The sequence below is a fragment of the Pungitius pungitius genome, chromosome 15, assembly GCF_949316345.1.
Source record: "Pungitius pungitius chromosome 15, fPunPun2.1, whole genome shotgun sequence".
NCBI lineage: Eukaryota > Metazoa > Chordata > Actinopteri > Perciformes > Gasterosteidae > Pungitius > Pungitius pungitius.
Genome location: NC_084914.1, coordinates 7,365,465 through 7,504,661, shown reverse-complemented (window position 1 = coordinate 7,504,661; position 139,197 = coordinate 7,365,465). Strand labels below are relative to the sequence as shown.

The following is a 139,197-nucleotide window of genomic DNA, read 5'->3' as shown; positions in this document are numbered from 1 at the left end:
AAACATGGGGGGATTCCTGCCCCGCTATTTATTGTTCAGGTCAAGTTATTTTGATATAAACGTCCACAAATAACTGTTAACTTGCCAATCTAGCAAATATCATCAACCCTGAAGTGAAAAACTGTGAGTCTAATACCAATGTCCATGTTATAATAAATAAGATACAGATAGGTATTGTGAGCCGATCGGGCAGACTGAGGCATCCGACATGCTGACTCTTGAGAGCCGTTTTTCTGTGGGCTCCTCTGCTGGCAAAGGTCTCAGCTGATGTACTTCAGCGCTCTATTTCATCCACTTTACAAGGAGGGGGGGATTAATAACCTTGACATGACAAAGTGAAAACAGCCCTCTAATGGGATTTCGCCTGTAATAGTTCCCTGCAGCAGTTTCTACCACCTTCCTTGGGTAGAGGCGAGCCTTCCCCCGTGTTTCTCCAACCGTTTGTGTGTCCGTCCTCCTCAAACCCTTCCAGTTTCGCTATGCCAAACTGGACCAGCCATCCCAGTTCGGAGGGCAGCCGTGCAACTTCCACGGCAAGGAGGAGGAGGCCTGTGTTGTTCCAGCACGCTACACCTGTGACAGTGTTCCTGTGTGCGAGGGATTCCTCTGCAGCCAAACAGGTATCTCCCACATCCGGCCCCAAATATGGGTTTTACGATGTTTTCGGGAAAAACATTCCTCCTCCTCCTCGCTCTCCGTCAGGCCGCTGCATCCCCAGAACTCTGCAGTGTAGCGGGGAGGACGACTGTGGGGACATGTCGGATGAGGCCGGCTGTAAGAACGTCCCGAAGCCCTGTAGGTCGGAGGCTGAGGAGTATTGGGGAATCGAAAACCTTGCCAAAGGGTGAGTCCCCTTTTTCAATTAGCCCCGCCATGTGAGTCCCGGTTGTGCTTCGGGGAGGTAGATGCACCAAAAGGGTTGCTCTCCTCGTATCAATCTGCCCGCTGTTAACGCCGCGGCTGCTACTTATCTTTCAGAATCAACATCTTGAACAGTAAGCTGGAGGGAGTGGTGCTGGATAACAGATACTACGCCGGCAGCTGCTTGCCGCACTACATCGAGGATGTCAGATTCAGGAAGCCTTACAACTTGCTACATTACACGTTGCAGGTGCGTTATGAGCTTTCCATGACAGTTTATAAGAGGGTTACTGAGTAGCTATGCAGTAATATCTTTAGTAATAGATCAGAAAACATGTGAAAAGACAGCCAGGGAATTTCAAACAGACTCCAGAGAGGAAATAATTTGCATGTGAGTCCTGTAATGGATTACCAACATGTGCATCTGCATTAATTGAAATGCAGCCAACCTGCAAAATTACAATTTGTTCTTATTAAGTGTTTAGAACTATTTTAAAAAACATAATAAATGTGTTGTTAATATTACTCCTAATTGGAACCTACACGCTCTTCATGAAGGGTACTTCATTAGAAAGTGTGGGTGTATTTTCTTTGCGTTGGCTGCATCTTTCATCTCATTCCTCAATTTGCTATGATATGATGACTGTATGTTAATTGCTCATCAATATGGTTCTGCTAATTACATACTAAAAAGGAAATAAATGACAGCTCCCATGTGTTTACAGACAAAAGGCTCGTATGATTTCACAATGCAGTCTTTTGAATCATACAAAGACTACAAGGACCACACCCTGAAAGAGCGCCACACCCAAACCTCTTTTTCCTTTGGCATTGCCGTTCCAGGCGTATTTGAATTTGGCTTTAACTTCAGTGACGACAAATATTCAAAAGCCGAAAGGAAGATTCGCCGTGCTTCTAGCAAGGTGAGATGTCTTTTCTCCACCCCTCTTTACAACCTATTGATATCTTTAAAAACAAATATATTCAAATATCTGCAATTTTAACCTGAAAACGATGAGGTACTCATCACCTGACTTGCACCGATTCGTCTCCCAGACCAACAGCTTTGTGAGGGCCAAAGCAGAACTGGAATTGGCCCAGTACATGTTGAAGTCCAACGACTTGATTCTTCACCCTGAGTTCCTGCAGCGTCTGCGCTCCCTGCCACAGACTTACGTCTATGGGGAATACAGACAGATCTACATGGACTACGGTACCCACTACATCACAGAGGCAGCCCTCGGAGGAGACTATGAATACACCGTCATCCTGAACAAGGAGAAGCTCGAGAAGACAGGTAATGCTAGCGGGCGTTAAAACTGAAAAAAGGGGGAAGAGGGGGGGGGAGGCTGTGTTCAGTTCCTTCAATTTCCTGCACGTTGCAAGAATGCATAAAGCTAATTACTAGGGTCAGATACTTGGGTACGGCAGTGACATCATCTACATTCTGTCTTCTCGTTTCTCTGACACAGACACCCAGTAATAATTAGCCGTCAAGACAAATTTCCCTGTGTGTAATTTAAGTGTCAATCAATGGCTTCTTATTCAGATTCTGAGAAAGAGGTGATAATTAACAACGCAGTGAAATGTCTACCTTCATGGATTAGTATATACTGATGATGACGTTGAACGGCTGTAACCGCTCCCTGGCTTCCTTTTTTTTCTAGATTATTCTTTGGACGACTATAAGCGCTGTACTCAGGCGGGCCTCAAGGTCGGGGCCAACATAAAAGGTGTTTACGTGTCGGCGGGGTTTCACGGTGGATCCTGTAATGGCCTGCTGAATGAGTTGGGAGGTGAGGTGACAGATGTCCTGCTAAATATGTTCTGTTTGGCACCGATGCGAAAACTCATGAGGTCATTGGGTCTCTCCCCAGAGGACACGGCGCACGGCAGCATGGTGGAGGACTTTGTGTCCGTTGTCAGGGGCGGGAGTAGTGAGTCCATCACTGCGTTGGTGTCTAAAAAGCTTCCCACCCCGGAGCTGATGGGGCTCTGGGGCGAGGGCGTACGTTTTAACCCTGACTTCATACGAAAAACAGTGAGTTTCTCCGTCTTGAGCTTAATCCTGTGATTTGCGTCTTGCTCCCACATAATTCTCTTTAATCTACACTCACCGGCCACTTTATTAGGTACCCCATGCTAGTAACGGGTTGGACCCCCTTTTGCCTTCAGAACTGCCTCAATTCTTCGTGGCATAGATTCAACAAGGTGCTGGAAGCATTCCTCAGGGAGTTTGGTCCATATTGACATGATGGCATCACACAGTTGCCGCAGATTTGTCGGCTGCACATCCATGATGCGAATCTCCCGTTCCACCACATCCCAAAGATGCTCTATTGGATTGAGATCTGGTGATTGTGGAGGCCATTTGAGTACAGCGAACTCATTGTCATGTTCAAGAAACCAGTCTGAGATGATTCCAGCTTTATGACATGGCGCATTATCCTGCTGAAAGTAGCCATCAGAAGTTGGGTACATTGTGGTCATAAAGGGATGGACATGGTCAGCAACAATACTCAGGTAGGCTGTGGCGTTGCAACGATGCTCAATTGGTACCAAGGGGCCCAAAGAGTGCCAAGAAAATATTCCCCACACCATGACACCACCACCAGCCTGAACCGTTGATACAAGGCAGGATGGATCCATGCTTTCATGTTGTAGACGCCAAATTCTGACCCTACCATCCGAATGTCGCAGCAGAAATCGAGACTCATCAGACCAGGCAACGTTTTTCCAATCTTCTATTGTCCAATTTCGATGAGCTTGTGCAAATTGTAGCCTCAGTTTCCTGTTCTTAGCTGAAAGGAGTGGCACCCGGTGTGGTCTTCTGCTGCTGTAGCCCATCTGCCTCAAAGTTGGACGTACTGTGCGTTCAGAGATGCTCTTATGCCCACCTTGGTTGTAACGGGTGGTTATTTGAGTCACTGTTGCCCTTCTATCAGCTCGAACCAGTCTGGCCATTCTCCTCTGACCTCTGGCATCAACAAGGCATTTCCGCCCACAGAACTGCCGCTCACTGGATGTTTTTTCTTTTTCGGACCATTCTCTGTAAACCCTAGAGATGGTTGTGCGTGAAAATCCCAGTAGATTAGCAGTTTCTGAAATACTCAGACCAGCCCTTCTGGCACCAACAATCATGCCATGTTCAAAGTCACTCAAATCACCTTTCTTCCCCATACTGATGCTCGGTTTGAACTGCAGGAGATTGTCTTGACAATGTCTACATGCCTAAATGCACTGAGTTGCCGCCATGTGATGGGCTGCTTAGAAATTAAGTGTTAAAGAGCAGTTGGACAGGTGTACCTAATAAAGTGGCCGGTGAGTGTATGTCTTAGTTTCCTGTCTCCCACAATCTCTTATGACATCATCATAATTAACACAACATCTAAAGCAATGATGTTGCTCGTTGTTGGCACCAGGGTGGGTACAGTTTCAAACACGACCTATGCGAATAGGCTCAAGGTTCAGCCCTTGTGTTGCTCGGCCCCATCGAAGGAGAATCACTTTTGACGCTACAAAAAAAACTGGTCTAGCGGTGACGTCAGTTTCTCATTAGACGCGGCCGCTGTTTGAGCTGGTGATCTCCAGAGACTTCACCCATCACGCCACCCTGAAGATGAACCTGAAGAGAGCGCTGTCAGAGTACCTGGCCGAGGCCAGTCCGTGTCGATGTGCTCCGTGCCACAACAACGGAGTGGCCGTTTTGAGAGGTGCGATGACACGTTTTTGTCTCTTTCTTTTCTTTGACTTGTTCAACAGGCCACGACGTGACTTTGATACCGGTAGAGGCAATGATCATCTCCATCTCCCTCAACAGGCACCAGGTGTAACTGCGTGTGTCCCGTCGGCTACTCTGGACGAGGCTGTGAGATCACTAGCAGGCGAAAAGGCAAGATCTAAAGATCCCAAATACGAAACTGTGCATTCAACTTAACGCAGTTCATTTCTTTCGTCGCACATAACACATGCAGAGATAGTGCCGCATCAACACGGGAACTGACGTGGCTACTTTTAACAGAAATAGCCATTGAAGGCAGCTGGAGCTGCTGGGGTGCATGGTCATCCTGCAGTGGGGGAACAATGGCGAGGAGTCGACAGTGTAACAACCCGGCGCCCAGCGAAGCAGACCTGGCATGCAGAGGACTGACGCATGAGACAACTGAATGCTTTTAGTATCTGAATGATGATTAAAAACCCCTTGTTGAAAATAGAAGTTTGAGGTGGGGTGACTTTGTTTTTTTTCTGTCTTTAGATTAATAGTTTGACTTAAACCAACTAACACTCCTAACTATAGAGCTGCCTCAAGCACTGACCTGGATTCAGCCTGTTACTCAAATTTTAAATTCACATAAATGATCTTCAGTTTTACTCCTCAGACAGATAAACAAACAAAACAAGCACAGGATAGTGGAGCATTTTTATTCATTAGAAAACAACTGTTTTATGTCCACTTAGCCCTCAACAGCTTCACATTGAAACCAGCGTGACTTTAACAGCGTTGAGTCTGAGAGGAGGAGCCGACGCAGGTCGTTCCACCACCATCAGGAGCAGGGTTAGCACAGGTTCTTGTCCGAGTCTTCCTCCTTGATGAGCAGGAGGACCAGGCCCCCCAGCATGACCACGACCCATCTGTCTGCGTGTCTGTTCAGCAAAAATCAAGGGGCTTTTCGGTATAACAAACATATGAAATAAATGTTTATATTTGCATTAAATCACATCCTTTTTAAGGTTTTTATAGCTAACAAAGGTACAGTATGATACATTTAGTTATTTATGAATTATAAAAGCCCAAATTGTTTGTTGAACAGACCTTTTTGTTGAGCTCATTTTACTTTTTACGCCCCTGTATGTACTTCACAAAACAAGACTTGGAAGTATGACACCACCTGGATGCAACATTGTGAATTACTAAAAAGAAACAAATGACCTCAGGCTTAGGACGGAGGATGGTTGGCTTAGCTCAGCTCAGCTTAAAGCCATGAAGCAGGAAGAAGGAGCTTGATTTCAGTTTAATTTCTTGTGTTCACCTCCGCTACCTTTACTCACCTCTCCTGAGAGTCTCTTCACAGGCCTCTCCCTGGTAGCCTGGCTTACAGATGCATTGGCAGGACGTCCCGGTGAGGACAGGGATGCCGTTGTGCCTGCAGGGGGCGCAGCGACAGGCGTCAAACTGCCACTGATACTCATCCCAGGCCCTCTCCATGTTGGCCAGTCTCGCACCTACATGGCCAGCGGCTGTGCTGAGGCGCACGAGCTCATAAATTGGCATGGTCTTCGTCGCGAGGGATGTAGGACAGAGACAGGAAGGGATAAAAAGTTAATACACCAGCGCAAGCTCAACAGCAGTGCGAGGTCAAGAATCCAGGAGTGAACCATCGACATTTTGTTTTTTATTCTGTTTTAGAGGATGTCGTGTCAAACTCTTTCCAAAGTCACCTCATATTCGATGAGTGTTGGGTTGTATTTGAGGGACGCCCCCCAGTTCCTGTAGGTGTCGGGGTTCCTGATAGCCAACAGGCCAGCGCTGCTGTGTGTGACTCCCCCTTTCACTAGATGGACAATGTCCACAACCTCGGCTGAATCAGAGTCAGCGGCTGGAAAAGAAAGGACAAGTTCTGACAAGGCGTTTCTGCAACAATCATTCATATCACTTTTCCGTTCAATTGAAATTAGTTACCAAGAAAGCAAAAGAAACTCTCACCTTTTTGAAAACTTCCTGTCTTTAAGCAATGTTCCCCACTCAATTTGAGTCCTGCTGTTACATCGCTGGAAAGGGGAGGGCTCAAACCAATAGAGGCACCGATGCAACCACCAGCTTGTTTAGCATCAATATCTGTATGAGATGAAAGAGAAGTGAATAAAGGTCACTTGGCATTACAGTTCCAATCAAATGACTTTGATCAATTAACTTGAAAGCCCACTTGATTTTGCCATTTCCGTTTTGTTGAGAACCACGACATATTCAAGAGTTCCTCCCATTGTTCCGTCTGTGACGTAGTGGGTGCCAAATGTGTTGAAGAAGTGGGAGTACGTCCCAAAATCATACTGCTCAGGCAGCTCCATTAGTGAAACGTAGAAATCTTCATGAAGCATCAACTCATTACTTCTCATTTTGAAGTGGGCTGTTTGCACTTTGGACCAAAGCCTAATAAACCCTAGATCCTGAAGACAAAAAGGCAAGTGTGTTCTTCTCAGAAATAGAAAAAATAATAATGAAAACAGTAACCTCAAACAATGTCTTCTCCACAGACACCCCAACATAAACACTGTTTAAAGGAGGTCAAAATCATGTTTGATACTCACAATTCCTAACCCTCATATTACTGTTAAATATTAAGCTAAGTTGAGAGACTGATAGATTAGCATAAGTAATGAAACCGGGGAAACCATAAAGGCATAATTCCTCAAATGCCAATTTAAATTTATCCGGCTCCTGGCTCTTGCGAAGGAAAAAACCCAACAGATTTTAAGATAACATAGTAAAATATATCTGGTCTAGTCTGTACAAAACAGATGCTGGAAGGCAGATTTAGTTTTTTTTTGACAGAGCCTGGCTTGGATTTTCCCTCTGTTTAGTATTCATAGTAAGCCAAGTTTCCATCTTATTTTCTAACTCCAAGGCGAGAAGCATATTTTATTTCCAAAATGCCAAAATATTTCTTTAAAGAACAACAAACAACTCTGACATAAAATAATCCATCAATAAAGCAATACCTGGCTTTGATATTGCGTTACGTTGTTGAGGAACTCCGATTCACTACTTCCACTCAGTCCCACTTCCACATAAGCGATCCCTAAAGTGACGCCGCCGTTGGAAGAATGCATGTCTTTCCTGGCTTTCAGCAGGCTCACAGCATCTTCAAAGTATTCATGCGAGCCCTCAGACGTAGCTTGAGCCTGTAAAGGGTGAAATCAGGTCACATTCTTTTTTAAATAAATGTTAAAAAAAAATCAAATAATAATAGTTAGCGCATTGAACATACCACAAACTGGTAGGTATGGTAGTTGTGAGGTTTCCTGTAGTTCTTTTCATCTTCATTGTAGTGCAGGTTCTCACAGAAAGCGTCATAAATGAATTTCCTCCATTCACCATTATAGACATATTCACACTTTCCTCCAAAGTAATTTGGGTCAAGCACTCGATCCACAAAGTCTCCAGTCAAGACGTTGTAGCTAGGCAAAAAAAATAAAAAATTCAAACTAAGCTATGAATAATTAACTTAGACATGTTTATATTCTTAAAGTTTGAAAGCAATCTGTTGATCAAAGAACACTGACGTGTATGCTGATTGAAACGATTTTGCACCACTGTCATGGCGTCTCAATGCCCCCGAAAGCTGTATTTACCCCTGAGTGCCGCGCTCAGCACCGGGGATCGGCAGTAAGGTCGAACACTTGTCGTCCCTCTGGTTGACGTCTTCACAGACCTCTTCGTCAGAAGCATCCTCGCAGTCTGATTCTCCATTACAGCGAAGGGACTGGCTGATGCAGCGCCCTAGACAGACAGAGAGAGGCGGTTTTACGCCTATGATGGAGGTGCGCAGGGAAAACACCGTCAGCTTTTAAGGGAATGTGCCGTTTGGTGGGACTTGCCTGTTCCTTGGCAGGTAAATCCCTCTCCACAGTAGTCTGTCACCACACACTGCGTTGTTACTGACGGACATGCCAGCTTTTCCCACAGTGACGCAACGCACTGTGTGCCACCAAACTGGGAGGGCTTCTCTATGCGCCGGAAACGGCCCTGAGACAGTTAAGTAAATCACGAGGGAGCTCTTAATATCCACCGATAAGTGTATTCCCTTATACCATTTTTGAGATTAGGACAGGACGACGTATAGGCCACACGCTATAATGTTCATAGTGATTCATATTGATTCAACAAATTGTATTTTCCATTTAAGTAGCTGTGCTACTTTTTATATTTACAGTCTACAATATATCCAAAGACAACCAAGAACTGCATTTTATTGGAGCAGAAGAGGAGAGTTTTGCTAATCCTTGTTCCCTTCAAATCTATTGATTATCTCCTTAATGTTTCGGTCTGACCTTTCAGACCAAAAACTGTCTGAACGCTTCATGTTTTGGAGAGGGTTAAAGTTTAAATTCCACATCTTTAAATGTGTGCAATTTCTTTAAAAAAAAAAGCATTACCTTTTGGTCTGTGCAGGAGTTACAGGATGTCCAAGATGACCAGGTCTCCAGTTGACAGTTGATGGGTGTCGGCCTGTTTACAGCTCTGGCCCTCCTTAACCCAGCCATACTGGGAACCAGAAGGGTACATTACAATCTATCTATTCTTTTTATACCTAACGTGCATAGGCAGAAACATTATCAAGTGTATTTAAGAGATGTTGAACCGAGGAATACTTCACCTGTAATCAGAAGGTTTCCACGGGCTCCTGTATGTATTCACAACAGGGATAAAGTTTGCAGACAGAAGCAGTGTGCATAGAGACAGAAGTAAATTAATAAATGTCTCCATTCTGTAAAAATAAGTTGCTAGTCCTAAGGATCAAAACACTCGTGTCGAGATTTCTACCACTGCAGTTTTGAGCAACGACTGTGAATGATTGATCAAAAGTAAACACATGCTCTTACAACAGTTCGGAAGGTTTTTTTTTTTAACGATCTATAACCCCCATTTCTCATCTTTCCTCTGCATTAACTCAAATACAGCCAGAAAATGTTCCTCTATAGGTTTAATGTAACATTGACCTTATAAAAAGTACAACACCTCAAAATGTACTAATCCATTGAATATTATTATTATTTTCCCTATTACCATTACTAGTCATATTATTATTATTTTAGCACTTTATACATATCCACTTACAAAGGTGCTCCTTCTGCTTCTGATTTGACAATTACGCCTCATGAACGCGCACGTCATGAGGTCACGCGCAGCACGCAGGTGGGAATCGCTTTCAAATAGTTTGATTCAGCGTCTACGGTGTGTGGTTATTCATCACGCACAAAGTTATCCACGCAGCCGACAGCCTCCGCACAGTTTAGACCGCGTCCCAAATGTACAAAGCTGAACAGTGATGAACGAAACGAGCCGCAATGGAAGAGGTAACTTTCAAAGACATCATTAACGTTAATTGAGTGAGCTGACGTTATACCTTGCTAGCCTCCGCTAGCCCCCGCTAGCCGTTAGCTACACCGTGTGAAATATACTAACGTGACCTCGTACAAACGGCAAAATAAGTTTGTCGTTGACTTCTTATGCTGGTTATGCACATAGTTCAGATAACTGAGGAACAGAATAAAATAAAATGCACATCGTTAACAAATTAGGTAGTGTTAAAAAATACTTGCTGTAGAAAAAATAGTTTTTAGTCCTACGTTCGCATAATTCATTTTTTTCTTGTTTAAGTTGATTTGATTTGATTTTTAGACATTTTCCTACTCTAAATCAGTGTAAACTCATTAAACAGAACATTTATTGAATACTACTTGAAAGCAGGAGACAGAATTGACACACCTACGAGTCATGTGCCAAGGCTACTCAAAGGTTTTCTTCTTCGGTGCTGATATATATAAAAGCGGGTTAAGTTTATGTAATCTACGTGCATGTAATCAACCTCGGATGTAGACGATCATCTTTGGCACCGCAAGATTATAAACATCGACGCACAAACATCCTGATTATCAGATGACCCAGAACACAATGGGCCTCTGTGTGAGAGAGAGCATAGACTTTCTGTCGTCTGAGGTGGAACATTTATTTATTTTTACCCGTCATGATTCCCAAAATCCTAAGATGTATGAAAAGTTCAAACTCCAAACATATGACTTTACAGTGAACCAGAAAATCAACTGGAACACCACGATTTTCTTTGATGGAAAAAAACGAGGCTCAAGTGGATCATCTTTGTATTGCTGTGATGTCAGAATTATTAAGATACATACAAAACGTCCACCAAAACAATCCGCGTAACCAATGAGATAAGGCTTACTGCAATTTTGGTAAACCAAAAACCTATGAGGTCATTATTGTCAGCTTTGGGTGTTCTCTCCTTAAATCCACCATCAATTAAACTGTCTGTGAAATCTCTCTTAATCCAACGATTCCTGAATTTTACTTTTTCATTTTTCTTTCAATGGAGGGACTGAGCAACGTCAAAGCTCTGAGGGCCAAGTTTCAGGAAGAGGCCCTCCTCGCTCGATCCAAAGCCAGTCGGCCAGCTGTTGCAGAGAAACCCAAACGCTTTTCTCCTCCTGGAGGTCACTGCTGCTCAGTGGTCGGCGGTATTAATGCCGCTGTAGAAAACCACCTGCCGGTGGTTCCCCGGGTCATCTTCAGAGATGATCTGCGGGTGTCTGGAGGCAGGCGACCAATTTCCTTTCCCCCGCGACCTCAGCAGACCTCCCCCCCGTCTCGGCCGGCCAATGGAGACGGCACAACGCGGCAGTCCCTCAGAGACCGACACATGCCTCTAGTTCTCCCTGTACGGCCTGTAAAAGAGCTGCCAGCCCAAAAGGAGCACAAACTGCAACCGGAGCCCTGGCGAGAAGTCCTGCCGCAAACAAAAATCAAGAAGAAAGCTCTGCTGCTTCCTTTCAAGTCACCCAAAGTGTCAAAGGTCAGTGCACAGAATGGAGAGGGACCTACGTATGCTGATTTAACCAACAGGCCTTGCAGTGCACCCGGTGAGCTGCCCTCGGTAGTAAAACCAACCGCTGAAGGCGGCGTTTCGCTCGGCAGGGACCAATCTGCCGAGTTCCCCCTCTCCGTCGCCGACATCCCGAACACCCCTCCTCCCGCAGAGGCCGGCGTCGATTCCAACAACAAATTCATAAGCACCCTGGAGAGAGCCAAGAAGAAGTTTTCCAGCAGGCAGATGTCCATCTCCGCCAAACCCAAGAACTGGCGTTGTCCCGACTACGCCCCGAGAGACGAGGGCTTTCATTTGCTGCCGAGTGCCGTCGGGGAACCCGAGCCTCCCGTACCCTCACCGCTCCACTGTCTGTCGGCCCGGCCTTTCTTCAAAGTAAACCCCTCTGCACCCAGTAAGTCATGCTCAGTGACAACTGACCGTCTTCTTCCAATGCAGATTCCTTTAAAAAAAATTATACAGTTGCTATAATGACTTTTCCAATGGCTAGGGTCTGCGTGGGATAAGCAGTTTGCCAGGGATAAATCTCATCCCTCTGTCAGGGCCGGGGCACCTCATTCACCCTCGGCTCCTCGAGAGAGGCCTCTACCGGACTGGAGGTCACTGGGGCCGCAGCCACCTAAGCCCCCCAGGCCTCCATCTGTAGATGTCACCCGTTACTTCCGACGCACACTTCACGGTATGTTAACTTATTTACTACTGCTTTTCTTTTGCTCCTCACCCCTGATCTGCCAATTTTGTGGCTACAGACTACAAAATATAAACACCTGCTGCTGTTTTTTGTGGTTAGGTTGAACATCTGCTCAAGCACTAATTTTTTCTTTTTATAGTGTCACCAGGTCTTCCAGCACCAAACAAAGAGCCAGAGGGTGAGCCCCCATCTGTCTCCCATGTCCTACAGGCTCCAGAGTTTCCAGACTTTGAGAATTTAGAGATGGAAACTACACACAGCGAGGCTTTTGACATTGCTTCACTCGAACTGGAGGCCTTTGACTTACTCAGCACTGACCTTCCTGCACCAGAAGACTGCAGGCTCATCGGTTTCAAGGAACCTGACTCACCGGTGTGTGATCCTCCGCAGCCCCATTTCACCACCGGCATCCAAGACCTGAACCTTGGCAGTCAAAGCATACTACCCCTCGATCCAGCCAGCTTCCCTGAACCAATAAACTTCTCAGCTTTCCCACAGCTTGCTGTATCAGAGCGATGGGCTCAAAGGGAGGCGATCGTAGATCCTCTTTCTAGCACTCAAGCTGATGAGTCTGATCCGGGAGATGCTGAGTCTCGCTCTGCTACACAGGAAACAGACAGTGGGAGCCACACAGGGTTGACTGAAGCAATTCAATCGCATGCAAGGTGGAGTGCAAACATATTTTAGTTTTGCATGGTTCCGTGTGTTGACCTGTGTTGACACAATTTGGTTGTCTGCTCCCCTCTAGTGTATCTCGACAGGACAGTTACAACGAAGCGTGGAATAATGTGTATGAGGATGTCGACAATTTCAACAAAGTGTTCTCGGGCCAGAACTCGCGTAAGCTAAAGGACAGTCTGAAGAGTAAGAATGTTAAAGCATAATTGGTTTCTCCTTGATAATGAGCTCTAGCAGAGTTTTTGTTTTCCTTGTCTAACTTCCTTGTCCATTTTTTACAGATCCGTATGCATACAACCAACCTATGGTAAATATATATTTTTTAAGTACACAATAAGAACAGTTTGGTTTATGGCCCGAGGTGTGCAATGAACGGGTTCTGTGTTCTGTGATCAATTATATATCATTTGGTTATTTGAAGAAGGACGAGGCGTGTCTTCACATATGGCCGCGGAATCCGTGGTATGTACTTTTATTAAAAAATGAAATGTACACAAGTCGTACGTTTTAATCAAAGACTTGTAGAAGGCGGCCAATGATGTTTTCTTTTACTGTGGTAATCAAACTGCAGGGGCACTGTGTCCGGAGAACACGCTCAACTGGTCCATAACCATGTCCACAGGTATGTTGGTCACAGCCGTCAATACGCTTGTTTTGTTTGCACGTTGGAAATAGATTTTGTTCTGTTATTCAGTTACTTATCAATTTAAATGTAACTGATTTGTTTTCAGTCAAGGCCGCCAAAGCCCTAACAATGCTGACCTTAAAGAACAGAGGAAGAGGGAGAAGCAGCGACTGGAGAAGGACAAAAAAATCCAAAAAGAAAGGGAGAAGAAGGAAAATGAAATGAGAAAGAAGTTCAAAGTAAGTTAGGCCGCCTGCTTCTGAAAGATCTGTCTTCTCGCATCATCAATGATTGACTTGTTGGAAAATGCACTGCCCTCTGAGATCGATCCCACTCTCACTAGCGAAATGTGACTCTCTAGGTGACCGGCGAAGAGGACGCCATGTACCACGCCAAGGTGATCGCGGCGAGCAAAGTCCGCAAGCACGACCTGCCGGTGAAGAGCGGGGACACCGTCAGCATCATTCGCACCACCAACTGCCCCAAAGGCAGATGGCTGGCCCGGGACGCCAACCACAAGTGTGAGTCCTGACGTGTGACGCCTGAGTGCGAGTTGAGAATTGTTAACGGGGGGGGCTGTGGGGATCTATTTTCCCCAATCCTCCCCACACGTCAGTAACCGCTCCGTCCCGGCTGTTGCAGATGGTTATATCTCTGTGATGAACGTAGAGCTAAACATCAAAGAGATGCTTGAGCTCGGCAAGAAGGCCCAAGCAGCCGGCCGAGGGGGCAACCCGGAGGGAGACACCATGAGCATTGGGAGCAGGTACTGCCAACGATGCTTTTGGTCTTCTCGACCCCCGCCCGTCGGTATGCGCACGTCTCACTCATTGCGCTTTTTCTTTGATTTTTGCAGATCCTCGGCCCAGCCGGTGCTAACGAGCAGCTGTAAGTGCCAGTGGTCTCACCTTTAAAGTACATGGATCTCAGTGGTTAACTTGCTAATGCCAGACTGGTTGTACCGCCACCCCCGCCCCCCCTCCCCCCATGCTGCCTGATGGGCAACTGTCTGGCGTAGCGTGTGACTCGCAGAGAACCGTTGAACACAAGCCCAAATAACTTGGGCAGCTGCAGATTCCACCATCAGCAGGCACGTGGTGCTTAATCCAACGTGTGTGTTTCCCCACAGTCACAGATGACAGTGAAGAGTGGGCCTGTGAAGATGAGACCATCTCCCCCTCCAGTGAAAGCCAGTCAGTACCCTCCTCTTACGGTGGCCTAAACGTTGCTTGAGACTCGGTTATTTCCTGGTGGAATGGTAGACACTGTTGACCACATAAAAGTGCAAATTAGTCTTTTTTTGAAAATGAGATTGAAATGTCTGTGGCACACCGTGTGAAGTATATAATTGCTTCTTTCTCTTCCCTCTGTGTAGTAGCTATCCCCATCAGACGGCCTCACTGCCCGAGATGTGTGAGTATGTCTTGCATCCGGTCCTCCTTTGAAGTGAAAACATGAGAACAGTCCCCCCCCTCCCCTCTCAGCCGTCTGGCTTAACGGGAAATGCCAGCTTAGCCTGTGGTTGTTTCATGTTATGTTTTGACATATGGCGGACTGTAAAACGCCTTTTCATGTGCACTTCTACCAATGCCGCCTCCTGACTGCCTCCCTCTTCTGTCGTATCCACCCACCTCTGCCCCTCATGCTTCTCGTTTTAACAGCATGTGGCCATGTCAGCGCCCTGCAAACTCTGAGCGATGCCAACCTGGAAGACCTACACACACAGTGAGTTTCAAAGTGGAGACGCTGTGGCTCGTTTCTCTTGTTTACCCATAAGTCTTTTCACTTCTACCTCCTTAAGACATGTGATGTGTGTGTGTGTGTGCATACCTAGCTATTTCTTTGAGTAACTGAATACAAAACCTTTTGAAAGAAACCACATGAGGTGCAGAGCTACAGACCTCTGAATCATTGGTTCTGGTTCTCTCCTTTTATGAGACCAAAAACAACCAATTGTGCCTGCAAGAAACAGCTTGTTTACAGATTTCAAAGATTATTTCTCAATGATTCTTTAATAAAATGCTAAAAATGGAGAAACACCTTTTTTGAATTACCCAGAAATGAAGTCGAGGTATTGAATTTGCATGTTGTGTTGCAGGCTGAATCTACTTCAGCACATTTGAGACCAACCTTTATGCTTTTAAAATATATTTTTGACCTTAAATTGAAAAAGTGCATCTTCAGTCTATCTTGGACCAAATTCGCCAAAGTTTTTTTAATTTTTTTATGTTACTGAAAGGATCGTAATATATTGTATAGGTACCCCTCACTCCCTGTATGCCACTGGTTAGTATAAAAATAGTTTGTTTTAAAATAAGTCCTAACTGTATCTTCCATATTTAGGACCAGACACGAGGCCCTGCAAAAACTCGCCATCTTCTTTCAACACGGTAGAGAGGAGTTTGATGACCTCCCCAATGGCAACGGAGTGACCCCTGCAAAGTATAATTTTTTCCATGACCTCAGCCATTACTTTTTTTGTCATGTTCAAAATGTGTAATTAGCAACTATTTTAATTCTTTTCTTCTTTCCTATGCAAAGTGCCAAGAAATCAGGTGAGTTTAGAGTTGTGTTTTTCTTTTGACTTCACTGTTGTCACTACTTGTGTCACTCTCACTGATAATGGGGAAGCTAATAGTAGGACACTCGCAATCTCTTTCAGGGCTCGATAGTCAGGTTGGCGTCAGGTCGGTGTTAGGAAGTGACTTGTTTGTCTCACTGGTGTAACCTAGGGGGCGCGGCACTGATCGCAGGGACTGTTTCAATTCCTTCATCGGTTAATGTGACATCTGTGTCTGCTCGTCTCTATCCAGACTTGTTGTGCGCCGTTGAAGAGCCTCCCTTGCCGTGAGTACAGACGGAACTCCTTGTAACCAGCAAGCGGGAGCTCGCCTCAGTTTTGATCTTACATTGATTTTATTACATGTAGATTGAACATGCAGTTGTTTGGCATCCTCCTCCTGAACTGTGATGCTATGCTTTGTGACAGTGAACAGAAGGTTGACTTCCCAGAGGTGGGACTCCTTCCTCCCCCGCCGCTATACGCAGACACCTTCTGATCGACACGCCACGTCGCCCTGAAGAACATCTGCCGCCGAGGCCAGTGTGCCATGTCGCTGGAAACGTCCTTGATCCTGCACAATGGAAACCATTGTGAATGAAGCAGCTGATGTGACCCCTGTAATTGTTATTTCAGTTTCTGTTTGTTTTTGTTTGTCCATATTTCACATTATATTCTACACGGTTGCTGTTAAAGGAGCACAAGTTAAAACATTGCACTTAAGTCAAAGAGCTATGTCATAAAGTAGCCCCTAGTCACTTGTGAATCTTACGATTAAGGATTTGTTTGATAATTTGTTCTTGGGATTTGGGATTTTTCTTTTGTTAATGTGTCCCATTTAATAAATATCAGTTTTGATTGTTTTGTTTTGGGGTGATATTGTTTGTCCCTGATTGGAAAGGCCCACTCGCAGAATCACTTCTAAAGAGTAATTCTTCCACCACAGCAACTTGCTCCTGAGCTTCTCTTTTATCTTATCAGCACTTCACTCACCTGATACTTTGTCGACAATTTTTTAGTGTTCTCCTTTTTCGTGATGCATAGATTGCTACACTTAAGATTATTTTACCGATGTGAAAAAAACTTCTAAATAAAAAAAAATAGTAAATAAAGGGGTCGTGTATGTACCGTGTGTGTGTGTGAGAGAGAGAGAGGGGGGGGAGGTTGGCACATGGCATTAATTGAAAGGGGAGGAACAGGGGGAGGGGTCTTTTTGGACGACTCCTCACGGGATTCACCACCTCCTAAATAGACGGGTTGAGGATGGTGAGCAGTCAGAAGAGAAGCGAGGCCGTGATTGTTAGGAGACGAACCAGCGACCGCTTGTCTTTCTTATTTTTTTCTTCCCCTTTTCTGGAAAGCAGACGCGTCGGTTCAGACTCGAATGACGGCGACTCCTCGGGATTCAAGTAGAATCGACAGCCGCTTCGTAGCCGGTGAAGAAAGTAAACTCACCGCGTAGCTCGCGACGAGAATAACGTAACGTTACGTATTCATTTTTATTTTCGTTTTGAACCACGTCACTTTTTTTGTTAAATGCAACGCTGTCTGATAAATGAGAAAACTATGGCAGCGGAGACCAGGAACGGCGGGAGTTCAGTGAACAATAAAGACCACAGCAGGAGAAAGTTACTGGTCGGAGTGGACCTCTTCTGCTTGTTTTTAGGTAAGAGACACACTGCATGCTAATGACCGTCATCTAATTAGCACACGTGTGATGCTAAGTGTGTGTTTTGGCCTTCTTTTTGTCTCCGTATTGGCTCATTCTATATCATTTCAAGTCGAGAGTTACAGGACTCAAAGTGGGCTCAAGATACTGATGTAGACTTTTTTTTTGTTTGTCTCTTAATTTAACATCAGAGGCAACTCCATTACGTTTCAACCATGACTATCCGTATAGGTTAAGATATATTATTTTAAAATGTATTACATTCACGTTTGAAAGCCCATGTTGTATCACGTCTATGAGCCAAAATGTTTCAGTTCGCAACATCAGCTTGTCCAGATGTGTTACCTAAGCAACAAGTGATGCCCCCTTCGTAACTGTAGCCCAGGCCTTTAGCTCCAACCGCTGGTTAAGTTGCATGTTTTCCAAAAAAAAACACAAGCTGGTCAAAGTATTCAGCCTCAGCCGCTCAAAAAAAATATTGTCTGAAGAGGGGCAACTGAAAAATTGCTCCTAAAGGGATTTATTTCTTTGGTCTCCTCAACCACACCTGAACTGCACCACAGCTTGGACTCATATTTTTTTCCAGAATAGCTGACATTCCACGCCAGCAGGAATTTCCTTGATCTCAACATCTGGCATAATATATATATATATATTTATAGACCTGTATGGGTGTAGTAATTAAGGGAAGTGGTGAAAAGGTCACACCTTTGTGTGTGTGTGTGTGTGTCTGTGTATGTTAATCAGCACAGGTCCTGTAATGTTTAACAGCTGCATACACTGTGTTCAGGTTTCCAATTATCATTTTTTTACACTTAAGTTAAACACCAAAAGTCCTTCAGAATTTATGCTGGTCCTTCAGAAAGTAAAGCTTAAAACTTTTGACCATTCACTATTTTCACATGTTTTTTCCCCACCTTTTATGTAACCATGGCTTTCCAATTTTTAAGGAACAACATTGCAAACAGCAAAGCAGTGTTCATAATGTATAACTGGAATTGTTGCAACTGCACGGGGAAAGCATTAGACCAGCTATTGAAACCGGCCCATGCAATATCTTCTGCATACCTAGCTTTTTCCTTGTAACTATACTTGGTTTGAGTTCTAGTTTTGTCTCCATGGAGGGTAAATCCTCATGGTTTGCCCTGGGTGAATATGTGGTTTGAAGAGACTACCACAAGGAGGAAATGGTGGGCCAGTAGTGGTAATCTCCACTCCTCCATGCTCACACGCTGATTGCAGTTTAGTGTAACTCCATCCAGGGAAACACCGCCTCTGCTCTCTATCTTCAGCCACTGGATACCACTAGATCCAGTTCACAGCACACTGGACTACGGGAGAAATCACCTCCATTCAGTGGTGATTAGGACTAAATCCTGTCACATATTGCTGTGGAAAGTAGAATGCTGCTATTTAGTATTCTGCATTAATCCTGGTGAGGTGATCGGGTTCCCTTTACACTAAGCCGTAGCAGGTGGCTTTCGTGTTTTCCGGTTAATCGTCTTGCAGTATGTTCTCAGTGTGTTTGCCCTGATTCAGCACTGGGTGGAAGGTGGGTAATCAGTGGCAATTGTTTTTCAGTTTCAGTCTAGTAAGTACAAAGTGAGGTTGAAGTAGGATATCAGTTCAAGGGAAAGTTCTCTCTAGTGTTGAAGATTTCAGTGGAAGTTTTAGCACTGAAAGGAGTTCAAGTGGTAAGTTCAGGGCCAATATGGGCCGTAGTTATTTTCAGAAACCCAAATGAAGAAGTTGGATCACGGACAGTTAAAAAGTGTACTGTGACAACAGTCCGTTTTAAGGAACACTCAAATATAGCAGTAAACATGTTAAAGGCAGAGGGACCAATGAGATCTGCTGTTGAAAATGCACACGTTTATTCAAGGGAACAGATGTATGCTTGTTCATTAAACGTCACATTGCTGTGTGAGCGTCATTTATGTTTGCAGGTTCATCTAATGTGTGATCCAATGTATCGTCAGGATTATATTTTTCATGTTTTTCTGTGTTTGCTTTGGGGGGGGGAATAAAGCAGGAGCGGATCAGTAAGCTGCTGTGTGGGTAACACCTTCTCTGAATAATACATTCAGCAAATAAGAAGAAAGCCGCTGTTACGGACACCAGCAATTCAATGCTAATGTGTGATTTACAGACGTCTGCAATTCAATGCAAATTTGTATTTTATTTAGCCAGAGCAGACAGACAGACAGAGGGCAGTTTGTGTGGGGGCTGCTGCAAGTAAAAACATCATCTGTGTATACGCCACAACTACCTCAGACATGTATGAATTTCTTCGCCAGACGGTGAGGGATCCTCACAAGTGGAAAATGTGCGTCTGTTTATTTTAATAAGTCACACTTGGTGTTTTTGGTGAATGCCTCCAAAATATGGTGGGAGACTTAATTTACCGTGAGACATGCATTAATTCTAGTTTCCACGAACTGCAGCTACATGACTCTGCCAGAGCTGGAATGACGGGGGGGGGGGGGGGGGGGAAGCAAGTTGGCGAGCATTAAATTCTGACAAGTGTGTCATAATGATATGTTTTCTCCCATATTTTGAAATGAGACAGCGCTTGGTTATGTGCTGGAAAGAAGTTCTCTTATTTTCATGGAGAATCCCTCCTGTTTTATCAAGGCCAAAACTGAATGGAAAAGCATTTTGACAGTGGCACACCTCCCACTAGTTTCTTATCTGTTGTTTCTGGACTGACGCTGCCTGCTGACTGGTGTTGTTGTTGGCGGGGCTAGGACACGCTCCCCCTGCTTCTCGCCCCCCTAGCGGGAAAAGAGGAAGGGGTTAGGAGGGGAAAATCCTGACATGCTGCACTCCATGCTGATGCTGCACTGTTTAGACGGATGGAAGGGGCCGGAGGACTCGGCGGAGGAGAAATCCCCTCCTGAGTGTATGGAAAACGGGACCTGTTGTCTTTGTCTTCCTCTATTTAACCAGCTGTTTGAAGCACTCTTCCTTCCCTCCCGCCTCCTTAAAAGCTTTGGCCACTTTATCTCATCAGTCCTCCGCTGTCCTCTTTATATCAATCGCTGCTCTCCACCCCTGGCCTTGTGGTTGGTATCAGGTTGATGTGTATTGATGCATTTGCATGCGGTCGGGACCCATTAATGTGTTTCACATCCACCACAGTCTGCAGTGTTTTTTTTTCTTTTATTTTTAAGATGTTCCGGGCGTTCTGTTCATAGCCAGGTTAAGCAAACTGGAGGGATTCATGGTGCTGTATATTATTATAGTTTCACACCGCCCTGCTCCTTCTTTTGCTGGTTGTAGCTCCGCTCCAGGTGTTTGTTTGAAGAGGGACTGCAAACTCCAAAGTTAATAATGTGAATCCTGCTGAATGTGGAGGGAAGGCCGGCCTTCTGGAGTTCCCATCAGAGAGCAGGACTCCGTCTGTAACCTGAGCTCCACCCAGCTGCACCTTCAAAGGCCAAAGTCAGCTGCGTGTGTGTGGATGTAAAGGTTTGAGGGGCTCAACAAGTGAAGCGTGTGTTTTGACATTTGACTTGAGAAATAAAGCCCATGAACCCCCCCCCCCCCCCCCCCCCCACCACAACCATCGCGCCGTCAGCAGCTTGCAGAACTGACCTCTGCACCCGGGTGCTTTTTGCCTCTTGAGACTGTTTTTCCTTTTGTAGATTCAGCAGATTGCAAAATTATTCAAAGAGCAACTTGAAAGCTCCTCCATCAGTTAAATGCCGCTTTTGAAGTGGGTTTTTTTAAGCGTTTCCCAAATTCAGATTTGAGGAATCTCTGGGGAACCACGTCCACCCTCAAATCCCTTCATCTTTCGTTAAATGGGAAAAATAAGCAATCCTTTTGGCTTGCATCTCTGTAACGCCCACTCTTTGTTTGTTGTCAAGAGATAAGTAAGACCTTTTTTTTGGGCCACTTTACGTGGCAAAAGACACTAAATTGATCGGACGCAGACACCCCCCACGGCATCTTTGAAGTGGGCCTTTTTTTAAGAGCACTTGAAAGCCTGCAGGAAATGAAGGATGGCTCTGATGGCTTTTTTTTTTCTTCTTGTCAGTTAGCAGCAACAGCCTCTTTCTTAAGAACATGACACATCCAATCCTTTTAGCGCTAGCTCTGCCTGTTCAGTATCATTTGATGCTATTCTTGACATAAAAGGTTTGCTTAAGTCTAAAACAATGATGTAGCTTTGATTTCCGCGGTGTCAGTTTTGAAAAATGAATAATGTACATAATGTCAATTGGGAGTTTCTTTTGTTCCAAATGTCTAGTTTGAATTTGAGTTTTCCTGACTTTATTTCTTTTTAACCTTTTTATGTTCCTTCCTGTTGATGGAATCTATTGGTTTTGCTGTCTACTGTTTTGGTTTAAATAGCTGTCTGACCTTTTTTTTTGTTGTTTTTTTTCTTTTGTTGGTTGTGTCCAACCATGCAGTGTTGCTTGTTGCCGTGTTTATGCACAAATTTCCCTTCCGGCCTTACCAGAGAGGATTCTTCTGCAATGACAACAGCATCGGGCTGACCTATAAGCGCAGCACGGTTTCCACCACCATGCTCACAGCCGTGGGCGCCACTGTGCCCGTGGTCTCAGTAAGTCCTGCTGAGGTACTGCAAGACAACGAGAGAACATCTGTTGGGAGACACTCTGTTCATCCGACGGTTTGCTCAAAACACACGATTGGTTTGACTCTCACTCAGTGGGGGTTTCGTGTTGTACCCATTTATTAGCTGCAAATCATGCAGACTGCATCACTGCCAACCATTTTCCACAGCTACTGCGTAAAAATAAATATAACATGTTATGTAATATCATAAGCTTTCAGAGGGGTTTCCAGCTGCTGCTTTGCATTTATTTACTGTCAATGTAATTTAATGGGCAACAATTTCAAAGAGTTGCTAAGTTTTAGTAAAGATGGATTGGCATTCTGTAGTCAAATGAATTGAGACCAATCACAGCAATAAGCCAGTCTAAAATTGTTAGTTGTGCTTGGAAAGTAGCAGTGAAAAAACACGGGTCTGCTCAAAATTTCCATCGAATTATAATATTGAACAAAGCTGGAGTCATTATCTATTAATTAGTCACATATAATAGCCACAGAATGGATTGAGCCTGTCCCAGATGTTCCCTTGTTGCAGCTTGCTTGTACCTGCGACCTCTGTTATTTACAAATCATTAACCCAGCACCCCCATCTCTCTCTCCCCCCCCCCACCCCCACCCTCCCTCCCTCCCTCGTTCTCCCTGTCCCGCTCACTGCTTCTTCACACTAGCCGGCCTGCCTTTCTTGGTCATTGAGACCAGCGCTGTTCAGCCTTACCGTAGAGGGTTTTACTGCGATGATGAGTCCATCATGTATCCGGCCAAACATGGAGACACCATTAGCGATGGTGTGCTTAGCGCTGCTGGCATTCTAATCACCATCCTCTCTGTAAGTCACCTCACTCTGATCACTAATGTCATCATCACTCTGTGTTTCAGCACCACTCACTGACACCTTTTTATACCAAATGTCGTCCACAGCATTTTCTCATCCTCCATGCATTGGAATATTATGTCAACAAAACCCAGGCGGGGTTCTCATTTGTTTATAATCACTTTTTCAGCTATATATTGCAATATGGAAAGGACAAGTTCACGCTTTGCTGCAACCAATCGACGCCCATTTCCACTGTCCTCATGTTCACAGAAATCCCCTTGTTGCTAACTTCCTTTTTCTGACTGTTGACTCGTTGTGGGTTTAGACTGAGATTATCCTCCATGATTACAACGCCTCCCCCTGCCTCTTCTATCTGTCCCTCTTTTAGGCTTCAGCCCATTCCAGATAAAAGCAACATTTGTTTAAGGCTTTTCTCCTCAGGGGCTTGATATGTCTCTGTTGATTAAGGCACTTTAGCAAGTGAAGTGTTCTGTAGTTCGTCATAATCTCTGTAGAGAAAACATATCAGATCTGCACACTAACCAACCATCCACACCATCCTAGTATTCATTTCATTTTTTTTACCAAAGTTTTAGACATCAGACACACCGTGTAAACAAAAATCTTGGGTTCTTTTAGCCAACAGTTTTGTTTGTGTTTTGGCCCCCTTGGTTGCGTTTTTTCCCTCCTGCGGGCATGACGTGCTGCACTCTGTCTTAAAGCTTTCCGTGTCGAGCAGTGCTTCGCAAAGCGTCTGTCCACGCGGCTTCACAGTGGCTAACATTTCAGTCAGACTTTACATAAATAACTGCATCCTGTGTTTCCCCCACTAGTTCAACAAAAATGAAATGATTGTGTAGCTGCGGCTGAAAAATAAATCCAGTATTCATACTGACACGCGTCTTCTTTTGTGCCCCCTGTGGCCGATGTAATGGCGGCAGCCTTTTCTAGAAGTCCACTCTGCATTTCAGCTAAAATGAGTGACACAAATCGCAGCGCAACATCCATCCACACGTAACGACCAAAAAGGAGTAAAACACACTGCCGCAGCGCTCTTGAATGTAAATTAAAAGTTATTCCCGTTCACTCCGTTCCCACCCGTCTTGATTTAATCCAATTTGTAAATCGAATCGCTCATTGGACGCCGTGAACACACCGGACAGAGGTGCCCTACTCCTGGAGAGCAGACTACTACGCGGGCCCGGGGCCACAGGGGTTTTCATGGCGAGGAGGCGTTCTGGCCCCGTGTAATTATGGTTGGCGCAACGGTTGTTCGCTAGCTACTGTAATTGGCGGGGTGGAATTGCGGCGAAGGCTAGAAAACGAGAGACTTTGCCAGTTACATCAACTTTTCTCCTCGCGAAACGTGACCTAACAATTTATCTCCATGTTGGAGCGTTTCCGCACCGCGTTCGTATTTCCTGAACCAGAAAACAACCAACCCCTCAAAGAGCTTAAAAGAGGCCACATGCTTGATCAATTATGCACGGCCAGTTTTAGAAGAAAGAAAAACACCAACGTGTGTGTGTGGTTGGGGAATTAAGAGATGTTTGACGTGCTCCTCAAATCATCTATGCAGCCATGATTACCTCCTGGGGTCTGAGTGTAACGGCCTCACGTCCCTACGAGGCCAATGCATCTATTAATGCTTTCACACAAGGGGAACCAGATGTGTTTTTCCTCCCCATTCCTTCGTTCCCATGAAAAGCAGCTGGGCTTTATCGAGCCGGCCCTCAAGGCCTGCATGGTGGAAACCAACGCTCCGTATCAGCCAGTCAAATCTCTCTCTGCGTGGAGGCTTTCCCGGAACCGGACTTATTTCTGCGCCCCGCTGAAGAATGTCCGATGGAACCGCGACACTAACACGAAAACAGCCGGAAACCCCGTGTGAAATCGGAGCCGTTTTTTTTTTTCAGCGAGGCAGCCGGAGCGGTGAAAAACAAACGCGCGCCCCCCCCCCCCCCCCCCCCCCCCCCGACGTGCCTGGTGCCGTCTGGCCACCAGTCCGGCCCCGCTCAGCGTTTCTGTTGATTAGAACCAGCGGCGCCTCCCCCGCTCCTTCCTGCTCCACTCCTTCATTCCTCCACCTCTTTCTGTTTCTTCTCCCTCTCCTCACTGCTCTTCTGGCTTTCCATCCTCCCCTCCTGTTTCTCCCCTCCACTCTGTCTCGTTCCAACTCCTCGTCTCTCTGCGAGGACAACGGGGGGAGGGGATTGGGAAGGACTCGCTGAACTAGGACAGCTGCAGTGAGTTACGTGCCCCCCCCCCCCTTCCCCCCAAGTGCACCGTACACGTCAATCGTCTGTTTTAGATGGTTGTTTATTTACACTCTTCCAAGACTATACGTGGCGGGCCATTTGAGTGACCTCCCACGACGCCTCAGGGTTTCCTCTCCGAAGTCGAAGGGCTCAGGTAAACACGTTGGACTTTAAAGTAGCCCTTTGCAAACCACTTCAGATGTCATCGCTGCAGTCTGCTTTTAGATGCCGTAATAACGGCGTGGTCCTGGAAAAATAAAAGGTTGTACAAATTCGCCACAATGACCATTGGAGTTCTCCGTGTTCACCCTCACTGAATAGCACACCCTGATGTGTGTTACCACCTGCAAGGCCTGTCACAGCAGACGTCTCAAAGCATGAACAGCTCACAACAACCACTAGTTTTTTTTATTTTATTTTTTATTAGCTCCCAAAATTGAGCATCCGACGATAATCTGAACACGATAACACAGCCGGCCCGACACCTCCCACTGTCCGAGTAATGCTTTTTCAAAGTGCTGTCCCCGTTTCCCATCAAACACTTTGGCTCTTCTCACTCTTTTCACGGCGCCCTAGCAGCATGTGGATTAGGTGTTTTTAGGAATTAGGCTATGCACTGGCACGGTGTTCTCTTCCCCATGATCACCATGGCTCCCATCCCTTCAGATTGTCATCGGGGAGAGCTACAGGATCTACTTTCTGAACGAGGGATCCAAGTCCTTCGTAGGGAACCCCTACGTGTCCGCGCTCTACAAGCAAGTGGGCGTGTTCATCTTCGGCTGCGCGGTCAGCCAGTCCTTCACCGACATCGCCAAGGTGTCGGTGGGCCGCATGCGCCCCCACTTCCTCGACGTGTGCAAGCCGGACTTCTCCACCATCAACTGCTCCATGGGCTACATCACCGACTACCAGTGCCAGGGCCCTGATAGCAAAGTTCAGGAGGCCAGGTAACGTGACAAACTGAGAGAATCCGCTTTTAAAAAATGTTTTGTGCATGCTGTGAACTCTGGTGCAATGCTGACCCGTCTGTTCTCCTCAGGAAGTCTTTCTTCTCCGGACATGCGTCCTTCTCCATGTACACCATGCTTTACCTGGTGGTGAGTGACTGAATTGTTTTTTTAATTAAATGATTTTGCGTCCATGTAGAAATGTGTAATCAAGAGGATGTTTCCCTCCATTTGTGTCTCTTGTACAGTTTTACCTGCAGTCTCGTTTCACGTGGCATGGAGCTCGCCTGCTGCGCCCTCTGACCCAGTTCACCCTGGTCATGATGTCCTTCTACACGGGCCTGTCCCGCGTCTCCGATCACAAGCACCACCCCACGGATGTCCTGGCGGGTTTTGTGCAGGGAGCCCTGGTGGCCTACTGCATAGTGAGTAGTTCTGTCATGATGCAATATGGCTACTTTTATACTTCACGTTATGATATCTAATAGTTTATTAGATCAGAAATCATCAAGAACTGGAGTGTCCTGAACTCTGAATTTATTTTACTAGCTCTTCAATTGAATACACGTGCATCATGTGTGAGGGACTGAAGGTTTGAAAGAAACTGGCCAAACAATTTCTGCTTCGTTACAGTTCTCTTGTAACGGCTTTTGAACGTTCCACTTTGCAGTACTTGCCATGTTTAAATTGTTATTTTCTTTTTACCCTGCAGGTATTCTTCGTGTCTGATTTGTTCAAGAACAAAGGCCGACGTTCTGCCCTTTTGCCGACCCCAGTGAAGAAAGATCTTGTTCCTCCGGCAGACATCAGAGAGCGGAGCAACCATCTCATCATGGCATAGAGAAGGCTGCAAACTGTCATAATCCTGAGCCATTTAAATCACTGCTACAGCCGCTGGTCAATACTGGATTGAATAAACTTCTGACAATCCGGATCAGGCAGACACAATATGGAATCTTGAACATGTCCGTGCATGAGAGGAGGCCACCGAAAACCGCCAGTCAACATAGTTTTTCTTTCGCAATGGAGATTTTAGATCTTTTCCCTCAGTCCTACCATTACATTTTATTGTGGAAAAGAGAGGAACAAGTGTGTTTGTGGCTCTTCTTTTATGAAGATCATCGGAGACTCTCCTCCTTTGAGGCCTCTCCATGGACAATCGCCGGAAATGAATCAAAGCTGAGAAATGGCAGCTGTCTCCTGTGCCTTCTCCCATCGCCTGCATCCAGCAGGGTAGCGACACTTGTATTCCTGCCACTCACTCACTGAGTGACTCCTATAAACAAAAACAAATTCCTTGATTTAATCAAGGATGTATTTTCTTTTCTTGTTTTTTTTTCTCCCTCAAACATAAGCCTTGTACGTGTGATTTTTGGCACCGTTTTAGCTAAACCCAGTACTGTTTGTCACCACTTGAATGACCTGAAGTGAAGCTTTTGGAAAGCTTTGTAAGATTTTGTAAACTTTTATTGTCTGAAATGTAGTTCTTTTTTTAGAAAGTGCACATAGGTTACAGTAGGTGTGAAGTACAGTGAGCACGTGTTGCATGTGGGCGTCTTTCTGCTGGCTAGGACGAGCCCCCACTGAGCCATTTAATGAAATGACTGTCTGTTATATGTACCAGACCTGTGTGTGTGGGTGTGTGTGTGTGTGTGTGTGGGTGGGTGCTTGAGGTCCTCCTTTTGAGCCTGCCAGTGTGTTTTGATCTCATGTCAATATGATTTAGTGTTTTATAGCCTACAAATGTGCCTCTTTTGAGTCAGAACTGGCACCTGCTCACACAGAAACGTGTAACTCTAAGACGGAAACACTGTGGGGGAAAAAGCATCCCGTGTGGTATGTGTAACTTTACTGTTATTAATCATGGTGATGACTCACATCATAGAGGAATCTTTGAGTATGCTGTGTGCCACACAGTACAGACGTATAGTAAAATAAGGACTTCCTCAAGCAGTATGAAAGCACATTTTAGCAAAACGGTAATATTGAAATATTTTTTTTAGACTTAACTAGGACAGAAGTGCTGGCAATGAGGATCTGCATTAAAATAGACGAAAATTATTACATTGAATTTTTTTTAGTAATAATGGGTATAATAGCATGACATTAATGTAATTAACTTTGTTTGCAAAAAAAGAAAAAATCCTTTTAAAACCACTGACTGAAAGCTTCCTCTGGACTCAGTTTTGAGTAACTGACTCAAGCTTTGATGTGACTCCTGTAGGGAAACTATTTAGTACAGCATCAGACGATCCTGTGCTACCATACTTTGTACAAAACTGTATTCTGTGTATACATCCAATATATCCTAACTCCCACTATGACTTGTGTGTTGAGACCTGTGTAAAAGGTAGAACGTGCTGCTTTAAAGAGGCAAAAGCTTGGCAGATGCCATCCAGTGAGGGTGACAACTTGTGATCATTACGTTTTATGAACTACAAAGCTCTCAAGGCAGACTGCTTCAGTACATTATTAAAAATGGCCTTTTAATATTTTTGTAATGTCATGTGAAATTTTGTACAGCTCTGTAAGACGTATCAAAGATAAAATGTCTTTTAATAAAACGTAAAAGCTTATTAAAAAAAAACACCTACTGTGATGTTTTCTTTTCAGTCTTTGTGTCTTTGCCTTTTTGAGACTGACTTAGTGCTCTTTATTCAGAAGGCGGCTGGCTGTGCGTGTGATGGAATGATCTGGGCGTTGGGCGATGGTAGACTTCCATGCTCTGCTTCCTGTGGGGAAATAGTGTACATTCCAGGCTTTAACGCCGCTCCCCGATGGCCCTCCGGAGTGATGTGGACTCCACACACAAAGTGTGCCAGAGTGGCAAAGTGCATTCACATATGAGAATGCTTAGACGCAATGTAAATTCACTTCAGTGTCTTTATATTATGCAAATAGACCACTTTGCCTTCGCATAAAGCCTGCATAAACCATAGTGTGTGTGTGTGTGTGTGTGTGTGTGTGTGTGTGTGTGTGTTGGTCACATGGTATCTTAAGCCTATTGATTTCACCGCTCAGAAAGAGATTGGACTTCATTAGTTCAATAAGCTGCTAAATGTGTTTAGTGGTTATGACCATGCGATGCCATCGTGGAGCAGCTGTCTTGTCTTATGAATACTGTAATTCGGCTTAATTGTGTGCGCTTTGTGGTCCAACTAAATTTTTCAACACTTTGGTCCAAACTAAAACGTCTGAACAACGTGGACTGCCAGAGGAGAGAGGATAACCGAGACTTTGGGGATCTCCTGGCTTTTTTTCTTTACAAAATAAGGTGTATCTCTTCAGTTTTCAGGGATTTTCTTTTTAATGGATTGCATGGAATGTGGCCCAGGTATACACCTGCATGGTCCCAAGTGAATGAAACATATAATGGCTTTGGTGATTCTCTGAATTTTGTCCTTTAATGCCGGCAGAAGGCCGAAGCCCTTCAGCATCTACAGCTGTTGATGATCTGCCAAGCTATTCCAGCATTTTATAGCTTCGTAGTTCATATTAAAAGTCTCTGCAACTGTCTGGTGTCCACCTGAAGATTGAAAAAATGCGATTCCATGATCAGCGCAAACATGTTAAACATTAACCTGTTAGCGGTGTAATTGTGACCATTTTAGCATGCAAATGTTGGCATTTAGCTCACAGCAATTAAAGCTGCTAACTTGTCTTGTTTTAACCATTTCAGGAGCAACAGAGTCGTGTAGCCGTTTCCTTTTGTTATGGCTATTTCTTACAGGGCTACGCCCCACAGGGTGTGTGCCTGTGTGTTTGTTCTTCTGGTAGATATTGGGTTTTGTATTGCTATGCTAACTTGTTCTCATCCCCTGAGTCCATAGTTTCCATCTCTCTCTCTCTCTCTCTCTCTCTCTGCCTCAACCAAACGTATTTGCGTATTTGATTTAAGTGGTGGAACAAAGGTGTGAGAGACGTCTTCGCCACTAAGTCCATGCGTGTTGCTATCTCTCTTCAACCAATATCAACAACCGGAGCCAAAGGCCTGACATAACGTTTATCTCCGCTCCATTAAACCATCTGGGGTGCAAGATTTGCTCCGAGATATCTTTAGTTGTAATTGAAAGCGATAGAAGCAGAGTATATTTTTAGTAATCACCAGACCAACAAATGGCACAGCATTGGGGTTTTTTTTTTGCCGGCGCCATTTTTTTGTTGTTGTTCTTTTGAAATTCAAAGAGGCTTTTTTTGATCAGCAGCTCTTAATATGACGGAATCCTTTTCATGTGGTCCGGGGAGAATGTGTTGTTGTGTTTTTCCATCGCAGTTTAACCCCTATTACTGACGTGATTACCCTGTGCGATTAACGAATTCTTCTCATGAACTCTGTTGCACTGTTGTGGTTGCTCAGATGTGATGACTTTTTTTCCTTTTTATCCCCTACACACACACACACACACACACACACACACACACACACACACACAGTTAAACCACCATCCTCTTTTCCAATGAGATTATTGCAACTGTTTTCACTTTAACGACTAAACTGATGCATTTCCATTAGGCTGCCTACACACTCTTCAGATGCCTCTATGAGTTTTTTTACAACGCTGTTTTTCGGCTTTCCGTCACATGGTTTGGTCTGGCTTTAATCAATTTGTAGTTTTTCTAAAAAAAAAAAATAAAAAAAAGTAGTTCATTCTTCTCGGAAGGGTGTGTTTCTGGGAGTTGGGCCCTTCTGCTCCTTCGGTCCACTTGAGGCCTGTCACAGAGTCTGACAGCACACAACATTATCGGCGGCACTCGCTGAGGTCATTTGTCCTCTCACTGACAGATGGAGGGACGCTGGGAGGAAGCGAGGCGCACCCTCCGAATGCCCTGGCTGATAAGTGACCTCATTACAGCTCCGCTGGGCATGTTTTTCTTACTCACAGAACACCGTCCTGATGGCTCGCTCTGCGGGGGACCTCGGCTTTTGGGCTGTGCCAAGCTTTTTTGGAGTTTTTCCTTTTCTTGGCTCGTGGCGCCACAATCAGTATACGAGCACGGGCACCAGCAGCATGAAACATTTACACGTAGATGGGATTTCCCCAAATCTTTAATCCATCTATGCACGAGTGTTTTACAAGCACATTCATCACTTGTTCTGTAAGAGTCAACGGGGGACAAAAGCAAGCGAAGACAGCAGGGGTGGACTTGTGCATCGACCTCTAAGCACGAGCACGCGGCCCTCGTAGAAACTACTCTGAATCCTAATGTTCGCAATAACATGTTGTGTCCGTGCCCAGAAGCCCTCAGACTTTGAGCTGCAGTGCTGCAGCTTTAAGTGATTCTCTCTATGTTTTTCTCTTCCATTCTTTCTCTCCTCATCCTCCCCTGAGTCTGGATAGTGTCAACATCCAGAGGGAGGTCGAAATCTCTGCCATCACAACCTTTACAGCCGATCTGGAGACGGGGGCTCCAGTGGCCGCGAGTCTGAGCCTGAAACACTGTAATATACACACAGGGTTAAGTGTGATTAGTGTTTGGCTTGCAATGTTGCAAGATTTTGTTGACAGTTTAACCCTATCCTGGAGCTTTTCCAGCTCAACATCAACATTCCCGTTGCAAAGCATCTTTTTTTTTGTAGAGACATAATGTGGTCTGACACGATCAGCTCCCTCATCATTCTCTTCAAACTTCACTGTTTAACATTTAGTTATGTGTGTGACAAGATTTTCAGAAATATAATGGCTATATTTTCAAAATCTGGTTAATCCGGTTAAAACGAATGTTTAACCTCAATGCTTTAGCTCCCGTAAGGCACTTAGGAAAGCAAGAGGGTTGGTTCATACAATCATTGTGGGGGACTGTTGGACCTTGACAGCTCTAATGGAGAGGTTTCACTCTTCATTGTTTTCTGTTTGGACGTCACAATCATGCAGGAACTTCCAGTGAAAGCTCTAAACGCAGACTGGGACTCTCTTAAAAGCCATTTTCCTCACAGAAACCTTGGTACCCTAAAAATCCCAAGGCCCCGCCTCCTCTTATTTCTTTCTCTGCTGAAGAATCTGAACAAATTACCTCCATGTGTGTCTGAAGGAGCCCCAGGGGGACGGAGCCAATAAGGATATACTGCTGACGGAACGCAAGCATTGACTTCATCAAACATTGCGAGCTGATGCTCTCCATATGCTCACCAGCCACTTGCTGACAGCACAGCAACGTCTCACCAGCGAGGCTCTTTATCTTTACACGGCACATGATGTTTAATATCAGAGATGAAGAGACGGGGGGTAGGGGGGGTGGGGGGGGGGAGGGGAGGAGGGGGGTCGGTCATGCAGCTTCCCATCAGCAGTGACGTCATCTTACCGCATGTAGCGGAGGTTTTGGTGTTTCCTTCGTGAGGCTGTTGAGTCATAATAAACATTTTGCGTGTCAATCGAATGGCGTTTGAACGGAGTACCAGACCCCCTTCCATTCGCTCCTCATCTGTTTTCATTTAGTAACCAGAGAAACGGCGCAGGGGGAAGAATGAGACACGACAGAAATATTGACAAAAGAAGGAGAAAAAAAGAAAGACAGGGTATAACTTTCCCTGCGTGATTAACTTTAAATTTCACTTTTCTTTTCTTTTCTTTTTTGAAAGCCGTATTTCCGTTGGCTCCTGGCCAGAGACTTTTGACCTCGTTCACTTTACTCTCTCGTGTCAGTCGGCAGGCGCTCGGCTGCGACCTTTAAAGCAATGAATACATGTCTCTGGAGAAAGATCACTTTCAACAGAAAGGCCTTCGCGGGCCTTACAGGGGGAAAAATAACCCCCTCATCCACAGCTACATTTCACGCAGCCATCAATGCGTCTGAAGCTGTGGTCCTCCGCACTGCTGACCTCCAACTTTAGGAATGTGCGATTCACCGAGGGGGGGGGGGGGGGGGGGGGTGGCGGGGGGGGGCCTCTGGTGCTATCTAGCTCCAAGCTGCACTGTATCAGAGCAACAGGTCAACGGAGAGGAATCCTCCTCCACGGGCTTCCAACGCCACAACATGCGGGGAGAGAGCGAGGGGGAGACGTTTGGCAACGACTAGTGTTTCTAAATAGATGGGGAGGTTTGAAACCCAGAGGGGCTTCATTGTGTAGCGTTTCATTTCAGTGAGCTGTTTGACCGGCAGTTTTTATGGTGATCAGAGAGAGAAGAATCGGAATATTAAACAACCCAGTTGACGTAGTGCTGAAGAATAGAAGCGTGTCCAGTGTTGTTGTTGTTGCTGTTGTTGAGCAGGACAATGGCACTTTACAAATACAATTCATATTTAAGCATAATTGTGATTCGAAGCTAACTGGGATTTTGACTGATCACATTAACTCCTAGTTGATGATGTTGATGTTCCACATAACTTTCGAGCTAAGCACTCACATGCCAGCTGCTGCAAGCAGCTGTTTTCAAGGAATCCATTCTGAAAACCAACTGCAAGCAGACAAGGCTGCAAGAAGATAGTGAAGTATTTAGCAGAGGGAGATAAGTGAATGTTTCTTCATGCTTCAGCAGACAGCGGCCATCTAACATTCGTGCATTGGTACATTATGGCGTTTACAGAGGGAACTCTTAAAATGAGATGCAGGATTGATTGAAACACTCCCTTCTCCCAGCGGCATTGCTAGTGATTGCTCCATGAATGCTTAAAAGGATGTGTTCTTAAAGGTATCAACGCAAACAGAGACAGTACATCTACTGTGAGGAGTTTTTCATGCCACGAAAGATGGGAGAGGTCTGATGGGTTAGTTTGTCCAAAACGGAGCAATTCAAGTAACCACAACTATCTGGAAACACTCCATCTTCACAGAATTCAACTAGATTAGATTAATGTCGATGTCATTGGTTCAGCACAGCTAACCTGTTTTTGTATTAGCTTAATTTGTCATATCGGACATCATAGGATTTAGTTAACTACACTAAAAAGAACCTCTTCACCCCCACTAGTCCCACTGAAAGCACATTTTTACGCAAACAATGTGAAACCTAACCTTTAATAAACATATCAGAATCCAGAAAGATGTCAAGTATTCAGTACTATGTCTGTTTTTGGTATACAAATTAGATCAAATATGTTTGTAATTGATAATGTCATTATTGTTCAGATGTGTTTGTATGTATACTGACCGTATGCCTCATTTCACAAAAGTCTGATTGCTCTTCACCAATTATTCAGCTTTGCTGTCCTTGTCCGTAGCTCTTATTTGAACTCATAAGTAAGTACATCCAGCAAGATGCAGAAAAACGAATCAATTAGATCCTGATCAACAATATTCAAATGAATTAAACCAAAAAATGAATGTGAATTCTTTCACGTGGTGCATTTTGCCGCATTTTTTTGTCTGAGGAAGGAAAAGGATATTATAAGTGGTTTAAAAAGCTCTTTTATTTTGGCACCGTCTGCCTTAGCTCCTTTCTAACCCGGGGCACTGGAGACGCCAGAGTGATGCCTGGCCGTTCTCCTGCGCTCTGGGAGGAAAATCCTGTTTAACGTCTCCACAAAAACATTCCCTGGGGTTATTTATTCAGGAATGTTAATGTGCTTGGAATCTACAGGCCCCTGTGGCCCCTGACACAGGTTCCTCCGGGCTTTCCTATCAAGCATTCGATCAGGCGCAGCACAAGCTCCTTGGTGCTGCCGACGTCTGTTTAACCAACAACGATTGATGCAGCAGGAATCTATTGATGACCCTGCAGTCAGGCAACATGGGAGATCTGTTTGTGCTCGTGCACAATTTGCGTCTCTGTTTTTGTTTTGCCCCAATTGACTTTGCAATTTGCACTTTAATGTTGTGAGCTTTACAGTGGAAACTAATGGGCTCCTTGGTATGCCTCTCCCGCGTTATAAACTCTGCATTTATGTGTCTTCTCAGCTGTGGGATCTGTGCTTTATGTCATGGTTTGAATAAACACAACACAATTACAGGATGTAAATGGGCCTCTCCTTACATATGAGATCAATTACTGTTCCACACGCATTTAATCTCTCGGTAGGTTCTTGGAATGGAAACAGATGTACAAAACAGCATGATGCTCTAAGTAAAAAACCACCAGCAGCGGGTGATATTTACTAATTGCTTCTTTTTAACATGTCAGATCCGTAAAGGACCATTTTTGGTAAGTACGGTAAGTAGATTGAAACCATTCTTTCTTTAGTGCAGTAAATGTGAAGCTAGCAGTTGGCTAACTTAGCTTAGCGTTAAGACTGGAAACACCTTTCCAAAGGTAACAAAAATTATTTTTAAGATTTCCACACGTGGCACGTTTAGATCTCTGGGCTATTTGTGCCCCCCCCCCCCCCCTCTCTCCCCTTTTTTGATTGACTGTCTGCATGTGAGGGTCTTTTCACAGGCCATGTGAACTTGGAGGATTTCCTGGCCCAGTGGCCTCAGCTGTTATGCCGTTTTTCTGACCCTTGACTGGATGTACGCAAACACACGCCTCGCACACGCTTCCTTGGGGAATTAGGGAACAACATGAGAATATATCTATTCCTTTATTCCCATGAACGTGCTCTGCTTGTGTACGAAGCTTCAGGATAAATTCAGTCAGAATGAGTGAATGTGGTTTGACGCTCAGGTCTCTGCTTTTCACGTTTCAGATGGTTTGCCCCCCCCCCCCCCAAAAAAGAAAACAAGTAAAAACAACTCTTATAAACCCCCACATCCTCTTTATGACTCTTGGTAAATCACAATTAACTTCCCTAACTGATGCTGTAAAATCCTATCTGCTCATAATGTTGGCTTTTCAATGGCAGCCACCATTTGACCATTAAAAAAAATATTTTAGTAAGTTTATGATTTCCCTAAAACTGGAAGTAAGAGGCCTCGACTCGTAAAAAACACAATACTTTCTATGTGTAACGTTTTTATGCTCACCCTCACCCTCGACCACATGTAACGTTGACCCCAGGGTTACTCCGAGCCAGCCTGAGACCACTTGCTAATACGAGGGTAATGTTTTACAGCTCCCACCCCCCCCCCCCCTGGGGTCCCAGTACCCGGGTTCTTTATCCACTTGTGATTCCAACTTCCCCCTTGCTTTTTTTCATTGCAAGGACATTACAAGAATGTTGTGTCGAGTATGACATATTTGCTGTCAGCATTATGCCTCTCTGATGACATCATGGAATGTGCTCACAGCATGTTAGTGGAGAAACCCGGAGAATTAATGGCAGAAACTCACCTATAAAGTGTCAGGAAACATCATGAAATGAGATGACCTCAGAGTGTTGACTTGGGCTCATTTTTCCGGGTTCAAAAATGAACCTGTACTCCTAAGAAAACAGGGCCAATGAAGGGATCCCGTTGGAGGATAAATCACGGTTTTTCAGCCCCAGAGAATGCCATCAAAAATCGAGGTGTTTAGAAATGACGAATATCTGCTGCCACCTACAGGCTTCTTTTCTCTTCAGAGGTCACAAGCTTTTTGATATGAGTTGATTCTCCAAAACCAGCATCCACTACCAAATCCCTCCACAGAGTATGGCGGAGCAATAAAGGGAATTATCATTGTTTCTCCCTCTTTCGTACAATTTACTCTGTAAGAGTTGAATCTTTTTGCAGTGTGAGCCTTAAATGCTTATCAGTCATGGATTCGGCTCCTTTTTACTTACACCTATAATATACTTTTTTAACATTTGAATAAAGCACAACAGGGTTTACAGAAGCAGGAACCTCCCTTGACTGTTGCCCTGGTTTTGAAAGGCATTAACAGATGTCAGCTTGCTCTCTGCTTAGTTTCTGTATATAAAAGTGGAATGTGCAACAGCTCAAACCTGTTTTTTCTTTGACAGAGCGAAAATAACGCGGTCTGTGGATGTCTGGAAAAATACATTGATGTTAAGTTTCTGAAATGGCATCTGAATCATCATAAGCCAGTGGCAGTACAGTCCCATTCTGCTTAACAAGATATGTGAATGTTAAAATATGAATAAATGAACACACAGAGATTGCCACGAGGACATTTACATTTGATCCCAGAAATGCATTAAATGTAATAAATGGCACTAATGACTATTATATTTTACACATCAGCTACACGTATGTACTACCTTCTGATAGAGTACGATAAATCACACAGAGTAATCACGTGCTTCCAAAGATTGATCGCGCACTTCTCGCATCCCCATCGGCTCCATGCGCACAGGTGTCGCCACTTCACGTGACCATTGTTTGAGGACTTTCCAGCACCACCTGCAACATACCATCAATACCTCAGTGACATGAATGCCGACGGCACGTCAGCAGGTGATCCGTCGTTCCAGCGTTTTCACGGCGGGTCCCGCGGCGCCTTTTGTGTGTCCGTGTTCGTCGGTCGTGATCGTGGTTTGTTGTTCGGGGATATAACGCGTGGGACCTTGCTGTAAGTTTGGGAGCTTTGTGAGTGTGAGTGCGCAGTCTTAACTTCTCACAGTGGAATTTGGGAAAGGGTCTTTACGCATGAGCGCTCGTCTCCATCCCCCGATTGGAGGACTTGGATGGAAATGCCGCGCGGTGGGATGGCGGAGGAAATCGTCAACTATTCCTTGGCAGATCTGAGAGAAGTGGAAAATAAGGTTGGCAGGAAAACACCGGAAAGTCTTCTGATTTGGATGAGGGATGCTGCGGACTGCGGGGATGGTTGGTGGTCCGACGTGGCCGACAGGGGGGACCGGAGCAGCGCCTTCACTGAGAGCTTCTCTGACCAAATAAGAGGCCTAAAACAAGACATGGTAGAGACTCCTCTTTTTAGCATTGAACTATTATAGACACTATCAAATAATGCAAATGTCCTAAATGGACCACATCTTATGTTTTATCATGAGTGTGTGTGTGTGTGTGTGTGTGTGCGTTTAGATGCATAAACTTGCACAACTCGTTTCAGAGCTAACTACTCCGTTCCTTGTGATGACAGACACATGTTTTGCTCTGAACTGCCGAAATGTCAAAACCACTGCTTTCCTGAGCCACTTCACCTGCTTGTTTCCATTGTTGTTTTGACAGCGTCACCTGACCCTCCACTTGTCTTTCTGCACTTCACACATTTGCTCACCTTACCTAAGTTCCTCCAACATTGTTGCGATTTATTTTACTCCTTTGTCCTTCTTCATGCTTTGTTGTTGTTGAATTTACCCAAGCAGGGGCCTCAGTGTGCGTGTGTGTTTGTTTTTGTGTGTGTGTGTGTGTGTGTGCGTGTGTGTGTGTGGGGGCGTTGGCATATGGATGATGTATGGCTAGCGGCCTCTGAGAGAGTTCTAACACACCTCTTCCCCCGTATTTGCATACCTGTAGTGAACAAGCACACACTTCCGGTGCTATACACCTGCACCACACTCGTCTCTATCTCTGTTCCTGCAGAGGTTGCTGCGTTCTGCCGATGTGAAGATTCTGCGCCAGCTGGTGACCGTCCACGAGGGCATTGAGGCCATGCGTTGGCTGATGGAGGAGCAGGATGCTTTGACCAGCCGTGGCAGCAGCTTGGCAAGCAGCCTGAGCAGCCTGGTGACTGTGGAGGAGCACGGGCTCTCGTTGTCCCCCTGCAGGTACCCTACAGTTTAGTGGGGCAGGAACCTGTTCTAATTGGACATTCAAATAATCACAATTTACAGATAATCTGTGCGTTTCAGTTCGTATATTTAGTAAGTGAGAAAAAAAGAGATTACATATAATTTCAAAATACCATGATGTCATAGCCTTCAGCTTTTCTGGCCGACAATTTTCAGCACAGAATATATTGGCACAATAGAGTTAAAGTTTCAGGTACAATATTATGATTAAGTTAAACGCATACTGCATGCAACACATTTGTCAGGGCAGATGTAGTGTGACGTACGCTTAAAGGTTCAGAAGTTCAGCCAAAAACTTAATAATAAATAAATAATACCTGAAACGTGCAATTTGTAGACTGTATGGGTTTCACTTTGCATGTGGCTTAGTATTCATACAATTTCTCCCACAGAGAAAGCCAGAGCCCAAGTCAAGATTTGACTGAAGACTCACCACACGCTGATGATGCTGAATCAAACCGCAAGAGAGACTGGCTGATCCCAGAGTCTACTGGGGAGAAACCTCTCAGTCCTTACTTGAAGTTCGAAGCCACACATGGCAGCGGTGGTCGGTCTTCATCTGGTCTTGCAAACTTTTTTGTTGATGCCAAATTAGAAAAATACCAACTGCGGGACTCCAAAGTCGCTCCGTTAAAAGACCTCAAAGGAAATGTTGGCACCATCAGAAGAGCTCTCCTCAGATCTCACAGGGCAAAAAGAAATGTGAGTGACATTTTCTCCCTCACTAAACAATCAGAAGAGAGACGGACGCAGCAACAAACTCAGAGGAGTTTCAGAGCCTCTCAGCATAATGTGATGAAAGAGGAAGAGGAAGAGGTGGCGCCCGATGGAGACACGGCCTTGTTGAGCTACGATGCTCAGTGGTGCTGGGTGGAGTCGCAGGATGAAGTAACGTATCTATGATCTCCTCCAAGGCCAAATTTAAGTGTATGATATTTAGTTTGAAGCTATTCCCATCAACAGTTACCCGGCAGTAATGCAGTGAGATTTAAAATGCGCTTTCACACCGATGAATGATTGAAGGTGAATGTGCACCTTTTTCTTTATCTTTTGATTGGGATGTAAACTGTGTATATTTTTGCTGTTCCAAAAGATTGTTAATTAACAGTTAAGGAAATATGAGAAAGCTCTATTAGGAAATTTCTGGAATAGTTATGTCTTTGTCTAATAAATGTTTCACAAACTTCTGGCATGAATTGCAGAGATGCTGTCTTTGATTGTCTCATCTTTTTCGTAGTAGTTTTTGTATTGTATATAATGTCCATCTCTTTGTAATCAGGTGGATGTACAGCAATGGATGTCATGTATAGAATGAACGAAATATGTATAATACATGTAATTTCTACAACAGAAATGATTCAAATATTGATAATAGTAAGCCTGGTGTACGGAAGGACCACTGCAGGGACAACCACCTTCAGACATAACCATCATCCACAGAAATCTGTGCGGAGGTAAAGCACAAAGAAAGAAGCAAAGTCAGTTACTATTGCTGTCGTTATTAACCAACATTAGGTTGGTTTATAACGACAGTAATTGTAATGTGATTGATATTAATAATGATAGTGATAACAGCTGCAGATGTCAGGAAGGCAATGGCAGGTGGCAGGATCCATTCATTGACTCTGTTTTGTACCATATTAATTTTTGCTCCAACAACAAAACGTCAGTTAGCGATATTTGAATATAATCTATTTTGAAATTACACAAACGATCAATTAACTGCAATTTTGTTCTAGGGCTTCAGTGTGAATGATCATCATTTTTCCGATGAGACGCAAACGCATCGCACAGGCGGTGTTCGTGACGTCATGTATTTACATAGAAATGCTGTCCGGTGAGAATGACTTCTTAGCGATAGATTTGTTCGAGATGACAGGTGGTTAAAGCACGATGTAATGGTTCGGACGCTCGTAAAGGAAACATGGGATATTGTTTTTTACGCGGTGTCCTTTTCGCGGCCCTGACGGCTTGGACGTTTGCAGACGGTAAGTACGGGAGGAGGACCGAGGGAACTGCTGTTAGCTTGTTTGCTATCACCGCGAAGTGCGAGTTCACCTGAAAGACTCGTTTTTGTCCTCACTCCGTAACATTGTCCAGCTCACCGTGTATAATTAAACCATACTACTGACGTTAATTGCTTATCTAACGTAGATACTATTAAACAATTAGTCGACTGTTTTGAAGTTAGTGCAACATCATTTGTTTTGTATTTATTCTTATTAATCGTTGTTTACTTAACATTAGCAGCTGTGTTTTGCTTTGGTTGCCTGATTCGTCACACATACTCAAACATATTGCTGGAAATCGTACCCACATATCTGCTGCCATAACGATTGTTTAAGTGAGCACTACATCACTGCCACGCGCTGTGTGCATCTCTTCATCTCTCTGGATACATTTTTGTTCTAAAAAAAAATTCTGTTTTTATCACATGCATAAATCAGCTGTATTTAGCATAATATTGACAGACTCACATGTTATTTATATTCCTACCGCTTCTATTTACAAAATACTTATTTACTTACTAATACAATTAGAATATTACTCTATTAGAATCAGCAGTAAATCTGTGGGTGCACTTTCTTACAATAATATCTTCTGCCCTAAAGATGGACAGGTGACATTTGTCTCAGAGCTCTCGTCCAAACCAGCTCAGAAGTTGTCCAAGTATGGTTGGTATGGCAACGTGAGGCTGCAGAAGTTTCACATACCAGAGGATACTGCCATCGCTCGCTGGCTGTTCTCCGTCACCAAGGGCCACACGTTCCACTGTGGACAGCATAACGTCACCATGTAAGAGCCGAGAGGACGGCTGCCCATCGTCTCTGGGATTCATTGAACCCCTTTTAAAAAAAGTTTTTGTTGAAACTCTCTCTGTCTCTTTCTCTCTCATAGCCATATTCAATATGGCGCCCCTCCAGTCATAAACCCGACAGGGACGGTGTTTCCCAATGCAACCCTATGGAGCCCCTGTCTGTCTCTGATCCTTCCTGTGACCTCCGAAACCTCAACGACCTTTAACCTCTCCGATCCTGCTCCCGGTGATTGGTATATTGGTGCCCACTTACCTGAAGATGATGGGCGCATAGAGCAGAAGGTGTGTATGCAGCTTTAGTTTCTCACACTAAACTGTGCTCATTAAAAATGCTGCCTTTTTCACAAGGAACATATCGAAAGACATTTTACACTTCAACTGCAATCCACTGTGGACAACATAACGTCACCATGTAAGAGCCGAGAGGACGGCTGCCCATCTTTATTATATTCTCTGAAAAATTGTTTTGAATTGAAAGTCTATGAAGGAGTGACAGTATTGTGTCACTTTATCACTCTAAACTGTACCTTTTCACCTGTTCTACAATAGCAGGGGGATTTCGTACATTGCTTGTTCTTATTTCTAATTACATTTCTAGCTAATAAGATCTGTAATTGCATTATTCTGTGCATTTGCCCCAACATAATTTTGCATTTTTTTTTACTTATTTTGTTGTCTTTTTTCTTTTTCTTTTAGGGCTTTCCGTCTTGCTCGTACTTCTTCCAGCCTCAGCTGTCAATCAGGAGAGCGGTGGACACACCCGTTTTACAGCAGGGCACATTCGTCCAGCAGACCGCAGGGCCTGACAGACCTGCTCGCCTTAAGTAAGAACCGTCTTTGTGTGCATGTGTATACTTTTTTTGTTGCCATCCTTCAATCCGTTTCTCCTATCAGTCCTTAAAGGGCCGGTTCCCATATTTGTGTCTGTCTCAGGTTGTATGTTCCAGAGTTTGCCTCCTCTCTCTCCGTCTCCGTGGCTGACTGTTCGTCAGAGGAGGGAGCCCTCAGTGGAAACTGTTCACTGGTCCTCAGGCTTGGCTCTACTTCCCTACAGCGCCGCCCAGTAACAGTGAACTGCTCAGGGATTGGCTGCTCTGCATCTCTTTCTAACCCACCTTGGGATACCTGGTTACGAGTTGTCGTGGAGAGCAGCCTGGACAACCGCACCGTGACCTTTAGTATCGCCTCAAACTGCACAGGTGAACACTGCTGAAATGTCACACGTCCTGCCTTCGCTCTAATCTACCCTACCAGTGTGTGTAACCTAATCTCTTCTGTGTGTGTCTCCCTCAGTGGGGTGCAAGCCAAAAAGTGTTGGCCTTAAAACAGATGACGACATCAGCAAGCTACGCGGCAACAGCAGCTCTACCAACTCGACAGCAGCGAGCAACAGCTCCGTGATTACGGACTCGGTCGACGAATCGGCACCCGTGATCACGCCGCCGCAGTCGGCGTGTGTGTGGAGCATTCCCGTGCTCTACGAGGAGGTGGACGTTCTGTCGCTCCGATTCACTCCCGCCAGTGGACCCAACGTCAGCGTAACAGACGCACACCCCACACTGCTCGCCTACCCCCTGCACACACAAGCCACCGGGGGAACACTAAACCTACAGCTCGCACTCAACACTGTGAGTACCAGAGATGCACTACGCTTTCGCTCATACAACGTCCTGATAAATGATAGATTTGAGAGTGTCAGAGTTAAGTGCTTTTTTACTTGTTTACTTATGTAAACTTATGCGCGTGCGTGTGCAGACTAATGTGACCCTGGGAAACAGCAGCAGCGTGGTGGCCTGTCTCTCTCCGAGGGCTCCAGTTCTCGAACTCAACCACTCGGAATCATGTCGCACAGGTAGCCCACATAACCAGAATGGTTCTTCTCACATGTACACTCAATGGACATCGGGAATTACCTGCAGTGAGCAGTTCAAGTCCAGCTGTAGTTAAAAAGTAGCGAACAAGTACACGTCAAAACATACTTTTATGTATCGTGTGTATCTGCAGCTTTGTTTGGAGGGTACAGCGTTCAGGTGAATGCCAGTGATCCCAAAGCTGTGGTCCGACTGCCTTTTCCTCAGCCAACAACATGGTACCTCACCTTGCAGCTTTCATGCAACAGGTAACACACACACACACATGCACATGTCGCCGTTCTGTCTAAATCTGAAAATGCGTATCTAAAATATGTGGATAACAAAATGCACTCAACAAACTGAAGATGTTTTTACGATTCACACATAGTCCACACTAAAGTAAGGCTTTTGTAAAATTATAAACGTGTCCAAACTATGATGTAAATTTACATGTCTCCTTGATTTTTCTCGTCACAGTTGAGTCTTTTAAGTTCTTCTTGCACATCAACATTTCCCTCATAGCTTTACTTTAGAAATGCACACCGCATATTGCTTTATGAAGCGCTAGAGTGAGGCTTCTTCATAACTAATTCATATTAAAAGACATGCGTGCGCTTGTGTGTGTGTGTGTGTGTGTGTGTGTGTGTATGTGGGTGTGTGTGTGTGTGTGTGTTTCTCACATTTTTTTCCTGCAGCATTGACTGTGGTAATACCTCCTTGGTGTCTGTGGTGCCAGAGGTGTTTATTAGTGCCTGTGTAGAGGACTGTGGGACATACGGTGAATGCCGACTGCTGAGATCCTACAGCTACCTGTACGCTGCCTGCGTCTGCAAAGCTGGTCAGATTCTCTCTCGCACACTCACACACACACGACAGACACAATATACTACTGAAATAGCTAATTATCAAGTGATCTCACTGTATCCTTTCTTGTAATTTACTGATCCATTCTGCTGTTTTGTGTTTTATGTGTGTGTGTGTCGGGGTGTGTCGGTGTGTTTGCAGGCTGGAGCGGTTGGGGCTGCACTGATGACTCGGCAGCTCAGTCCTACAGTCGCCAGTTGACGGCGACGCTGCTGCTCACGCTCAGTAACCTTTCCTTCCTGCCCGCCATCGTTGTGGCCATCAAGCGCTTTTACATCACTGAGGCCACTGTCTATCTTTTCACCATGTTCTTCTCCACGGTAACACACACACACACACTTGTGAAAAGAGTTTTGTAGCCATGTATCTAGAGAACTGTTCATCTTCTTTAAGTGTAATGTTTTGTAAGAGGGAAGGATCTCTCCTGAGTTCACATTCTGTTAAACATTCTTTATTAAAGCAGTGTTGTAGCATCCACAGTAATGTTTTCTCTTTCTTCTTACATTCATATTCCAGTTTTACCACGCGTGTGACCAGCCAGGTGTAGCAGTCATGTGCATTATGGACTACGATGCCCTACAATACTGTGACTTCCTGGGGTCAGTCTGTTCCATCTGGGTCACCATCCTCTGCATGGCTCGCATCAGAGACGCATTCAAATATGTAAGACACTGACCATTGCATTTTTATAATTTGCTATACCAAGTTTCCCACTGATCTGAGGATTATTAAAATGTATATAATCATCTCTCTCTCGTGGTTGCAGACTCTGTTCATGCTCGGGGCTTTGCTCATAGCCATGTCAATGCAACTGGACCGCAAAGGCCTCTGGAACCTGTTGGGTCCTGTCCTTTGTGCCGTACTGTGCATGGTCACTGCCTGGGTGAGGCACACAGTGAAGTTTCTCAATTTGTTGAGAATATGATGCAGAAGATTGTTCATAATGCGATGAACTCGCTGGAGCTGAGGTGTGCTCAATCCAGTTCTCCTTTCCTTACAGGTGTACCGAGGAGTGCAGCGACGTCACTGTTACCCGCCGTCATGGAAACGCTGGGTCCTCTTCCTGATTCCTGGGGCAACCTGCGCCCTCGTCGGCGTATGTTTGTACATTTTCACCGAGACCGAGGACAACTACTACTACACACACTCGCTGTGGCACCTCCTGGTGGCCAGCTGCGTGGTCTTCCTACTGCCGCCGAAGGAGAAGAACAGGGAGGCGTCGGGCTGGAGCAGAGGCTGGAGCTGGAGACCCCGGGTTTGTGGCTACACTCTGTGTCAGAGTGACAAGGATGAACTCTACACTGTGACATAGTAGGACAGGAGATGCTGTAGGGAAGCAAAGTGACTGGGTAAAAAGATTTCAGGTTGGAAGAATCTTTTAACACTTGAATGAATGAATGAATATTTCTTAATATCTCGAATCAAACATTTGAAAATCAAATTTCAACCTATATTCTCTTAGGGTTACCATTATCACTCTTCTTGTATTTAAATGAAAAATATATTACACACTCACACACTTCACTTCATCCAAATCAAATCTGCTGAAACCCTCAAAGGGGTCCGTTCCCCCGAGCTGAGGGAAGGAACATTAAAACCTCCAGGGATCACGCCACCTGACCTTATGATCAGGTGCCTGTTCTATGAAGCCGCGTTCCCACCAAGCGTCACTCCGTGGTGGTCACCAACTCGTAGATCCACTGAGGTTTTCTCTGTGGAGCAGCGTATTTTACAAAGGGAGAGTCAAATTATATTAAAGAAATACAATTAAGGGAAACGCATCTACATAACGCGGGAGGAACGCCGCTGACTACGTGAATGTGTAGATTAAGTGACAATATGTCAAAGTTCACTTATTAGGGCCACATGCCCGTCCCACTTTGTAGTACTGGCTCCTGGGATTTTTACATATTATTATTTATTTATTGTTTAAAAGGAAACGCACATGGAAACTACTTTTAAATCAAATTGCCATGCCTCATCATGCCTTCCCACAATCCACTTCTTTACGTTCTGTAGACCCGTAGTCGAAGGCACGGTGTTATATCCATTGTGCACCGTTTCTTGTATACTCTCCCCTCTTATCATCTCTGTTCATTTTTACCAACTTTCATCCTGAAGCCCTTTTATTTAAAAAGCTATCTCCACTATGTGCTGTACATAGCTCACATGTACATCAGTGGCCACTCCGTCTCAATCTATAATCAGAAAACCGTGTGCAGTGCCTCCTCTTTTCTGTACCTTTTTGTGATTGAGGGCTCTGTATGAACGTGCACCGCAGCAGTTAAGCTACTGAGAACTCTCTATATTTTAATCAATGTGCAACATATAGAATATCTGTGGTCCTTTTCTAGGCGCCTGATGCTGTTGTGATTTTTCTCATTGTGATTTTGCACTGGTTCAAATTGAACACTTGCTTGCCTGTTTTGTTTTTTTATTTTATTTTTTTATATTGTGTTTTACTCTTGTCTGAGAGAGTGTGAATCCCCTTTTTCTAGTCGTCCCATTTGATTAACAGCATAAAAGGCCTTTCCCTACTACACCACACTGTAGCTCTCATGCGTGGAAGGATGAAGAAATGTGATGTTCGACCCCTAACAAGACTTTACTTCCTTTTATTCATCTTCTACTTTTCAATCTATTAAAATATCCAGGCAAAATTGAGCTCACTAAAAATAAATCTGTGGTATGAAGAAGAGATGCTTAATGATTTTTTTTCTCTCTCTCTTTCTCTCTCTTTCTTGTCACGCAACAAGAGTGGATGGGTTAAGGGAGGAAAGCGGATTATCATAATCCTCGGAAATATAGCAAGTGCTTGTATGTTGGAATACCCATTTGACTGTGTGCGTGTGTGTGTGTGCACTTGTATAAGTGTATTTGCTTGTGTGCCCTTATACGGCTTACGTCCATTAGTAAATCTGGTGGGCTCTCATGTCCTGCAATGCTGACACACCACGGCAGCATCTAGCCCCACTGCTCATTGTTTTTCAAAACCAAGGCAGCAAAGGCTGACATATCCGGACTTTTTAATCCATAATCCATTAATGAAGCTTAAAGAAAATGGTTCCTGCTTTTTTCCCCTCATGATACTATCACATATCCTTCATAAGATCTAAAAGCCCTCCTTTACATCTCCTCGTCAACAGTTAATATCAAAGGTTTTCTTATGCAACTATTTTACAGACTGAGTAGGGTTTCTTATGGTGAATTACCTGACATCTGTAAAATGAGTGGAGGGACACTTTAACCTAAACAGTCACCTAAAAGGTCATTTGCTCAGTAGTGTTGTAGTGATTGTGACATAAGTCCCCATCACACAAAAATGATTTAGTTGGAGCTTGAATATGTGGTGGTTTTAGGGCTGTGATTTCCAACCCTGGGATTGAGATAATTAATAAGTTGGGAAAGAAAATGACTGTTCATTTATGCTTATTGTTTATAAATATCATGTCATTGCCTTTTGCTATTTTGCTTTCAAAATATAGTCTACTTCCACCTTGTCAGCCCACACCTAATATACAAGGGTCTGGGAAAGAAACGTCCTGCTTTGGAACTGCTCTCAACTCATGTTCACACGTCCTTTGTGAAGAGGTGTAGAAAGTTCTACATGTCTGTGGCTCACAAGATAAAAAGGTTGTGACCACCTCATTTAAAAGATCATAGAATGCCGGTAGCTTTGACCACATTCAGCCAGCAGAGGAAGCCAGTCCAGTAGAGGAAACTGCGGCTCCCACGGGATTAATGGAGGCAAAAAAAAAATAGAAAGGTCATTGATGAAGGGGAACCGTGTAGAGGAAATGAATTAATTCAGACACAGAAGCAGTAGATAAAGAGAACATGATGTGCAGACAGATGTCCCTCTAAGGAACAGACCCGGGCCTTGTTTTTGCAGATAGCAGTCGAGTGACTTGAGCTCTATAATTCGATATCACACAGCCACCACGTCAGGTCGATCAAACAAATCACATCGAGGCTTTGTGGTAGAAATAGACCCAAAGGCCACGAGGAAACCGAGGACATAAAAGAAAGACAAGATTAAAAACAAGTCACAAGGAAAGAAGTTCCAAAAAAAGGGAAGCACATCCACAGTCGACCACAGCATGCAGAACTCGGAGCCAAAGATATTTTATTTATTTCCTTGGGATGTAAGCAAGATGAACGGCAACAGCGTGGCATGAACAAAACCAGCAAATTGTACGATGGACACGCGCATGCAGAGGCAAAGTTTTGACAAAATACATATTTACATTTTTTATTGCTCCATAAACTATACCACTTGACTAAAAAAACCTGCTCATGAAAGACAGAGGAGATTCTAAACGAAGGCTCTAGAGGTAGAGAGGGAGGAGGCGGGATGCAGAATGTTTGTGCAGCACTGGAAGCTGTTTTTTGCTCCGCTGTCGTAGCTCTGGGAGAAACATGTGATGCTGCTGTCCTGTGGGAGGAAGCCGAGACGCAGATACGCTGCGTTTTCTACTGCGGTGGAAAAGCAAAGCTCTGATACTTTTACTTTGACAAGTCCTCGGTTGGTTGCTACGGCAACAAACAGAGACGATGGAGACTGAGAGTGCGTCTCTCTGGGCCCCCCCCCCCCCCCGGACATCAGATGTGGGAGCCGGCTGCGGAGTTGGTACCTGCTTGTCCGTCCACCTGAGCAGGGGAGGGGCTGGAGTGCCGGTGGCGTCTCATGAAGGGAAACACACTGAGAGGAAGAAGAGGAAGGTTGGAGAATTAATCTGATCGTGTAAAAGGAGCGGAAAAGAGGAACTGAATGTGCAGTTTTACCTTTTCTTTGTCTCCAGGGGGACAATAGCTTTGGCCAGCAAGTTCTTATACAGGTCCGACTTCAGATATCTTGGGTAAGAGTCCTTAACACACACACACACACACACAAACATGATTATAACTACGCTGATGATATGTGGTTATGGTGAACCTTCAGATCTAAAATTTTTATCATCGTTTTTATCTTAATGGAAAATCAATAAGCAGAATTGTGAAGCTTGTTGAAAGATCTTCATATTCCATTGAAACTAATAGTTATTTTTGGGAAATAACTGGCCAGATTTGTAAGGTTATGTGTTTTTGGTAAAACATGCATATCTGATGGTATGCACCATTCAGAATGTGGAGACCTGTTATTTCAGATTTATACTTAAAAGGTAAAAGTCTCAAATATCAAATTGCAATGTGTCAGAGGTCAAACCTTCTTCATGAGAAAGTAGATGTGCATCTGTGCGTCGTCCATGACAAATCGATGCGGATGCCTGATCCCTTTCAGGGTTTTATCCATCGTCTTGCTGTCCACGTTGACCCATCGAGCAGCTCCGGGAGTCAGGAAGTGTCTGAGCCGCAAACCAACGACTCGCGGTCACCTGACGGTAAATACGCATGGTGTATTTCTGTGTTTTGTTTTTTTCGTGTGCCTGAACACTTACTTGTAGATCTCTTCCACCTTCTCTACGATCCTGGAACTTTCTCCGTGGCGGATATCCTCGCAGGCCTGCCAGAAGCACAGGTTCTCCGCTAGCAGGGAGACGCACGGTGGCACGTTGGGTATGTTCGGAGGAAAATGTGACAAACAAAACTTTAGATATCACGGTTAGCCGCTGTGGAAAAACCATGAGCCATGGGGCAACGTTTCATAAGTGTGCATCAGTACAGAACAGGTCATTTGGGGAAATTATGAAATTATGAATGCTAATAGGATTAATGATCAGTTCAGGTTGGTTGTCCTATAAAACAATTATATTCATTTTTCTCTCTCTTATCATGATACACGTTTCCACGTTTGTATTTTGAATACACAGATTAATATATCACTTCAGTCCCTCTTCCCTACCGCTGAACTCTTTCTCCAGGTAGATCATGAACTCCCGCCTCCCCATGATGTCGTTGAGGAGCTCCATGAAACTGAAGCTCCAGCGTTCCACTCTTAGACGTGTCGGTATTGGCACCCTGCTCACGAAGACACACCATCAACACATTCACCTCACTACGAATTTCTGAGGTAACTTTGTACGCAAACCATTAATTGACAGGTCAACCCGGTGCAGCAAACGCTGAAACCAGCTAAACTTAATGACTGAACACGTGGATACGTGTGTATCTGTGTTTAATTTCTCACATTTGTAGATTCATTGTCCAATGTGCGGTGTCGTCAGAGATCCAGGGGTTACTGGGAAGGCAGCCTTGCATAATGGGGTCGTGGTTCTGGTACTGCTCGCTGTATTTCACGAAGCTGCACGTCCACGCACAAATGCACAGGCACATCATACACAAAAACACACACACACACACACACAGCTCTATTGGATTAGTGCAGCAGATCATACGAGTTAATGGCCACTAATTCTTACTTGCTCCGGGAAGCATCCATTAGTGGCTCTTATAGTGGGAGCACTAAGCCTTACACTTGAGACATAGAGCTCAGTTCTGGGCCGTGTGTGTGTGTGTGTGTGTGTTTTTCAAATTGACACATACCTTTCTAGGCAGATGGATGACTTCACACGGTTTCTCCCCAGGGCCCTTCGACAGGTTTCAATCTGTCAACATCAGGCACAAAAAGAGAGCTGAAAGATACACTCAATGTACTTATAGTCCAGGGTGTTTACATTATATGTGATTTTTACCTCACTTTTGTAGAAGTCACTGTTCTAGTTCTGTTAAGAGAAACACATTGTCGTCACTTTGGGCCTCACAATGACCACATCATACATTTATACATCAATAGCTGAGGGCCGTGACTGTTTGGGTTCACCCATAAAACCAATGGCTTTAAATATTAAAGCAGGATATATTCTGACATGTAAGGAATGTACGGTGTAACATTATACACTGGTCATGACGTAGAACGTATACAATTATCAATTTTTTTTCACGGCTGCTACCCAATTAGAAATGGCTCTAATCAGTGATCACCTACATGAGTGACAAGGAAGGTGCTACGATGTCATGTTTAATCTTGGTTCATAATTATAGTTATTGGAATGTCCTGTAATCATCCACACTGTAGCTTAAAAGCTTACTTTCACACTTACTTTGCGACAATCCCAGCAGCAAGACAGAGAGGGACAACAATTAAATAGGGACGGGCACATCGGTTACATTAAATAGGCACAATAGACGGGCACATAGGAGACATGTTGGAACGGATTTTTCAAAGGAGACATAAAGAAATGTGATGATGTCACTGACCAGTGTAACCCGTACGCTCAAGTTATTTGGTCTCTCCAGACCCATGTCCAACACATTATGTGCCCCGGGCTGAAAGAAACACACACACACACACACATACGCGCATTAATAACTAAGTGTAATGTGTGTGTGTGTGTGCGCCTGCTGAGAACATGCGTGTGAGTGAGCACTTATCCTTCCTTGAGCTTTCCACTCCACCGGCTCGGATTTTTACTCTTAAGCTTCTCTTTCTTTTCCTCCATGTCCTCGTCCCTAATTCATAAAGGCAGGACACAATGTAGTGCCTCCCCCAAACCCTCCACCTCCCCACGTCTGTCCTTTCCCTCTGGTCCTCCTCTCTACTTGTCTACATCTAAGTTATATATAAGACAACATAAGGAAAGTCTCTCTCTCTCTCTCTCTGTTTCCCCTTTTACCAGATGGGCTGAATGTTTCATGTTGTGGCAGAAAAACCATCAGACTGTTTTAAATACAGTAAAACATGTTTCATTGTATTGCATAGTTTAGCAGAGCACCGTGGAGACTATAGTTCCATTCACTATTGTATATGCCGTTGTAGTTTAGCAGAGTAATGTATTGAATAGGGCAGAATAGTATAGTATAGTAAGTAATGCATTGTACAGTATGTACAGTAGTAATGCAGCATCGTACAGTGGAGTGCAGAGCACTATAGCACAGTATTACACAATAATGTATGATGAAGAGCAATATAGTGTATCAACACATTGTGAAACTATAGTATATGTAAGTATAGTGTGGTATGCGATGGTATACTAAAGTATAGTAGCAGAGTGCAGTATAGTATAGTATAAAATAGTACATAGCAAGGGCGTAACCATGCATTCTTTGGGGGGGTAAATATAAATAAAGGTTCTCCTTTAATGGACCCTGTCAATGGATCAGGCTCTTGTTATGTCTTATTTAATTTCAATTTATTTCTGTTTGTTGAGAAAAACATAAGTGTCTGGATCCCCTTTCCTAATTGCACACTTGTGTGATTTCGTTTGAAACCAACTTGCGTTGTCTTGGTTACCTATCACTTTTTCGTCAGTCAGTGGAGATCGAAGACAGCAAACGGAGGATTTAAGGTTAACTAAAAAGCAGAGAGAACTGGACCAGCAGCCAAGCATACGTGTTTTTGTTCAGACAGTAAGTGACTGTCTGGGAGGATATTCATTCATTGGATACTCCTTTGGTACATAGTACAACACAATGGAGTACTAACAGTCAACGTACCTGCGGCCTGTTGATGAGCCAGTAGGCCTGTTCCTGACATTCAAGAACAATGCGGTCTGCCTTCCTCCTCTGTTTGGATGCCCTTAAACATAAATCACACTGTAAGTTTATGTTTGCGTGTCTTTAACTGTGTGTCAGTGTGTGTCAGTGTGTGTGATTATGTAAGCCTGCGCGTGTGTGTGCGTGTGTGTTTGTCGTCTTGTGAGTGTACCGGAGTTGCTCTCTGGCTTGCATCACAACAAAGTCCCAGGTGTGGTTGATCCTCTTGTGTAACACGCTGTACCTCTCCTAAAAAGGAAGAGGGACAAGGACAAGGGATGGATGAGAAAAACAAAAACACAGAGCGGAAAGATGAGCAGGAAAATAATAGTGGCATAGGCCCGTTAGCCTGGGCTAATGCATCAATGACGACACACACAGACACACACTTTCCTCACCTTTTCATACTCCATCAGTTCTCCTTGTTTTCTGATGTTCTTTTTAGCCAAATAGATTGCTGATGGCATATAAGAAGGAGAACAGTTCAGTTCAAATGCTTATTAGAACTCTTTTGTTTTTTATTTGATTAGAAGCTTTCTTTTTGCTTCCTTCTGAATTCTTTTTTTTGGCTTTGCCTCACCGTAGTCCAGCTCTGATGCAGGCCACCGGGTACTCGTCCAGAAGTAAGGAGTCTAAGAAAAACAAAGTGACTTTTTATGATCGAGATTGACTGTGAAGCGGGTGATTTAAAAAGTGGCAGAGAGTGCCCGGATCAATTTAGGAAATTAAGAAAGTGGGCTAATGGAGTGCAATGGAAAGGAAGGAAGACGAGCCGCTGATCACTTCAGTCAAAAGTGGTAACGCGCTTTAACAGGAAGGGGGGGGCGTTTGGGTTTCTTCACAAGCAGGTGGACGAAGGGAGGTCCGACTTACCTGGAAGCGGTAGGGGGACTCGTCGGGCCGTAACACGAGAGATCTGGGCTCTTTGAGAGGGTAAACGTACCCGTACCTCACCAGCATCCCACTTATGTGCAGAGCCTCTGTTAAACACCACAGAAGACACAACTCTTCGCACAGTTTCACTTTCCTTAAGTGACTATGGGGCTGTATTCAATAAAGCAGTTCACCCAGCCATTTATTTCAGTAGGTGCTGGATGGCAGGTTTATCCCTGTATGGCTTTTGGTGGCACAAGAAAGATTCATTAGTGGTAAAGCTCTTAAATTCAGCTGAAGGAAAGCAGAAAATCCAGTCAATCAATCAGAAAAAGTGTAGAACGAATCCCTCATTACTTTAAAAAAAAATATACACCTGCACTCTGTCAGCAATCCCTCTCAAATGAAGGCTTTGACCCAGTGATGAAACACGTCATTTGTTAAAGAGCCCTATTTCCATGACTGACAGCCACCAAAAAAAGCTATGCAATGCATTTTAATCAGCTCTTACCGCCCTCTCTCCCTTTGCTGACTGGGTCTTCTCTTTCCTCCTTCCGTTTGCTCTGAGGCAAAGGGGACCACAGGGCTATCTTTTCCGACCTCTAATTCACTTTACGTAAAGGATCAAGTCTCAAGAGGGGAAAAAATACTACCACAGGGACGCTAATCAAACCCAGATCATCAGGTGAGCTAATCAAACCTAGTTCCTCTGGGGTTCACCCGGTTCTGTTTACTTGAAACCGCAACACCCACATTACACACACACCCACAAATACACACGCATACACACACACAAAACTCACCACAACAGAAGGAGAGAAAACCCCATATCCTGGCAACACACTAACAACAACACACAGAGTGCAAGGGAAACAGAGAGAGCGTATGACAGCAAATACTCTCTATCGTATTAATAGTAAATATATGTATCAACACACTTACCTTCCTCACAGATACAGTATTTCTGGATCAACCAGGTAATCATATCACGGCCTGAAGAAAAAGAAAAGAGTAACAGAACAAAAAGGTGACAAGAAAATAGGACAAATCCCCCCCCCGCTCTGTTAAGCACAAAGTATTCTCCCATTTAAACCCGGCTGCATAATGCATGATCACTGGGACAAACACAGGCTGCAACCTGCATATCCACACATAGACGCTGAGACCCTGTGACATAAAGGGCCGCATGCACACACGCACCTGTCATGGCGTGTGGAATGACAGTGATAAGAAGCCTCTGGTTTCTCATCTTCATGCCCATGTCAGGGTCCTGCATTGCCACAATCACTTTCTCCATCTGTAAAAGAGACACACACACACACACACACACACACGTATTAATACACGAAACAGCACGCACACCCAGATGCAGATACCAAGAACATAAAAAATAAACATGCATGGTTAAAATATTCGGATAAAACTGCACATCTTGATGTTCCAACCTTTCTTAACTTGCTCTCATCCTCGCACCGGATGTGTATTTTCGGCTTCAAACATTATGTCATGATCTATCGCATTTTGTGAAATAAGTAAAGTAGGCACAATCATGGAAACATACCTTCTGAAAGCATGCCATTTGTTCCCGGTTGCAGCCTCCTCTAGCCAAGGTGTTGATGGTCATCTTTCGGGCTGCTTGGGATCACAGTCGACGGGACCGTAAAGTGCAAGAGCGCAGAAGTGCAGCCGGGAGCGCGCCTCTGTTCTCTTTTTTCCTCATCGGGCGGTCCGGTGCCTGGCGCGCGCGCGCACGTGTTGATTACCCCGATTACTCTATAAAAGTGATTCCCAATATGGCGTTTAAGAATTCTATTCACACATAGTCCTTTTTCAGAAGGGACTAAATATGTGTCTTTACGCGTTCGTCTCTGTAATTCATATGTCCTGGATCCAGTGTTGTGCCTGAACGATAGTTCATGAACTCGTTCATATTTTGGGTGAACGTGAACTGAACGTACTGTATTAATGCCCGATGAACGTTACTGTGAACTCGTTCATCCTGGTGTCTACGGCGCGTTCTTTCAGGTTAACGTTGTTCAAATAGGTTGCCAGATTTCTATAGAAAACACACCGTAAACGCGCCTTAATAAGTAGCGGAAAAAATACCCAATCTGGCAACACCAGCCTCCAGCGTTGCACTGCGCATGCGTCATCAAAAAAAGCTGCGTGTAACAAAGAGGCGGCGTATAATAATTTAAATGAGTTTAATGAAGTTACTGACATGGTCGGTGAGGATGGGAGGAATCTGACCTTTCTTTGCAAACATTTGCACCTTAATGATAACTGTCGTGTTTTTATTGCTTATTTAAAAAAGAGCATTCAAAGCAGCATGTGTTTGAGAATGTACTGTAGGGGTGAACGCTGCAGCTGCTGCTAGTGTGGAGTGAATGGACAGCAACATTAAAGCAACAATCCCCTTAATGCTAATGTAAACCCTGGTTGGATAAGGATTCAAAACTGGATATGAAGATGAAATCTGATGCATAGCTTCAGTGTTAAACCTGATAAAATAATTGCTGTCTGTGGTTCTGGGCTGTGGCAATAATTTTGAAAATAATAGCTTGCAGCAACATATGGGGAAAAAAAGAACTGAACTAGAACTAAACTGTGAACTTAGTTCACATTTTTAAGTTTGAACTATGAACTGAACTAGTTCATTTTAAAATTTGTGAACTGAACTTTGAACTAGTTCATGTAGAAAGTGAACTTTCCCAACACTGGTGACGTGTGCTGGACTTTGCACCCTAAACGCGGCGTTGCGGTGCAGGCTTCTTTTCTGCACGCGTTAATTTTTCACCAAAAATTTGGTGATCCTTCTTCGTGGCAAGACTGTCTTGCCACGAAGAAGGATCGTTGGACGCGGAAGGGCCCACCCACCACCACCTGGTCGTCAGGTTGTTCGGACGAACAGCCTGAGGACCAGCTTTCTGTTCGGTCCTTCCGAACAGCCTTCTGCGTCCAACGATCCCTTCTTCGCCGCAAGACAATCTTGCGTCCGAAGATCCGACCGTTGCGGACCATGGGGGTGCGGGCTGCCGCACTCCCAATGCTCCCGTCGTAGGAAGGTCAAAAAGCCCTCCAGCATTTCAAGACACCTGCGCCAAAGCAGCCGCGTCTCTCATCCGGAAAGCTCTCCAGAGTTGGAATAGCCTCCCACGCCAGAAGCATTGGGAGTGCGGCAGTCCGCACCCCAGCGGTGAATCTGATCTTGGAAACCCGCTCCTATATCTTGGCTTTGGTGGTGACGCTCTGTGACGTCACGACGCGTCATGTCGGAGTCAGGAGTTGTTTATGGACTCACCGCACCGCAAACTGAAGAGACCATAAACAACTCCTGACTCGTGACGTCATACAGCGTCACCACCAAAGCCAAGATATAGGAGCGGGTTTCCAAGATCAGATTCACCGCTGGGGTGCGGACTGCCGCACTCCCAATGCTTCTGGCGTGGGAGGCTATTCCAACTCTGGAGAGCTTTCCGGATGAGAGACGCGGCTGCTTTGGCGCAGGTGTCTTGAAATGCCGGAGGGCTTTTTGAGGGCTTCCTACGACGGGAGCATTGGGAGTGCGGCAGCCCGCACCCCCATGGTCCGCAACGGTCGGATCTTCGGACGCAAGATTGTCTTGCGGCGAAGAAGGGATCGTTGGACGCAGAAGGCTGTTCGGAAGGACCGAACAGGAAGCTGGTCCTCAGGCTGTTCGTCCGAACAACCTGACGACCAGGTGGTGGTGGGTGGGCCCTTCTGCGTCCAACGATCCTTCTTCGTGGCAAGACAATCTTGCCACGAAGAAGGATCACCAAATTTTTGGTGAAAAATTAAGGCGTGCAGACAAGAAGCCTGCACCGCAACGCCGCGTTAGCGTGCAAAGTCCAGCACACGTCACTCGCAACAAAGTCCGATTAACGGCAATTTCCCTCTACTTCTCTCTTAGATCCTCCACCCCGAGACGTCAGGAGGCGGCGAGAGGAGAGAGGAGCCTACGAGTGTTTAGTGAAATGAGCGGTCCTTCCCTCAGAAAACTCAAACAAAATGAATTGTGGATTTTATTTCAAAACCACATTTAGCACTAAAGTGTCCAATTCATGTATCATTTAACATCACCACTGTGATGGTGAAAAGAAAATCAGCCAATAACTCAAAACGTAGAAAAGGGAACGTTGAAAATAGAATCAGATGCACCCATTGCTCTCATATACCTAAATTTAATAAATGTATCTTAGGTTGCATTTTTTTTCCTCCAAATAAATATACTTAATATTCTCTATTCATGTCAAGTTCAACTCCTGCTCACGGTGCAAAGGACACAAGGACAACTCAACTTGCTGACTCACTTTTAACTTGACTTGACTTTTTAATTTAAACATTTAATTAACATCGTATACTTATAATTTTGAAAAATGAAATATTTAAGCAAAAATCCTTTTACACAAAATCAGGGAATTTAATGCTGCAATGTTTCTCCCCCAATCTACTCAGTTAAGAGAGTTCTGCCTGGAGAAGTGTGTTTTTTTTTGTTATTGTTGTTGCTTTGTCTTGTACAACCACTACCTCTGCCCTTTACATGTACTTTCCTTTATTTGCACTCTGGTTATTTAGAAGGTTATGTGGTTGTCTCATTAGCTTCCAAGTCAAAGATCTATACGGCGTTGCATGGTCTACACGGGGGTCTTGGTTGCCGCCCCCCGCCTCCGTAGCTCCAAAAAATACACAAATGCACTGAAAACTCAAATGTGTCTATCATCACCTCTAAATGGCACACATTCCTTTTGAAGGGCATGTGAATACATTATCATTATGTGTTTTGTTGGTGAAACCAAGACATGTAAGGCGTCCAATGGGGCCTTGTTGACTTACATTAAACAAGTAAATACACAAACGCACTGCAAACTCAGCCCCACAAGGGAACTTGCCCGTGCACACACACACACACACACACACACACACACACACACTGAAAAACTGGAGAAGTGTTTTCATCGTACGTTTGTGTATTCTGGGTGCCCGGACTAGTTCACGATTATGTTAATCCAATAGAGCTGGCTGCAAAAGTGATATAACGAGACGCTTACTCACACTCCTCAGAATGAAGCTACCTAACACCAGAGTTGGCTTCTCAGCAGGTGTGTCGCTGAGTGTGGAGAAGCGGCTTGAAACGTGAAGTGGTTGGTGGTTAACCGTGTGCTTCGACTTAGACTTATGCTCACTCCGGACAGTCACCCAGCCTCCCGGCCGCTCGGGGTTGCCGGGGGACGGTTAGCAGGAGCAAACGATACGTCTGTGTGGTCCGCACCGACTATAGGAGATGGCTGGTTAACAGCGGCTACTGACTGAGCCTCCATGGTGCGGAGCCGTGCTTCTAACTCACTAAGCCTCGCCTCCAAGCAAACAAATATACTACATTTCTTACATGTACCGTTATCCGTAAGAGAGGCAGAGGCAGTGTTGTGCCTGAACGCGTTCATTGAACTTTCAGGTTAACGTTGTTCAAATAGGTTGCGAGATTTTTATAGAAAACACACCGTAAACGCGCCTTAATAAGTAGCGGAAAAAATACCCAATCTGGCAACACCAGCCTCCAGCGTTGCACTGCGCATGCGTCATCAAAAAAAGCTGCGTGTAACAAAGAGGCGGCGTATAATAATTTAAATGAGTTTAATGAAGTTACTGACATGGTCGGTGAGGATGGGAGGAATCTGACCTTTGTTTGCAAACATTTGCACCTTAATGATAACTGTCGTGTTTTTATTGCTTATTTAAAAAAGAGCATTCAAGCAGCATGTGTTTGAGAATGTACTGTAGGGGTGAACGCTGCAGCTGCTGCTAGTGTGGAGTGAATGGACAGCAACATTAAAGCAACAATCCCCTTAATGCTAATGTAAACCCTGGTTGGATAAGGATTCAAAACTGGATATGAAGATGAAATCTGATGCATAGCTTCAGTGTTAAAACTGATAAAATAATTGCTGTCTGTGGTTCTGGGCTGTGGCAATAATTTTGAAAATAATAGCTTGCAGCAACATATGGGGAAAAAAAGAACTGAACTAGAACTAAACTGTGAACTTAGTTCCCATTTTTAAGTTTGAACTATGAACTGAACTAGTTCATTTTAAAATTTGTGAACTGAACTTTGAACTAGTTCATATAGAAAGTGAACTTTCCAAACACTGCCTGGATCGTAACGCAATGACGCCATTTAAGGTTAAATATGTTTTGGCCATTCAGCACCACCACTATCAAATATTTTGCATAACCTTCCGCCCCAAAAAGTTGCCATAACAATATGGTCTCATTTTAAATACAAATGCTTCAACGGAATACATTTATACAACACCATACGAATAGATATAAAACGAGGAATTTTATTTTATGCGGCCTAAATCTGAGGTGGGGTGAATAGTCTGGACCGACTCGGATGGAAACGTGCAGGGCCAAACTTCATCCCTCACGGGCTTCCGTAGTAGCAGGAAGTGGAGCTGTGACGTCAGGAGACCATTCACTAGTCTCAGCTAGCGTCGGCTAATTGTTTAAATGTATTAAGATCGTATTGCAGAAGTGAGACACAAACTAACGACATACACGTGTTTCTTAACAAAAAAAGCCTTAAACTATTTGATAACTAACGAAAGATTTGTTGCGCAATTCGAAATAGTCAATTTAGCTAACCTTGCTAACCAGCAGCAGGCTGGAGGAGAAACGACTGTAAGTCAACGACGCGTTGACTTACATCTGTGAAGAAGGGTAACGTTAAATTACCACTTCGTTATAGCTGCTGATTGATGCTTCTTGTGTAAGTAGTTTTTGTCTATTTCGTGTCGTAAACATATGCTCGGAATCAGCACTGTCGTTTTAGAGCTGGATTTGTTTATGTTCGTTTTCGTCCTCTGTAATTCACGAGAAGCATCTCCGACAAGTCCCTTCCACATCGCCACGCCCGAGTTGCATGAATTGAGTGTTGAAAATCCCGTAACGGTTTTGTGCGGGTCTCTCGTTAGGTGGCGATGGGTGACATTCGTCAGTCGTTGCTGCCTCGCGATGTCCTGAGTGCAGCCAAGGAGCTGCTGTACCACCTGGACATCTACATCTGTAACCTGGTGCAGTCAGGGAGGCAGCCTCCTCAGGTTGACTCCAAGACCCAGGAGCTGGTGGAGGAGTTCATTCTGCATGCGCCCAAGGACAGAAACACGCAAGCCAGGGTAAGGCATGACCCTCACACACTTGTGCAGTAGATAAACACAAAAGTATGGATTTTATTTCTATGTGTTTTCCTTTCAGCGGATGAGTGCCCTGCAGGAGCTCCAGCTTTTGGAGATCATGTGCAGCTGTTTCCAGGAACAGAGCCGCGATACTGTCCGCCAGCTCATGTTCTCTGCCCTCTTCAGTCTCCAAGGCAACCAGGCAGACGAAAGTCGCATGTCGCTGTTAGGCAAGCTGGTCTCCATGGCAATCGCTGTGGGCAGGGTTCCTATCTTGGAATGTGCTGCTACCTGGTTACAGGTTGGTGTTCAGGATAACTTTCACACAGAATGCGGATTATGTTCAGTGTTTGTATATTTAGCTTCCATGCAATTTGAGGTTTATGTGTGAGATGTATTCCAACGATCTATGGCCAGGATGTGTTTGTGTACCATGGCTTTAGCCAAACAATATACCTGTGGTATTATGTTTGATCCCTTCAGAGAACCCATCGTGGGTACTGTGTGCGCCTGGCTCAGGTTTTAGTAGACGACTACTGTAGTATGGTGCCAGGCTCGGGGCCCACCCTGCAGAACATCCACAATGCCAGCCCGCGCTTCTGCTGCCAGTTCATCACCGCTGTCACCACCCTCTATGACCTCACCACAGGTTGTACAACACAAATGTGACAAAAACATTTAAAAAAATGCAACCTAAAAACTCAAAATCAATCAAATATTTTTTTCTGTTTTTAGAGGAGCTCACCCCTCCTCTGGAACTCCTCCAGATGATTGTTTTGTGGATCCAAGAGGACCCAGGTCTGGTCCTAATCAACTTCCTGAACACGGCCCTCGCTGGCAATCAGCCAATCAGCTCACTTGATGTCACACCCTTGGGGGGCCTGATGCGTTGGTGCGTCAAAGCCTCCTTGATCTACAGTAGAGACAAGAAGAAGGGGCTAACTAATGGGTCCGCTGAGTGTGAACCGGAAGTGGGGCCTCTTTTCTCTGCTCTCCATCTGAGCGTCCTACAGGTGTGTGTATAGATCAATTTACCTCACCGTATGATTTTATATGAAGTATGCAAAACACTTCCAACAAACACGTTGATGATAACAAAGCTGTTGTCACTTTTGTGCCACATGTAGGTGCTCATGCTTTTGCCAAACATACTAAATGAGAAGGGGCTTTTTGGTCGCCTAGCGCTGCTCCAGATGGAGCCCCTGGCTGCACTGACCTCAGACCTCTCCAGGCTGTTGGACCAGGCCGACAAACACACTCACACGTCCTCCACAGATTCTTCTGGCCTCTCTGAGCTGGCACTGGACCGGCTGGCTCAGGCCCTGCAGGTGGCCATGGCCAATGGAGCTCTCCTCTGCTCGAGAGGTACGATTATTAAAATGCCGACCCAAGTGGTACGGATGGGGAGGCCCGAAAAGTGGATGAAGGGGCATTTTATATTAATTTACAATGCTCGCCTTATAATATGTTGCCTCAAAGGCAAAAGTGCTTTGATGATGGGGCCAGAGACTGCAAATTACTTAAACAAATGTTGAAATACAACTCTGTTTACAATCCAAAACGCATATCCTTCCTCTCACCAGCAACACTATTTTTCAATGGTGTGAATTGCTTGGTTTTGGATCGCTACGTTCTAATCAAACAATATGGCCCTCAGCCTGTGGTGCTGAAAGGGGTCATGTGGGAACTATTTTCTTTTCCTACAAGATACTGCTCACAATAAGGTCTGTGGATTATCTTGAGTAATCGGGTCATGGTTTATGGAAAATGTCTTTTTGAGCACTACAAGCTAAGTAAATCGTAGTCTCATTATAAGTGAAAGAAGGATGGCATCTCTAAAGCTAGAAGATATCAAGACTGAATAAAACTCTCTCACCAGGGAGATCTAGATTCATAACTAGTATTAGAAATTGTATAATTTCTTGAAGTGACATGAGCCTAATGGTCTCACTGTTTCCTAGCTAGTGCGTTTTTTAAGTACACCACCTCAGATGAACGTCAGGCCTCCACATAAATTTTAACAAATGTGTGATCAATAATCAATGACAAATCAAATAACTAATCATTTAATTCACTGTATTTTCAAACCGTGCTGTGGTGGTTGTGTGCTTCTTTTTCACGCTGCCTTTTCTCTACAGAGGACCTGAGAGCCATCTGTTCCCGCCTGCCACACAACAAGTAAGAACCATTATCTGTCCAGTGCCCTTTTACGTTAGAACCATTTCCATGGTAACCAGGTTTCAGCCAGAGCGAGAACAAGAGCATCGTAAGCATACTATCAGCTTTAGGGTCCTATGTGGAGTATAAACAATCCTGAAACCTTTCCTCCTCCGCCTGCTGTGGATTTAGTGCACTGTCAACACAGTTTAAAACCATCGACATAATTGCAGTGAGCACATACACTCACCGGCCACTTTATTAGGTACACCTGTCCAACTGCTCGTTAACACTTAATTTCTAAGCAGCCAATCACATGGCGGCAACTCAGTGCATTTAGGCATGTAGACATTGTCAAGACAATCTCCTGCAGTTCAAACCGAGCATCAGTATGGGGAAGAAAGGTGATTTGAGTGACTTTGAACGTGGCATGATTGTTGGTGCCAGAAGGGCTGGTCTGAGTATTTCAGAAACTGCTAATCTACTGGGATTTTCACGCACAACCATCTCTAGGGTTTACAGAGAATGGTCCGAAAAAGAAAAAACATCCAGTGAGCGGCAGTTCTGTGGGCGGAAATGCCTTGTTGATGCCAGAGGTCAGAGGAGAATGGCCAGACTGGTTCGAGCTGATAGAAGGGCAACAGTGACTCAAATAACCACCCGTTACAACCAAGGTGGGCATAAGAGCATCTCTGAACGCACAGTACGTCGAACTTTGAGGCAGATGGGCTACAGCAGCAGAAGACCACACCGGGTGCCACTCCTTTCAGCTAAGAACAGGAAACTGAGGCTACAATTTGCACAAGCTCATCGAAATTGGACAATAGAAGATTGGAAAAACGTTGCCTGGTCTGATGAGTCTCGATTTCTGCTGCGACATTCGGATGGTAGGGTCAGAATTTGGCGTCTACAACATGAAAGCATGGATCCATCCTGCCTTGTATCAACGGTTCAGGCTGGTGGTGGTGGTGTCATGGTGTGGGGAATATTTTCTTGGCACTCTTTGGGCCCCTTGGTACCAATTGAGCATCGTTGCAACGCCACAGCCTACCTGAGTATTGTTGCTGACCATGTCCCTCCCTTTATGACCACAATGTACCCAACTTCTGATGGCTACTTTCAGCAGGATAAAGCGCCATGTCATAAAGCTGGAATCATCTCAGACTGGTTTCTTGAACATGACAATGAGTTCGCTGTACTCAAATGGCCTCCACAATCACCAGATCTCAATCCAATATAGCATCTTTGGGATGTGGTGGAACGGGAGATTCGCATCATGGATGTGCAGCCGACAAATCTGCGGCAACTGTGTGATGCCATCATGTCAATATGGACCAAACTCCCTGAGGAATGCTTCCAGCACCTTGTTGAATCTATGCCACGAAGAATTGAGGCAGTTCTGAAGGCAAAAGGGGGTCCAACCCGTTACTAGCATGGGGTACCTAATAAAGTGGCCGGTGAGTGTATAATGTTTTGAATAATGTAAAAAAAGAACATTTTTAATTATTTTTATCATATAAAGAAACATGCTTTAAAACAGACGATTTATCCTAAATACACATTTTCCTCTGACCTGTAGTGCTATTGTTGAGGCCAAATTGTTTTGATGCCAGTTGCCGGGCCTTCGAAATATTATCAGCTGCAGAGATGTTTGCCTTCTAATGAATGTAAGGGGACTCAATGGCACTCAAAAGTGCCCAGACATATATATTGGAAAATATCCACAGCCATTGTTGGTTTTCATTTACCATCTAGTTTCTTTCTGTTAAACCACAACCACCAACCGCATCGCAGCGCAGACAGAAGTGTGGATTTATACCTTATCATGCTAGCTCACCTAGCACCCGTGAGCTAGCTGGCGTCACGGCTTGCCCATAAAACAAGCCGCTTCTCCACTAATAGATTCTTCTTTGCGTCTCCACTGTTACCGTTTGGCGGATAAGAAAATTGTAGCTAAAAATAGCAGTTCTATCGTGTCCCATTACATTGAAGAGAAGGCTGACATTTCTATGGGCAATACTTAGGACTATAAGAGGAAAGTTTGGATAGTGGGGTGTACCGTCCCGTTTTAAGAACAGTATTTGATAGTTTTAGACAGAAAAATGGGGATTCCCATGTAAATTGAAACCGATCAGGTAATTTAAGTAAAATACGTTGTAAAATAAGTCCTTTTGTCGTGACTTATAACTTGTGCCTACAAATGACGATGAATGAAGTATTTTTTGTTCAACATTTTTGTCTTTTATTCTTACTCCCCTGCAGTTTGCTCCAGTTGGTGTTGTCCGGCCCGGTGCTGTACTACAACAACATCCACACACCCCCACTGGCCTACAGCCCACACGCTGCTCACTCCCCCATTGCCACACACCCGCCACTGGCCTCCTCTCACCCGCAGTACCCCGCTCAGCCCTTCATGACGGGGTTGCAGTTCCCCTTCAGGCCCAGCCACTGAAAGAAATGTCAAACTGGTTTGCAGATGTGAATTTGTGTGCATGTGTGTGTGTGTTTTTGCTGTGTATGAATCAGTGATGTATGTGTGAGTGATGTTTTTTATGTGTTATGGTGTTAATGAGCAGATATGCTAAAAGTCTGTGAGGCTGACACGTTTGTCAATAAATATTTTTTTACCTCACCATTGATGTTGTTCTTCACAATGACCACTTGTGGTCGCTGTTGTCTCTGTAAATGTGTCACACCAGCTTTCAACGGTCACTTCGGGGCTGCGATTTAATGCAAAGTATATTATGTCAGAGACGGAGAGCCGTAGGCTTTATTATATTTTAGTCCATAGTATGTGCTGCTTTATTACTGAATGAAACAAGAGTTTAGGAGCTGGTAATTGTGGACAAATGTTACAGAATATTTAGGAGAAATAATAAGTAACAATGCACATTGAGCAAGACTCTCAAATTAGAATTACATTAAGTATATTAACCATAAGGGGAGATCCAGGAAAAGCTCTTGCATGACTGGACCCATGTATTTGCGAGCATACACACCTCTGGAGGCTCCATGTTGAAAACCAATACCAGAGATCATTCAGTTCACTGCTGTCCTAAAGTAACATGGGTTATTACGTAACCAAAGATGTCAGTCTTTTGGAGCCCAGCCCTGTGTGTGTAGACTTGGCCCTCTTTTTAGACTGATAGCTTATCATTCGTCTGCAGCACACCAAAAAAAACTTTAAAAGATGTCCAACCCTCCCAAGGACCCCAACTGCTCTCACCTCGGATGAGAATTGCATCATCCATAGTGGTTTCTGCACAGCATCGGAGACATTTGAGTACTAGTACATGCATTAGTACACTTGCTTTTTTATTCCTTCATTCCTGACATTCTACTAGTAGGCATGTTCTGTGTGTGCTGGGAAGGAAATAAATAGTGTCCGCCACTGCTCAGAATTGTTGCCATAATTATCCCTCACTGCTTCCTTGTGTAGTGTACCGGTAATGTCTCGCATGCAAGGTGCTAATTCTTTCAGACTTCCTGGATCCCATGATCTCCATTTCTAGGTCGTGCTCTACCTTCAGTCCAGATGCGGTTGATTATACTGTGTTAATTGTAGATTGTCTGTGGCCCCCCCCCCCCCCCCCCAACCGTAGAGCTCATGGGTGGGGCAGTGATAAGGGTATCTTTTCTGGGGAAGCCATGCATTGCTGTTAGGCTGGGGGAAGGCTTCAACAGATAATATTTAGGTGAAAAAGGCGAGGGGAGAGAGTATGTATAGATAGTAAGTGTGAGCTGTTTGGCGCTCGCACATATTCGTACAATCTTCTCAGAAAGACAGGAAATGATCTTAGAACCTAAGATATGTCTAAGTTGTACGATCTTCCGTTGCCTTTAGCGAGGTTACCAAAGCTCTGAATTGCTTCATGATTGCACAACTATTCTACAGAAAGTTGCTCGACGCCCAACAGGCCGGTTGGACTAGGTTTGTCTCTGCCCGTTTATATCATGAGGTTATAATGGGTTATATATGAAACCTCATGGTTTCTTCCACTTCCGCCTTGCAGGTGTGCGTTGTGGTTGTGTAGGACTTTCTGTGTCAGCAGCTGCAGAATCACGGTTTCCCGAACGAAAAAGTACTCTCATGGCCAAACACCAAAGTGGTTTGTTAAGGACTGAATTTTCCAAGTTAACCATAAACCAGATGGGTGAGCCCTTTATTTTGAGTTGAGTTTTGAGTCATGAGCCCGTGCACATCTGCAGTGCGTGAGCTTTCATCCGATTTATTTCACAATGATGTTTGAAGCTCGAAGCGGGAAAAACTGAAACTGATTCATTTTGAGAAAACACAGATAACAGACTGGTTTTTATGCTCACTTAGTTTTTTATTTTGCATACGAGAAAGAGAAAGCATGAAAATAAATCTCTATCGCTATCTTTTGGGATTCACCATTTTGTAATTAAATGTGTATACAGCAGGAGGAATCATCAAGGAGCTTGTTTTGTCAGATCCCACAACATAAGACTTTATCCACGAAGGATTACAGCGGTTCACTCGAGACCACCCTCAAAGACAGGATCACCGCTGCTGAGTTTACATCCTGCAAAGCCTCATAATTAGGTTTACCGTTCTTTTTGAAGAGTACACCAAACAGTTTTTAAATGGGATTTTGCAGCATTACAGTAAATGGAACACTTTTCCCTGTAAAACAGGTCTGAGCTCCTCCAAGACATGAAATGTTCCTCTGATATAATCAGATTTGAACGGTTTGACTTCCCTGTGTCTGTTGGAGTAATGGTTGAGGATTCATGGTGAGTGCACGAACAAGAAGAGAAACACATATGACAAAGCTAACAAGTTGATGTTCAGCCAGGTGCAATATTACCACACTCATTACCTTAGTTTAGCCTCAACACACACACACACAATTGCTTAATAGCCCCACTGTCGTAGAGGGGTTAATTCATTTATAACCTTTTTGTATCAAAGTGGTAGACAACGCCATTTTCTTACTTAAAGGCTCACAGCCAGATTGGGTAAAAGTCAACTTTGAAAGTCCAGCTTACTCACAAATATTATACAACTTCAGAGTGAAGTGAAGAACTTCCTCAATAATGTTGATAGTTAACTGATCTTATCTCCTTGTCCCCCAACAGACAGAGAAAAGCTTACTATTCGGTTACCTGTTAACAAAACAAACAAACAAATATGTCTCTTTTGCTTGGTAAACATGATATTTATTTGTGTCAGGAGGGAACTGTTGTGTTGCATGATGTGTTTCTCAATCATTTCAGCACAGTGGTTTGAGCTTGCAGCCTTGTGGCTCTGTGCGTGCGTACTCTAAATGTGTTTCTTAATAAATTAAAATAAAGGCCAGACATTTCCAGTGAGAGTCCAGAACCACCACCACCACCTTGCAATATTATTGAGGTTTTTCTGAGAAAACGTTTTCGTTACTGTTTTCGCACAGTCGGGGTATTTTGACAGCGCCGTGAGTGGCGGCCCTCAGATGTTATGGAAATGTGAAGGCATGCTGTGCCGTTCACCTCTAACATGTCAGAGGTACAATTTAACCTGGTTGCCTAACAGCAGCGGTCTAAGGTAATGACACAGAAAAAAGAGACGATTAAATCCGCTGACAGTCTCTATGGTGACTTTTACATTCTTGGCCCGGCACTGAAAGAAACTACAGCGACGACTTTTTGCACAAAATGCAGTTGAACTTTCAGAACTATAAATCTTTGAATAGCTGTTTCTAAGGGAAAACAAAAATCCATTGCAATCATGTCCACCATTTCGTTTAGCATGAGATATTAAGCAATTTTGTTTGTGTAATTGGGGCACAAGCATGTTCAGTGCGAAAATAAAAAGACAAATCTGCAAAAGAAATTATGAAGAAATATAAGAAGAAAAATATGTTTTTAGGTGGAGGAGATGCACAGATTATGCAGGAACATGAGTTCACAGTACAAAGTAAGGTCTAAGGTGATAGTTGTTCTTACCTGGATATTAATAGAGACCTTCACATCAGTGCCCCTTTGTATGTCACTTGAATTTTATGAGCAATGGTGGACCAAAAGTGACCAAAGATGTGGGAAAATGATGACGTGGGAAAATTATTAGAATCTGAGCTCAGACCTCCCAATGACTGGTTTGCACAAAACACACGCTAGCAGCTTGGCAGCAGGCATAAACATGTAATTACCGAGGGCCCAAAAGAGAAATTATAGGGACAGTAACACAACCTTATTTAGGCTGTTTTGGTTCAAAAATCAATAATTAAAAGTCATGGTAAATAAACGGGATTGCAGAAGAACAATGTTTACAAAGATTTACTAATAATTTACCAACAGTGGCGCCTGCTTTCTGCCCACCACCAATGCCCAATCCCGCTAGTTGTTGATTTGCCAACCATGTCTTTCTTGACATAAATGTGGGTGGTATAGCAACAGCATTATCATTAGTGTCTCAATTTGATGGTGCTGGAACGGGAGTTGTGTTTTTCGGTTAAATAAAGGACAATCAGGCTGTGTCTGCCTTTGCACTAAATCATTTACAACTAGCTCGTGTGTGCATTAGAAAAAGGAGTCGAGACGGCCACAGAAAGAATTACCGTAACTGGAAAAAAAATCTGTACTTCTGACTTAGTCAGCACACAAAGGACCAACCTAAACAGGCCGACGCTCACTTTCCTAGAGCTAGATATTTTCACAGCTGCAGCGTAAAAAAAAACTATTTTGTAGACTGCAAGGTCTGAAAAGTGAACAGCCTGCACTCTGGTGTTATGTTTGTTCTCGTTTCAAGGTGAGCTGCAGATGGGAGCCGTGGATCTGTCTGTGACACACCAGGGGGTCATTCAAGGTGATCCCTGACTTCCATGCCTGATCCATGACTCTGTGATCCCTTGACTACCTTTTAAACTAAAACACTTGGGTGGTTATTTCAATTTAAAATTAAAAAACTATTGTATAGTATGCAAGATGAACGGCAAATGTCTCTTTATTTTTACTTTTTGACTTCTCTTTACTCGAATGGCTATCGTATTCATTGAGGACTTAAGCACAATTATCCTCCATGGCCACATTTGAAGTAAAGACTTATCAAACTTCCCGCCACAGACGGGTGACCAGATTTAAAATGGAGCAGCAAAGTTGTATTCAAAGTTTTAAGTTATCGACCCGGACATATTATTGCCACGCTACTGCCTCCTACTTCCCCTTTATAATGCAAACACATGCGGCTGCTCGGTATATAAAGCATTCTGACAGTTAGAAGAAAGAAACGGTTGGGGGACGTGACGTAACACGGAAGTGACGTGAGGCCACGCCCACGTTATCGAGCGCCAGCCAATCCGAAAGATATAAGTTGTAGCAACGTGCTCAAGGGCACCGGCCGAACACAGAGGAGCGGAAGAAAGCACCTGGAGCAGCTACCTCGTGTCAAAGGGCTGTCAGAGAAGAAGTCCGTGTGTCTTGAAGGAAAAAAAGGTGAGCTTTTTTTTATCGCTTAGCTGCCGTAGTTCAAACCGAGCCGGAGAAGCGTATTGCACCGAAAAGCAAGACCAACCGCACAAAACCGCCCAAGGAAACACGCGCCCTCGCGTTTCTTTTTTTGCGAGTGTCTTGTACGCTGCGCGTGTAGATGGGAGATAGTTTAAAAGATGTTGCCCTCGGCAAAGCGCATGTTAACGTAGGACCCGTCCGAGCTCGGTGCCCCCCCCCCCCCCTCTCCCCCGCGTGTCCTTCCCCGCGACGTAATTAGAAGCGGAGTCGTTATTCTCCAGTTGGGTTGTCACGTTGCAACGAGGCTGCCATGACAGTAGTAGCCGGTCGTCACGTTCAACGAGTGGCGACCCGCCCTCTAACCTCCGAATGACACCTTCCTGCTACGGGGGTCACCGGGGATACCTGACCTTGAAGCATAGATTGGATCTTCGCTAAAATGTTTGAACGGTTGCCATCCTTCTGTCAAAAACCCCAACGATGTATTTTCTTTAAAGGTCACACAACTGTCAAACAGTTGCTATATTTTGGATTGAAGGTCCCTTTGAAAATAAAAAAACAGTCTTATGATTCGTTATTCAGGGTCTTTTCCTGCCTCACATTTTAAGGGCCACATGTAAAGTCCACCATACGTCCTGGTGCCATCTGGTGGGACACCTGTGTACAGAGGAGATGGACCGCCACTACTGTGACATTGCCTACCAGAACCTGTATTATAATAGGAAAAATGCTGCCAATGGCTCATGCATAGAATGAAACCACATCTAGTCTATAATTCAGAATATGCTGCATTTTTTAGGAACACTTGTGCAGGCCCACAGCATAGGATTTGCCTGCCTCACTGTTCTACTTCTGGCTCATTTTCCCCATCAGCTGCTTGGAGCATTTCCCCCATTGTGACTCTCACATGATTTGATTTGCCAGAGGACAATGCTGCTTTCAAATCGTTGCAGTCTTTTTCCTCCCCATTTCTTTTTGTTTCCCACACCTTACTTCTCCCTTCCCATTGACAATGTTTTCCTACTCTGAAAATGTCCTACTTGTGTTGAGCTTAACTCAATCTCGTTTTATACATTGCATGGGTGGGTACTGTATTCGTTGGACAAACTATCAGGATCTTTTTTTTTGGTTTCTGGTTAAGGCTCAACTACTAGGAAGACAGTCATTTAATTGTATGCTATTTGTATACAAGGCGCACAGATTACCCGAAACGCTTGCGTAACAATATTACAAGGCTCTTTGGTGTGATGTAGTGAGAAAGTCCATATATATAATCACACGTTGTTTGGTTAGTAAGAGTTTTTTGCAACAGCTGACTAATTTGAGTTGTAGGATGTCAATTTCACTGCTGACTTCTCCTCTGACCCTTTAAGAGTTCTCAACAGTTGTGTTGTGATGTTGCCACAGCTTCCATAATATACTTTTTATGAAGCAATTGTTCTTTTTCAAAAGGATTTATTAAATTAACTTAAAAATACTTAAAAACAACCTAGATTGAATCACCTTTTAAAAACACTGACATTAAATTGTTTGCTTGTTAGCAAACAAAAGGAGGTGTGCTTTGTTTTTGGGAACACGATGAGCAGGTTCACATTTTATTTCAGTTTGGCCTTGATTACATCACATTTAAATTCCTCATTAAATAAGTGTGCTGTCTTCCTGCCATTCAGCCCGAGAAGTTCAGTTGTCTTTCCCAGAAGGGCGCGCCTTAACTTTACTCTCACTATCTCTTTTGCACACACTTGAGTTGCGAGTTGTGGTTCAGAGAACGCTGGAGGCAAATGGAGTCCCTTAAGGAGTGTCTTCTTTGTACCTATTAAATCTTGATCCATGTCCAGTTGTTGTATTGCCAACATCATAGGTCTCTAAACTGTCAAAAGGGGCTTATCTGATTAAAGTATTAAGACCTGGTATGTTTGGTATGTAAGATTAAGCAATTGGCTTTACCAAGCAGCTAATCCTGGTCTGATAGCGTTTTATAAGTCCATACCTTTTGAAGTGTTAAGGTTGCGTGCAAAACTGGCCATGAATAATACAAACTTGTGGTTGCTCTCTCATTCAAATGTTGTTCTAGTTGGTGACCTTTTTTAGGGGTTATGTACTCTGTTGTGTCGCCCCCTCAAGGTTGTGGCAGTCGGAGGGGTTGTCTGGGCCCTTTCAATGTTCTAAAGTTGGCTGCTCTTAATTTTGTGTTGCCAGCACAACGCTCTTGTGTGTAGCAGCGTGGCCAAACCCTCATTTGCTTTATTGGCCGCAAACATTTATTCCCCAATTTAGATTTTTTTTCATCCATGTTGCTGGACTTGAGCAAGGCAGCGTTTCCACGCTCCAACTTGGTGCTGGCCTGACCGCTCATTTGTGTCCTTTGTTTTTTTGGCATCAAGCTCTCCTCACGCAATGTCCAGTTTGGGTTCTCCTTCCCTGGAGAACTTGTAAAAAAGTACAGCTTACTCGCAACAGTCTTTATAATATTTTATTCAGTCCAAAGTTCAGGAAGTGTAGTAATGCTGGGCTTAAGACCATGGTCACCATTTGGTTCTTTTGATAAGACAGGAAAAGAATCATAAGAGCATATAAAAAAAAAGAGCAAAAAGCAGCCGTTAAAGGTGGCGACTCAAATAGTGTTTTGTTCCCAAAAATAGTCTCAACAAATTCACTTGTACTGACGTCAGAGATATTTGTTCTTTACTTCATAAGAACACGGTGCCTGAACGATTCTGGCAATCAGATTAGAAATGTGGCCTTTGACGGTTCAGGGGAGCAGTTGATAATTCGCAACCTGATTTTAGTTCATTCAACTAACTTTTCTAATTGGAGTTTTCCTTGCTAAGAAAAATTAGTATCCTAAAGCTAATGTGGAAACCACTCAAACATCCTGGGTTAAACCTGTCCTCAAGTCTTTTTTCATGTGGGAAAAATAAATAGACAATTTGTCCTTATTTGGGTCACAGGGTGTACCCAAATAATTAGGTTTCCTATGAGACAACAATTAGTTAACAGTTGGGGACAAATACACGTGGGTTCACCAATATGAAATGTTTGTTACTATTATTGTATAAATAAATTAAATGTAGTTCATTGGATTTAAAAAATGAAGGACAATCCAGACTCGGCATTGTAAAAACTGCACTAGAAGCAAAGAACTACAGTTTGCAGGGTCAAATATCAAGAAATCAATGCGCACTGAGAGGAGAGAAATGCAACACTGCAACAGTGTCTCAGACCTTAATGTGCATCCAAAAACAATGAGTTCATTAATCCGATACGTGTAAAATAACACTCACAAGAACTGTGCAGAAAAGCATCAAGACAGCAAAGTGGTTCACATTGGATATCAAATGTACTTTTTTTTTTTTTTCACCCACCTCCGGCCCCTCTGCTGCCAAAGCATCACACATAACGAAGGTCTCTCCTGAAGGTGATCACATGCTTAGCTCTCATTCCGCTGACTGTGCATTACGGCGTTTAGGAAAATATTCTCGCGTCTTCAGGTTTCAGGTTCTGGTAACTCTGTCAAGTTGAGACCTTGCTTTGGTTGGCTCTTATTTTGTATTAACGCTAGTTGTGTTGTTATTGTATTCTACTGTGAATGGGGTTCACACGCAGGCTGTGTCGACCCTTGCTGGACACTGGTCTTTTGTGGCTCTGAACGGTGCTGGCTTTAAGTGAGCAGCAAAGGAAACCCCACGGATGTTTGGACAAGAGGTGGGACGTGTTCTGTGGACACATTTCCCAGAAGTGAAACCGTAATGCCCTGTAAATTCAACCTAAAAGCCATCTTTTGAGTAAAACGCTTTGTAAAAAAATGGAAAGTTAAATTAAAGGGTTTTTATTGCTAGGCATTTCATCTTGCTTAAATAAAGACGACAATCAAACCCTTTGTCTGTTCCTTTTTTAGATTGAAGCAGCAATGGACCAGGCAAGGTCAACAATATCCAAAATTGTGAGTATTCACCTCAATGCTTAAATGAAAAGTTTTGTTCTGAGTAATTGTGTTCCCATAATTACCTCTTCTGCCTTTGTGCCTTAATTTAAACTTAACCACTTCAACATGTACACAAAATTCTAATTCTGATTTTCAGTGCTAATGATGTTGAATATTTATTTACTATTCGTCTAAATTAAGATAATAGCAATATTTTCTTTTTAACTACAAGGGATAAACTTGTTTAGGGAGTTATCTAAAACCTCTGTATAGTGTTTACTCATCATAGATTTCAGTCAAGGCTCCATATTAAGGAAATCTTCTCCACTTGATATTAATCCACATTTTCTTCACCATCGTCTGCACCGCTCTGCCATTTCAGTTCAACGGGGAGCCGCACTCCTACACCCGTTTCAACCTGACCCAGAACATGGAAGGCGACAACAGCCAGGTGGAGATGAAGTTGTCGTCCGACATGGACGAGGAGGTTGGCGGCAACGGCGTGGGAGACCACCTCAATCACAACTCCAACCGCAAGCCCCACGCCGCCGAACAGCTCGGCCGCAAACCAAAGAACCTCTGCTTCATGGTCGCCGCCACCATCCTCATCTTCATTATCGGTGAGCGGGTCAATGGATGACCTTTGTCAAGTTCTATTTTACCCAAATAGAGGATTGGCTGTTAACCAAAAGATGGCACTAACCTATGAGGAGAGAAACATCTCTCAGTGGCTGCACTCTGTCCAACGCAAGCCTTCGTAGCTAACGTCAGTTAAATGATGTTAGCTCTGATTATATAACTTCATTTAACTATCTAAATAACGGAACGGGCTCCTGACCGTTAAATCATTTCAAGATAAGTTACTTAATGCTCGGTCATCTGCTGACGAAAGGACACTTATTTAAATTTTCACTGTCCTTGATGAATTCAGAATAATTCTGGTTGACAACAACCTTGTCGGCAAGTTTGAGTGCCCTGCAACAAATGCTGGTGGTTCATCGCGGCTACGAACATTAGATTTTAATGTGGGGGAATTATGGGCATTTTCTTGTATTATATTCAGGGCAATATAGCCCTTGTGTATTTCCAACGCTGCTTTAGTCTGTCAAGAGCGATTGTGCTCATTTGAAACGCTGCTACTTTCAGGGTACTTGATTGCCTACCTGGTTCATGGTAAGAAGGTCGTGGCTCCCACCTGTCAGGCCTCTGTGGATCCCGTAGCAGAACCCTTTGAGCGAGAGACCGGCGCCGCCCCCCTCATGAACTGGGACGATGTCAAAAATCTCCTCGCTAAGAAACTTTCCGCAACCCAGTTTGAACCAGTCTTCAGGTACATTTCCATTCGGCATCGTCTGCCTGTAGAATGAGGGCAAATGTCATCGTTTCCACGGTTTCCCCCTCACGCTGTGATTTATCCTCTTCTAGGGAGTTTGATGTTAACGACCACCGAGCTGGTTCCAAAGGGGACGAGTCGCTGGCCAACAAGGTGCTCGGCAAGTTCAAAGGTTACGGCATGAACACCTGGACCGACGAGCACTTCATCAAGGTTCAGGACCCACCGGCTTCTGGTTCCAACAGATTTGTTTTCAAGGGACAGGAGGCGAGTCCAAAGGGATTCCTGTCCTACAGTGCCAATGGAACTGCTACGGTAATCTAAAAGCTGAAGTAGATCATTTTATTTGATATTTAGAGATTCAGAGTTCATGTGATTTTTTAAATTTTTTTATTTTCCCCAGGGTGGCGTCTTGTATGCATACTACGGGGAGGAAAGTGACTTCCAGTTGCTGCGGGACAGGAGCATCAATCTGACCGGCCGGGTCATGCTGATCCGTGCAGGACGGATCAGCTTTGCAGAGAAGGTGGGCTTTTGCTAAATTCTTTTGCATTACTCTAAACTATTTGCATACCGTGATCTCTCTAAAACCAGGGTTTTTCTTTTTGATATGCTTTTGGGGTCAGTGATGATACCATGACTCTCTTCCTTTTGTGCTTACAGGTAGCCAATGCTGCCAAAATGGGTGCCTCTGCTGTGCTGATCTACCCGGACCCTGCTGATTACTCTATTGGAGACTCCACACCGCTCTTTGGCCATGTGAGTGATGGCGGATTGGAAGTAGCTTTTATAGTCTGACAAAGGGTGATCTTGACAATGATTATACATTATTAGTGGAGACTAGACTGCCCCCTCAGTAATCCATTTCTAGTAGTGATGGTAAAGTACACTACAAAAAGTCTTGGATACAATAGTTAAAATGTTTGTATCATTTTCTCAATTTTACATTTACAATTTTACATGTTCCAGACAGCTGGAAGGAATAGTAAAACAAAGGCATTTAATCCAAACTGACCTCGTTCCGTCCTTCTGCTCCAGGTCCACATGGGTTCGGGGGATCCCTACACCCCGGGCTTCCCCTCCTTCAACCACACCCAGTTCCCGCCTGTGAGGTCTTCAGGCCTGCCAAAGATCTTGGCTCAGAGCATCACATCAGGCATGGCTACCACCATCCGGAGGTAAGCTTCGTGTTGACTGTGGACAAACTAAAGCAGTGTATTTTAACATGAAATATTCTTCATTCGCTGTGTTTTCCTGCCCCTGCAGACTTAGGAATACATAGCAAAGCTTTATTATGTATTGTGTGCATCCCAAAGGCAGCTGGGGGGTCCGAGTGAACCTGGATCATGGGGTGGCATCTACAAACTGGGAGAAGAAAATGATCTCATTACTGTTGAGGTCAACAACGTGCTGGCAGAGAAAAAGATCCATAATGTTTTTGGGGTCATCAAAGGCTTTGTGGATGCAGGTAATATTATTTTTAAATTGTGATATTGTATCTACGAAATCGCTACACACACACCTCCTGAGAAGGAGTTACCAACATTGAATGTCTTTGTTTCATTCTTCAATTGTAGATCGGTATGTCGTAATGGGCGCTCAGAGGGATGCATGGGGGGCCGGGTTTGCTACGTCGACCGTCGGCAGCAGCCTCCTCGTCGAGTTGGCCCGTTCCATCTCTGATATGGTGAAGAATGGTAAGGTTGAAATGGAAGATGTTGCTATATTTATGTTGCTTGAAGAGATTAGATCATACGATAATCATTTAATGGCAAAAGAAAGAAGCCCGGATGTGCTCAGTCCAAATGTCACATTGAGCCAGTTGTGAGGGTGCTGCTTAAAGCGCTTCTTCTTGCCAGATGGATTCAAACCAAGGAGAAGCATCGTTTTCGCCAGTTGGAGTGCTGGGGAATATGGGAGTGTTGGCGCCACCGAGTGGTTGGAGGTGAGAAGGAGTTCCCCAACGGCACTTTTCTGGATCTGCAGCTTTTATGGTGTAATCATCCCTTTAATTCTTTTCTTTTTTCCTATGCCCAGGGTTATCTTTCCTCCCTGAGCATGAAAGCCTTCTCCTACATCAACCTGGACAGAGTTATAAAAGGTATTTTCTTCAGGTTTCCAGACAATTTAAAATCCAAAAGCTTCCAAATCCTTACTATATGACCAAATGAGTGATCTTTCAGTATGAAATAAATAACATGAATTGTCTTTTCTAGGTTCAACGCGATTTAATGTGTCAGCGAGTCCCTTGATGCATGGCCTGGTCGAGAGCACTATGAAGGTACATTCAATACACCTCTGCAGTGTTGTCATTGTTTAAATTAATTTTTTTATCTACATTTTATGATCTAATGTATAACTGCAATCGTCTCGTTTTAGGTGAAGTATCCAGACTCTGAGTCTGCGACACTCTACTCCCGATTTGTGACGAGCAGCTTGGAGTTGAACGTGTAAGTGTCACCAGGCCGCTGGTCCGTTCCGTCTAGTCGGTGTATGTACGTTGCCATGACATCAAAGCTGTGTTTTATTTTTCCAGGTTGGAGCCGTTTAAGTTGGATGATGCTGCTTATCCGTTCCTTGCCTTCTCTGGAATCCCCTCGGTCTCATTTGGATTCACCTCCGACTCAGTGAGTCGTCCCCCTCTACCACAACTTGCATCAGTCTTTTTTGAGCGGATTTTACATTGAGCATCACGTGAGTTTGTTCCTCTTGGGGTCTCGTCCCTGCTCTGTAATCAACGCCGCTTTCTTCCCTCTCAGGACTACGCATACTTTAACACAGAGCTGGACACCAGGGATAAACTGAACGTGGCCACGGGCAATCAGGTTCCTCAGCTCGCAGAACAAGCAGCTCGCTTCGCAGGTCACATGGTGCTGAGGCTGGTCCATGATCATCTGCTGCGTATGGACGTGAAGAAGTACAACAATATTATCCGCAACCATGTTGTCCAGATCAACAACAAAGTCTATTCTGTTAGGAAGGTGAGTGCTGTGATTTCTTTCTTGCATGAATGAACACTTTGATTTGTTACCCTTTGTCAGCAAAGACATAACAATTGTAAATAAATACTTCAAATTCTGTCTTTGCAAAGTAGACGGGTAACCTGTTTGTTGCTTTTTAGATTTAATTTTATTGCGCATATGTTGGTCCCTCGTGCTTGCAGATGCAGCCCGAGCTGTTGCCCAAGGCCCTGACGGTGCAGTGGTTAATCTCGGCCTTCGGCTCCTACAGCCGCGCGGCCCAACGGCTGGAGACGGACATGCAGAACAGTGACCTGGAGGACATCGAGATGTGTCGCATCATCAATGACCGCATAATGACGGTAAGACCTTGACTCAGGAAGTCCTAAAACAAAGTAATTGCCTCAGGATTTGTAGCTACGCTTTCCTGTTTGACCCCTGACCCCTCTTAGCTGTGTTAAGAGAAATCACTCTAAATATAACTTATCCTTGAGGAAAACGTTTTAACTGACTTTTGAAAAGTTAAAAAACAAAACCATACCAGGGGCTTACTAACGTCCACCTCATCCTCCTGTTGCCTCGACTCTGCAGGTGGAGAGGAACTTCCTGTCGCCCTACGTGTCTCCCAGAGACAGCCCGTTCCGCCACATCATGCTGGGCTCTGGCCCTCACACCCTCAGGGCTCTTTCCAACCACCTCGATGGCCTCAAGAGCGGCCACCCCGAGTCGGACGCCGACCTATTCCGCAACCAGCTGGCCTTGGCGACCTGGACGGTTCAGGGCTGCGCCAACTCACTAGCAGGGGACATCTGGTCCTTAGATAATGAAATCTAAAGTAATTTCACGCCCTTGTTCATGTGCGCTGTTAAACAACTAGCAGTCACGGATGCATAATTATACAATTGACTGACTGGAATTTAGAATTTTATGGTCATCACCTTCAAAACCTGAGTGATGAGTTCATAGTCCTTTTTTTTTTTTTTATTTGAAAATCTCCAAAAAGCTGAACATTAATTCAGAAAGTCTGCTTCCACCTTAACAACAGTTTTAATTGCAGAAAGAAATTCCTCATATGTCTAAATTTAAAAACATTGTCTTTGGTGCTAGCAACGACTACATTCGAATGCCCATGACCTCCAGCAGTACTTCTTGTATTGGTGTTTCCTCATGAGAGCGATACATTTAGTGACCTTGAGGTTTCTTCAGCACAGTTTAATCGGGTCATAACTACAGGGAAATCAAATGGTCAGTATGGTGAGATAAGATGTGTTAGTGTTTACCTTAATTACAGCGAATCACAGCATCTGGCATTTCCACTGCTGAGGGCTCTGTGTTCAAACCAGAGCAGGTTAGTATTGGTAGCTACAGTGTCACACAGCGCTGAAACCATGCTCCTCAATCTTTGGTCAGAGATTCATGAGTTGCTGAAGATGTTAAGTTCTGTTGCCTAGAACACGTCTTGAAATTGGACAATGAGCTGTTGTTACGTCATTCATGCTTCATTGAGCTTTCAGAAAAGTTCTGAATAATTACAAATCTGAACTTTCTCATCACCTAAATGAGGGCAAACCTGTCAGCCTTTAAAAAAATTATATAAAATATACAGGGGAGTCTCCAACCACGTGGCACTGAAACAAACCGTACGTCTATTTATTGTGTTATTTATTTATCAGTGGCAGGGATCACTATAAATATTTTTTTATTGCCTTTTATAAAAAAATGTAATTATCGGGAGCCGTGCCTTCCATAATTATGACAGTTATACTGTCGAAATGACAAAAGCAGCATCTGCTTAAAGGGAAGTGTACATGTCGACCGACGGCCAGGACCGAACGCTGAACAGTCGCCTCCGAAAGCAGCACTAAGGTTTTTTTTTGCTTTGTTAAACGGACACTGGATTGGTCTTTTCAGGAAAAGCCAGCTCTCATATCCCGCCTCTGGCTGTCGGTGCTGGTCCCTCGGTTACATGTGCACCTCTCGTCCAGACTACATTATCGGCAGCAGTGCCTTCCATGATGTGAAATGAAGAAGGTAGTTTTTGCCTACCAGTGTATGTCCGTATCGGAGGCAGTGCCCTCCATATTTCACTGTAGGGATGGATGTTTTTATTATCGGGAACAGTGATTTCCATAATGTCTGTACATAAACATTAGGGTGCTACACACTGCACGTGTGGTCTGCAGCTTTAGATCCCTTCAATGATCTTTCCACGCTTACGTAGCTCTTGACGGAGAAGTTTCCACTAATCTCATGAAATTATTGCTCCATCTCGTTCGTGAGGTACAGAAGTAGTCTTTAAGGAATGGGTTGCTTTAGTCAGCGGTTTTCTCATTTTAATCAGATGCTGATTTTTTTTTTTTTCCCCGTCTGGACTTCATGGGGTGTCTTTGTTTGAGGGAAGTGTTAAGAACATGATTGGGATAGCGGTGTGGTCCACAAAGTCCAGAAAAGATCCCACTTCCCTAAATGGGTTTTGATGAGTTAGTCGGGAAAGGAGTCGTACCTTCTCTTTTGATGTGTTGGTTCTTTGTTTAGATTTCCTTGTGCCTTGTTTCCAAAATGTTTCTACATACAGTACTTGTGGTAATTGTATTTTCTTTTTCTTTGCGCTATTTCGTCTCTTTGCTTGAGTCAAGTTACTGGGTCAAATGCATGTTATGGTATCGCATATTCACAGGGATCAGGAAACTAACATTAGTGTCTCCAGGATTTCATAATACCACCCTGAACGTTGGTGACCAACGTCCTTTAGCAAATCTGCTAAGCCATAGAATTTGGAAAACACTGCTTTGACAGAATCTGCAATAAGTAGACATTTAAAATAGTCTATAAACCTTTTTGTAGTTTGAGGGAACTGATCAGCTGAGTTATGAGGCATGTTCTGGATGTTACATTTCTGATGTGTTTATTTCTTAAACTGTATTCAAATCTGCTTTGCTTTATGCTTTCTTGGCTGCAATAAACAATCACCTCAAAGTTGCAGTATGTCACTGGGTCTTAAGTTTGTAGTTTTCTAAAACCATCTGAATTGAATGTCAATTTGGCGATTTCATGTTATCCAAACATTCTGAAGAACATAATGCATTCTTTAGATACATATGCCCTTCATCAGTCATGTCATTTCACCTGGATGTTTAAACGGCACCCTGCGGTTGTCTGTGCAGCTTAATATCATTCCTGTGTGCATCTTAAATCCATTTAGTATTTGATTAAGTGACATCACAAAAGTTGTGGAAGCCCAATTGTTCCTAAATATGCAACTTGGACCAGTCTGAAGAATCCAGAAGTGTCCAATGTGCATGCGCTGTACACAGGGAATACATGTTTTAATGAAGTGAGGGGAAAACAGCAGTTGGTATAACATAGACTTTTTGTAAGTGCAAAGCATTTGTCTTTCATGCCATCATCCCCTCAAATGACCAAGTGTATTCAGCTTAAAGCTTTTAACTGCCCCTATAGTCTAACTGAAGTAGAGCAGTTCATAAAGATGAATGTTTGCGTTTAAGGTGGCTGTTAAACAGCTCAAACCCAGAATGTGCAGCAGAGCTGTGAAAAATAAAGAGCTCTCACTTTTTTAGTTTCTTGCTGCAGCAAACGAGGATTCAGGTCGATTAGATAAACAAGAACAGGAAATAAATAAAACCATGGAAATATTCTAAATGTTGCCAAATGACTCCTTGACCAGTCAGTGAACAAAATTAACCCAGATGGCAACTTCACAATTAAGAAGTCACATCCATTTGAAGTGTGCCAATAGCAATATTACAACACCACCAAAGCTGCATTAGCTTTACGCTATAACTAGTTTACTTACAGGCTAATAAGTAAGCAGTATATGTATGAATATACACATGGGTCATTCTACAAAAGTTCAAAGTGCTGTCAGTCACTTCAAGTTTATTCATCTAATACCCCTCTGTTACATTTGGCAATGTATTTAAAAAAACAAGTAATCTGTCACTTTCATGGAAGTCAAGCCCTTCATTTAAAAATTCAGTTTTCTAGTTTATAGTTATTACAAATATTAAAATACCAATTGTGACACTTCTATTTTGAAATACTACAGATTCTTCCTGTATTAATAGGTCCTTTGAGGAAGTGCAGTGGACATAGCTGTGGTAAGTCACATGTCTTCATTTGTTCAAAATGTCATGAGATTATGTGTGTATATAGATATATAGATTTGTGTGTCATTTGTGTTACTCATTTATCGGTAGCAAGGTCCAAAATTAAACATTAAAAATTATATTGAACAGTTCAATGGTTTTGCTTGAAAGATTTTGATTTTCATGTGGTCTGACGCAGCCATTTTGTAAAAATTGCAGGTTTTTCTGTAAATTGCCATTGGAGTTACAAGTGTAACCAGGGGGAGAAACCCCTGTAACTCCAGTGACATCCTTCTATAAATGAGCCACATACAAGCTGCAAGAAGACACAAAGAGATCAAAAAAAGTTTGAATTATTGTCTCTTTGTGACTTTACTTTTCCTTCAAGGTTATGAAAATCATATCCTGACCCAAAAGAGGAAGAACGTTAAGGATCTAACTGAAAGGGAAAGAAGCGCCCACAGACGGGTCTGACGTGTTAATCTAGCAAGAAATCTGAAGAGAGCAGCACCCCCCCAATCTTCACTCGGGGAGCCGCACTCCTACACCCGTTTCACCCTGACCCAGAACATGGAAGGCGACAACAGCCAGGTGGAGATGAAGCTGTCGTCCGGCGTGGACGAGGAGGAGGTCGGCGGCAACGGCGTGGGAGACCACCTCAATCACAACTCCAACCGCAAGCCCCGCAAACCAAAGAACCTCTGCTTCATGGTCGCCGCCACCGTCCTCATCTTCATTATCGGTGAGCGGGTCAATGGGTGACGTTTGTATCCATGCACCGGTCCATCTTAGGAGGGCTCATTTGAATCTGTATCCATGGTGTTTAAATTTAACACAACATGTCTTTTCCAGCCAGGAGGTGGCTGTGGTCCGTGTTGAACGGCAGCTTGGAGCCGTTTAAGTTGGATGATGCTGCTTATCCGTTCCTTGCCTTCTCTGGAATCCCTTCGGTCTCTTTTGGATTCACCTCCGACTCGGTGAGTCGTCCCCTTCTACCACAACTTGCATCAGTCTTTTTTGAGCGGCTTTTACATTGAGCATCACGTTGGCTTGTTCCTCCTGGGGTCTCGTCCCTGCTCTGTAATCAACGCCGCTTTCTTCCCTCTCAGGACTACGCGTACTTTAACACAGAGCTGGACACCAGGGATAAACTGAACGCGGCCACGGGCAATCAGGTTCCTCAGCTCGCAGAACAAGCAGCTCGCTTCGCAGGTCACATGGTGCTGAGGCTGGTCCATGATCACCTGCTGCGTATGGACGTGAAGAAGTACAACAATATTATCCGCAACCATGTTGTCCAGATCAACAACAAAGTCTATTCTGTTAGGAAGGTGAGTGCTGTGATTTCTTTCTTGCATGAATGAACACTTTGATTTGTTACCCTTTGTCAGCAAAGACATAAATATTGTAAATAAATACTGCATTCAAATTCAGTCTTTGCAAAGTAGACGGGTAACCTGTCTACTTTCTTCTCCAACCTAATCGAACCCCTCTTCTAACAGGAGACTTTAGCAACTATTTAACTAAAATAGCTGACATACTCTCCCCTTTCTCAAACCCATCTCCTACTACCTGTGTCCCACCGACTTCTCCTCTATTGTCCACCCTTCCCGCTTTCACCCCCCTGTCTCATAACCAAGTTCTTACCTTAGTAACCTCTCCCCGTCCCACCACCGACCCTCTTGACCCCATTCCTGTCCCAAACTCGTGGCGAACTTTAACCAACTCTCCTCCTATCTCCACCGTAACCACCGCCTTGACCCCCACCAGCCAGGCTTTAAGACAGGCCATTCCACAGACTTTTTGAATGAAGTGAAGATAAAAAGCAGTTGGTTTAACATATAATTTAAATTTTGTAAGTGCAAAGCATTTACTGTTTCTTCCATGCCATCATCCCCTCAAATGACCATCTTTTACCAGATGGTGGAGACAAAGTGTATTCAGCTTAAAGCTTTGAACTGCCACCTTTAGTCTCTAACTGAAGTATGGCAGTTCATAAAGGTTAATGTTTGCATTTAAATAGGAGGTGGCTGTTAAAGGGCTCAAACCCTTTCCAGTCTAAACTGCTTTTTGAAAAGGGAGCTGTTAATAGAATCCAATCACTTCTTCTTCATTCGAATGGGCCTCCGTTAATAACACCTTTTTTTCTACTGCTTAACCATGATTTTAATATCTAGTACAGCTTTTTTGTAGCAGTTATATATGTTTGTAGCCACCGAGGGCAGCAATATTGCATATTTGTGGCATGTTGCTTTAAGCGTGGGCTGAAAGCCTGAATGTGCCACAGAGGTGTGAGAGAGATGAAGAGCTCTCACTTTGCTTCAATTTCCTGCTGCAGCAAACGAGCGGACTGCTGGATTAGATGAGAAGAAACAAGAACAGGAAATAAAAATAAAAAAAACCCTATGGGAAATATTCAAATTTTACCAAACGGCTACCTCGCCAGTCAGTGAAGGAAATGTACTTGAACCCGACGGCAACTTGAAAATTAAAATATCTGCTTGAAGTGCTCGAATAGAAATATTAAAACACCAACAAAGCTGCATTAGCTTTTCTTCAACTTAAAACTGTTTTACTTACAGGCTAAACAAAGATGAACAATTAAGCAGTTGCCGGTTGTAAAAACAATACAGCGATAAAACTGAGGAGCAAAAGAAATGATGCAACAAACTTGCACGGAAACTTGCACGGAAAAAAGCGCTACCCGAGTGATCCGTCTTAAAACATGGATGCGATCTTTGAATTGTACACAGACGGCAAAGAACCGACTCCGGCGTCACTGTACTCAAATCCCGGCTGAGTTTTCGGACAGTCTGGTGCGCAAGTAAACCAGTGAAGACGGACTGGTGCAATCTTCATTCAGTCTCCCTCACAACGTGACCGAGGCCATTGGAAGCCTTACGGATGGCAGGACTTCTGAACCTGTGAGCCGGCCTTTGAGGTGCCAAAACACACCGGAACAGGAGGTGACAGGAGCTGAGATTGACAGGTAGGCACATTTAGGAGAAAGCCTTCATCAGACAATTTAAATACATACAATTTTTGTAGAAAAATCTGTTTGTAGAAATTACAAACTAAAGAACATGCCAATTTGTGTTGTAACTTGTCAGAACAAAATATTGTAATTGATATACGACTTTGTTCTGACAAGTTCACAGGAGTGTTGAACTATGTTAGTCAAATAACATTTGACAGTTTCTGTCTAATTTCCATGAAGTTCTTGTTCCGTGTCCAAAAGCATTAAAAAGAAACCAAGTAAACCACGATGTTGACCTTCACTTTGATAATACTGGGCAGTAAAAGCTCAGTTGAGCACCCAGGTGTATTGATCTACGCCTTAAGGTAGTCCCCATCAAATGCACAGATTAGTTATTTTAAAGTACAATTCTTAGGGCTGAATAATACCTTTAGTTGACTAACACGGTCTATATCGTCAACACAGTGATTCAATACAGACGCACCGCTTTTAAGGGGTCGAGTCATTGTGTTCATGTTATGATGTCACTGCTCTCAACTCATTAAGCTTAAAGATTCAGTGATTAAAAGCATTTGCAAATGGAGATCGATGTTACATGGGGATTAGTTCTCCCCCTGTGTGCCTCACACGTACTGTAGGTGTGTGGGTGTGAGCTGGTTTCTCCCCCCCCCCCCCCCCCCCCAGGTGAGGTGAGGTTGTGTTTCACTCCTCTGCCCTCCTCCATAGTGTCTCGTCTTCCTCACTGCAGCTCGGCTTTGTCTTCAGGGGAGGCTGCAGTGGTTCATCTCTGGTTGCCATAGTGAACCGATCATGGGCGATCATGTGTCAAACATCATCAAAACCAAAGTATTGTTACCAAACTCATTCAGAGTTTTTCCCCGTTTCTCAAGTTTGGAGTGACCCTTTATAATTTGGTTATGAAAACATACATTTAGTCGTTGTCCCCCACAGTGTTGCATGCAGGGGACAATTTTTTATTGCAACCATATTTATGTGAAAACAAACAGGACTTTTGGTTTGTTTACCAGTCCAGGGGAGCACAAGTGACCTGAGATCGTTATTGAACCTCAACCCTGCTTACATTTGGGCTCTAAATATTTTAGGAGGCGTTTTTCCCTTTTTTTCTTTCTTTGTGCCCCCCCTGCTGAACCGCATGAAACGCAGTTCTGTTACATGAATCATGAATCTGCAATGGAAAAGGCAGCAGGGGCCGGCTTTCTAATCAGCCTGACCAACCGTGATTAATCATAAGCTGATTTAAAATAGATAAATGTCTAAGAGTAAGAATAAAAGGCATTGTGTCGAATATTGTTTTCATAATGCTGCAACGTGAACAGATGGTGTTGGTAAATATGATGGTAAACTGGTTTCCTCATCCCGCCTTCCATACATTTTGGCTTTGTTTTGGCGTGTAAGCCTTATATGCGAAGGATCACTTGAGTGCAAGGTCAGCATTTAAAGTGATGTAGCCCCTCACCACTCTACTGAAGGCATCTGAACCGCAGCCAACACACAGAAAATAGTCCAAATGTTGCAAGTGTTTGGCCCGCTATTGCAAGATGGGAGGTTAATGGAGCACCAAAGTGCAGTTCATCCTGTGGGGAACATAAACGCCTGTACAGAATTTCATAATCAGACCAACAGCTCTCAGAGCAAATATGAGTGGCGTAAGCGGAAAAAAGTCAGACTCATCCGAGTCGTAAGTATTCGTCCTTTGAGGACCATGAACGGTAGTTCAAAATACGTTTTGTGCTGCTCATTTTGGGGCCTTTCTTGGACTCTCCGTGGACCGGCTCTACGTGCCGGGGTCTGTGCTTGGGGGGGGAGTCACCGACATGTGACATCGGCCGGTGGTCGAGCGTTGTCGCCCTCTGGCACGTCACACGTGGTCGTCAATAAAAAATAAATAAAATAAATAAATAGATGTAGCCACTAAAGCATCGACGGTGCCTGTCGATGCATGAATGACATCCAAGTGGCTATTTGCCACCTAAAAGCTGCAGAGTGCCTGTTTATTGGCTCACGGTTCACACGCCCCATGTGATCTAACGGGTGGCGTGTTTCTGTGCAGCACGATGGCTTTTCTCTGGGCAATTTTTTTCTCACAGACAAAGGGGTCATTTGTGGAAGCGTGCGCGGGTGTTTCTCCTCGCTGTGAGCGTCTCTGTGGGCTCCAGTCAGCTACTAGCTAGCTAGGTGGTGGGTGGAACGCGTCCTTGTCCGTGTTTCCGTGTGAATGGCGTCGATTCATTCATACGGGCCCCCCCCTCCTGCGCAGGGCCCCAGGCATTCCTACCACAGCCCCCAGACCTGGCTGGAACGACGTCAACCCAATTCACAGTCAGCATCGAGCGGCGCTTCCGCTTGCTGTAAATTATTGATTCAGCAGGCCGCAGTCAAATGGAGTTCCATGTTCTTTTCATGATTGAATGATCGGGAGTTGTGCTCCAAAGGTGATCCATACCCTAGATAAATGAAAAAAAAAGAAAAAGAAAAAATTACCGTATTCATTCAAAGTTTGACAATGGTGTGAGAAGATGACTCATGTGTGTGTTTCACTCGTTTCAGGTGTTGGCAGCACGTTGGTCACATGTTTGAGGTGTTGAGTGGGCGGATGGTTGGAGAAAATAACTTCCTCTGAAATATAATAACGCCATTAAGGTATGCTTTTTAAAATCATGTTCAATATCTGTTCCACCAATATGTTTATCATGGGGAGGGGCTTGAGGGGTAATATTTAAACTTCTGTCGATAACGTTGAGTTATCTCTATTCATTCTTAGTTATTGTGGGTCTTTTCTTGTCACTTTTTCCCCCAGCAGGCACTGCGCTCTGGTTTCCTGTGCTTATTATTAGCCCGTGTGTTCAAACTGGGTGCCTGCTTGCATTCGGGGGGGGGACGTCCTGGGAAGTCCAGCACTTTCTCATTTAAAACCTTGTAAACCTCCCCGAGGGCTCGGGCTCTGACTCACCCTTTTATCTCGATATTAGGTCTCTCTGTACTGCACAAGGAAAAAAAAAAAGTCTTCTCCCTGCATTATGGAAACAGATGATTTGACATAAAACCAAAGTGCTTTGGTTTTTTTTCTTTTCTACTCAAGGCTGTTCCCGAGCCATGAATTGTGCTCCCGGCCTCGCGTCGACCAATGGACGAGGATGAGGTCATGTGAGTGTGCACCGTCGTCGCAGTGCCGCGGACTCGTAGCTGGGCGAAATCTCACCTCGATGGACTGGGGGCCCCTTCTGCACGCGGTTGACCTCCGGTCGTCAACCTGAGAGGCGGAATCTACGGCGCCCGCAGCAGGAAACGGAGCCGGGTCTCCGCGGCTCGAATATTGCAGGTAGGAAGATTGCGTGTCAGGCAGCGGCTCTGTTTCCTTGTGTTTCTGCCTCAGTCTGCACTGTTTGAACGCACAAACACACTCGCACACGTCACGCAATTCTTTTCTGTGTGTGAGTGTGAGCTATGCAGACATGAGATCATACCAAGCAGTGACTGTGCTTTGCTCAGAGAGAGGAGGAGGGGGGGGGGCGGCGGCGGCGGCGACGTCCACAGACCGGTTCCCTGTGTGTCTGAATGGAAGCCATTCACTTTGCAAGGGAGCGAATACAGAGGATGATGTCATCTCGGCTTGTTGGTTTTTGGTGTGCGAGTTAAAGATATCACGGCAGGATGGTGACGGAAGAGGGACGGGGGTATTTACATATGGTATTACGTATTAATGATGGCAGACCCAGAAGGGTGGATGTGGTTGACCCTTTCATGTTTCATTACACTTGTGCGTGTGCGTGACCGCGCAAAGTACAAAGGCCCGTGAGGGTAGGAACGTGCCAACGTGCCATTGTGTATGTGCTTTTTGGTGAAAGACCACGCCAATGAGGGTTGTGTACTTATCAGAGGCAGACCATCGGTGTTTTGGTCTGTAAAAGGCTCTACAGTTAGAGCAGGTAGAGTGGCAGCCATGTTTATAGATGCTTATCACACCTCCTTCCTCTAGGTTCAAGGGAACAAGGGAATATGTGGTCTCACTATTAAAAGATCCGTCGTGGAAGTATATTTACTCGAGTACTCAAATTAAGGTTGATTCGATTGTTTGTTTAACAACTCTATTGCTACTTTTCAGTTGAATATGTTAAAATATAAAACCACCGTATAAATGATATATTATATATAAGCCGGTTCATACCAGCTTCAACATTAAAGTGCTATTGAAAGAATAATGCCTATATTAATATTCCAACATTTCAGTTTGTGATATTCCAAAAATGAATCTGAGCTTTACGTTACTTGTTGCTATACATATGTACTTTAATAGATAAAACAGTGGAAAGGTAGACGAGACAGAGGAAGTGTGAGGATGGAGGGAAACGGTCGCTCCCAGAATAGCGCGAGCGACCAGTGAGGAGACTTTTTCTGGAGATTGTCTCTGAATACTTGGAGGGCCTCGGGGGGCCCCGGCTGACAGAGGAAAAGCAGCCTCTGGGATTCAAAGTGTGTGTGTGTGTGTGAGAGAGAGGCCAGCGTTATTTTAACCCGCAGCTAACATCCGGCTGTCATATCACACCCCCGCTCCATCAATCTACCTGCAGGCCAGTTGTCACACGCCTACCGTTCTTTTTTTTTCTTTTTTCTCTTCCATTATCCTTTCACTTCTGCCGCTCCACACAGATACCCAGGTATTGCATTACCAGACCCCTCCCATACTCCTCCACTCGGGACCCCCTGAGGACGGAAGGTCTGTCTGTCACTTCCGGGTGTGTTGCACGCATCAGATTTCCCGATTAAGTGGCCCTGTAATAGATCACCTTGTGGCGCTGCAACTCCCAGACACAGGCTTTCCAAAGTTTCACATTCAAGCTCTGCTTCTACATCCGAAAGAGAGGATTTAGTGTACTGGTACATTGTTTACGGGAGTTTATATTTGGCACAATGTGGGGCAGATGGGCTCTAATATAAAACAAATTATCCAGCTGTGGTTGGATGGTTGAAGTACAAAACAGCCCTCTGTTATAATATAGTAGTCATTTAATACAATGCTGTCAATCAATTTTGGGATACAGCAAAAATGCATTAGGGTCCACACACAGCCTTGCAACACGGAGCCATCGTCTGTTTGCTTGATAGCGTAAAATAAAGGAATAAAACGGCACCTTTCATTATAATTATGATCCCACCTTCTTGCATATGCCTCTCGTTATCGCCCACGTACACACACACAGACACACTTACTCAGGGCCACAGGGTGCAGTGTATAACATTGTCTCCTATCTGCTGTCACTCTGTTCAATTACTCACCCTCTCTGGGTGGAGGGGAGCGGAAGAGCAGCTTACATATTGACCAGGCCTACGCACGCACACACTGTGTTTCACAGACAGTGCTGATGCAATGGTGCAGTTTTCCTTTCGCAGGTCAGTGACGAGCGCATTCAAAGGTGTCAAGTCTTTATACGTTAAGAATCTGTTTCATAAGGAGCAGTCTGCCGCTTTTTCTCATCTCATCATTTACTTAAATATTCTTAAAATAATGAGTAGTCTGAGTTTGTTTTCACAATGGACTTGAAACACTGGTTATGTCAGATTTGATTGATACAGCAATTCAAATCGGAATCAGCTTCATATCAACTTAATAAATAACTGTGTACACTGAACACCTTTTTATCCACCAGCTTTCATCAGATTAACACCAACTCTTGATTATGACCTCTGTAAAATGTAAAAACAAATGTCTTCCCCCTGCCTCAAGCTGCCTCCATGTGGCCAGATGGAGAAGAGCAGCGAGGCCTTCAGAACCACAAACATTATGATGAAGCCGGACGTTGTTGTCTGTGTTGTTGATTTTTCTTATCGTCATGACAATGTAGTTTAATTACAATACTGATTGAGATTATGTTCCCGGCTTTAGATTGCAGTACACAGTTTATATAGAAGGAGTTAAATCTGTGCAGTGATTCCAGGACAGCAGGGTCAACACACACACACACACGCACACGCACACGCGCACACACACACACAGAGCCCCTGGCGTGATGCATGACCAGGCAACCAGATGGCAGTAAAACACAGAGCTTTAGGATTTGCATACATGATCATCTGTGACCTTGGCACATTCGCACTGACTGATTATGTGAGACAGTGGGTCCCTCATCCCGGCCTCCTGTCCCCCAAATCCTGTCCCCTGCATCCCCGTATGGCCCGGCGTTACCCTGCTGGCTTTAGCTCACCCACTTAAATCCCACCTGTTTAACCCAGAGGGACGGTGGAAAGCAAACAACACACACACACACACACACACACACACACACACACACAGCCCCTTCGACACTTCCTGGAAAGACGGCATGCGTGCCGAGAATGGATTATAAAGCGTGGACGTCTATCTATCTCCACTCTCTGTCACACAAAGACTTGCATGCATTCTCACATTCATCCCTCTATCACACACACACACACACACACACACACACCTCTGTCCACAGTGGATTTGTTCAGCGTTCCTGTTCGACTGGTTCAGCCGAAGTGGAAATCTTTCTGGGAAAGGGGTGATGAGAGAGGATTTGTTGAGGATAATAACTCTCCTCACAACAACTCTGCATGAGACGCTGTGTGTTTCCACAGAGGATGGAAGTCATTACGGCGTTTGACTTTATGACTCTACGCCCACCCATGATTGCTCCCAAGTGAGCCTGCAGGGCCGGACACGAACCATCTTTCAACCTCACGAGGCCTTTGTTACTGGGAATCTAGAGCATCAACAGAGTTTAATCAATTAAAGACTATCTAATTAAGATTAATTGATTCATGGGAAAATGGGACAATTTGTTGACAGTGAAAATGGCTTTCTTCATATCTTAAAAATATTAGAATTCAAGAAAAATCTGTCCGAATCTTCCAAAGCCCAACGTGAAGTCTTTTTCATTCCCACCCGATCTAAATATAAATAAAGCAATAGAAATCCAAACTCTCTTCCCATTTGGGAAGCTGAAATGTTTGGCATTTGAAGACCTTTTGATTGACAGTGTTTGCAGCCACATCACATTTGAATGTGAAGAATTTGGGAGAGGAGAAGTTCTGTTTGGACGGACAGCCCTCGGTTCAAGAAGCGGAAACAAAGTCACCGGGGGAACGACCGCTCCATTTCTTCACAGTCCACACCCTGACCACAGCTTCATTAGCTCTCCCGATGGACGATGACGTTCTTTCACCATGTCAACCTTTTCCCAGTCCGCCCTCAGCACAGCAGCGCAGTCGTCGGCCAATCGCCGGCGCTTCTTTTCATATTGTGAAGTAGTGATTCATCAGATAGGACGTGTGGCCCTGAGCGAGGTGAAGTCATGGATGGGTGTTGCAGCCGCAACCTCCTGAGGAGACATATTTCATGTACATTCATGCTTTTGAGTTCCAGAGGTGGAGATTTGTCAAAAGATTTCCTTTGAATTCCCACCAGATACAGGTCTGTTTCCCGTTTTCATTTTTGCTTGCCTTCGGGATTATTTATGTTTACTTTGTTTTCCTACCACTAGTAGATACTTTATTTGGCAACAGTAACCTAAGTGGAAGTACAGTGTAGTCTGGCGATACTATTTGTGTCGACATGGGTCAGTGTGGTGGATTTGGCCCGGGTCTTATTTTCTTAGATGAGATGCATTTGATGTGTTATGAGTCAACTCGACTGATTTAACTGAGAGTACTTGGGGCAGGTGTATCATGTCTTTTTTGGCTCAAAGAAAAGAGGTGTAACCCCCTAATAAATTCTCAGAAGATGATGAGGTTGATAAAAAAATAAAAATATAGAAGCAGTCAATTCTGACAAAAAATAAACACTCATTCTATTATAAAGATTTTCCCATTCATTTCCTGCGATTGGCTAACGTAATAATCCCCAAACCGTTGCAGCTCTACCATTATTCTTTTCATCCGTCTCATGTGAGTTCCCCAACTTGGAACACATATCTAATAGAGTATGTCAACGTATGTGTCTCACACACACACACACACACACACACACACACACACACACACACACACACACACACACACACACACACAGCATCGTAGCCTCTGTGCTGTCCCCTTTCCTGCCCTGATTACATTTCCACACCATATGTCTTGTCATTGCCTTTTGAAATAATTTCACAATCAAAAATTGTAAAATATTGTACATGATTATTTTTACTGGGCTTTGCCCTCCAGTCGTACTGAACCACCATGCGGTCTGTAATGGAGCGTGTTAACTTCACCACGGGCGGCGGGCAGCAGTAACCCCACATGACACCACGGCTCCTCCCTGCTCCATTTGTCACGGCCTCGATTGGCCAGGAGGTCGCTGCTGTGTTTTTCTGTCCTCCCGCTCTTCTTGTCCACTGTCGGTCTCTGGGTACAATGGCTCCTGCGACTCATGCAGTTTTATGTTCAATTTGGTACTGTTGGATGTTTTTTTTTTTGCGTAACTATGTTCAGTATTACGGTTGGGGTACAGTAAACTGTCGCCTCATCAGAAACTCAAGTGCAATGTTGTGGGTGCAAAAAGGATGCGTAGCTGCAGTGTTTCTGGTTGTGTGTCAAACTAATGCACTGGTAATATAACAAAATTACATTCATGGCTGTTAAAATTAGGATTAATCGCCTCTACTCTCATATTTCAATAGAGAGCAATGCTTTGCCTAATATGTTGTACCGTATTCCTGCTTATAAAAATACAATACAACAATATTAGAAAATGGATATTAAATGCGACTTTAATTATTAATTTTTTCTGTGTCTGCAGTGGTTTGTTTCAGACTTGTTTGTCTTTTAGCGGGGGTGTGCGTGTGTTTGTGTATTTACTGTGCGGTATCGCGTGACAGCCGGCCTCCAGAGGAGCATCAGCAGAGCAGAGGAGAGGAGACCAGACCAAAGAGCCAATGCAGCTCAGCGGGCTGTGAATAAGTGGCCTGAGGACATCAATAGCGCTGAAATGAAGTCAGGGCAAGGGGAGAATAAAGGGATGAAGCAAAAATGAGATATATGGGAGGCAGAAGGTGTTTAGGATGGAAAGAGAGAAGGATGAAAGGGTGGAAGACGTATGAGTCACGGCATCGGTGGTTTGACTAGAATGTTGCAAATCACACTGCTTCTTGGGAAAGACCAGGAGGCACACGCGTGTACACACACACACACACACACAAACACACACACACACACACACACACACACACACACACATTGTTCTTTTATTCTATTTTGCCTTGCATCCAGATGTCCACTCAGCAAGGATCCAGATGGCCACACACACACACACACACACACACAAAGCAGCATGGCCGTGTTTTTCTCCCCTCAGAGGGAGGATTAACTCTCCTCATTAGGGCTCCGCCACCTCTCACCATCATCTCTCCTCCCTCTCCCTCCCCCCGTAAGCCTGCTTCGCCATCATTGGCTGCCTCCATCAGAACCAGTGTGACTGTATCGCCGTGACTACAGGACACAGGGGAGCGGGGAGGAGTAGCAATTGCTTGATGTTGCCACGGTAATAGAAAATGCGACCCCGCTCACCGAATCATTCAGCCGGTGCTGATATGGGAAGAAAAAAAAAAAAAAAGTGGAGGGACGTTGAAAGTGGGTTAAAGAGTGAGGGAATCAAAGGAGGAGAGGAGGTAAAAAAAAAAAACAACAGCGAGGGATTAGGCATCAAACCGAGCAATCAGAAAGCCCATATCGGACAAAGCGCAATACAAAATCCCCCCACACTTCAGCTGTGATTGTCAGAGCTGAGCTGCCAGTTCGATTGTGTGTGTGTGTGTCAGGAGGGAGGGAAGCGGCACACAAAGGAAGGATGAACAGGTGAAAATTGGTCCTGTGCGACCCTCCCCTTCACTGGTGAATGAGAGGAGAGGAGGTAAGCTGGCCGGCGTGATGCCCGGGGCCCAGAATTAGAGAGAGAGATGGGTGGAGAGAAAAAGAGAGACATTGCTGGATTGGCGGATCATGCGTCAGCATTAAAGCAGGGAGAGGGAGCAGAGCAAGGTGGGGAGCGAAGTCGACGGATAGATTGAGCCTAGAGGTTTCTACTGAGATGAGAATACAGAGATTGAGCCTGCTGGATTATTCACCTCCGGTGCCACACTTTTGCTGCATCATCCCAAAAGCTCCATCCCCACTGCACTGCATTTTCTTGCTGAGGAGGACAGCAACAGCAATCAGGACCTTAAGCTCCCTTAAGGTTTAAACCATATTTGAAGGAAGCGGACTCTCTCTCTCTCTCTCTTTTTTTTTTTTTTTTTTTCTCCAGAAGATAGAGACCACGTTCATTCTGCATCAACAATTCCGATCTGCAGCTCGCCAGAGGAATGCACGACCGAAAGCTGTTCCCATGAGGACAGACACCTGTGTGTTTGGGGGACGGGCGCGGGAGCCCGACCATGGGGGATACGGCGGACTACCAGAGACTGCAGGAGACGTCGGACTCCGACTACCAGCGGCTGCCCAGCGATGGCGAGGAGGTAGACGTCTAGTTCCCTTCTTCGTAGCAGTGCTCCGGGCCGCACGTGAGCAACAGCCGCAGGGGTCGAACCATGTTTCTCTAATTGTGGAAAATGTGCACGTGTGTTTGTTAACATCAACAAACAGGGTGGCACATTTTCTAGTGTGGGCGGATGGGAGGTCGGATGCACCACACGTGTGTTTGTGTCATAAGATAAGAAGAGATTTCGGTAAACAGACCGCTTTTTTTTTATGTGTGCCATTGGGGATTTTCATAACAGTGTTTTTTCAGGTCAGTTTGCGTGTTTGTGTTGCGTGACGCTTTATCCCGGGATTGACCTTTTTTGGCTTGTCACCGTTGGAATAGAAATACCAAAAGGAATCGCCCAGTTTCAGGGTCCCCGTACTGTGGCGTGACTGAGGCGCTTGTACAGAGCAACCCCACGGCCAGTGCCACTAGCAACATAGACGGTTCATTTTAATAAAAGAATGTGTTAATCGGCTCCAAATGAGAATGAAAATGTGTGTGTTGGGAGGAGTAGCCGGCCCCATCATATAAGTGTGATGTGATTCATTCATAGGCGGTAGCTGTTGTGAGTGAACTGTATTTCTTTGCAACCGGGACCTCAATTATTATTATTTTTTTCTTCAACCATCAAAATGCTTTGCTTTTTAAAAACACGTGTCCAAGACAGAGAGGGGTGGGGGGGGAACACGTATTTAAGAAAGTGCAGATCCCTACAGAGCGGGCCGGGCTGACAGCCGCTCATTGGTTATTGTTTGTGCACTGATGCTTTTGACAAACATGCCCGGCTCTGCTCTCACCCACTCTGCAGTGCGTTTGACTTCAGGCCTCTCTGACCCCTTCCCAAAGCCGGTCAAAAAAAAAAAACCTCAGTTAAAAGCACCGCAAGGGACGACCGTGTGCTGCGTTTAGGGTCTCTGTGCTAGTTTAGCGGGGGGGGGGTTAAGCCAGCGGACTCCGCAGCTGTCAGCCCCAGCCACTTCCATGAGAAGGAAGGATGAGTAAGAAGAGATGAACCGAGGCGCTAAGAGGAAGACGGTGAGGACGGAGGGAGCTTAGAGTCTGCTGACTCCCCCCAAGTACATTTGATTGTTTGATCCCAGCAGACCTTCATGTTTAATACAGAGCTACCTCCGATATGCTTTGGAGCTTTAGGAGGATTAGTGGGCTTCGACCAGAATGGTGCTTAGCATCCACTCATATATATATATATGAAAATGATAAATACTCTGCATCTCATTGCAGCGCATCTTGTGCTCTGTGGGAGGTCAACCGCCTTTGACCGACATGTTTCTCTGACGCCCTCCTTTCCCCTCTTAACCCGCTTTAGGGGATCAAAGAAGAGATTGCTCAGGGTGGGTGTTTTGAGGGTGCAGGCGACGTTGGGAAGCATTAGTTGGGGGGGGTTGTTTTGGTCGTCTCGCATTATGCATATTACCACAAGGGGCCACATATGTCACGTTTGACTGGAAAACATTGTGTTTGTTTTCTCCTCCACACTGGCACCCGCCCCCTGAATGATGAGACACAGAGGGGGATTAAAAGAGAACCTAAAAAGCCTGACTTTAAAAAGCGTTACTATCTGTGAGATCAGGAATAACGTATCTCTGTCTGTGCATGCAGGCCTCGTCAGAGGCCTCGTCTGTGTGTCTGTACAGTTAGTAATACAGTAACAGCTGTAATAGGGATTACTGTTGTTTGTTCTTCTACTTCTTCCCACTTCTCTGTCGTTTTTTTTCCGGCACACAGCATCAAACCGCAGATTGATGTTTTGCCACCAAAAGGTTGCGACTTATTTTAGAAATGCTCTGACAGCGTGTCCACTAAGCTATCTTAATTCCCAACTTTGTATGTCAGTGTAAATCCAGCTGAGTGCATGCCTCTGCATGCCTCTGTCTGTACAGTGAGCATCGTATTACAGAATCAACCTCTGTGTGTGTGTGTGTGTGTGTGTGTGTGTGTGTGTATGTGTGTTCTGGTTGTAGTACTCGGACATAATGCAGACCTCACACAGTGCTTTGTTCTTCATAATCTTATTAGTCAGCAAGCTTCTAACTTGATGCCAATTCATCATATTACAATCACGGTCAGACGTTTAACTTGGCCTTGGCCTCCATTCATTGTCCAGTGGAAGAGCCTTTTGGGTCGTGCGTGCGTGCGTGCGTGCGTGTGTGTGTGTGTGTGTGTGTGTGTGTGTGTGTGTGTGTGAGAACGACATGGAAGGAGAGCGAGATGGAGGCCAGATAATAGCAGTCTCTGCTTCGTTGGCAGGGAAAAATCAAGTCAGGCCCAAGTGAAGATTTATTTAAGTTAAGTTCCTTGAGAAACAAACCACTAATTTAATATCTTAACATTTATTTATCTAAATAAATCTTGTTTTTTCCAAAATCACAAACTTACCTGTACATACCATTTCCTCCGCGTCAGAACCCTCGCGTCAGCACAGGGAAGCATCCTTAGGGAGAGCTACACAGGAGACACGAGTGTACAGAAGAAACATGAAATGGGTCATACACCAGTATTGTGTGTTTTATTGTACAACACGATGACTGAGATAACCTCATACGAGGGTTGAATGATTTGATAAAGTCCAGTAGAGGCTTGATATGTGAGATTTTTTCAAATTAAAGCCAAGAAGATCTTACAAATAATGCCCTTATAAATTCACGTATGATACAACCCAATGCAAAACTCCCTCTGAGTGACTGGGCCTTCACAGTTTGACTGCAGACTATCCTCATAAAGTGACCCCACATCACCCATCCACCTCACCGAACCCTCAATACCCCATCACAACACTGGGGCCACCTAGTGGAGTCATAGTGGAGCTGCAGCTCGACTGGATGACCATTAATCTTATCGGCATAATCTCCTTAGTGAGGAGGCAGCTGACGGGACCGTGGGGCATTCCTTCCACTGATTAAAATGCTGCTACACAACACTGACACACATTCTGCTCTACGTCCCACATGTCATCAACACACACACACACACACACCTGCTCATAGCACACTTGGGTCTTAGAGTGCAGTAGTTTAAAAGGCAGCTTTTTGTCCAGCTCCCGATTGAAGGAATGTGGGCTGATATGTATGTTTCGTAGTCATGCGTTGCCATGGCAATCAAGTTGACTTGACTGACTGAAGAACAGCTCGTAGTCAAAGGGAGTAACATGTGGACTTCAGTCATTGCGTTGATGTTTTAACTCTCTTCATGGTTGTGTGTGTGTGTGTGTGTGTGTGTGTGTGTGTGTGCGTGTGTGGGGGGGGGGGGGTTGATGATTTAGAGCTGGATTTGTGACATCACCTTTGCGTCTGAGACCAAGAGTGCTCACTAAAACGGGTCCTAACCTTGAGCTATCTATGGAGCCGGCTCGCTCCCTCTGTTAATTCCTCCTCAAAACATTTGTGAAAGGAAAAACAACAACAAAAGGAGCGAAAGGAGCGCTGCTCTCTGACCGAAGGGGCTCTACATCGCACAGAAATAGAAAATCTACCTAGTGGGTAAACAGGACATGGTCCAAACAGGACATGGTCCATCCTCTTTAGAAGTGATTACCTACAGCAGGAGACAGAGAGGCTCCTCCGGCATCATACACATCGTCTCTGTACTCCCTTTAATGGAGCAGTTTAGTCAAACGTATATCGAGGATCCCCTGAATGCATTTTACTCAGGTTTCTCACATTTAAGGGCCTCATTTGGTCAAGTGTTGTGTTTATAACAAATATGGAATGTTGCACAGGTCTTCAAAGGTAATGTGTCAACATGGGTTGACCCATGGGCACAAAAAATATGTTTTACCTGTTTTTACCTTGTTTTCCCCCATTTTATGTTTTGAGTTTTAGAAAACTATGCTCTAAATAAAAAGAGATTAATCCATCTGTTATTAGATGTTCTGTGTGTGATTTAGACAACTAAGGATATGCACCGAAGCTCTTTTCTCCTTCCAAATCAGATCACAAACACAATACCGCTATTCTTGTTTTGAATAGATAGGGACACAAACCAACGCAGTACATTCAAAAAGAAGATACGTACATGCACAATAGCACATCATCTTATGACTGCTGTCCTGTCCTAATTAAAGCCAGACATTTCATGATAACACCACGCTATTTTCTTTTTCCTCTTCATTACTCTACCATCTGCTCCACTCCCTCTCGTCCTTTCTGCTAGTTAATGCAAAACTTCCTAATTCACAGCAAAAGAGAGAAAGAGTTACAGTGAATGAAAGAGGTAAAGAGAGAATGAGGGACATCTCTTTAAAAAAAAAAAGGTTGATTTAACTAGCAAATCACAAAGAAAAACAATGAGCAGGGATCAAAATATGTTACAAAAGCTAAAAGGTGTCGAATGAGAGGGGTCTCGCTGCTACTGAGGGCACGAAAAGCAGCTGGTAAGCGTTTGTTTATAGTCAGCAGAGGGGGGAGTGAGAGAGATAACATTTTTGAAGGATTAGAGTCGGGACATAAAAGGCTGCACCAAATAAAGAAGAAAATGCAACGAGTTGGCCGGACCTCTGGGGAGGGAGAGAGGGGAGCACATGGGGAAAGGGGGATTAACGGAGGGGGCGAGGGGCCGAGAAGGAGGGTCAGGTGAGGACTTTGACGCCGCGGTCGTAAAAGAAGAGAGAATGCAGGCCGCTTGGACGACGGGGGGGACGCTGACCGCCATTGAGGTGTCCTGGAGAGGCCTGCGTAGATAATTGGTGTTCGTCCCGTGACCTCGAGGTGTCGTGCCGCCCACTGACGGACATCTGCAGCGTCCGTGACTCCACGGGCGTCGGCGCTGTGGTGTGAGTCACTGGCGTGGATGTGATTGTTTATACAGGACATAAGTGGCTCTGTCCCTCTGCTGCCAACCGCGCCGTACATATTTTTTTATGGTTTAAAATGATGTGATTAAAGATTAAAGAAAAGCATTTATGCCTCACTGTTATCTATTATTCTGCTGATTTATCTTTTCCAATAGATTATTAACTTACACACTTTTACAATGTTAGGAACTAGTCAAATAAAAGTGTGTGTGTGTATACATGTGAGTGGAGAACTGGTTGGTCGTAGTTTTGTGCGTGTGCGTGTGTTTGGTCTGGTTGCATCACAGGAAGCGTGCTGTCCATTCCACAGTTGAATTTGACCCTTTGGCCCCGGATCAAATGCTCCTCCGGGCTGAATACCATGGAGCCTCTGTCCTCTGCACCACGCACTGCTCCGCGCTGCACGGAGGGAGGGGGGGGGGCAGAAGGATGGGGCGGGGGCAACAAACTGCTGGAAGAGGTAGGGAGAGGGTGACAAGGAGACATACTACTACAAAAACAACAACAACAAAAACCGAGGGATCAAATCAGAGGACGGTTCTCCCAGAAACGACCGCACACGCATCCTGCCGCACCTTCGGGTCCCAAACCGCACACTGTCCCGCGCTGTGGCTCTCAGGCGCGCGCGCCGCCCGCCCGACTGGCAAGCGACTGAATCGGGGAGAAGTCGCCCCTATTTTTAGCCCCACGCTCGATAGACGAATGAAAAAGCAAACAGACAGTTGATGCACGCGCACATACAGAGAGAGAGAACGGGTGTGCGCGTGTGATAAAGAGAGAGAGAGAGAGAGAGAGAGAGAGGGAATAAAAGGGAGGAAGGAGGAGTTGACTTGAATGTGCAAAGTTCTGCGGGTTTGGTTCCCTGCCGTCCCGGGGGGAGCACATGGCTGCACCGGGCTGAGAGCTGAAGAACCGTCCAGCCTCCGGGCAGCCTCCCTCCGAACGCCGGACTCCTCTTCCCCTCCCGGCCGGAGCTGAGGCTCAAGAAGGGGGCTTACTGGACCATTGCCCCGCCATGGAATGTGGCGGATTTGCGTGCAGGATCTTAGGAAGTTTTTTTCCTCTCGCGTGCGGAGGTCTGGGTCCGAGGAGCGCGTGCGCCACTTAGAGTCCCCTCGGAGACTGGGCCTGTCCTACTGGGACGACTGCGGGGTCCGGTAATGGTTTAAGAGACGAGCCGCCTCATCGGGCCTTTTCAACACACACACACGCATGCACAGGCACACGCACGCACACGCACGCATGCACACACACGCTTTTCGCACCTAATCTCATCGAGGCTGAAGGACTTGAAGATGCGACGCTTCGACAAGCTGAAGAGGTCGTTCCCCTTCCTGGCCCACTTCCACGTATACCGAGTAAGTGTCTGCTCGGCCGCTCCACCAAGGGAAATATGACATGATATAGTCAGGATGAAGTTGTGTTGCCAGATGTTTGAATATAGAGTGTGCCCCATAATTATGGTGTGTGTGTGTTTGTGTGGACGGACTCTCCAGTTGGACTGAGGCGTCCCCTGGGAGGGTTGTTGTTATTGCAGCAGGATGTTGGAGCAGGGAAAGATCTGATAGAGGACATGGCTTTGGCCAGGAAAGTGTGTGTGTGTGTGTGTGTGCATGCATTTCTCCACTACCATGAGGAATGAGTTGAGACCAGGGGCATTTCTCAGCAGGGTCATCGTGTTGCTTCTCTTCAGCCCTCCTCTCCCCTCTCGGCTTCACGCTTGTTGTTTGCGTCTTTTAAAATTTGTATTTGAGACTGGAAACCAAATGTCTTCGTTCTTTATTTTTGTCCATTGTCATGTTTAATTTAATGCTCAAATGCTCTAATTGGAAAAGTGGGAAGTGTAGCAACGATGCGTCTTAGAGCCGTAATGCTGGACCTCTGGCTCTGTTTGTAATGACTAAACTGTGGCATTGGTTCTGCTAACCCCACATCTCCTCAATGTGCTTCTTAATTAAAGCCAAAATAAGCTCTCAGTATGTTTCACATACGACACCATAACATCTTCTTCCTCCCAAAATGTTACTGGATGGTGTGAGTTGGTGACCAAATATGCCCTTTTGTCAAATTAGACACAACCCATTTTAGCACCTCTACAAGAGAATGTGATTTATGTGCCGCACCTGTCTCCAACAAGCGCAAAACGTAATGCCCTGTTTTGTGGGTTTTGTAAATTGGTTAGCAACTTGACAGAGAAATATGATACGAGGCCTTAAGCACCTTGATTCTGACCCCTATCGCGCCTCAAATATAACACTGTGATGAAAAGAGGCCCGAGAGGAAGCTGACTCGCGTCTTTGGAAGCGTCTGGTGAAATAACACGTACGCGCCGACTGCCGTGGTCGGTCACACTCGGGGGGGGGGGGGGGGGGTGGCGAGCACAGAGCGGTTAATAGTTCATGGTGTATGTTGTTTAAAAATGTTTCCTCTCTTGATACAAATCAAATCAAATTTTTCATTTTTAATCAAACGGCCTGATCAGCCGATCGAACACACAGGCAGACTCGGTTGACGAGCATTTTGGCAAAAGCGCCGCAGCCAAACAGACGGCTGTATCGTCTTTCTCAGAGTAGGGGTCAGGCGCGATGCGAGAGAGGGAGACCGATTCAAACGACTGCAGCTGCACTTAATCCTAAAGCCACAGGCGCTGCAGGCATTCGGTGTAAGCTGCACCTCTATAGAGTAAGTCTGCCACATTAAGGTATTGTATTGCGACAAGTTAATAACAGACATGTTGTACCTGCTCCTATAAGTTCGCCTCAAGCGAACGTCGCAGGCATTTGTTTTCTTCCGTTGGCCTGTTAAAGTGGACCCAGCCCCCCTGCTGGCTCGCAACTGCATGTTTCAGATCTGGCCAAAGAAATGTCGGCTGACCCAATTTGATGTGCGTTGCAATGAATTTGTATCAGGATACCGGCATCAGGCTGTAGCAGAGGGGATTTAGCCCTGCCAACAGATTTTGTGGAAAACACAGGATCACATTAGATGCATCTTTTCAGCGTTTTCGGGGGAAGGTCACATCATTGCCCGCTCCCATTGCCCAACGTGCTTGTGTGAGGCAAAGGAACTCCTCAGGTCATGTTCTTTAAGCAATAGGAAGTGACCTCTCACCAAGACCCATTAAGAGGTTTAGATGACAGAAGGGAAAAGTGACCTCTGACCCCCTCTGACACTCAGCAGAGTTGCCCCGACGACCCAGCGGATCCACCAGGAAGGTCTCCCCGTCAATCTCTGCAGATTACAAATGTTTGTCGTTTTTTTTGCCGTGATGAGGTCCGTTCCCGTCCCCTTCTACTGTGTATATATCTATCTCATCTACAGATGAGCCTGTGTAGTGGCCTTCACGCCTTTAGTCTCTATTTAACATCCTGATTCATAGTTTTATGATGAAGCACAACAGGATTACAGCTGGAATTCATCTGTGTGTTGTGCTACTTTCAGCTTGTCACTGTAAGTAGCCAGTGGCCTTGAAGATTGATGGTCTGACTCAGTGTCCTATGGGGGGGGGGGGGCATAGCACAGTATGTATATATATATGTTGTGGTCAGATGGTTTATGAGCCTCTTGTTTCTCTTCGCTGACACATATAGACAGCAGATGCAACATCCATCTTGTGTATGAGTGTGATGTTTACACACTGTCTAGCGCCTGAACTGCTGCCCTCTGTTTCCAGAGTAATTTTTATTCGATTTTTATGCTGTTTGGAAGAAAATGAATGCTTTCCAGTGTGCTAAGTAAACACCAAAATGACACCGGATCATTAGATATGCCAAAGTCAAAGGAGGCCGCTTTTGGTCCAAAGCAGCTAATGCTTTATCCATGTCCTTGTTTACAGGATGTAAATATGTCCAAACAAATCTGCTTTCATAGAGAAAGTGTGTGTGTGTGCGTGCATTTTGAGTACAAGCGCCTAAGCAAGTGCTTCAGTGTGTAAACAAACATTGACGATCACACAATAGAGCTGAGCTCAGCTGGTTTTTTTACAACAATTTTATTTGGCGGCTTTGAGGCGGAGCGTTGAGGAAACCGTTGAATGAATATTGAACTCGGTCCCCTGTTGTCTTTGTGTGTGCTTCGCAGAAACTGGGCAGTAGCATGCAGTGTGAGGAAGGTACAGAATGGTTGCTGGAGCTGCTGATGGAGGTGCAGTTGCAGCAGTACCTCCTCCGGATCCGAGATGACCTCAACGTCACGCGGCTGTCACACTTTGATTACGTCAAGAACGAGGACCTGGAGAAGATCGGCATGGGTCGACCTGGTGAGAAACCGTGTGTTTGTTGTGTTGTTTTCACAAGAACTCGTTTTTGATCATTTGTGTGGTATGTGTGCGTGAAGAGGACAGCAGCGGCGATGTTCTCATAATAAATAACTAAAGCCTTTGGGGTTCTCGAGTATGAAGACGCTTAAGACCGATTACACCCACTTCTGCTGCTTGTGTATTCATTTAATCTTATTCCTCCATTAATCTCAGTGTTCGCTAAACCTTCATCTGGCTTTTCTTTTTGGCAATTTAGACAAATGACTCGGAAAGCATTTATGGTTTACCTTCTGTGACTCAAGTCTAAATGGTTCCTCTGGGTCTTCCTGCTTTAAGAAGACTCATTGTGGAGTCTCCATCCTTAAGTTGACTGCTGTCCATCAGTGCATTTCTCTTTTTATTCTTTTGGTAAAGGACAGAGACGGCTGTGGGAGGCTGTGAAAAGGAGGAAAGCCATGTGCAAGCGTAAATCCTGGATGAGCAAGGTGACACACACACACACACACACACACACACACACACACACACACACAGGAATCGTTTATTAAAGTGCACGGTTGACATTGTGTCGACGTGGTGCCGTCTGTCTGTCCGTGTGGACGGATTCACACGCATGAACAATATATGATAGAAACTCTCCCTCATCACATTTCACATCAATTATTTGAGGGGTTTTATGTGAAGACCGGTATTTTAACAACACAAGTGTATTTGTAAAACACAATTCAGACTCTACTGCAAATTCAACATGCTTCACTATACATCCTCTACCACCTGTCAGGTTGATGCCCGTTTTGTTGAATTAGGAGATGCATTCGTATTTCTGGTAACACACTCATGGTCAAATCAAGGGAAAACCAAAGTAGAGTAAATTAGTAAAGTTTTTAAAGTTTCCTCAACCAGCGTAGCGTAACTAGCCAACTGACTGCTGGGTAGGCGTCGCTCTTTGTCTGTGTGTTTGTGTGTTAGTGCGTGTCTGCCTGTGTGTGGATGTGTGTGCTGCTCTCAGTGGAAGCCGCGGTGCCTAGAGGACATGGCGCTCGCCTTCTATAATTACACCTGTCTGTTTTCGCCTCTAGCACCATCCTCGGCTAAAGTGATCTGCTTCCTCAGCGCGTGCGTGTGTGTGTGTGTGTGTGTGAGAGATTGTCGCGCTGCAATGCTCAGAATCTTTTGAATGTCGAGCCTCCTATTTGAAACCCACTCACCACGCGGTGACCCAAAAGATGTGGTGTTTTTAAAAAGGCTTGCGGCCTTATGTCATGTCTGGTCCAGCCTGAATGTGAAACCACATACGGCTCGCTACTGTTTATATCTGGCCAGTCAAATGTGTTTGGCACCGGGGATTCTTTGACACCTCTTTTTCACTCATGATACCATTTTGGAGTGAGTACTGACCTTTTGATTACCAGTCAGTAATGAGTCCAGATTGCTCTCATTCACTTAATTAGTATGAATACTATTTGAATAATGTTTGTTGCTTAAGATCCAAGATGTGTCTACTTTGGATACAAATGTCCTATATAATATGTTAATTGGGATATTGCTGGTAGACAAATTATTTCATTCTCTTACCTGTAATGGTATTTTATATACAGTTTTATAGTGTTTCCTTTGGGTATGGCAGCAGTACTAGTTTCTTAGACTTTCTATTTTGGTCCGAGCCTCGAAACAAAGTTTTTCCCTTAATGGCTCTGCACAGAACACGTATTCTATGGGTTCAAATTTAGGGGAATGAAAAGCTCATACAAACGCACATTCAGGTCACATAATCTAATAGTGCTCCTTAATGAGCACTTCCTAACAGCTAAGTCAGTCCTGCTGTGTTGTCAGCGCTTAGGCCAAGAGGCCGGAAATGTCTCTCTCCCATAATGACAAATGGTGTGCGCTTGTGCTTGTTTAGGTACAATGCATAGTTGCTTACCGACAGGATATCAGCTAGAGGTGTGAATCATGATTCCATTCAATACACAATGATTCTCAATGTGTTATTCGTGTTTAATGCACATTTTTCATAAATGAATACAACCGGGCCTGAATCTAAGCTCTCTTTTTTTATTTAGACAGTGCTTTTAAAAATCAGATAAGCATTATCTGTGTGAACAACTTCTGTTCAAAAACGTTACCAAAATAAAACATGGATCCTTATACGATGAATGAGATCAGTTTGACCGTAAACAACCTACAGAGGGGCAGAGTCCTGGTTGTGGGTGAGGAGAGTAGGGGGAGAGCAGACCAGGGAGAGAGAAAGTTCATTATATATTATATTATATTATTTAACTAACGTTACCAAAGCTGAAACCCTTTCCTCTTCCGCAGGTGTTCAGTGGAAAGCGCCCCGACGGAGGAGACTTCCCCCAGCAGAGCCAGCTGGCCTCCTCCTTCCGTAAGCTGTCTCCCACACCTGCTCTGGGCTTGGGGGACGGGGTCCTGGCCACACATCCCGGTGGCGGTGCTCCTCTCGATGAGCAGCAGCAGCAGCAGCAGCAGCAGCAGGCCCTGACCTGCCTCATCCCAGAGAAGGATCTGACGCTGTTTGAGAAGCTGGGGGACGGAACCTTCGGAGTGGTGAAGAGAGGAGAATGGCTGACGCCGGCAGGGAAGGTGGTGAGGAGACCTCAGCAGAATCTCGTACCGTTTTGTGTTTATTCTATTAGTGATGCGAGTGCGTAAAAGAGGCCGAATAGTCACTATGGGCACATTTAAACTCTAAATTGTCATCCTTCTTTGCAGCTGAATGTAGCTGTGAAGTGTCTGAAGACAGATGTGCTCAGCCAGCCCGAAGCTCTGGAGGACTTCATCTGTGAGGTCAACGCCATGCACTCCCTGGACCACCAGAACCTCATTCGTCTCTACGGTGTGGTGCTGACGCATCCAATGAAAATGGTAAAGGACACAAAAAAAAAAACCACGCACGCACAGGGAGGAGTCCACACAGAGAGATGAACACAATAAAGATAAAGTTACACTCAACACAAACGTTCCCCCGAGGCACTGGTTTTTCAGCCTATTTCAGGTCGAGCAGCTTTTTAAATAAACAAAGGTGCAACGCTAAATATACAGATACGTCCCAGGAAAAGGAGCTCAAATAAATAATTATTATTTAAAAAGGAGGCAAATATTCTGATCATAACTGATAATTAATGTCTTATAATATGTTGTATTGCTTAGAGAGGTTTGTGTGTGTGTGTGTTCGTGTGTGTGTGTGTGTGTGTGAGGTCAGGCGTCTTAAGCCCTTTGTCTGCAGTGGAGAAAGTGATGGAGGAAAGAAGGGAGACAGGAAGGGAGGGGAGCAAGTGGGTGGATGACTAAAATAAAGGCTGACATTTCAGCATTGTGGTTTCCATCCTGCTATTACCTTCTAGTTATTTCCCCTACCAAATAGTTTTGGACAATGTCATGACTATCAAGTGACCAAACTAGTAGCTACAAAACTCGCAAAATCGTTACATTCTACATTTTTCCTCCCCCTATTCTCCCTTCCTCCTTTCATCCCCAGATACATTTGAAATCTTTGTGCGTGCCTGGTTTCCTTTTGCTTTTCGCTGCTCCGTTGCTCTTCTCACCCGGTCTCCCCCGTCCCTCTCTGTCCCCCTCTGCCTGTGGGCGAAGGTGACGGAGCTGGCCCCCCTGGGTTCTCTGCTGGAGCGTTTGCGGTGTGTGCGTCCACAGGGCCCGGTGTTGATCCACACTCTGTGCCAGTACGCTGTACAGGTGGCCTGCGGCATGGCCTATCTGGAGCAAAGGAGGTTCATCCACAGGGACCTGGCAGCCAGGTAGGAGACCAACCACATTTTAAACGCGTTTAAATTCATAATTTACGTACATTTTTAGCAAACTTATGAAAGGGTCAAACCCTAGATTTAAAGACCTTTTTTTCTGGGTTGTGAATTACTTGTATTGCTTCTCCAGCCTGAGATTTATAGGCAACTTTTAGGGAGACTTGGCCCACAAGTAAAAATGAGTCACTCGTTGGCCGACTGTATTGGGTGGTCTAAGTTCTTGGGCTTTCCTAAATTCGCTTTCGTTAATTTTTTATTAAACTGCTCACACTGTGCAGATGCTTGGGGGAAAATGGCTGGTAAAAATGAGTCATTCTCACAGTTGAGGGTGTTTTTAAAAGGGTAATAACTTTTATGGTATGTCAATCACAAAGAGCTTTAACATTCAGTTTGAATTGTTTTGTATGCAAAATACTCCTCAGGATCTACTGCACGTTCTATTTTTATGTAGTCAATAAATCTGAGTTTTAGGACTGCCGCGTAAGCAAAACCTTTAGCCAGAATTAAGCTTTTGAATTCTAGTTGTACGAATTGTATAATGAAAACGGCTAGAGTTCAATTTCCCCAAATACTCCTGGAAGTTAAAAATAGTGTAGAGCATACTGTTCAGAATAAAAGTTATGTTTTGTTTTAAACTTTTATGTACAGGAACATCCTGCTGGCCTCAGCTCACAGAGTGAAGATAGGAGACTTTGGCCTGATGAGGGCGCTGCCCAACAACCACGAGCACTACGTCATGCAGGAGCATCGCAAGGTCCCCTTTGCATGGTGGGTCGACTCCAACAACCAAAGCTGTACCTACAGTGATGATTATGTCATGAGAGACGTGCTGTCTTCCTCTTATTTCTTTGTGTTTGTCAAATTACGTATCGGCCCAAACGGACAGCTACTAATCCATCTGTCTTTTGAAATGCTTAAACGCTTTTAAAGTAGTGAATGTGTGTTGAAAGGCTAAATGCATTGACCAAAGTGGGGGATTATCTTATCTCACCTAAAGTTTTCATCCCTTCTGCTTCAGGTGCGCGCCGGAGAGTCTGAAGACCAGAACGTTCTCTCATGCCACTGACACTTGGATGTTTGGAGTCACTCTCTGGGAGATGTTCACACACGGCCAGGAGCCATGGCTCGGTCTCAACGGGAGCCAGGTACACAAAAACACATCCTCAACTAAAGTAGCGGGAACAGATCCAGACACGTTTTTTTCCCCACTCGGCACTGACGCTTTCTTCAATTGCACTCTCTTCATTATTTTCTCCAACACCTTAGATTTTGCACAAGATTGATAAAGAAGGTGAACGCCTCCCTAAGCCTGAAGACTGTCCGCAGGATGTGTATCATGTGGTGCTGCAGTGTTGGGCTCAGAAACCAGATGACAGACCTTCCTTTGTTGCGCTGCGGGAGTTCTTGCTTGAGGTAGGAGAGCCGAAATTTGGGTGGTGAGCGTTGTAGCTCCAAGGTGTTGAATATCATTTGATTTATATTTTTTCCCATTAAGCTAGACGCCTCTGGCAGAAAAAGAAATCCCCCCCCCCCCCCACCTAAGCAATCCTCTTCTCATAAATGGATGTTCAGCTCCACCTACTGGAGCAAAAACTAGCATTCAAGGCGCAAAATAAGAAATAAAAACACATAACATTTAGTGCTATTCCTCTCTCCCAATGAAACGTGACATACTTTCATAAATGTAAGATATGGTCCATTTTCCAAATTAACTTTGGTGTTTCATGCGCTTCTTTTTGTCTCTTTATATGTGGGTATTTTTCAGACCATGCCCACAGACATGTGTGCCCTGCAGGACTTTGATGAGCCTGACAAACTCCATATCCAGATCAATGATGTCATCACTATAATAGAGGGGAGGTGGGTGTCAAGTGTTTAAGACTTTGGCTTTCCTGCAAATCTGAAACTTATATTGAATTTCTAATATTTTAAATGGCCTACATTGTAAATATTAACATGCTAAATGTGTAGTAGGCCATTATTTATCGATCCTGCCCTGATGATGACTCTCCGTGTTTGACGCTCAGTTTCTGTGTGTTTCAGGGCAGAGAACTACTGGTGGAGAGGTCAAAACAAGCGAACCCTAAAGGTCGGACCTTTCCCCAGAAACGTGGTGACATCGGTGGCCGGTTTGTCAGCTCATGACATCAGCCGGCCGCTCAAGAACAGCTTCGTCCACACAGGACACGGAGACAGCAACCCTGAGCGGTGCTGGGGCTTCCCTGACAGGATTGACGAGTAAGAACCAGCTTTTATTAATTTAACTTCATGTGACTTCAGCACTGTAATGTATCCAGAGAAGATGGACATGCTCAAAATGTCTCTTTATGACTTCATGCCCCATGTTGGAACTTATCAGTGTTTCTCTGTTTAAACAAACTCTCGCCAATAGATGGCAGTAGCACAATGCTACAAATTTCCAACCTCTAACATTATAACACCACGAATCTGTGTGCAGAATGTGCTGTGAGTAAATCTGGTGCTCTCTTTCCACCAGTCTGTACCTCGGTAATCCCATGGATCCGCCCGACGTCATCGGGGTCGACCTCAGTGGCGCTCGGCCCACACAGCTACCGGGACGAGCTAGAAGTGAGTTAAAGAGCTCCAATTGAGCCCGAGACCATCCGTAATGATGGCTTTTATAAACCCTACGGATCGGGCTGTGGATGACACTCCATTTGTTTTTCAGTGTCTCTGGGTTCAAATGATATCAGGCAGTACTGATCAAAACCAGTTTAGCATTTGGCTCAATTTCGTAACTGTGAAATAATTTGATCATATACTTTACCAAAATAATACTACTTTCACATAAACGTAAAGATTGAAAACTGATGATGTTGATTTATAGTTGCTTACTGCTTAAGAAACATTAATTTTATTGTCAGTGCAGATGTGTGATTGGAAATATGGCTACCAAACCAAATTTTTTAACACTTTCCGGCAAAACTTTTATCTTTAATCAGACATTTTGCACCAGCTTTTTCCATAATCTTTTTTTTAATCTCTGCTGCTGTCTCCCCCCTCCTCCCCTCTGTGTCTCCTTTGCGATGGCGGTATTTGCTTTTATTCTTCCAGAGGAGCCTCCTCCTCGTCCTCCTCAACCAGCAGTGTTAATCAAGAGTAAGTCTGGTTTCTCTCGGCAGCTCCTCACCCATTGTTCCTGCCCTCTCTGTTCCCTCCTAGCTCCACTCCTCAAAGGTACATTCCATACTTGTGTTCTTTGCCTGGCTTTGCAGTGATCCTGTCACCTACTTCTCTTTTCCCTTCTTAGTATCTTTGTTCTCCATCTTTCCATCGGCGTGTCCCCTCTAACCGGTGTGCAGTGTCCTTTCTGTGCACAATAGCACTGACTTCAGACTTTTGAGTTTCGTCTTTTATTATTTGGGTGTGACTTGATCCAGAAGAGCATTGCTGCCGTCACGCTAAATGTTTTTTCCGTACAGTAATGATCGTATTGTGTGTCTGTCTGCAGGGCCGTGCTACGATGCAGTGAATGATGACGAGGACCTGACCCTGGCGGGTCTAAAGAGATTATCGCTTTGGAAAACGGCTTCTGTCAAAGGCCTGAAGCTCAAGCCGTCCGCGTGGGTCTCTGCTTCCAAACAGGGGAGCGGCCGGACTTCGGGCTCAGGCCACAACCCCGGCAGCGAAGTGTCCCTCATTGACTTTGGGGAGGAGTTCCCCCCGCCGACCCCGTCCCCCTCGCCTGTGGTCGAGATTCAGGTTCCCACCCTGGCAAAGCTGGCGTTGGAAGCAGAGAACCTCCTGGACCGGACCCCGCCTCAGAGCCCGTGCAGATCGCTGCCCCGCCCCCTTCACCCCACACCAGTAGTGGACTGGGATGCTCGGCCGTTACCTCCACCTCCGGCCTACGACGATGTGGCCCAAGACGAGGACGACATGGAGGTACGGTAGGAGGTGACACAGCACATTTTTACATAAAGCGAAAATTTCATGGAAACGGGATATTTATCTCCTGTTCTGATGTCACTTGCATACGTTCTACAATGGACCATAATTGTCTTCTTCCTCCACAAAGGTGAGCTCTATCAACAGCTCGGAGCAGCAGCATGAAGAGGAGCAGGCTGAGGTCTATAACCCAGATGTGGCTCTCCTCTCTAGACCCAAGCTGGAAGGTGATGCTCTGGTTGCCAGGGGTCCAGACGGATCAGGTCTTGGGGACAACCTTTTTCTGCCCAGCAAGCAGAGCCAAATTGTGTCCACCTCCTTCTCCCAGTCAGCAGAGATCTTCCAAGAGCTCCAGCAGGAGTGCATGAAGAGGCTCAATGTACCGACTGGAAGTGCTGCACAGTCAAGCTCTCCATCTCAAAGTTTATCCCCGTGTCCCCGGACACAACAGACTGACGAGGGACACAAGCAGAGTGTCTTCTCCTCCAACGAGGACAAACCCCAAATCCCCCCACGTGTCCCCATACCCCCTCGCCCCACCAAGAGGGGCGACTACATGTCTCCCCGCTGGTCACAGGATCTCTCCCTGTCACCAACGCCGGCCGACGTCAGAGAAGAAGCTTTAGGCCGGGGACAACCCCCCCAGATCCCCCCCCGAGACCCTTTGTCCCAGCCGGGGTCCAGGACTCCCAGCCCCATGGGCCTGGTGGTGGGCTCCCCCCAGCAGAGACTCTACTCTGTCAGCCCCGTCTTAACGCAGGCTCACCACACCCCGTGTCCGCCGGCACACACGTATGGTTCCCACCTCTCCACCTCGCCAGGTAAGCTCATGCCCACCACGCACAGCTTCGCCTCGGACCCAAAATACGCCGCACCCAAAGTGATCCAGGCCCAGGGGCACGGGAGGGACTCGGCCAGCAAAGGCCCGTGCATCCTCCCCATCGTCCGCGATGGACGCAAGGTCAGCAGCACCCACTATTACCTCCTGCCGGAGAGGCCGCCCTACCTCGACCGCTACGACCGCTTCTTCAGGGAGGCCGACCCCCAGCCTGCGGGGGGTGTGGAGGAAAGGCCCCCGCGGCAGGCGAACACCGCCACGGTCCGACCCATGGTGGTCGGCGGCCAGTTTCTCCAGGGACACGCCCCGGGGCCGGCGCTTGTCCAGCCGGGTGAGCTGAAGGCTAATTTCTCCTCCAACAACAACAGCAGCAGCAGCAGCCTGGGCGGGCCGCGGCCGGGGATGAAGACATCCGCTAGTCTACCTCGCGTCGCTTCTGACGGGCCGACGGCAGCGGTGGTCCCCGCGTCCTGCGCCGGGACGGATGGCGGCGGGAACTCGGCTGACAGGGTCAAAATGGTAAGGTCGGAGATGTTTGGCCTTTTAGAACATTCATTTTAAAATGTATATGCTGTGCCTGGAAGGTAATATTTGATCTCTTCGGTTATTAAAGTCCGAAGCTTGATCTCTCTCTCTTTAATGGATGTTTAGATGAAGTATATAGTTTACCTTATGTTCTCCTTGATGCCTTTTTCATTGCTTTTTATTTGATTCTAATTTGCAAAAAAATATAAATAAGTGTATGCTAAATAGCTTTTACTCTGAACAGAAATGTGTAACCAAAGGTAATTTCTACTGGTGGCTACACAGTTTTGAGCATTTATCCGTTCGTTTGACAAAGAAACAGGTGGGGGAGAGAAGAAGGGAGACCTTCCCATCCAATTGCTAGCAAAAAAGGCCCCGTTTTGCTTTATTTTTGGCAGATTCTTTAACTGCATGTATCCATCATCACTGAAAAGATTCAACTACCAATCCGAACCAAATTATGATTGAAGTGTAACAGCACAACATTTTCAAACTGGAGTTGAAGTCAATGTAGGCATCTGATACATCGAATCATTGTCATCGCAATGTCGAAAGTGGAGTTAGCTTGAGGGGAATTTGAATGAACCGAATAAGTAGAGTGTGATTTGTTTTGTGATGGCGTGGTTGACTGGTTGGAAAGTTTTATCTTGGATAAGAGACAGAAATCTCTCTTCAAGCAAATTTGGCAGTGTTTTATACAATTGAAGCCGATTTAATCTCAAAAATCGATCCAGCCAGTGACGAGAGGGTGAGGCGTCAGAGCGAGGGATCCTCATGCTGTCTTCTCCTGTGATTCAGGTGCAGGCGGCAGTTCATGGAGTCACAATAGAGGAGTGCCAAGGCGCCCTCCAAAACCACAGCTGGAACGTCCAGAAAGCTGTGCATTTTCTCAAGGTGAGCTTCCTTTACCTGTTCTTCATCCTGTGAGTTTTTGGCTTTTTTAACAACATTTTACTTGATATTAAACTATGTCTTTGAAATGTATAGATTAAATTATAGATTATACACGTAAGACGGCTGGACCGAACAAAGCTGTAACCGCCTGTTAGTTATTTGTCCATTTGAGTTTAAATTAGACTATAATTTACAAAAATAAAAATGATTCTCTATTGAAGAAGATTCAAAACTGAAACCTTAAACATTATAGTCTTTACTGTATAGTCATTTTCTCATTCACTTTTCTTAGTGACCACATGTATGCAGTTGGTCTTAAACTTTCTGTCACTTTTTCCAATAAAGCAAATAAATAAAGTCCATCAAAATAAAGACCCTGTGAGGTTGATGTTAATAATGCAGCACGGCAATTACTGGAGGAGAAGCTGAGTCTTGGGAGATTGACTTTTTATTGATTCATACCAAGACATAATATGAGCAACTTTCTAGGACCTTACAGGAAAAGCTGGTCGTGGCTGCTGCAGTAAGCCGGCGATAAAGCAAACATACAGACTCGTTGATGTGACTGTAGCGGAGTTGGTCTCCCTGCTGGCCGCCTGTGTTTGCACGGCAGTGGGCTCGAGGGGACCCTTGTGTGCTCCTTAATAGCGTTGGCAAAGTTTAGAAAGTACCGAGTCGTGTTTGAACTAGAAGCCGAGCTCGTTTAAAGGCATTGATTGATTGTACAATGGGCTCAGTGGTGCTGAAAGCTCTAGGGGAGAGTAGATGAAAGATGAATTCGGACATTTTTCTTTCCCGAAACATGACCTCACCATTTGACCCGGCGTTATTGCCTCGCGTCATCTCTCTCCACTGGCTCCCCCGAACAATGGTTTTCGTCTTTGTTTGCCTCTGTAGGTGGAGCAGCTGTTCTGCTTGGGTCTGCGGAGCAGATCAGAGTGTCTAAAGCTGTTAGAGATGTGCGACTGGAACCTGGAGGTGGCCAGCACTCAGATGTTGGACAACTATGGATCCTCAACAAGGCAGAGGTACGATGCTCTGTTGCTTTGTTACCTGGGCCCGTGTTGGACTGCTTTGTTTACGAACTTGCTCCCACATTATGGCCTCAAGTCAACTTTGTCACATCTGGATACATAGTATTAAAATTGGATTCTTAGCTGCGGACGATTTTTCAGTCTTCGAATAAGGGGGGAAAGGCAGCGGAATGATCCAGGGAAGGTCTGCTGGGAGAATATAGCTTTTTATCTCTTGATTTTCTCAATCTAATCTAAATCGTCTTTATATTCACAGACGGTGACTGATGAGCTCTGATTGGAACTTCATCCTCAGTAAAAGGACATCGGTGAATGGGCAGCCGACCCTTTTCGTATATGCTGCGGATGCTCGTCCAATCAGAAGACTGTTATTTAGCAATGGAAGAATCAAGCACATTTTACCTGAACCGGCACAAAATACTTCATTATTATGACTCTATTCACATGGACTATTTGTTTGGGAGTAAAAAATCTTTTTGGACTTTGACGACCTTTTCTAAGTGGTTCAGAGAGAAGAATAAATGACAACGCACTTTCAAGTTCAACCTGAGATGCGTCGTCCAAACAGGTTCCCTGCGGTAACAGATCGTGGGCGCTAACTACCCTACTGGGACACTTCCAAGGGTCCTCGTTGTCCCACAATTGCTGTTCTTTTGATAATGTCCACAAAACAGCGGTTTGACAGGGAATTTGAAGAAAGCAACATAACACAATTGAATCCGGCGCACTTCCTAGGATTTAATCAAACTACAGTGAATGCAGATTTGACCTACATTTAAAATGTATAAAGAGACATTTATGTGTTTGTTTACAAAATATCGATAATATTTAAATATTTTTTGAACATAATGCTAAGAGACGAGAGAAGACTGTTATGAGACACTAAAAGTAATTTGGTGAATTATTTAAAAAAGGGCTGAAGAGCTGAAGGGCTATGCAGTCACTCGACTCTTGCTACTAAAACCTTTCCTTATTCATTGCCCAAACATATTTTTTGTACATCAGCTGAAAACTCCTGCCAGCTGGGTATTTTCTGCACACTACGTTGGCAGCTAATAACAGCAATGCAGCAGAATTTACCCCGAGGGGCAGATCCTGTTCTATCACTTAAAATGACAAACGTTATATTTCGGTCAGCAGCTTTGGAGGCAATCATTTAAAACTGGAAAGGACTTGTCAGCTCTGTGTGAACCTTCTGCTGGGCAGAAAATGCATTTTTCTGACTGGGTATTGTCACAGTGGAGCCCTGAGCGATGAACATGAAAAACCTCTGGGCACATGTTCTCCCGTTTTTATTTCGGCTGCACCTCGAGTGTGAGGACTCCACAACAGGGATGAAAGGCTTCCATTTGCTTCTAAAATTCACTTTTTCCAACCAACCAAATACTTTTTAGGGATTCTATTGTGCAGCACATACGGCCCTTTGGTGCTATAGAAGAGGAAAACAAACTTTTTTTGTGTGTACAATTGCAATATAAATGGTTTTCCCCCATTAAGTCATTTACTTTGCTCAAACTAATCCCTCCTGTGAAGGGTCCCGGCCCAATCGGTCCAAGGCCGGAGCTCCAAATGGTGTGTGAAAAAGCTAATATAGAACCACAACAAGCCTGCTGACTGCCTCTGAAAATCAAGATACGAAAGTGTGTCTAGAATACATTTTCTAAATGACGTACAAGACAGATTGCGGACGACAACCTGGAGTCAAAGCTTCCTCCTGTGTGCAATAAGGCTGCCGTAGAACCCGGGACCTCCCGGTCTGGACGTCCTTCAGAAAACACCATTTTCAGAACAAAGTGTTTGTGAGAGTGAGTCGTCCTCCCGATAGCCGGCTAAAATTGTACTTAAAAACTTTTCCCCTCTAATGTGTTGTGGTAACGTTGATTGTTGAGGAGAAGTCGGTTCGTGTGTTGTTTGAATACGAAGCTGCTGAAGTGTTCTGAAGGACTGAAGTGATCCTTGTGGTGTTGTGATCGACCCAAAGCAACATCGTCCTGTTGTTGTTTCTACTCCGATGTTTGAAAACTGTTCTGTTTTGTCTTTGTTTGACATATCAGATTCTTCAGAAAGAATTTGTATATATTTGCTTCTCAGAATTGGTTTTATTGGCCTGTTTCACTCCTCCTGGGTTGTTAGAAATGTTTAAGAGAAGATCATGCTGCCGAATTTATAAATGTATTTTTTATTAAAGATTTCATTATTTTTTACCCCTTTTTTAATCTTTTTTTCTGTCCTGTGTGGAACAATATGTTCGACTAGAAAATGTAGAACCATTACCTCTTTCTAGTCTTTCTTCAAATACGGAGCCTCGCCTAGAAGAACCGAGAGCAGCCGCTTCTCAAAGCCTCAAATAAAAACCCTGTGTAATGAACGGAATTCAATGTTGACTTAAAGGGCGTACATATAACTAGCTTTAAGCTTTAGTGTGTGTGCGTGTGCATGCGTGCGTGCGTGTGGGCGTTCCAACAATGTAAGGCCTTAATCTTCATAAAGAAAATATAGTTTACACCTTGCATTGTGTTATTGATTCCTATTTTATATTCATATCATGACTGCAACAAGCTTTCAGTGATCAATAGTTCATTATCTGTTTCTGGCGTGGAACTATTTAGAGCAAATCACCATAATGGATTTATTGATACTACACTTTCTCTGGGTCAATAAAACAAAATACTGCTCGATAAGAACTTTATTACATGATAAAATTGGAAACTTTTAGAGCGGTTTTAATTCAATGTACTCTTTAAAATATGGCAGAAAACTACTGAACCTTCAGTCACACAAACTTTGATTGTGAGCCCATCTCCATTTATTCAGTCTTTCTGTTCTACACACACACACACACACACACACACACACACACACACTGCTTTACTGTTGGACTTGAGGACCCTCTGCTTACTAATGAGAGACCCAGAAGGCCCTCCATTCATCTTATTGGTGTGTTTGTGTGTACAGCATCATTACTCAGTCCCAGGGCAAATTATTAATGTCTTGTTCCAGTGGTTCGGGGCATTGGATCAGAAGCCTCACAAGAATCTCCAGAGAACCTATTGCGGTTTTCACCAAACACAACAGGGCAAATAAAAAGGGATGAGAAAGTGGAGGCAGGAAGAGCAGCGAAGCAGATAAAACTCTGTCCACATTTATATTCAAACATCCAACATATATATTTATATATATAGAAATATATATAATGTATGTGTCTAGAGTTTGCCTTACTTTTTTTTAAGGAGAGTATATTCTTCACCAAACTGTCTTTTTCTTTGCTCACCATCACAATGTTGTTGGAAACTTTAGCTCAGAGCTGAGTATTGAGCACAGGCAGGAAACTTTACCTTCAATGGTGGAAGAAAGAACGTGATGATAGGGACCCTTGTGCAAAGAGAAGGGACGCTTTGCTATATATACTGTATATATATATATATAAAATCATATTTCACTCTTCTTCCTTGGTGTCTCTGCCTCATTAATTGTATTCCATTTCCATTCTAAATGTAGTTGAATGCAAAAGGGTTACGAATTAATACCAGAGGTTGAACACATATATCTGCCTGATATCTCTCGAGTATGTTATATATATGTTATATATATATAACATATATATATATATATATTACAATGTGAATTAAGATTAATTAATTACACCAAAAATAACACATTAAACATTTTTTACGCATTTTTACACTTATTTTTTGCACCGCGGAATGTTTCTCACCGATTATACTGGAGCACCAACTAGCGTTCATGACTTCAGACAACAACAAACCACAGTGAACATGAACGAAGAAGCTGACGAGACCGTGTCGGGTGGCCCCGTGAATGGGAAATCTTATTGTAAAAAAACACACGGATGGAAGCGTCGATAAGAGCGTGGTTGTGTGCAAGCTGTGCAACAAGGAATTCACATCGAGCCTCAAGTATCACCCCAACACAAACCAATTAGCAGCTAGCGTGGACGTTAGCCCGACCCGAGTACAAGGACCCACACCCAACCCACACTGCACCAGATAACTGGTTTAAGGACCAGGGTAACTAAGTCCACGTGGTTGAACAAAAATAAAAATCCATGTGAAAAAAATGACTTCTCACTGTTCTCAGGTCAAATATTTATCCAATTAAGATGCGATTATTTTCAATTAATTAATTACAAAGCCTCTAATAAATTAGATTAATATTTTTAATCGAGTCCCGGCCCTAATATGTATATATGAAAGAAGAATAGAGAAAACAATGCATGATAACCAAGTGTTCGAAGTTGCATTGATATTTTATGACCACTTGAGGGCAGCAGAAACAACCTATTTAAGTAATATTGACATATTGTCACCTTTTTTAAGCGGAATTGGCTAATGAGTGGGCAGCTGCTTATATACACATCTGGCAGATACCAGGCGAAAATAGGATTCATTTAGAGTCATGTGGTTGGCAACCTGATCAATGCGCGATCAATAGCCACTTTCTTTTCACTCCAGGACAGGGACACACTGTATGTCGCTATGATCACAATGTGGGTCTCTTTGCCTGCTCCTTAATGCTGGGCAGCAGCAGTGTTTGGTGCTTACTATTTATTACCTTATTTTACAAGTGCTACAGTGACTACAAGTGATGATTATGAACATACTCACATATCTTGAGGAGAAAAAGTCCACGTATGAGATGTTTAATAATAGTGGCTCAGTTGAAGGACACCTACAAGGAATTTGATGATATGAATTTACGGCAGCTGCAGGAAAAAATAATCCCACATCATTCACCACATCAGATGTTGCTTGTTAATGCAAAATAAACAGCCTTGTCAGGTTGACAAGTATCAATGGCAAATCAAACATATAAGCTATATCTTAAACATATATTCAAGGAAATGTTAAGTGCCGTCCTATTTGGGATCATTTGCTGACATTTGCCTTCCGGCTGGTAGTCGAGTCAGGAGGGCGTTGCAGTTGTTAAAGGTCTCCAACCCGTGACATGGTTTTTCTCTCATTAACGCGCTGTACCAATTCTCTTTTCTTTCCCCTGTTACGAACACTGTAAGAAACTCCCCACCTCCCTGTGTGGTGTTAACAGTTCCAAACAGTACACTGGTATTAACATCCACGGAGCTATCTGTTGGCTGGATATAATTGGCCCCCCTGCACAAAAAGTTTGGAACGGCTTTAAATCTTTTGAGTAAAGAGACGACAAAAACTTAGGCAACATAATATAGGAATTTACTGCATCATTAATTAATCCTAAAAGCGTAATGATAGAAAAAAAGAAGTGAGAAGAGCGAGATAAACCTTTGCTAGTGTTCACCTGGACACACCAGGGTTTACTCCACTAAAGTCACTAGATGCTTTACATTCCCCTTTAAAAGTTTGCAAACCCTTCATTATTTACGAACTTCTATCTACACAGATAGGTATGCTTGTGAGCATTAAATAATTAAATATAAAAATATCATCAAAACATTGATCCCAACAAACAAATTTTGTTTGAATATAAGAATGAAACATACTTGTCACACAGCATTCCTCTGCATTGGGTTCCCTACTTTTCCGGCTATCGAGTGTATTTTTTGTGTATTGTATGTATATATATATGTATATATATTTATTAGATTGTACTTTTTTGAAGCAACTAGCGCTTCATTCTTGTTGATTTGCGCTGAAAGAGGTTACCTTCACCGCTCCCATTTGTGAGGAGAAGATGATTGTGTTTTTTGCCATTTTAAGGGCACATCTGCCCTAAAGCAGTTCTGACAGCTCTTCGCCTTGTGCTGTCAGAATTTCAATCAATCCAAACATACTGTATGTGTGACCCAGAAAGAAGCTGAAAAGGCGTTGCGTTCCTGCCCAGAAACTGCCTTCCCATTCTGTCCTCACCAGGAAGACCCATTTTAATGGGCCCCCTCACATCTAATGCAATCTTGTTTCATTGACAGCTGTCACTGCATCCTCATAAACAGCCAGAATGAGGGCATCAAGACAGCGGCTCCTTCCAACGCACAGGAGTAACAATGCGTTGGCATTGACTAATGAAATAGTTGCAGATGTGAAAGAAATGGGTGTTTATGAGTAAAAAAACAAAAGTGTGCTGTTTGCAAAAGTGTCCCTTGGTGCCGCAGCAACTTTGTTTGCATTTCTAATGAAAATACATTTTCCCTCTTACACTGTATTACGTTTTTTCATGACTTACTAAGCTTCAGAGCATTTAAGAATCTCATGACAGAAGTCTTTGAGAAAAAGTCATTTGAACGTATATACATTAAACTTTCATATCAATGCATATCACTAAGTCACTGGACTTTCCTGATTGTTTTGTTCCTGGTCCAGGTCGTATGTTCAACCATGTTATACATTTTTGATGATGGATAAATGCTCTGAAATTAGTTTGGGCAAATTATCCATGATGCTGATACTATTCAATGCTGCCGATTGAGAGTCAGTTTTTTATTTTATTTTTAAAGCTAGTCAAATACCCGCCCCTCCTCGCGCAAAAAAAAGAAAGACAAAGAAACTAAAACATCTTGCATCACTGCTGTATGTCTGTTTTTCAGAACTGAGCTGTGCAGATCCGGGAGGACCGGGACGCAGTTTCTGAAGGTTCTTCTGAAAGGTTCACCTGAAAGGTGTTTACACATGGCCTGGATTGAGAGCAGCAGCGATAGCCTGGTACAGAAAACTTCAACAATCGGCCAGGTAATATATGAATGTATAAGAAACAAGGACCTCTGTAATGACGTGAATGTAACGTATCTACAAAAAGAGATTTCAGAAAAGTTTATTATCTACTATTCATGTTTAATAATGATGCATGTTGACCTGATAACACAAGCAGAACAATGGTCAGCTGTGTTTTTGCAAAGAAAAATGGAAACCTGCAAACTGCAGAGGTTTCTGTTTACACAACTTCTGCTGCATAATGGGGAGTGTACAGAATGAAGCAGATGGTAGCTGTTGAGGACATTGCTTCATCAGATACAATAGATATCACAGTGGATTTGTGAAACAACCATAATACAATGCCAAAAAAACATCACACAACTCCAACCCAGTTAAAAAGACTGGAAAAGTTTTGACACAGAATATGTGACACCGTAAAACTCACAATCTCCACACTTTTTCATCTGAGAAGAAAACAATTTAACTTTCTCTAGCAAGCCATGCTTTATCACAGTTTACATCACATTGTTGCAGTGCTATTTCCTTTAAGTTGCCTGCAGCACACACACTGTCTGCGCACAGATGTTATCTATTTTAATTGGAAATGACAAGAGTTTAAACTGAAACACATTTCTCACATGCACATACACGGTGAAGGTGTGTACTTTAAGTTGAAATGTTTTTTGTATTTATTTTTCTTATTTTGGACATCATCTTCTGCGCATTAACTGATACAATACTAGTTAATAGCACTTCGCTTGCAGGACTGCTGATCACAATTAGTTTTTTGATAAAACAGCACTCATGCAGAGGCAAAACGTTTAGATTTGTAAAAATGCTCATTTATTCTCATGCATTGAAATCCGTAATTAAAGGCGTCCCAGGCTGTTGTAAGGGCCCGAAGCGGCCATTCTGCTCTCAGTCTCTGTTCACATTGGCATTAACAGGTGTTCTGGTGGATCTGATCACGAGTGTGAATATTAATAGATTGATACGCATAATGTCCGGTTCGAAGTGTTGACTTAGAGCTGTCTGTTTTTAATCGCATCTCCAAAGTGGCACACTTAAATGAAATAAAGCACATGAAATGCCAGGTGTCGACTGGGCCTTTGGCTGCATTCGGAGGACTGCAACAAACATGTCAACTGTAAATAAGAACGCGTCGATGTGCCGTGGCTGGATGATTGAGGCGATCAGGTCCTCGACCCCCCAACCCAAATCGCACGCTGCCTTTCCAACGGGGCTCTGGGATTGATCAGTTTTCTTGGTTTTCACCCAGAGACTATTATAATGAAGTAGTGGACGTCAGCTATCGGTTTATGGACTGCCGTCATGAAGCTTCTCTCTCTCTCTTTCTCTCTCTCTCTCTCTCTCTCTCTCTCCCTTCCTCTCTCTACCATTAGTGCAATGAACAGCCGTCAGGGAGGCCCGGGGCTGCTGTGTAAAAACACTGACCAGAGCTGACAGGAGAGAGGAGGAGCGCAAGAGGAGAAGTGCACCGGAGTGATGAAAGGACGGAGGGGGAAGTCAGGTAAACGGGACGGAGTCCTCCGAAGTGGTGAAGCATTATGTATCAGGACGGAGAGGAACACACTATACTGTACAGTATGCACCATATCTATAAGGGGGGGATGGGGGGGGGGGGGTTAAGTTCCCTGAGAACTTTATCATTTTTTCTCAGGAAACTCATTCAAACTTCTTTAGAATAATGAAGTTGTTTTGCAAAGTGTCGTCAATGTGGTTCTGCTTGTTGTAAGAAACATTTGCTTCTTTCCTTTTTATTTTATGTTTCCCTCTGAATAGTTCTTATTTGCCTTCTTCCCTTCAATTTTATTCATCATAATTACCTTCATCAACACATTTACTATAAGAAAGTTCAATTGTAAAAGTTTCATGTCTGTTGCACATATAACCTCTCTCTCTCTCTCTCTCTCTCTCTCTTGGGGATTTGTTGTTAGTTCCACGACCTTTAAAGTCGAAAGCATCGATGCAAAACCCTTCACAAAAAACGACAGAGTTTATGTCACTGTGACACAGGTGCTTATGTGCATGTTTGATGGTAATCACCCGATCAAATGTGTTCACCTTTGAATCTTGACCTTCTTTTCTTATTGAGATCAGGTTCACTGACTTTTAATTTTGATAAAAGAGTGAAAGACTGGAGTAAGAAATATTTAAACAGGTGAGACGGAAAAGTTTCTTCTCAATCTTTGGCCTTTTGCGTCCTCCCAACATGAAAGACATTCATTTCACCCATGAAAGATCCACAATATGGAAGAGATGAGCTTGTTTCTCATTACGTGAGCCCATATTCAGAGCAGACTTTCCCATCAAAGGGCAATGGAAGCATGCAGCCACCTTTTGGCAAACATCTGGTCAGTAATGAGTCCCACGTAAAAACAGACTGAACCCTCTTCATACCAAAGGAAGATCATGCGCCGCGTGACACAAACATGTTGCTGCTTCCATGTTTTCATTCCCTCTGCCCACCACAGCGCCCTTGAGTTGTAACTGGTAATTCCTTTGTATACTTGCACGAGGTCTTAAATATTTTACGTGAGATTGAATGTCCATCACGTGGAAGATAAATGATGTGATATCGATTATTATACAAAAATTCAATATCCACCTGATTTGTCAGTCTTGTAGAAGTCCTATTTGTCCTTTTCACATGTTGCTCTGTTAAAATCTACAAAACATGATAGAGGAATGACACACAGAGAAACACAGTCAGAGGGAATCAGCTCTCCATAGATATTTCGAAAACTGTATTTTTATTACTGTGCAGTAAGAGCACATTTCCATTAGAGAACATTGGTGGGCTTTAAGATTGGCGTGGGCTAATAAAAGTCACGAAGCTGCTGCAGTGAAGCAGATTAAATGAAAATTGTTTTCCTCCATGGAAAATAAGCTTTGTATTTTCAACAGATAGAAGTCCCTGAAAATAAACAAAAGGTTGTTGTACTGACACGAGGCTTTGTGGGCAAGTTCTAAATCATTAAATCTCTCTTTCTGCAACTTTAATGTGCCGTGGCTGACTAATAAATTGTTAATGGCAATGTTATTTCCTCAATATATTCATAAGAATTGCTTTATGACCTGTGGGAGCACATTGGCTTTGCTAATTGGCAAATAGCTGATACATGATTCAAAATATTCAACCCATATGATAATCGATGGAGGGCTGTGCTTCTGTGTAGAGAAATCAAAAACAAATAGACGTTTATAAATGGTTATATTTTTGCATATTCAAAAAGATGAAGCTTGAAGTCACAGAAACAGTGAATTCACACATCGCTGTTTACTGTTTACCAATAATGTCACGACATGAGGGTCCACCTCATCTCCCACACACACACAAACACACACAACAAGAATCTTACAGTGCCAAACATCACGGAATAGGGAGAGCTTGGTAAATGTGCAGAATAAAATTCTAATTTAACCCAGAGGTGCCCCCCTCACTGGCTTTCCACTGACACAATGATGAATGGCTTTGTGCTCGCTTGCCAGATGTGCTTGTCTGTGTTTGTGTAATTGTGTGTCTGTAGCAAGGTACAGTTCCCTCCTCCTTTCAACCTGCCTATAGATAATTAAACCAAGTTTTGAGTAGAGGCTATTTTGTATTTACTTTTCAGATGATACAAGGGAAAATAAAATAAGAATGAGGATTGGACTTTTCAATTGCACAGTCAGGTCAAACCTCATTAAATGAGAGAATGTGCATCAATTTTGGATATTAAAGAATGTTTTAACCATACCAACAGCTGGTGTGTGACTAATACTAAATCATTATTCTGCTAAACAATGGACCTTGAATCAGAAGGTAGTTCGGGTTGCAGGTTTGCGACAAAAAAACTTCAAAAACGTTTTAGAATTACATGATTAAAAACTTGAATTTAGTCAACTCAAAATTTTTATTACATTTTGAATCCTATTTTCCAGCCAAGAAAAGAATCAGTACCCCAGGATCATTATTTACAGATTACTTTTTTGCAAAGCCTTCATACAAAGTAATAGTTATTTGTCAAATGGAACAACATAAGAGAAGTAAAGAAAATTAAATGGAATATTGAGTTGTGTGACTGGACCCGGTCAAGATATTTGGGAGACTCCAAACTTTTAAACAGCAATGTACACGACAAACATTTAGTCAGAAAGAAAGATTCCATCACCAGTATGTTGTATAAACACAATCCTATTCTCCAACCAAAGCCCTTGCTGGAGGCAAGCCCACCAACCAACGGTCCCTGTCCTGGACATTTTATATTATCTTATTGATTCATGCATTGATTTTCTTGAAATTATTAACAGCAGAGAGAACAGTGCAGAAAATGTAACAAGTGCAGCTCATTATCCAACCAATTACTGTTGTACAAAAAAGAAATATCGCAACTGGCCTTGATCGCTTGGGGCCGACATAAAACAACTTCAATTAATATTAATGTCTGAGACAACGGCTCAAAGTACGATAAATCAAACTCCAACGTAGTGCAGACTACGTCATGTGACCCCGGTCTGGGAATGCGGTGTGATTACGTGATGTCGCCTCCGCGCTGAGAATCCATAACGGACAGCCGTGCACCTCAGGTGCTGAATGTGTGTTTAATGCACGGCTCCCATGGTAAATCATTACTGTGTCTGCTATGAGCCGCAGCATCCCACCCTGGGGAAGCTGCTTCCAATTAAAAGAAACCCCCGAACGGGAGCTGCTCTCTGGGAGGGGTGTCATTCTATGACAGGTCCACACGGGTGCCATGTTGGGTTTCAATGTGCGTGTGTGTGTGTGGGTGTGTGTGTGTGTGTGGGGATCAGGGTTATGAAGACAGAGGTTATTGTGTCATAGTGGTTGCTCTTGGGATCTCTTGCTGCGTCTGGGCCAGCTGTTCAGACAAAAACAGTATGATCAGAGTTCGGGAAGAAAAACACAAAATGATGAGACATCAACTCCTCTGCCATTGTAATTTAAAAACATCCCGCTGTGTGCATTTTCAGGGCTGATGTACCTGTCTCGTGCTCTGTGACGGTGAGTAATGAGCCTCACTCACCTCACATTTTATTTAATTTCACTGCCATTGGAAGTCTGACAGTTGGTTTTGTGACCGGCTAAAGCTTCCATGGTTCTGCCCAACACTAATGGCCACCAGTATTGAGCATGGATTATATAATGTGCTTTACTGCAATCCCACAGTGCAGTACTGTATGTAATGAGAGTACTGGAGTACATTTTCATACTGGAAAAAGCTTTTCTGCACTTAAAATGAATAGAACTAATACTAATGAATGATATTAATGGACATTTACACCCCGATTATGCCCCATAGGCTGAACATTATCACACAATAGACAAAAAACAGCGCCGGGGATACATCCTGCTATTGCAAATGTTACAAGGTCACTATATTTTAAAAGGTACAGTCAATATATATGACAAAAAAATAGAAATTCCAAAAACATAACTGGCAGATGTGCAAAGAAAAAAAAGGTCGAGAACCCAACAGCTGGGGAAAAAAATGTAATTGATGGAAAGAGAAACATCTTGAAAATAGGAAAATGAAATACATTCTTTTCTTCTGAAAGCACTAATAAAAAGAACACTATTCAGATTGGTAAATACCACTTAGCAGCAGTATATGGTGTGAAAATGGGACACACCACAATGTGCACAGTTCCAAGAGGCCTGGCACTCATCATGCTTGGATAAAGCATGATGAGTCCTTTAGTGAGCTCAAACACACACCTAAAGTGCATTAACTGACGTCCCATCAAACAGCACGCATGCATCACATACCAAGGTCACACACATGACCAGCTGCAACTTCCTTCCCCCTTTGATTTGAAAGATTTGATAGTTGTCGCCTCGATGGTGGTGGATTGCTGGGAGGGGGTCAGTGTCACTGGAGCCATGATCAGCCACACACACACGGTTTGATGATTGACTGTCTGATGTTGCCTATTGACGGCACCCTGATTAACATGCTTTGTTAACGTCATTTATCAGTTGGGATGTTCTGGAAACACTTGTGTTGACTTGCACTCAAGTTAAATAATCAATTTTCACTCACAGGGGTCCCCCCTTTGTCCCTGGCGAAAAAGAATAGTCCAGATGTACAAAGTAGTTACACAGTTATTACACTTATTAACGTTGGTGGGCCATTTTCGCAGCAGAGGTCTAAAAATCGCCTCAGGGATTGGTGGAGGAAATACAACTTACAAACATACAATGCGACAGTTTTAAGTGGATTCCATGCTGATAGAAATATACAGTACCTTATTATATTTTGGGATGGCATTCAATTTGAATTGAGACCTGGAAGTCGGGGGGTGACTGCCCACATTAAACCAAAGAAAAAAAGAAACAAGTAAACTGTCTTGCTAAACAATGACTTTTCAAGGTGAGTTGATTACAAAGACCTGGCAAGAATTAAAGAGGAATGAGGACAGAAACGTCAACATCAGTTTTCCCAAACTTCCACTCAATGGAGCTGCTGAGCTTAACCTGAAGTATAATTGTTTCAGCTCATGCACTACTCTCTGAAACAAAGATTATTGCAGTGTTATAGAGTAAAGTATTAAGGTATTATAAAGTATTTTGCTTCAGGAAATATTTCTACTAGTTACTCAATACTCAATACTTCCTCCACTACTACATGCACTTTAAATTAACAATTGGGCAGATTTAAATTTTCATGAAAATGATGATAAGTATTCCGAAGACAGCTGCAATCCTCTCATTTAAAAACGACAGCGAGTGTGCACAGGAAGTGTTATTTCATGCTCATTACCCAACCTCTAGAATATGTCACCTCTTCAGACACAATGATGCCACTGTAAATCTGCCTGAGGAACTTTAATTATTCATACCTCAGAGATGTATAGGTTTTTTTCATTGCCTCAGCCGTTTCCCATCTGCTTTCTCTGAAGAATGTATAGGAGGAGAAGGTGATTATCTGGTCTGCTTCCTCCCTGTTTTTCCACATTTTCCCTATCAACCCTTCCCTCTGCGTCACACTGGCCATTAGGTCGGTGTCTCTGTTGTTGCGAATGGTTTTGTTTGATTGCTTATTCATTTGATTGGAGCAACCGGTCCTTGTCTGGCATGGACAGGTTTTGTTTTTTTTATGTGACGAATCTAAAAATTGATAGCTGGATCCTGCCTTTTTATGCAGATGATACCATCACACATTGCCCATCCCAATTTCAAGAAGTGTGAAAGACGGGTTATGTCTCGGAAATGTGATTAAGAACTGGCAACTTTTTCTCAATTTCTTTGACTTTGGGACTTTGACATCTAGTTTTCAAAGTTTAGTCCCAAAATGGCATTGAGCAAACACATCTTGCCACATAAAAAACACAAAACTTAATTCAGCCAACAGTCTGTGTTTCTATCCCTGTATCCAAATTTGAAAAATACTTTCTACAGACTGCAAAACACAGACATAATATGTTAAATGATGTTAAATTATGTTGCTTATTTTTTAACAATGTTATATTGACACATGCTGTGTAAGCGTTTTCCAGAAGAGAAGTAATCACAATCTTGTTGAGCAACAAATAAATGGAACAAAATTATAGCACAGAGAAATTGGAAATGGAAAGTAAATGTGGCAGTAGCACAGTTTCAGAGATTACAGAGGGCTTTACAGAACCGAAGCCTAGACAGAAGTTCATAAAAATAGGGAGAAAAAAAAGTACTCGCTTATGGTGAGAACATAAAGATAAAATCTTACAACAAATTATATATTGATTTACACTTTCTATCCATGCAAGAGAGCGAAAAGTGTAACAACGATCATTCAAAGAGCTGTACGGAGGCTGTTCCCACTAAATACTTTAAGGCTTTTAATGTGTCATTATCCATCAATGAATCAGATACATTTAGAAAATTCTTTGGAAATGGGAACACTTGTTGTATTTTCATTATTCAATCCTAAAATGGCAAATGACACAGTCATTTATAAGGATTATCAAATAGTTATAGATTTGAAAATGCTTGTTTAATGACAGAATGAAAAAAAAAAGAGTTCATGGTTTTATAGTTGTATAAACTGAATTAAACATTTCTCTTCAATCAAATTTAAAATCTCTGATGTAAGCCCCCTGTCTGTTAAAGACTAAACGAACATCTATAAAGCCAGTGGAGTGCAGGACATTTCATGCCTGAGTTTCCCATCATGCACGTCTCACCTCAAGGGATGGATGGTGGGGATGGGAATGGATGTCATTTAACGACTTTCCCAAAGGTTCCCGGTGCAATTACGACTTGATGGAAGGTGATTCAAACAATATTTACATTAAGTAATTACGATGACTGCCCCGTGACACGAATAGGACGGAGGATGGAAGTCCCTGCCAGTCTTATTGCAAATGATCACAGGTTTCTTTATCAGTTGTGTGGAGAGTGGATCGGCTTGTGTGCTTATAATTGGTATGATTGGTCATTTGGGAGGAGGCATGTGTGAGTGTGTTTGTGTGTGTGTGTGGTCAGGGGAGGGCTAGTCTCTTTGTCGGCAGTCTTGTTGTATGTCAGTAAAGCTAATCCAAAAAATTATACCTCTCTCCGGTTTTTCTCATCCTTTTTTGTCACCCCTCCTCCTTCTTTTCCTTGCCGTCTGTGTGGTTACCGGCGAATTCTCCATTCGCCGCAATCATAGCTGGGAGTACATCCTGACCGAGTGCACCATACATTCCACAGTAATTTAAACCCTCACTCTGACAGGCATGTTAAAAACAAGTCACGGCTAATGTGCACCGACGGGCAGAATGATTGCTGCACACACAGAGCGCCACATCCTAATCAAAGCCCAGACAACAATGTATGTAACAGGCCATGCTCAGAGAAAATGAAAGCGCACACAATACGAAACATGAAGTCATTTTGTATTAATATCCAAAACAAAGCTATAGAGGAAAGGGCTCAATGACAGATGGTTGGTAACTATCTTTTAGTATTGCCTACCGCTACATATCTTTTAATTATCTCATACTTCCTGTTGCCAAACTCCTCTTTCAAATTTGAACATGTGTTGACTCCTAGATGTTCCCTGTTATACAGTAGGTTACTGTACACGCCTGTGATTAAACATCCTGTCCTTTTGTTAACCGTCAACCATTAACAGGAATGACTACAGACCCGTCGCCCTGACCTCTGTAGTCATGAAGTCCTTTGAACGGCTAGTCCTGTCCCACCTGAAGACCCTCACCGACCCCCTCCTGGACCCTCTGCAGTTCGCCTACAGAGCCAACAGGTCTGTAGGCGATGCTGTCAACATGGCCCTGCACTTCGTCCTCCAGCATCGGGACTCCCCAGGAACCTACGCCAGGATCCTGTTTGTGGACTTCAGCTCTGCCTGCAACACCATCATCCCGTCTCTGCTGCAGGACAAACTCTCCCAGCGGCACGTGCCCGACTCCACCTGCAAGTGGATCACTGACTTCCTGTCCGACAGGAAGCAGCACGTCAAGCTGGGGAAACTTGCCTCAGCCTCTCGGTCCATCAGCAGCAGTCCCCCCCCCCAAGGCTGCGTTCTTTCCCCTCTGCTCTTCTCCCTGTACATTATTTATTAACATTGGAGTAAGACTGATGTAGCTAAACACAAAGAAACAATCCCTCCCAATGTTTGAGTCACATTGTGCCGATTCTTTTCTCACCTGTCAATGAAAATGTTGTATTTTCAGGAAGGCTACACAAACAGCAAACGGTGCTCACGTCATAAATGTCTCGCCTCGGCGGTGTGCTGACATAGGTGTCTCAGTTTGGCTGCAGGTATTCAAAATTTGTCAATCTGGCCCCTTCTAGCTGGGACAGCTGTGTGGAGATCTTGGTGTTTATTAAAGCAATACGGTACGAGAAACTGTACTTTATCGTCCAATAATGCAACAGTTCGAGGGTGTAGTCAGGCCCGACACACACCCTCAAACGGTGTGAAATCACCGCCTTGCCACCAAATTACTATTTCAGATGAACTATAGAGCCATTTGTGATTCGACCTGGGAAATAATCCATCCTGAAGCCAAAAGGCCACCTTACTTTCACACTCAAAAGTGTGTACAGCGTAATGATCTCGCTCCTCATTGGAAGGTGTTCAGTTCGGAAAAAAACAATTTCCAATCTTCCTGCAAGGATTTCAGGTACATGGAGATACAAGCTGTGAGCACATGCCTTTCAGCTGCAATCTCACAGCCAGGGATAATAAACCCTCATTGTTTTGTCTGATGAGGGCTTTTTGGGTATCAACCTGTGATCTGTGCTCTCCTCCTCTTCCCTCTCCCCACAAAATCAAGCATTGTGCTAAGCTTATCAAGGTGTGTGTGCGTTATGTGTTAAACTCAGTACTTTGCTAGCTTGAACATGAATTTATATCAGAGTTAAACCTCCCTCCGACCATTGTGGTCACAGATCAGCCTCATTTTGTTCTGATTCCTTTCTTACAACCCACTGCCATCAATAGCAGTACACTACACTACCAATCCCACTTCCAGCTCCGATAATTAATAATAAAAAATACATTTCTTGTATCAGCCTAACAAATGTGAGTTGCAGTTTCCTCCCTTACACATAACATGCCAAATGAGGTGAATTATTATATTTGAAAATGATAAAACTATGGATTAAAAATACAAATAATTTGGTGAAGAGAGATTCCAAAAGCTCAGGTTTGTGAATGTTCAAGTAGTGGCATTAATAATATTTATCTCCCATGTAAAAAAAAGCATTTGAACACTAAGCTGTGCAAACATTCACGCAGCGATTCTGGTTTGCAGATGTCTTGAATGATAGTATGGCAGATTTTTCTCTAGTTTTAATAGTTACTCCCTAACATGGCCGGTAGTCCACCCCATGCTGTACTTGCTGAAAAATAATCCATGTGAGAAGAGAAAAAGGCGATGCCAGTTGAGTAGAGCCCATCCACTCCAACAAGGAGTAAGCTTACTTTGTTTCACTGTGATATTTTTATCTAACCTGTAAAACGATGTTTTTTATAAAGCCTCTGCATACCAGTCAAAGCAAACTACATCAGATTAATGAGGCCCCACTGACCTTCGACCTCCGGCCCTCGGGAGAGTCTCACCTCAACGTCTTTGAATTGTAATTCAACACAGTCTTCCACTTCATTGCAGATGCTGAACGTGGTTTTTTGAGGCTGACATAAACAGAATTACATAAAGTAACTTTATTTGAATAATTGATAGCTACACTAATCCGTAGGTAAAATTAAGTTGAAAGAAGCAGGAACGAGCGATCTGAAATGATCATATTTAAGCATTTGTCTTCAGCTTGTTTTTGTAGCTTAGTCCTACAATATAATTCCTAATTTTGAGTCGGGTCCCTTTTTTACATAATGGACTTCAGTCTCATCTCCGGTAATCACCCACCAGCAGCACTCCCGTGGAGTTGAACAAGGTGGTCTCCATGGCAACGTCCAAGACCTGTGGAGATGACTAGTCTAATGGTCTAACATTTGGTAACAAAATGTGTTTCAAACTGACGAATCCTTGAAAGGTGACAACCTTTGCAAGGGTGATGAAGACAGAGTAGCAATCTCACATAATGAGTACACTTTCACAACGAATACCAAATCCCATTCTGCACAAAGCTATAGGTAGCAGCACAAGAGCAGCTCACATCACTGCCTTCTGGAGAGCAGCAACATCATGTGCATGATTATAACAACGTTAGAGGGGAACCTTGAGTTTGTCCCATCTTTGGTCCCGTCTTCGGTCCCGTCTCTGGTCCCGTCTTCGGTCCCGTCTCTGGTCCTGTCTCTGGTCCCGTCTTTGGTCCCGTCTTCGGTCCCGTCTCTGGTCCCGTCTTTGGTCCCGTCTCTTGTCCCGTCTCTGGTCCCGTCTTTGGTCCCGTCTTTGGGGGAGCTGCAGAGATGGAGAGAAGTTAAGCAGTTCATCTCATTCAAGTAAAGTTCATTGCTATGTTTCCAAATGTTCACCCCAGATGATTTGTTTGCTTGTATAGGTGCTTTTTAGGGGCAGGCTGAACGCTGGTCTCACAGCTGAACAATTCTGAACAGTCTCCTGAATGAGCACAATTCTTTACACAGACATTGTGAAAAGGCCCAGCGTTCACAAAGTGTACCGGGCTCCTCATCTCTTCACAGTCTCCTCCCATCAGTCATCAGCGCTGTCAGTGCCACATCAGGAGCGAGGGGTCTGCTCTGTCATGTTTCGGGCCATCCATCCATCTGCCATCTCTTAATCAGGTAAGAACCAGTGAGGGCGTAATGTGGACATAAGTCTTGAAAAGAAAGGCTGGGCTTTGTTTGACAGGGGAGGTCACCTCAGCCTTTAATCAAAGGAAGCCAACACATTTTAGCAACACACTTGCAGGTGGACCCACACGCCATCAACCCCTCGTCTGTGTCATCAGTCCTGAGTTAATTAACAATACAATGATCTTCTTCTTTACACATTGAAATAAAATACAGAATTGCATGGCTGGGCTGGGCTTTCCCCTCTTTTGCGTGACAACCACTCAGATAAAACTCTACTATTTACAGGTTCCATTGGGAATGTTGCATATTGTTTCATTATATTTTAAATATATTGTATATTATATATATATATATTATTATACTATATTGTGCTGTTCTGACAGACAATAACCGTAGCCTGGTTTTGAAGCAGGTTTGAAAACGTGATGACACATCAAGCCATTTCATATTTTGTACACATGGTTGTGTTTAAATTAGCGAAGACATGAGACTTAAATTCCAATCCTATTGATGTCCCACTTCCGAGTGTATCACACTTTCTGCTTTGCCGACGAAAGCTGATTAATTTACTGGGATGCAATGTAATAGTATCAGGGGCTGTGTCCCAACTAGTTACCCAATGGGCTTCTTCTGCCCCTTTTCCGCCACCTGTCTGTTATAACACTATTCCTGTCTGCGGTCCCAGTGGGAAATCACTTTATCTTGCCGCTGGTATGTCCGCTAAATTACTCCACCGAGCTAACCGGGTGCTCTGGAAAACACGAGACGACAGTGTATGGCAAAGGGGCAGAGGGGGAGGGGAGGGGGGGGGGGGGGGGTTGAGAAGTGAGGGGAAAATGTATGGAAAGAGATATGTGGTCAAGAGGGAGAGAGAATCGGTGGAATGTGGAAATGGAAAAGCATAATATTAAACAAATTTGGATAGTTTGAAGCATGAAGATTTACAAAGACAAAAAAAATAAAAGGGACAAACGGGAACATTTCATTTTCAACCGTATTATTACTGAAACGAAAGCTCTCAGGGGCTGCATACCAAAATCATTAAGTTTTTGTAATTTCAACATTTAAATGGCATCTAATTTTGCCAGATAATTATTTGATATTTTAAAACTTGCACTTTAGTTCATTACAAAATACTTTCTTTGTGGCCTTCAACGAAAAACAAAGGCCCCTGCGGACCACTTTCTTATCGAATCGATTAATCTCAGCACCACTGGGATTCAAAACTCTCCTGACAAATCACTTCTCTTCATTCCTTCACTGAGTAATTTCACTTCCACCAATAACCCTTGTATTTATTAAATGGCAACCAAGCTCCCTCTAGTGAAATTAAGAATGAAAGCGTGACGTTGACGCATCAATGATTTGTGCGTCCTGAGCTTGTTGCGTTAATAACTTGTGTTGATCGCTGACGTTTGCAGGCACAGACTGAGAGGGAGCTGTCACTGTGCCTCCATGTCATCACTTGGGTTCACATAATGCCGGAGACAAAGAGTAATAACCACGATGCTCCAGGAGGGACGCAGCTCCTGTGAGGGTGTGACTGGACGCACATCCCACCCTTGATGACATATTAAGAGCTTTGCAGCGTTTTTATCATCTCACTGGTTTCACGCTAGTTTTGATGTTTGTGTGGCCGGCATGCAGGCCATCCTACCACCAGACTATGCTGGAAACATATAACTCCAATTTCAACTTGTCAGATAATGTACCCACAAAAGAGTTTAGATTTTAAATACTATAGCGCACAGCATTTCCCTCAACCGTCTTTTTTAGCTGCACGAGACACCTTTCAGCATGATTGAAGCTGTCACACTTTAATGCAAGAACAAAGCAACCACAAGTTGCAACCAGAACCTCACCTAATGAGAAACTATTACTGCTTTGAAGAAACTGGATCTGGATTCAAACTAATTTCATTGCATTTAAAGCATGTCATTATTTGAAAGATAACAACTACATTGCTAGAGATATATTACATCGCAAAGCTGTTCTGAGTATATAAATAAGCAAATAAGAGATCATAAGAAACTTTAAGAGCAGGTATTCTTGTTCAGTGGAGATTAAAAAAACAAAATGATTTTTCGTCCGGATAGAAATTGCTACAATTATCTCACAATAAACTCCTCTTGTTACGTGAACATTTTGACAGGAGCAGTTATTTCTACAGCCACCTTATTATAGATTATGTGGATGTGTCTACAACAGCTTGACAGTGTTTGTGTGAAACCTCTAGATGCCAAAGGAATACATTTGACATAAAAAGGAGATGAAGTCTAATTATATCTTTTATACGTTGAACTAGTAGTTGCACACAGTAGTTAGAGCTGTTTGATTTTGACATGGTTCCATATTCTAGAAACACTAAAATATGCACACAAAAAAAGGTTTTCCTACATTTATCACCATAGAGGGCGCTCAATGCTTTGTGCTTTTAGCAACTACTCCTTCTCAGACTGTAAAGAAACCAGCTTTTTTTTTCTCAAATATTTTAGTTATAAATTACTGAAAATAATTATACTGAGTATTTTTCAGTGGCATTGAATTCCTTATTGATATCAGCACATATCAATGGACCAAGTCACATTGGAAACTAAAGAGTCTGATATTTCTGAATATTGGATTTACATTTTTCAGGTGTCCAAAAACACAACTCCATGCATGTGGTATGGTTAATAGCCGTATTTATCATCAACATAGCAACAGAAAAACTCACCAAAAGTCAGGAGTGAACTTTTACAATCCACCATTAGAACATTGCTCAGTATAACTAGCAGTAAAAAATATCCGCGTTCATTTAAAGACATATTTTTTGTTGTATAACTGTTGGGGAGAGTCGCATATTCTTAACCCTGAAGTTCGAGACAGATGTGTGGGGACATGCACTGGATTTGAAACCTGTCAATCAGCCGCAAGATGCTGTGTTGCATTTTTGAACTGATGTATTTTCTCACCACACCTCCCCACTAAGATATATTCTCACCCTGTCACGGCTGTGTGTTGCGCATTTAAAGCACGGGGGCTGAAGTGACACACGTGTCCTGACCCGTGTAGTAAATCTGTGGACAATAAATCTAGATGATGCAGGCCGCTGCACCTCATCTCATCTGAGCTTTCCTCAAAGCCTCGGGGCATATTAAGTAGCAGAGCAGCATCGGCCACGGTCCCAAGGTCGATGTCAAAGGGGAGGACGGGGATGGAGGGGAGATGAGGGGAGAGCCTTTCATTCTTCTTCACCTGTCCTCGCTCTGCTGCGCTCCGTTTGTTCTCCATCCGTTTCCTCTGTGTGACTCTGTTAGATATCATTGTGCTTCCTGTCTCTGACCATCGGCAGATATTGGAGCACTTTTATACAAAGATCCTTGCTGATTATTAGCAGGCACCTGGTACACAACACCCAGTCCTGCTCACAACCTGTATTCAGCAGCAATCATCGAAGTTAGTGCATGTAGGTAAAAGGTTGTAAAAATATAATGTAAGGTATAATGTTTACAACTTGTGTCATTGCTTCTGACATACAATACTGAAAATATTCCCCCTCACATCAGTACAGTAACAATAAATTGTTCATGAGGTAGACTATAAATTAGAGTTTTGTATGGGTGTGTTGCACAGGTGCTGTACATTTACTTAAAAAGAAAAGCTATTTTTTGCCCAATATGTTGCTGACCAATGTATGTATTTTTTTACATTGTTGGTGTATATTCTTAAATCCATTGATTCGTCTGTATGTTACCTGGACGTGAGCTGACTTATGTTTAACTAGAGGTTTAATGTCCCTTTCTGGCTCCTTAGAGATCAATTATTTCAAAAAGCAGAGAAATGCCATCTTCTGCTTTACATGGCCACCATGAATGACCCATATGTAGATTATGTAGGAGGCAGAGAAGCACCACTTGAACATGTACAGCTGTCATCTGTAAAAACTCTTTGCTTGGCTAAAACTTTTTATAATGACCAAGTCTCAAACAAACAAACAAACAAACAGGAAACTGGA

The 139,197-nt window shown here is 44.1% G+C and overlaps 10 protein-coding genes across 20 annotated transcripts in view; 8 read left to right on the top strand and 2 right to left on the bottom strand.

Moving 5' to 3' along the window:
* LOC119209550 (uncharacterized) overlaps window positions 1–5,081 on the top strand; it is a 44,625-nt gene extending 39,544 nt beyond the window's left edge. Inside the window, exons 18-27 of the mRNA XM_062557854.1 lie at window positions 473–620; window positions 703–844; window positions 979–1,111; window positions 1,587–1,784; window positions 1,918–2,158; window positions 2,529–2,657; window positions 2,739–2,902; window positions 4,421–4,574; window positions 4,682–4,753; window positions 4,883–5,081. Coding sequence (XP_062413838.1) covers window positions 473–620; window positions 703–844; window positions 979–1,111; window positions 1,587–1,784; window positions 1,918–2,158; window positions 2,529–2,657; window positions 2,739–2,902; window positions 4,421–4,574; window positions 4,682–4,753; window positions 4,883–5,037 — 1,536 coding nt within the window. The 3' untranslated portion in view covers window positions 5,038–5,081. The remainder of the gene's footprint in view (window positions 1–472; window positions 621–702; window positions 845–978; window positions 1,112–1,586; window positions 1,785–1,917; window positions 2,159–2,528; window positions 2,658–2,738; window positions 2,903–4,420; window positions 4,575–4,681; window positions 4,754–4,882) is intronic.
* c8a (complement component 8, alpha polypeptide) lies at window positions 4,990–9,427 on the bottom strand. The gene is made up of 11 exons (XM_037459536.2): window positions 9,237–9,427; window positions 9,016–9,124; window positions 8,458–8,605; window positions 8,212–8,359; window positions 7,848–8,037; window positions 7,579–7,761; window positions 6,786–7,026; window positions 6,566–6,697; window positions 6,301–6,458; window positions 5,911–6,136; window positions 4,990–5,505 (listed from the first exon to the last, which is right to left on the bottom strand). Exons 1-11 carry the CDS (start codon window positions 9,344–9,346, stop codon window positions 5,354–5,356), a joined length of 1,797 nt encoding a protein of 598 aa, XP_037315433.2. The 5' UTR covers window positions 9,347–9,427; the 3' UTR covers window positions 4,990–5,353.
* Window positions 9,428–9,512: 85 nt separating this feature from the next.
* Window positions 9,513–17,130, top strand: si:ch211-188c16.1 (uncharacterized protein LOC562677 homolog). Of its 6 annotated transcripts, none has more exons than XM_037459531.2 (19): window positions 9,513–9,936; window positions 10,974–11,877; window positions 11,974–12,162; window positions 12,323–12,839; window positions 12,923–13,038; window positions 13,134–13,159; window positions 13,274–13,314; window positions 13,424–13,474; window positions 13,584–13,716; window positions 13,839–13,998; window positions 14,120–14,243; window positions 14,334–14,365; window positions 14,607–14,670; window positions 14,853–14,890; window positions 15,139–15,202; window positions 15,821–15,919; window positions 16,019–16,032; window positions 16,291–16,324; window positions 16,467–17,130. In XM_037459531.2, the coding sequence occupies exons 1-19, from the start codon at window positions 9,928–9,930 to the stop codon at window positions 16,534–16,536; spliced, it is 2,685 nt and encodes an 894-aa protein (XP_037315428.2). In that variant the 5' UTR covers window positions 9,513–9,927; the 3' UTR covers window positions 16,537–17,130. The 6 variants fall into 6 exon arrangements, with proteins under 6 accessions (XP_037315428.2, XP_037315429.2, XP_037315427.2 ...); XM_037459532.2 differs by having other exon boundaries at window positions 12,314–12,839; window positions 12,923–13,014; XM_037459530.2 differs by having other exon boundaries at window positions 12,314–12,839; window positions 14,856–14,890.
* A 151-nt stretch (window positions 17,131–17,281) lies between these two features.
* On the top strand, window positions 17,282–28,897 carry LOC119209653 (phospholipid phosphatase 3-like). Of its 2 annotated transcripts, none has more exons than XM_037459103.2 (6): window positions 17,282–17,703; window positions 22,959–23,116; window positions 26,029–26,309; window positions 26,402–26,459; window positions 26,558–26,734; window positions 27,022–28,897. In XM_037459103.2, exons 1-6 carry the CDS (start codon window positions 17,574–17,576, stop codon window positions 27,148–27,150), a joined length of 933 nt encoding a protein of 310 aa, XP_037315000.1. In that variant the 5' UTR covers window positions 17,282–17,573; the 3' UTR covers window positions 27,151–28,897. The 2 variants fall into 2 exon arrangements, with proteins under 2 accessions (XP_037315000.1, XP_037315001.1); XM_037459104.2 differs by lacking the exon at window positions 22,959–23,116 and adding an exon at window positions 22,125–22,279.
* Window positions 28,898–37,769: 8,872 nt separating this feature from the next.
* LOC119209549 (leucine rich adaptor protein 1-like) lies at window positions 37,770–39,719 on the top strand. The gene is made up of 4 exons (XM_037458962.2): window positions 37,770–37,982; window positions 38,608–38,792; window positions 39,209–39,363; window positions 39,553–39,719. The coding sequence occupies exons 1-4, from the start codon at window positions 37,770–37,772 to the stop codon at window positions 39,717–39,719; spliced, it is 720 nt and encodes a 239-aa protein (XP_037314859.2).
* Window positions 39,720–40,598: 879 nt separating this feature from the next.
* pgap6 (post-glycosylphosphatidylinositol attachment to proteins 6) lies at window positions 40,599–47,047 on the top strand. The gene is made up of 13 exons (XM_037458937.2): window positions 40,599–40,804; window positions 41,429–41,612; window positions 41,715–41,916; window positions 42,331–42,458; window positions 42,568–42,833; window positions 42,928–43,262; window positions 43,390–43,486; window positions 43,639–43,753; window positions 44,183–44,325; window positions 44,493–44,671; window positions 44,868–45,014; window positions 45,118–45,234; window positions 45,352–47,047. Exons 1-13 carry the CDS (start codon window positions 40,741–40,743, stop codon window positions 45,661–45,663), a joined length of 2,289 nt encoding a protein of 762 aa, XP_037314834.2. The 5' UTR covers window positions 40,599–40,740; the 3' UTR covers window positions 45,664–47,047.
* A 792-nt stretch (window positions 47,048–47,839) lies between these two features.
* Window positions 47,840–55,599, bottom strand: rgs11 (regulator of G protein signaling 11). The gene is made up of 17 exons (XM_037458938.2): window positions 55,258–55,599; window positions 54,897–54,993; window positions 54,639–54,689; window positions 53,697–53,803; window positions 53,404–53,455; window positions 53,222–53,280; window positions 52,996–53,072; window positions 52,785–52,866; window positions 51,549–51,617; window positions 50,984–51,007; window positions 50,835–50,896; window positions 50,479–50,592; window positions 50,194–50,309; window positions 49,790–49,877; window positions 49,558–49,696; window positions 49,137–49,219; window positions 47,840–49,053 (listed from the first exon to the last, which is right to left on the bottom strand). The coding sequence occupies exons 1-17, from the start codon at window positions 55,318–55,320 to the stop codon at window positions 48,954–48,956; spliced, it is 1,383 nt and encodes a 460-aa protein (XP_037314835.2). The 5' UTR covers window positions 55,321–55,599; the 3' UTR covers window positions 47,840–48,953.
* A 4,461-nt stretch (window positions 55,600–60,060) lies between these two features.
* ints15 (integrator complex subunit 15) lies at window positions 60,061–65,678 on the top strand. Its single transcript, XM_037459551.2, has 8 exons — window positions 60,061–60,483; window positions 60,689–60,889; window positions 60,969–61,190; window positions 61,373–61,538; window positions 61,625–61,902; window positions 62,017–62,254; window positions 63,028–63,067; window positions 65,309–65,678. The coding sequence occupies exons 2-8, from the start codon at window positions 60,695–60,697 to the stop codon at window positions 65,496–65,498; spliced, it is 1,329 nt and encodes a 442-aa protein (XP_037315448.2). The 5' UTR covers window positions 60,061–60,483; window positions 60,689–60,694; the 3' UTR covers window positions 65,499–65,678.
* Window positions 65,679–70,338: 4,660 nt separating this feature from the next.
* On the top strand, window positions 70,339–84,207 carry LOC119209384 (transferrin receptor protein 1-like). Of its 2 annotated transcripts, XM_037458680.2 has the most exons (18): window positions 70,339–70,480; window positions 74,394–74,438; window positions 74,803–75,040; window positions 75,567–75,750; window positions 75,846–76,068; window positions 76,157–76,279; window positions 76,417–76,512; window positions 76,792–76,931; window positions 77,070–77,221; window positions 77,331–77,450; window positions 77,613–77,698; window positions 77,791–77,854; window positions 77,970–78,034; window positions 78,133–78,203; window positions 78,290–78,380; window positions 78,513–78,734; window positions 78,917–79,075; window positions 79,305–80,312. In XM_037458680.2, the coding sequence occupies exons 2-18, from the start codon at window positions 74,406–74,408 to the stop codon at window positions 79,545–79,547; spliced, it is 2,310 nt and encodes a 769-aa protein (XP_037314577.2). In that variant the 5' UTR covers window positions 70,339–70,480; window positions 74,394–74,405; the 3' UTR covers window positions 79,548–80,312. The 2 variants fall into 2 exon arrangements, with proteins under 2 accessions (XP_037314577.2, XP_062413656.1); XM_062557672.1 differs by lacking the exons at window positions 78,290–78,380; window positions 78,513–78,734; window positions 78,917–79,075; window positions 79,305–80,312 and adding exons at window positions 83,706–83,796; window positions 83,929–84,207.
* A 1,353-nt stretch (window positions 84,208–85,560) lies between these two features.
* tnk2b (tyrosine kinase, non-receptor, 2b) lies at window positions 85,561–118,536 on the top strand. Of its 4 annotated transcripts, none has more exons than XM_037458190.2 (21): window positions 85,561–85,808; window positions 88,365–88,457; window positions 88,897–89,136; window positions 96,064–96,274; window positions 105,173–105,350; window positions 105,765–105,835; window positions 107,670–107,957; window positions 108,084–108,236; window positions 108,963–109,126; window positions 109,781–109,900; window positions 110,151–110,277; window positions 110,399–110,545; window positions 110,898–110,992; window positions 111,176–111,370; window positions 111,630–111,721; window positions 112,208–112,252; window positions 112,605–113,038; window positions 113,172–114,398; window positions 115,203–115,298; window positions 116,196–116,326; window positions 116,589–118,536. In XM_037458190.2, the coding sequence occupies exons 4-21, from the start codon at window positions 96,194–96,196 to the stop codon at window positions 116,593–116,595; spliced, it is 3,651 nt and encodes a 1,216-aa protein (XP_037314087.2). In that variant the 5' UTR covers window positions 85,561–85,808; window positions 88,365–88,457; window positions 88,897–89,136; window positions 96,064–96,193; the 3' UTR covers window positions 116,596–118,536. The 4 variants fall into 4 exon arrangements, with proteins under 4 accessions (XP_037314087.2, XP_037314085.2, XP_037314088.2 ...); XM_037458188.2 differs by having other exon boundaries at window positions 112,208–112,330; XM_037458191.2 differs by lacking the exon at window positions 96,064–96,274 and having other exon boundaries at window positions 112,208–112,330.
* The last annotated feature ends 20,661 nt before the right edge of the window (window positions 118,537–139,197 follow it).

What these genes read in the sequence shown, in the direction of transcription:
- c8a (XM_037459536.2), bottom strand. Translation starts at nt 9,346, where the DNA reads ATGGAGACATTTATTAATTTACTTCTGTCTCTATGCACACTGCTTCTG. An exon ending in ACTCCTGCACAGACCAAAAG is followed by an intron (nt 8,606 to 9,015) that starts GTAATGCTTTTT and finishes TAACTGTCTCAG; the next exon opens with GGCCGTTTCCGGCGCATAGA. An exon ending in TGAAGAGACTCTCAGGAGAG is followed by an intron (nt 5,506 to 5,910) that starts GTGAGTAAAGGT and finishes TTTGCTGAACAG; the next exon opens with ACACGCAGACAGATGGGTCG.
- si:ch211-188c16.1 (XM_037459529.2), top strand. An exon ending in GCAATTCAATCGCATGCAAG is followed by an intron (nt 12,840 to 12,922) that starts GTGGAGTGCAAA and finishes GCTCCCCTCTAG; the next exon opens with TGTATCTCGACAGGACAGTT. An exon ending in GCTAAAGGACAGTCTGAAGA is followed by an intron (nt 13,039 to 13,133) that starts GTAAGAATGTTA and finishes CATTTTTTACAG; the next exon opens with ATCCGTATGCATACAACCAA.
- LOC119209653 (XM_037459103.2), top strand. Translation starts at nt 17,574, where the DNA reads ATGCAACGCTGTCTGATAAATGAGAAAACTATGGCAGCGGAGACCAGG. An exon ending in AGCAAAGTTCAGGAGGCCAG is followed by an intron (nt 26,310 to 26,401) that starts GTAACGTGACAA and finishes TGTTCTCCTCAG; the next exon opens with GAAGTCTTTCTTCTCCGGAC. An exon ending in CCCTGGTGGCCTACTGCATA is followed by an intron (nt 26,735 to 27,021) that starts GTGAGTAGTTCT and finishes TTTACCCTGCAG; the next exon opens with GTATTCTTCGTGTCTGATTT.
- LOC119209549 (XM_037458962.2), top strand. Translation starts at nt 37,770, where the DNA reads ATGGCGGAGGAAATCGTCAACTATTCCTTGGCAGATCTGAGAGAAGTG. An exon ending in GAGGCCTAAAACAAGACATG is followed by an intron (nt 37,983 to 38,607) that starts GTAGAGACTCCT and finishes CTGTTCCTGCAG; the next exon opens with AGGTTGCTGCGTTCTGCCGA. An exon ending in CTCTCGTTGTCCCCCTGCAG is followed by an intron (nt 38,793 to 39,208) that starts GTACCCTACAGT and finishes TTTCTCCCACAG; the next exon opens with AGAAAGCCAGAGCCCAAGTC.
- pgap6 (XM_037458937.2), top strand. Translation starts at nt 40,741, where the DNA reads ATGGGATATTGTTTTTTACGCGGTGTCCTTTTCGCGGCCCTGACGGCT. An exon ending in GGACAGCATAACGTCACCAT is followed by an intron (nt 41,613 to 41,714) that starts GTAAGAGCCGAG and finishes TCTCTCTCATAG; the next exon opens with CCATATTCAATATGGCGCCC. An exon ending in TTGCAGCTTTCATGCAACAG is followed by an intron (nt 43,754 to 44,182) that starts GTAACACACACA and finishes TTTTTCCTGCAG; the next exon opens with CATTGACTGTGGTAATACCT.
- rgs11 (XM_037458938.2), bottom strand. Translation starts at nt 55,320, where the DNA reads ATGACCATCAACACCTTGGCTAGAGGAGGCTGCAACCGGGAACAAATG. An exon ending in TGCATCAGAGCTGGACTACG is followed by an intron (nt 53,281 to 53,403) that starts GTGAGGCAAAGC and finishes ATATGCCATCAG; the next exon opens with CAATCTATTTGGCTAAAAAG. An exon ending in TCATCCATCTGCCTAGAAAG is followed by an intron (nt 50,593 to 50,834) that starts GTATGTGTCAAT and finishes GTGGACGTGCAG; the next exon opens with CTTCGTGAAATACAGCGAGC.
- ints15 (XM_037459551.2), top strand. Translation starts at nt 60,695, where the DNA reads ATGGGTGACATTCGTCAGTCGTTGCTGCCTCGCGATGTCCTGAGTGCA. An exon ending in CCTCTATGACCTCACCACAG is followed by an intron (nt 61,539 to 61,624) that starts GTTGTACAACAC and finishes TTCTGTTTTTAG; the next exon opens with AGGAGCTCACCCCTCCTCTG. An exon ending in TCCCGCCTGCCACACAACAA is followed by an intron (nt 63,068 to 65,308) that starts GTAAGAACCATT and finishes ACTCCCCTGCAG; the next exon opens with TTTGCTCCAGTTGGTGTTGT.
- LOC119209384 (XM_037458680.2), top strand. Translation starts at nt 74,406, where the DNA reads ATGGACCAGGCAAGGTCAACAATATCCAAAATT. An exon ending in TGGTCGAGAGCACTATGAAG is followed by an intron (nt 78,035 to 78,132) that starts GTACATTCAATA and finishes GTCTCGTTTTAG; the next exon opens with GTGAAGTATCCAGACTCTGA. An exon ending in AGCAGCTTGGAGTTGAACGT is followed by an intron (nt 78,204 to 78,289) that starts GTAAGTGTCACC and finishes TTATTTTTCCAG; the next exon opens with GTTGGAGCCGTTTAAGTTGG.
- tnk2b (XM_037458188.2), top strand. Translation starts at nt 96,194, where the DNA reads ATGGGGGATACGGCGGACTACCAGAGACTGCAGGAGACGTCGGACTCC. An exon ending in CGGCTGACAGGGTCAAAATG is followed by an intron (nt 114,399 to 115,202) that starts GTAAGGTCGGAG and finishes CCTGTGATTCAG; the next exon opens with GTGCAGGCGGCAGTTCATGG. An exon ending in AAGCTGTGCATTTTCTCAAG is followed by an intron (nt 115,299 to 116,195) that starts GTGAGCTTCCTT and finishes TTGCCTCTGTAG; the next exon opens with GTGGAGCAGCTGTTCTGCTT.